Below are 142,808 nucleotides of genomic sequence, written 5' to 3'. Positions count from 1 at the left end.
ACACACACACACACACACACACACACACACACACACACACACACACAAATAGAATACTACTCAGCTATAAAAATGAACGAAATTTTTGCCATTTGCAGCAACATGGATGGACTTGGAAGGCATTATGCTAAGTGAAATAAGTCAGAAAGAGAAAGACAAATACCGTATGATATCACTAATATGTGGAATCTAAAAAGTACAACAAACTAGTGAATATAACAAAAAAGAAGCAGACTCACAGATAGAGAGAACAAACTAATGGTTACCAGTGGGGAGAGGGGAATATAGGATACCCTATATTCTTACTAGGGGAGTAAGAGGTACAAGCTATTAGGTATAAAATAAGCTACAAGGATATATTGTACAACACGGGGAATATAGCCAATATTTATAATAACTATAAATGGAGAATAACCTTTCAAAATTGCAAATCACTATACTGTGCACCTGTAACTTACATTGTACAGCAACTATACTTCAATTTAAAAAAACCAATCAGCCTTGTGGTGTACACATCAGTGTCTATGTGTGTTCCATGGGGAATACAGTCAGTGGGCCTGGGTGTCTGAGCACTGCCAGCCCACAAGGCTCGTGGGGAGGATTCCTCGGGTGTTAGCTCACACCTCTCAAACTGAACATGAGCCATCCTGGATGTCTGAGGGAGATTTAAAACCATCAGATCAAATTAATGTAATTTCATGTCTGCAAAGATGTTGGAAAACCCTGGATTGTTTTAGCTCTGAGATGAGGAAACAGTTGACTCTTCTGGACCTGTAAGTGGAATCCTGAGGAAGAAGCCCGGTGGACCGATTGGCCTTTGAGATTACTTAGACATGCAAGATGATCCACCTGATGGATTCAAAGGAACTCAAAGGAACCCCTACAACAGGGCATGAGAGTCCATGACGGAAGCAATCCAAGGATTGTGCTGCCAGGAAGGAGGCCTGATGGGAAGAGCAGATTTTCTAGTCATTCCAATGAATGGCGCTCGGACTACGTAACACTTTAAACCTCAGCAGTTAGGTGGCGGCTACTCTCTTGTAGTAGAGATTCAGGAGGATCAACAGGAGCTCCACTTCAAAGTCACACTAATTTAAAATTATTCTCCAGAGCAGCCCTACCAAGTTCTCCAGGGTTTTTTTTTTTTTTTTTGCCTTCCTATTAAAGGGAGGAAACCTAACAGGATTAGGGAGTTTGACTGCCTGCCTGGAGTTTGACATTTCACATAGCCAAATAAACAGGTTCATTCCTCTAGAAACTCTCTCAGATGAAAATTAATTTGAGAACCAAGTTGAAATTTGCTTCCAGCTGACTCTTTACTGTTAAATTTCCATTGAAAATTTTGCCTCCGCTTTTTATACATCCAATATATTTCCTACTTCATTTCTTCGCAAGATTCTTAAGGTCAAAAACTTTAAGAGCTAGATTACAGTAAATGATGCTGAATTTATACTAAATCTTTAAAACCAAAGTCTGGCTAAACCCACGGCTTTGCTAAAATAAATAAGTGGTTTTATTAGCAAATTGCACAGCACATTTAGAAAGAGTCAAGCCTTCTATCCTATTTATTAACACTGGCTTTCATCTCTACCCCAACTGCCTTTTTCTCTGCCAACTAGAAAGAAATACCAAGTCTTCTTCTCAGGCTTTATTGGGGTTTAGCAGGCATTCTCAAAGTCACTAACAGACTTGTTCTCAAGAGGCTGTGCGTCCTCAGACTTGGAGAGGTATGTGTATTTTTCTTATCTTTTCTTTCATGTTCACTAAGAGAAATAGATAGCTAGGAGACAGCTTTGAGATAATAAATGTGCCCCTTGACCCGTGGGTTCACTTTGCCAAAATAAGAAATGACACAGAATAGTCAGGAAGACCCACGTTCTACCCACTACCCTGGCAACACAGGTATTTACCACCTGATGACCAGTTATCACTTCATGCTATTAATATTCCAGGACATTGAATGAGGAAACCGACAACACACCCAAAGCCTCCTATTTTTTCTTCACTCTTTTTGGGGCCTGATTCACAGCTTTGTGCCCTGCCCCCAACTCACCCCCTTTGAATCATTGAGCTGTGAATGATTTTTTTTTTTTTTTTGGCTGCGCTGGGTCTTCATTGCTGCACACAGGCTTTCTCTAGTTGCGGCGAGCAGGGGCTACTCTTCTTATTGCAGTGGCTTCTCTTGTTGTGGAACGCAGGCTCTAGGTGTGCTGGCTTCAGTAGTTCTGGCACGTGGGCTCAGTAGTTGTGGTGCATGGGCTTAGTTGCTCCGCGGCATGTGGGATCTTCCCAGACCGGGGCTCGAACCCGTGTCCCCTGCATTGGCAGGTGGATGCTTAACCACTGCGTCACCAGGGAAGCCCGAGCTGTGAATGACTTTTGACCTGCTCCATTCGATGTCAGATAATCAATCAACCATCAGTTTTTACTGAGTGCCTACTATGTGGAAGAAGAATTCCTAACCAATGTGTTAGGACCCTTGTGTTTAAGGGGGATAATTTAGGAAGGATGACATACACATAACCAAAGACCCCCCCCAGAGACTTATAATATGTATATCTTCCTCCCTAACTCTTAAATTAATTGGGTTTGTGTCCTGAGTGTTTATGAGGGAATTATATCACTCACACACATACAGATATGCATATGCACTTAAACCTGAGACACGCTTGGTCCCTGCACTAAATGTTAAGAAGGGCCCAAATATTAACACAGCAGTTGAAGGAGAAAACAGCTTTCCACACAGAGGAAAACACAAGTGCAAAGCATGGAGTCATGAAATAATATAAGAAACTACAGCAGATGGTGAGACGTAGAAAATGTTAAGACCAGAGGAGTGGACACGGTCCAGATATGAAATACCTTGAAAGCCACCTAAAAAGTTTAAAGGTTATCCTTTGCGATGGTTTAAAGTAAGAGAGACATGATCAGATTTGTATCTTGGAAAGCTCATTTTAATAGCCGCATGGAAGATGGATTGGAGAGTTCTGACACTGAAGTGGGGAGGGGTCCCAGTTAGAAGGCTGTTGGAATGATCCAGATAAGAAATGAGGAAAGCCTGAAATAAATCAGTAGAAGAAGAGATAGGAGGGTCATAAAGAAGACACTTTGAGAATGCATGCAACAGGTTCATCAATTAGGAACTGAAAAAAAGGAAACGGCAGAGTCAAAGATGACTGTCAGCTTTCCAGTTGGAATCACAGGGCATAAAGCAGTGATATTTACAACATGAAGAACAGGTTTGACTTGTGGGGAAAAGAATGAGCTCAATATTAAACGTAATGAATTTGAAGCAATTGAATAAAAGACAAGTGGGGATGTCCAGAAGGCAATGGATAAATCATTTTGGAAACCAGGAATGAAGTCTGGACTGAAACTATGGATTTGCATTCCATATTCATATAGGTGGCAGTTTAAGGCAAAGGGGTAGGTAGGTAAGGTCTCTGAGGGAGTGTGTCGAGAGAGAATAAAGCAGAAGATAGAACCTGGAGTCCCCCCTCCCCACCATATTAGGGGCAAGCGGAGGAGGAGGGGCCAACACAGAGACTGAGGAGAACAGACTATTCGCCAGCTGGAGGAAGACCAAGAGCTCATGTCACCACGGAAAGAGTCTCTGAGGCTGGAGAGCACTTCAAACGCAAAGACATGGTCAACGGGGTCAAACTCCACTAAGGACATAAACAAGAAGAGAGGGATAATGAGGATTCCTTTGGATTCAGCAGTTTGAGCACAGTCCTGAAAGAGGTCCAAGAGGGTCCAATCGAGAGCACAGGTGGAGAAATCAGTCTGGAGAGAGGGAAGAGGTGCCCCTGAGGTTAGTGATAAGTTGAGGAGGGAGAGGGCAGAGAGGAGACATCCGTAAGAGTGGAGGTAGGAACTTGAGGAAGTTCATGCCAATGGACTCAGTTCGTCTGAAAAGAGGCAGCCAAGGGAATCTGTTAAGAGAAAGTGGGGCAGCAGTGAAGGGGAGAAGCCATGATGTTTGGAGAAGATGCTGCGGGAAATTCCTCCCTGCCCCACTCCACATCCTCAGCACCTACCCACCCCGTCCCTAACGCACAGCCCGTGCCTGGTTCACAATAGGTGTTTAGGACGGACAAGATGGCAGAGTAGAAAGGCCTTGAGCTCACCTCCTCTCATGAGCACACCAAAATCACAACTAACTGCTAAACAGTTAAGAAAAACTGGATAAAAACTCGATAAAAAAAAGACTAGAACCTACCAAAAAAGATATTCTATAACCAAAGACATAAGGAAGGAACCACGACGAGATGGTAGGAAGGGCACACTCACCCCATACCCCTCAGGTGGGTGACCCATAATAGGTGTTTGGTATTTATTTTTTTAATGTATTTATTGTCTTTCATTGAGTACCTACTTGGCATAAGACACTGTGCTAGACTCAAGAGATGAAAAGATGCCATAATATTTGGAGAACTCTAAGTACTCCCCACCAAAATTTCATCAGTGTAATGTCTACTCATCCTTCAGATCTCATTTTCAAACGCTACCTCCACAGGGAAACCTGTCCTCACTCCCAGACTGGGTCAGGTCCCTCTATTAACCCTTCTCAGCACACCATATGTCTTTCCTTAGTACCTCTTACAGTAGTGACAGCTAAATGATTAGTTATATACTTATAAAATATACAATATAAATATTATATTGATTATGGAATTGTACATCATTTTTAATATCTATCCTCTTTCCCCGCCTGATTGTAAGCTCCACAATGTCTGGGAGTTTGTCTCTTTTGTTCAGTGCTGGATGGTGGACACCAATAGACTGACTGGTATTTATTCATTCTTTCATTCATTCACCCAATAGTTATTCAGTCCTTATCATATAAAAGACATGGTGCACATACCAGACATTCAAGAAATATTCATTGAAGGGACTTCCCTGGTGGTCCAGTGGTAAAGAATCCGCCTTCCAATGCATGGGATGTGGGTTCGATCCCCGGTTGGGGAACTAAGATCTCACATGCCACGGGGCAACTAAGCCCGTGCGCCACAACCACTGAGCTTGCACGCCTCAACAAGAGAGGCTGTGCTGCAAACTACAGAGCCCACGTGCCCTGGAGCCCGCTCACCACAACTAGAGAGAAGCCCGCACGTCACAACAAAGATCTCGCATGCCTCAACAAAGATCCCGTGTGCTGCAACTAAGACCCAACACAGCCAAATAAATAAATAAATAAATAAATAAATAAATAAATAAATAAATATTAAACAAAAAGAAATATTCATTGAATAAATGAATGAACGATGTGCTATAGGCTCATGCCCGAAGGACAAATTCTAATGAGCAAATAATCTTTCATCACAATTTGCTATGGTACAAACTACTTGCCATAAGGCATTCCAAGTATGATGCACTCAGTAGGGTGAATTCAAATAGGGAAAGCTAACTCTTGACAGTGAGGATTTGAAGAGAAAATAATGAGTATGGATGGAACTGAAGCTAGAAGGGTGGGTGGCCGACAAAAGGAAATGTTATTACTAGAACCACTCTTCCCAGTATTCACAGGTGGGATCCAGCTCTCTACTACAGCACTTTCAGTAAAAGGAATAGAATTTCTTACCTTAACTGAACCATGAATAATACTTCTGTGCTACTTCAAACCATAAACCTATACATGACTCCAACAGCTGTAAGATAAAAGACTAGAACTTGCAGTACAATCTTGAGAAAAGAAGTATCATTGTACTTTTCAATCTCTCAGATTTAATTAAAGTTTAGAAATGAAAAGTGGCTCTATGTCACTCCCCAGGAAAAATGATGATCTTATCCCACCATGAGACGCAGCATCATAAAAACAGTAAAATGATAAACATTACAGTCCTTCAAGCTCAAAGTTGTCTACCATGTAAGACATGAACTTGAGAACGTTTTCTTGGCACTTTTGGACTGTTTGAACTAAACAGAGCATAAAAAGGCCTTACTCATTTTTTTTAAATTCCATTCACCATCTTAAAAAGACCAATGAGTCTTTGAATAACTAAACAGTGAGTCTGGAATCATACTTGATCCTAGGAACTTTTACACTGTTGAACTGGGTGGCCTTCAACAGCAGATACAAAAAACCTTTCCTGCAGTAGCTCTTTGCAAATAAATCACTCTTGCAAACAGCTTTCAAAAATCAGGAGGGCTCCAATAGCAAAACCGTTTGGCTTCCATGGTTTCCTTGGCCCTGGCCATATTCACTCAACCAAGGTCTCCCTACATTTCCATCATTGCCCATATATCTAATATAAAGAAAAAACAAAACATGGGCACCATTTCATCTCCTGCCCCCAGCCCCATAGAAAATCATAATAAACAAACCAAATGCTAATAAAAGGAAAAGCTAATTAAAGGAAAGTGTAAATAAAGGAAAAGTTTTAAGTAAATATTCACCAATATGGCTGCACCAGCTGTTAAAAGGTTGAAATACTTCTACACCACCTGAGTGCTCCCTCCCTCCCCAGCCATCTGTATAGTCTAGCAAATAAAAGGTTAACGCCTGGCACCTATAGAGGCAGACATTCTGACTGGTCAGTGCCTGTGCTATGTGTGATTACACAGAGATGGAGATGGAGATCAGGCAAACAGACAGACATAATACTATTCTTGGAAATAGGCAAACTGCATTCATTCTCTTTCCAGCACCTACTTTCTGATTCCCTTTATAGTCATCATACTTTTCTTTAGCTCCTGGGCAAATGGGCTAATTTCACAGTTAAAGAAAGTAAGAAGCCAATGTTTAAAATAATCCTATATTTCTTCAGCGATATAGTGCAGCAAAGCTGGCACAAAAGAATTGTAATAATAACCCAACTCCTACTTTGACCTCATTATGAAATTGAAGGTTTTTATCCCCAAAGAAAATCTCCTAACAGACTTTGTCATAGGGCTGTAAACCAGTGCTACCCAAGAAGGTCGGCTTGTGCTCAAGGGCTGAGGCAGGCTGAGCCCCACTGTACATCTACCATCTTAGTTCTCCTGATCCTGGGAGGTCCCCTAATCACTCACCTCCCTAGCTAGCCCCTCCCCAACTCCCAGTTGTCTCCTCTGCCACTCTTTAAAAATATCTCTCATATTCTGTTAAAAGTTTCAGGAATTTCATTTTTCCATTCCTTTTCTCTGGGTGTTTACAGTTTCTTAATAAGCCAGGGTACTTATCAACACTTCTCCAATAAAAAGAAACCCATGAAAATTCTGGGAATTTGAGGCTAAGTGTTAACAAGTGAGTGAGTTCCCTCGAAGCAAAGGACACCCCAACTGCACGTGGATCCCTGCTAGGCTCCACATTCCCCACCAGCTGATCATTAGCAGGCAGCTGTAGCTGGGTGGTCCTAGGGGCACCTAGACTGACAGCAAACTAGGTATGGAGCCAAGGGTATTCCCTCACCTAGTGTCTAACGAATGAGTTCATTTACACGATGCTAGGGTCTGAATGTGCATCCTCCCAAAATCTGCATGCCCGAATCCAAACCCAGTGTGATAGGGTTAGGACATGGGTTATGCTATTAGGTCATGAGTATGGAGCCCTCATGAATGGATTAGTGCTTTTATTTTTTTTAATTTTTTCAATTAATTTTTATTGGAGTACAGTTGATTTACAATGTTGTTACTTTCTGCTTTACAGCAAAGTGAATCAGTTATACATATATCCACTCTTTTTTAGATTCTATTCCCATATAGGTCATTACAGAGTATTGAATAGAGTTCCCTGTGTTATACAGTAGGTTCTTATTAGTTATCTATTTTATATATAGTAGTGTGTATATGTCAATTCCAATCTCCCAATTTATCCCTTCCCCCCTTTCCCCCCTTGGGAAAACAAACCATAAGTTTGTTTTCTACATCTGTAACTCTATTTCTGTTTTGTAAATGTAAGAAACCCCAAGGGAGACCTTCAAGATGGCGAAAGAGTAAGACATGGAGATCACCTTCCTCCCCACAAATACATCAGAAATACATCTACATGTGGAACAACTCCTACGGAACACCTACTGAACGCTGGCAGAAGACCCCAGACCTCCCAAAAGGCAAGAAACTCCCCACGTACCTGGGTAGGGTAAAAGAAGAAAGAAAAACAGAGACAAAAGAATAGGGACGGGACCGCACCAGTGGGAGGGAGCTGTGAAGGAGGAAACGCTTCCACACACTAGGAAGGCCCTTCACTGGCGGAGACTGCGGGTGGCGGAGGGGGGCAGCTTCGGAGCCACGGAGGAGAGCACAGCAACAGGGTGCGGAGGGCAAAACGGAGAGATTCCCGCACAGAGGATAGGGACTGACCAGCACTCACCAGACTGAGAGGCTTCTCTGCTCACCCGCCGGGGCGGGCGGGGGCTGGGAGCTGAGGCTCCGGCTTCGGTCGGATCCCAGGGAGAGGACTGGGGTTGGCGGCGTGAACACAGCCTGAAGGGGGCTAGTGCGCCATAGCTAGCCGGGAGAGAGTCCGGAAAAAGGCTGGAGCTGCCGAAGAGACAAGAGACCTTTTCTTGCCTCTTTGTTTCCTGGTGCGCGAGGAGAGGGGATTAAAAGCACCGCTTGAAGGAGCTCCAGAGACAGGCACGAGCCGCGGCTATCAGCATGTACCCCAGAGACGGGCAGGAGACGCTAAGGCTGCTGCTGCCGCCACCAAGAAGCCTGTGTGCAAGCACAGGAAACTCACCTCACCTCCCCTCCCAGGAGCCTGTGCCGCCCGCCACTGCCAGGGTCACGTGATCCACGGACAACTTCCCCGGAAGAACGCACGGCGTGCCTCACGCTGGGGTAACGTCACGCCGGCGCAACGTCACGCCGGCGCAACGTCACGCCGGCCTCTGCTGCCTGCAGGCTTGCCCCGCCTCCATACCCCTCCCTCCCCGGCCTGAGTGAGCCAGAGCCGCTGAATCAGCTGCTCCTTTAACCCCGTCCTGTCTGAGCGGAGAACAGATGCCCTCAGGCGACCTACACGCAGAGGCGGGACCAAATCCAAAGCTGAACCCCGGGAGCTGTTCGAACAAAGAAGAGAGAGGGAAATCTCTCCCAGCAGCCTCAGGAGAAGCGGATTAAATCTCCACAATCAACTTGATGTACCCTGCATCTGTGGAATACCTGAATAGACAATGAATCATCCCAAAATTGAGGAGGTAGACTTTGGGAGCAACAATATATATATATATATTTTGCTTTTTCTCTTTTTGTGACTGTGTATGTTTCTGTGTGTAATTTTGTCTGTATAGCTTTGCTTATACCATTTGTCCTAGGGTTCTGTCAGCCATTCTGTTTGGGGTTTTTTTAGTATAGTTTTTAGCACTTCTTATCATTGGTGGATTTATTTTTTGGTTTGGCTGCTCTCTTCTTTCTTCCTTTGTTTCTTTTTTTATTACTTTTTAATTGTTTTATTTTTAATAATTATTTTTAATTTTAATAACTTTATTTTATTTTATTTTTTCTTTCTTTCTTTCTTTTTTTCTCACTTTTATTCTGAGCCATGTGGATGACAGGATCTTGGTTCTCCAGCCGGGGGTCAGGCCTGTGCCTCTGAGGTGGGAGAGCTGAGTTCAGGACATTGGTCCACCAGAGACCTCCCCGCTCAACATAATTTCAAACAGCAGAAATCTCCCAGAGATCTCCATCTCAATGCCAAGACCCAGCTCCACTCAACGACCAGCAAGCTACAGTGCTGGACACCCTATGCCAAACAACTAGCAAGACAGGAACACAACCACACCCACTAGCAGAAAGGCTGCCTAAAATCATAGTAAGGTCACAGACACCCCAAAACACACCACTGGACGCAGACCTGCCCAACAGAAAGACAAGATCCAGCCTCATCCACCAGAACACAGGCACTAGTGCCCTCCACCATGAAGCCTACACAACCCACTGAACCAACCTTACCCACTGGGGACAGACACCAAAAACAACGGCAACTACGAACCTGCAGCCTGTGAAAAGGAGACCCCAAACACAGTAAGTTAAGCAAAATGAGAAGACAGAGAAACACACAGCCAATAAAGGAGCAAGGTAAAAACCCAGCAGACGAAACTAATGAAAAGGAAATAGGCAGTCTACCTGAAAAAGAATTCAGAGTAATGATAGTAAAGATGATCCAAAATCTTGGAAATAGAATGGAGAAAATACAAGAAACGTTTAACAAGGACCTAGAAGAACTAAAGAGCAAAAACCAATGATGAACAATACAATAAATGAAATTAAAAATTCTCCAGAAGGAATCAATAGCAGAATAACTGAGGCAGAAGCATGGATAAGTGACCAGAAAGATAAAATAGTGGAAATAACTACTGCAGAGCAGAATAAATAAAAAAGAATGAAAAGAATTGAGGACACTCTCAGAGACCTCTGGGACAACATTAAACGCACCAACATTTGAATTATAGGGGTCCCAGAAGAAGAAGAGAAAAAGAAAGGGACTGAGAAAATATTTGAAGAGATTGTAGTTGAAAACTTCCCTAAAATGGGAAAGGAAATAGTTAATCAAGTCCAGGATGCACAGAGTCCCATACAGCATAGATCCAAGGAGAAACATGCCAAGACACATATTAATCAAATTAGCAAAAATTAAATACAAAGAAAAAATATTAAAAGCAGCAAGGGAAAAAAAACAAATAACATACAAGGGAATCCCCATAAGGTTAACAGCTGATCTTTCAGCAGAAACTCTGCAAGCCAGAAGGGAGGGGCAGGACATATTTAAAGTGATGAAAGGGAAAAACCTACAACTAAGATTACTCTACCCAGCAAGGATCTCATTCAGATTCAACAGAGAAATTAAAACCTTTACAGACAAGCAAAAGTTAAGAGAATTCAGCACCACCAAACCAGCTTTACAACAAATGCTAAAGGAACTTGTCTAGGCAGAAAGCACAAAGAAGGAAAAGACCTACAATAACAAACCCAAAACAACTGAAAAAATGGTAATAGGAACATATATATCAATAATTACCTTAAATGTAAATAGATTAAATGCTCCAACCAAAAGACATAGACTGGCTGAATGGATACAAAAACAAGACCTGTACATATACTGTCTACAAGAGACCCACTTCAGACCTAGGGACACATACACACTGAAAGTGAGGGGGTGGAAAAAGATATTCCATGCAAATGGAAATCAGAAGAAAGCTGGAGTAGCAATGTTCATATCAGACAAAATAGACTTTAAAATAAAGACTATTAGAAGAGACAAAGAAGGACACTACATAATGATCAAGGGATCAATCCAAGAAGAAGATATAACAACTGTAAATATTTATGCACCCAACATAGGAACACCTCAATACATAAGGCAAATGGTAACAGCCATAAAAGGGGAAATTGACAGTAACACAATCATAGTAGGGGACTTTAACAGCCCACTTTCACCAACGGACAGATCATTCAAAATGAAAATAAATAAGGAAACACAAGCTTGAAATGATACATTAAACAAGATGGACTTAATTGATATTTATAGAACATTCTATCCAAAAACAACAGAATACATTTTCTTCTCAAGTGCTCATGGAACATTCTCCAGGATAGATCATATCTTGGGTCACAGATCAAGCCTTGGTAAATTTAAGAAAATTGAAATCGTATCAAGTATCTTTTCTGACCACAATGCTATGAAAGTAGATATCAATTACAGGAATAAAATCTGTAAAAAATACAAACACATGGAGGCTAAACAATACACTACTTAATAACCAAGAAATCACTGAAGAAATCAAAGAGGAAATCAAAACATACCTAGAAACAAATGACAATGAAAACACGACGACCCAAAACCTATGGGATGCGGCAAAAGCAGTTCTAAGAGGGAAGTTTATAGCAATACAATCCTACCTCAAGAAACAAGAAACATCTGAAATAAACAATCTTACACGTAAAGCAATTAGAGAAAGAAGAACAAAAAACCCACAAAGTTAGCAGAAGCAAACAAATCATAAAGATCAATTCAGAAATAAATGAAAAAGAAATGAAGGAAATGATAGCAAAGAGCAATAAAACTAAAACCTGGTTCTTTGAGAAGATAAACAAAATTGATAAACCATTAGCCAGACTCATCAAGAAAAAAAGGGAGAAGACTCAAATCAACAGAATTAGAAATGAACAAGGAGAAGTAACAACGGACACTGCAGAAATACAAAGGATCATAAAAGATATACTGCAAGCAACTATATGCCAATAAAATGGACAACCTGGAAGAAATGGACAAATTCTTAGAAAAGCACGACCTTCCGAGACTGAACAGAGAAGAAATAGAAAATATAAACAGACCAATCACAAACACTGAAATTGAGACTGTGATTTAAAATCTTCCAACAAACAAAGGCCCAGTACCAGATGGCTTCACAGGCAAATTCTATCAAACATTTAGAGAACAGCTAACACCTACCCTTCTCAAACTTTTCCAAAATATTTTTAGCAGAGGGAGGAACACTCCCAAGCTCATTCTACGAGGCCACTATCACCCTGATACCAAAACCCGAAAAAGATGTCACAAAGAAAGAAAACTACAGGCCAATATCACTGATGAACATAGATGCAAAAATCCTCAACAAAATACTAGCAAACAGCATCCAATAACACATTAAAAGGATCATACACCCTGATCAAATGGGGTCTATCCCAGGTATGCAAGGATTCTTCAATATACACAAAAAAATCAACGTGATACACTATATTAACAAATTGAAGGAGAAAAAATATACGATCATCTCAATGAATGCAGAAAAAGCTTTACACAAAATTCAACACCCATTTATGATAAAAAATAAAACCCTCCAGGAAGTAGGCATAGAGGGAACTTATCTCAACATAGTAAAGGCCATACATGACAAACCCACAGCCAACATCGTCCTCAGTGGTGAAAAACTGAAACCATTTCCACTAAGATCAGAAACAAGACAAGGTTGCCCACTCTTACCACTATTATTCAACATTGTTTTGGAAGTTCTAACCACAGCAATCAGAGAAGAAAAAGAAATAAAAGGAATCCAAATCCGAAAAGAAGAAGTAAAGCTGTCACTGTTTGCAGATGACATGATACTATACATATAGAATCCTAAAGATGCTACCAGAAAACTACTAGAGCTAATCAATGAATTTGGTAAAGTAAAAGGATACAAAATTAATGCACAGAAATCTCTTGCATTCCTATACACTAATAATGAAAAAGCTGAAAGAGAAATCAAGGAAACACTCCTATTTACCACTGCAACAAAAAGAATAAAATACCTAGGAATAAACCTACCTAAGGAGACAAAAGACCTGTATGCAGAAAATTATAAGACATTGATGAAAGAAATTAAAGATGATACAAACAGATGGAGAGATACACCATGTTCTTGGATTGGAAGAATCAACATTGTGAAAATGACTATACTACCCAAAGCAATCTACAGATTCAATGCAATCCCTATCAAACTAACACTGGCATTTTTCACAGAACTAGAACAAAAAATTTCATAATTTGTATGGAAACACAAAATACCCCGAATAGCCAAAGCAATCTTGAGAAAGAAAAACAGAGCTGGGGGAATCAGGCACCCTGACTTCAGACTATACTACAAAGCTACAGTAATCAAGACAGTATGGTAATGGCACAAAAACAGAAATATAGATCAATGGAACAGGATAGAAAGCCCAGAGATAAACCCAGGCACATATGATCACCTTATTTTTGATAAAGGAGGCAAGAATGTACAATGGAGAAAAGACAGCCTCTTCAATAAGTGGTGCTGGGAAAACTGGACAGGTACATGTAAAAGAATGAAAGTAGAACACTCCCTAACACCATACACAAAAATAAACTCAAAATGGATTAAAGACCTAAATGTAAGGCCAGACACTATCAAACTCTTAGAGGAAAACATAGGCAGAACACTCTTTGACATAAATCACAGCAAGATCCTTTTTGACCCACCTCCTAGAGAAATGGAAATAAAAACAAAAATAAACAAATGGGACCTAATGAAACTTCAAAGGTTTTGCACAGTAAAGAAAACCAGAAACAAGACGAGAAGACAACCCTCAGAATGGGAGAAAATATTTGCAAATGAAGCAACTGACAAAGGATTGATCTCCAAAATTTACAAGCAGCTCATGCAGCTCAATATCAAAAAAACAAACAACCCAATCCAAAAATGCACAGACAACCTAAATAGATATTTCTCCAAAGAAGATATACAGATTGCCAACAAACACATGAAAGGATGCTCAACATCACTAATCATTAGAGAAATGCAAATCAAAACCACAATGAGGTATCACCTCACACCAGTCAGATTGGCCATCATCAAAAAATCTACAAACAATAAATGCTGGAGAGGGTGTGGAGAAAAGGGAACCCTCTTGCACCGTTGGTGGGAATGTAAATTGATACAGCCACAATGGAGAACAGTATGGAGGTTCCTTAAAAAACTAAAAATAGAACTCCCATATGACCCAGCAATCCCACTACTCGGCATATACCCTGAGAAAACCATAATTCAAAAAGAGTCATGTACCACAATGTTCATTGCAGCTCTATTTAAAATAGCCAGGACATGGAAGCAACCTAAGTGTCCATCGACAGATGAATGGATAAAGAAGATGTGGCACATATATACAATGGAATATTACTCAGCCATAAAAAGAAACGAAATTGAGTTATTTGTAGTGAGGTGGATGGACCTAGAGTTTGTCATACAGAGTGAAGTAAGTCAGAAAGAGAAAAACAAATACCGTGTGATAACACATATATATGGAATCAAAAAAAAAAAAAGGTTATGAAGAACCTAGGGGTAGGATGGGAATAAAGATGCAGACCTACTAGAGAATGGACTTGAGGACACGGGGAGGGGGAAGGGTAAGCTGGGACAAAGTGAGAGAGTGGCACGGACATATGTACACTACGAAATGTAAAATCAGTAGTGGGAAGCTGCCACGTAGCCCAGGGAGATCAGCTCGGTGCTTTGTGACCACCTAGAGGGGTGGGATAGGGAGGGTGGGAGGGAGGGAGACACAGGAAGGAAGAGATATGGGGATAAATGTATATGTATAGCTGTTTCACTTTGTTATAAAGCAGAAACTAACACACCATTGTAAAGCAATTATACTCCAATAAAAATGTTTAAAAATAAATAAATAAATAAATAAACAGGCAAAAGAAAAAAGAAAGAAACCTCACAGAGCTCTCTGCACCTTTTGCCCTGTAAAGACACAATGAGAAGCCTGCAACCTGGAAAAAGGCCCTCACCAGACCATGCTGCCACCCTGACCTTGGACTTCCAGCCTCCAGAACTGTAGGAAATAAATTTTTGTTGTTTATCAGCTTCTCAGTCTGTGGTATTTTGTTACAGCAGCCTGAACAGACTATGACGCATGGGGACACAGGGATCCTGTGAGAAGAAAGTCATGTTATGTTAAGAATTTGGAAGCGGGATGGAGAAGATGAAAACAATGGAGGGCAGGATGTAGCCCCTGCTCCAGCCCACCCTCGATGCTCCATCAGACCCCTGAGGAGGGGAGGATAGGGTCCCTTTCTCTGAGGCGTCTCTGGGGCTGCAGTGAAGAGTGGGGAGCCCAGGGACCCTTCAATGTGAATGGCACCAGCGACAAGACAGGGGAAAGTCCCTCCCTTAATTACGGAGAGCAGTGGGCACAAACAGAGACACTGGAGAAGAAAATATGAAGAGCCTGAGTCCCAGGCACTTGAGAGAAACCTAATTAGGGCCACCCAGAAATAACTGAGGAGGGCTTTCAGGAGGAGCTGTGGTCCTTCACGAGCGCGTGCAAACAGGAACCAGAAGACGTAGATTCTGGCTCTTTCTTGACTCATACTCCCGGGAACTCCAAACACACACGGAACCCCTCTGAGGATGTCAGAAGGGAAATAGCAGAGCTGTTCATGAGAGTTTGATGACATTCTCTCCCATGGGCCTGTGTCTTTCTACACATGGACTTGGAAAGAAGGTTCCGGACAACAGAAGTGCTTTGACTCACTCGGACTTCAGCATCAGGGGCAAATTTTCCCCTCCGCTTAGACCAGTGTTGCTAAAGTTTTTTTCATTATTGCCCTCCAAGGAGCCTTATTAAACTATATTATTCCTAGTTGCCCTTCCTAATGATATTTTAATACCACAGGTATACTACACATCTGTTTATGTATGTATTAATATATGTATGCTTCGTATACAAAAAAAAGAGTAAGACTTTTTTGCCTCCCAAGAACAATATTTACCCCCTTGAAGGTGATGTTGCATTGGGAATGCAAGATTTAGACTTCTTTTGCTTTCACAGCATGTGCATCTCAAGATCTAACCCTGCAAACCTCTGGCCCATCCGAGGCCCAGCCCAATTTCCACTGGAGCCAGCAGCACATACAGAATACCCTCAAGGGTCTAAAATGTTCCCTCGTGCAGATGCCTGAGGTGGTATCCACATGGACTCCCCAACACCATGGCTTATTATTATTACGACACCAAACTGGCTGGCTGTTGCTTTGCATATGTCCAAATAATATCAGCTTTTGTTTTGCTCTAAAGAACATGTGCCTGATCAAATGAAAATCATTCCTACTCATTAATGTAGTTAGATATGTTCCGAGCTTCTCCTGAACACTGTAGTCTAATCACTTTTCCCTCCGTGAACTAGAAAATCAAATTTCCCTTTTTACACCAGATGTGTTTTTATACAACATAGCCTCTCTGAAGTCTCTCTTCATACAAAGTTTTTCGAATTTCCCAAATTTCAAACTTTATTTTTCATCATCTGTACCAACTGTCAAATCATGGGTGAAGGTGGCAAAAATGGGAATTCACACTAGTTTTTTTTGGCTCCCTGCTCACCACTCAAAGAAAATAAAGTCAACATCTACCTTTTTTACCACGGGCTCTAAAAAAAATCCTCAAAACATGAATTTTTAAATAGAGAAGGTGTTTCCCAATTATACGAAGCAAAGGGAATCATTAAACAGGCACCTACCACTCTAGGGGAAAGTCCACATATTAAACGCTAGTCATCATAAAATAGAAGTATCCTAAACAGAGCCTTTATGCTACACCATGGCACCTTCAGCCTGCATTTAGTGGTCTGACCTTCTCAGTAAGTCTACTCCAGAGCTGCTGATGGTGTTCAGTTAATCAATGGGGAATTAGACTTTGTGATGCAGAGCAATGAAGTACTAACGAGGACCACGTGTGGCTGTGAATGGCCTCCATGTGACCAGCCAGACTTGCCAAGTGGAGAGAAAATACTTAAGACAGAGCTATTAGGAATCTTAGAGGGTGACCCCCCAAGCAGTAATGCTGTGTGTGCTGGGGCCTACCAGGGGCCTCAGAAAGATTCCAAATGGTACATTGATGTTTTGTGTCAATTTAATTTCAAAACATAGTGTTTTCAAAATCTTTGGGGAAGCTCCTAATTCACTCATAATGGTCATTATGGGTCCATTACCCTTCAACACATGACAATCTAAATTAATTTAATTCATTAAGAAGAATGAGTGCATTGGAAAAATAAACATACCCAGACTATGCCATGCTTTGTCCTTCCCACCTGAATTAATCATACAGAATTGATAATTGGTTAACATATCTGAAATATGCTTTGAAAGACTTGAGAGCAAGACCAGCTTCAACTTTTAATCAACCCTCAAGATTCACATATTTTCACATTTTGCATTTCCGTCAATAATTTATCAGCCTGACACCAACTGCATGTAGAGATTAACGGCTCATGTCGAACTTCTAAGTCAACATTTCTTAGCCAGGGGTGTGCCTCTGAGTAGCCTGGAGAGATTTTGAACATGACATGCAGATTCCCTCACCTGGACGGGTAGACTGAGCAAGGTGTAGGGGTGGGCTCTAGAATCCTTATTTTTAAATAGCTCACCCAGAGTTTGGTTTGCATATAGGTTTAGGAATAAATGCACTAGTCTTTAAAAAACAATGATTCAGAGACTTTCCTGGTGGGCCAGTGGTTAAGACTCAGCACGTCCATTTCAGGGGACACAGATTCCATCCCTGTTCGTTCAGGGAACTAAGATTCCGCATGCTGCACGGCAAGGGCAAAAAAAAAAAAAAAAAAAGATTCAATTAACCTTTTTTATTCCTATACAACTTTAAAGATGTTGCATTTATTTGTACTTACATATAACTTTAAATCTGTTGTGTAGAGTGAGGTAAATGTGCTCAGAAGACAGGGGAGTCCGTCTCTGGAGCTCACAATGATAAGACACGTAGAAAGAAACAGGAGAACGTGTGATACCACAAGAGCAAGAGCAAGAGGCCTAAGGAAATCGACATCGTGCACCATCAGTGACAGTGCAGCAAAAATCGAAGAAAGCTGTTGAGCAGAAGGAACGGTAAGGGCTGCAGAGTCTCCTGAACAAGCCTGAGGAGGCTGCATAAAGCAGAGCTGCTGCTGATGCAGAGGCTGACGGTGTCACTGTGCACCAGGGCTGAGCACGCCCAAGCCATGGGCTGCAGGCATCAGGTGCCGGGCACCTGCATGGCCCGGAGAGCCACGCATCCAACGCCATGCACAGCAGCTGGCACTTTGTGGCCTCCCATCTCACTTGGAGCCATAGGTGCAGCTTCTTAAAGAAAGGAGGAAATGGCAAAACAACAAACACTGGATTTCTTTTTAAAGTTAATGCAGAAGGAAAACAGGACCAGCAAACCAGAGCACCCCTGGGGCCATAGCGTGCTGTCCTCCGATTCCCTTCCCTCCGCCTCTTCTCCATACCTCAGAAGCCCGCACGTTGCACTGTACAACTCCACCAAGAAAACCTCGTGCTTTCTGAAAGGTGAAATGCTCTAGGTACCATAGTCTTTTTTTAATTTGTTAGGGATTTAAGATGTTTAAAACTTTTATTAGGTTTTTAGAAGAGTATTCTTTACTAGACTATACAGGTGTTGAATGTTCCACCCAATTCTATTTTTCCCATGAGCCCCATCATTTTTATTGCATGAAATTCTATCATGTCTCAATTTTTAGGAAAACATATATTACATTGTAGGAGAAACAACTGTATTATCTCACTTAATTCACCTTTTATCCCGACTTTACAAAAGAAAATACTGAACACTGGGAGTGGTTTTCATTTGACATCAAAACCCCACATCTGGAGCATCTTTTCCCAACTTGTGTTCTTCCTATTTTTTCTAATATAACATTTGCCAAGTTTCTCTTCCATTCAAAAGCCTTTTACTAAGATGTCATGCTGAGAAAAATCATGATTAGGGGAGTAGCTCCCAGCCCCTCTGAAAGGAGGGAATTTGCTCGGCATCCAAATGGAAACTGGTTTCTAGTATTTAGGTCAAAAGTTCACCAAAAAAACAGTTCTCAAAAGAAGTTCTTGAGGACTAAAGAAAGAAATAAAAGAACTTTCAAGAAATAGATCCTAAAGAAAAAAAAAAAAAAATCCAACTGGCTATCTGAAATAACGTAGGCAATTTTCCCTAAGTGACTGATCACTACTGCATTACCTTCCCCAAGGTATCTTCCCCATTACCTTCCTATTCAGCAACAGAATAGGAATTAGAAAGACCAACTAGGGACCTTCTCTATTCCTTTAAATATTGTGTTTCTGTTGGTTGGAATGTTCGTATTTCTGCATCAGACTGTTCTCCTTGCTATATTTCACACCCCCTCTGGCTTCACATCAGAAGAACAAGGTCAGTATTTGTTTATAATGGAATAGGGGTGTGATGGTGAATAATACGGATGTATATTTTACTTGGAACAAATGCAGTTCACCTTTTTTATCTGAGCGAGTTCAAATCTTGAGAGAGACTGCAGTGTATAAGCCTTCAAAAGGAGGCCCTCCTTGGGTATTCAAAACATATTTTATCAAACCACAAGACCCTCTTGTTGCAAGCAAGAAGCACCTCCAAAGAAAAAGACAGTTTCTATAAAACACTTGTTGGATTTTTGGTTTGTTTTGGACAGTTGTTATTTCTTTGGGGACAAATTTTCAATGTTAAAAGAAAAACAAATTATTTTGATGAAATTAGGGGTGAGGGGTTTAAGTGAATGATTTCAAAAAAGTACATCTGTGATATGGAGAAAAGGGAAACATCATACACTCTTGGTGGGAATGTAAATTGTTGCAGCCATTGTGGAAAATAGTGTGGAGGGTTCTCAAAAAACTAAAAATAGAACTACCATATGACCCAGCAATTCCACTCCTCAGTATATATCCAAAAAGACCAAAACTATAATTTGAAAAGATACATGCACCCTAGTGTTCAAAGCAGCATTATTTACAATTGCCAAGATATGGAAGCAACCTAACTGTCATCACCAGATGAATGGATAACGATGTGGTGTATACACACACACACACACACACACACACACACACACACAGACACACACCATGGAATACTACTCAGTCATAAAAAAGGAAGGAAATTTTGCCATTTGCAACAACACAGTTGGACTTGGAGGACAATATGCTGAGTGAAATAGTCGGAAAGAAAAATACTGTATGATATCGCTTATATGTGGAAGCTAAAAAATACAACAAACTAGTGAATATAACAAGAAAGAAGCAGACTCACAGATGTAGAGAACAAACCAGTGGTTACCAGTGGGGAGAGGGAAGGGAGGAGGGACAAGACAGGGGTAGGGGACTGAGAGGTACAAACTACTATGTATAAAATAGCTACACGTATACATTGTACAACACAGGGAATATAGCCAGTATTTCATAATAACTGTAAATGGAATATAACCTTTAAAAAACTGTGAACCACTATGTTGTACACCTGAAATTTATGTAATATTGTACATCAACTATACCTCAATCCAAAAAAATGCAATAAAAATGAACAAATAAGTACATCTGTAACATCCCGGAAGAGTACATTTTCTCAGACCCTTTGCTTCAGGTTTTTAAAAAGAATTTGGAATAAATGTTTCTACATTAAAGTAGAATGCTAAGACTAAGATGAAGAGAACCGATCCTACTGAGCTCTTGAAATAGACAGAACAGGCCCAAGCTTGCAGCATTACAGGAGATTATCTCCCATTTGGAAATAGGCAGGAACTAAAGATACAGAACATAAAACTTTCCATTAGATCCCTATTTTATTTCTTTTGTGGCCACATGTGTCTGTTGAATCTTGACCACAGAATCAGAACGTTGAAAGACTTTGAGGGTTCATCGAATCCACACCCAGGCTTATAGGAAGACCTCCCACTAAACCTCCAGACACATGGGGACTTCATCCTGTTTTTAAAGACCTCCACGAAGTCTTTACAAAAAGTATTCAAACACCAGCTCTCCTGCCAGCAGGCGACTTGGCTGGTTGAATTTGCATTGGTCCCACCCCCATTAATCAATCCCACCCCAGCAAAGAGGAGTAGGCCTCTTGTCTCTGCTCAAAACACCCCAACATCTGCCCATGCTTATTTGCCTGGTGTTGCCAATCCAGCCCCCAAGACAGCAGAGCCCTGTTCTAAGTTGGGGCCAAGGCACAGGTGCGGGTCTCAGGCAACCGGAGCCCCTCCTCACATCCCCGACCTCGGCAGCACTTCCGCCTTGGAGAGGCCACCATGAGCGGAGGCAAATTCCTAAACACTGGAGAGCTTTGGAAGGTTTTATTCTTCACAAGGAAGAAAGATTCTTAGATCATCTGTCAGGGAGGCTGCATGTGACTCCTGACATGAAATATTTGCCTTTTTTTTTTTAAAAACAGTGGATTGATTGTTACTTAGCTTCCCCAAATCAAACTCCCAACCAAGCCTCAAAGTGTGCAGGGCCAACTTCTAACAGAATTCCCACTCTGCTAGCTTTGAAGCAGCAGGGAGGTAAACTTTGTTTCCCTCACTAATATGAAAGAATTGGAGGTACTGGAAACAGCCCCAGGACTAAAGAAACAGGTGCTAAGAATGATGTTTCCCAGGAAATGTTTGTGGCCAGCAACCTGAATGAGACACACGCCTTCAGCTGGAGGGATCACCCGCTTTCCTGTTTCCACTGTTATCATTCCACTTTGGAGGGGTTCCCGGAAGCAGCCTTTCCTCCATTTCCCCTGGCAGTGATTTAAGTTTTCCCCTGTGTTGGTCATCAAATGGCCCGAGAGAAAAATATGGGGATTATCAGTAAGTAATCAAAGAAGCTTGGATCATGCAAGAAAAGTGGGGTGATCACTGCACCCACAGCCCTCGGCAGGCCACCCTGGAGACCGGTGAAGGGCCATCACCCACCTGGGAGAGGCGGAGCCCTGTCTCACAATCTGCCTCTGTTTCAGCAACAGAAGCAGAAAGGCCTTGAGCTGTGTGAAGAGAAGGGGTCTGGTGTTACTGATGTGACCATCCACTCCAGTCTGCAATGACAAAACCCTGAGAGAAACCCAAGACCCAGCTGGAAATGGAGAGGCCTTCAGGAGCAATCTCTGGTTAGGCGGTACAGATTTTCCAAAGCCCAGGCCCCTCAAACCAGGACCGTATCCCAGAGAGTTAGATGAACCAGCTACACCCCTGCAGATGAGGCCACTTGCTTCCCTTTAACTTCCTGCTCATTGTAGGTTCTCTCTGAAGGCCTCCCTTGAGCTAAAACCAGATTTCGATATTTAGTGTAATAACTATGAAATGTCCCCCCCCTTCATTTATCATAATCATCTTTCAACCTCCCTTACTTGCTTCCATATTCACTGAGAAATCACATCCAAGTTCCTACGACCCCTAGCAGCTCAGATGACCTTGAACTGACGTGTGAATTTGGGTCCCGTTAAATCACTGTTCCCAAAGCTCGGGTCATCCTTTCTTTCACAAGGTGACTTTCCCAAACTAAAAGAGGACATTTTTATGTGGCAAACAGATTGCTTACACAAACTAGCTTCATGTGACTTTTAAAGAAAGCATATAAATTACACCATCATAAACCTTTCTCTTTGGGGGTTTGTAACTAGACTGTCATAAATATCAGGCTTGATCATCTTTGGTCCATAATCCAGATGTCACTGTCTTCCAGTGAGAACGACATGATTCTTAGGAAGGGTAGCAGCGCCACCTGCTGGTGTACTTTGCAGGCTGAGTTTTTACAAGGGGGAAATAATGGGTATGAAGTCGTTTGAAATCCCTTGTAGTTAGAAGGAGAAATGAGGGTTTGAATGCAACGTTCTTCATTTCCTCAGCAACGCACACTGCAGCAAAGAGAGGCTCACATTTCTCCCATTATTATTTCTAGCATTTAATATAGCCAGTCACATTAGAACTGATGACACCTTGATGGCATCGTTCCCCATTACTAATAGGGTGTGACAAAACTAAGGGGACTCAATTCTTTCCACTCTGTGTAATACTCCCAGCCCTGGACAAGAGACCAGCACCACTGGCAATCTTTGAGGGGGTCCCTCGGGAACCACAGCAGGACAAGGACAGCCCGCTTGAGATGAGAGGCTCTGATTCTGTGCCACTCAGCTTACTACTCCAGAGACCAAGTAAGAGCTTGAGTCTGCAGGAAGAAATCCCTGAAGAAATTTATAGATTATAAATCCTGATCTGAAAGTAGCTCAAACACCCCGACCATTTACTACCAAAGGAATCCCTACGGATCCAGAAAACCAGGAGACACTTTGGGTGGCTGGAGTGTATAGCCTTGTATCGATGCAGTCATTCAGTACTCAACAAAAATATAACTGTTCAACAAACATTTAGTGAGCACTGATAATGTCCTGGCACCCCGTCGACATCAAGGATACAATGGTGGACAAAAAAATAAATAAAACCTGCCCTTAATGGAGCTTGTTGTCCAGGGGGAAAAAACAGGAAACATGCAAATAATCCCCAAAATGAACATATTACAAACCATGGCAAAGGACACAGAGGAAAGGCATGTGGTGCCAGGGGGCATATAAAGTCTAGGGGATTGGACACAGTTTCTCTGAGGAAGTGACATTAGAACTGAGACCAGAGGAAGAACAGGAGTTACTAGAGGTTGGGGGTAAGCATTCCAGGCAGAGCAATGAGCCTGTGAAAAGCAACTAACTGCCAGGCAGAGAGGGTCAAGTCAATGGATGTGAACCTGCCGTGGGTGTCCACACTTTTATGACAGTGTTTCTATAAAACTGACTCCAAAAAAAAAAATTGCAAAAGCCAATAAATCTTTCCCAGCAATTGACCAAATTCCTGCAGCAAATTGAGTCATCAGATTCTGTCTCGGGAAATGAGAGAACAGCGGCCAAGCTTGCTGGCAATCTTTGAGGTGGTCCCTCAGGAACCACAGCAGGACAAGGACAGCCCACTTGAGATGACAGTGGGCGTTCCTCCAGTTCTCAAGTCTACCTGCAGGGAGCTCTGGATCCCACTGAGCTCTCGGCTTTGTTTCTGCAAACCTACAGCATCTTGCCCCAGGTCCCCAGGGCCAGAGTTTTCCCTTGCACGAATAACATAACTCAGGATCTCTCAACTTCCCAGACCCCAGGCATTCTTCCTGTACTTCACAGTGACTCCACACTAAAAAGTCCCAGAATTTCATCCTAGTCTTCTTTGACAATGCCTCGGAAAGACGATCTGCAACATCATTGTATTTATATCTGTTATTTTAACAAACACTCATTTAGAACTTACTCTGTGCCCGGTGAGTGCAAAGTGCTTCACAAATAGTAACTCATTCAATCCTCATGGTAATCCTATGAGGTAGTTACTAACATTATCCACATGTTACAAATGGAGAAACTGAGGCACCCAGAGGATAAGAAACATTCCTAGGGGGGTAGGATAGGGAGGGTGGGAGGGAGGGAGACGCAAAAGGGAAGAGATATGGGGAAATATGTATATGTATAACTGATTCACTTTGTTATAAAGCAGAAACTAACACACCATTGTAAAGCAATTATACTCCAATAAAGATGTTTAAAAAAAAAGAAACTTTCCTAAAGTCACTCAGTCAGTAGGTGGCAGAGCCACAATCTGGCTTCTGGAAACCAGGCTCAAAACCATCACTCCAGGAAGCCTCCTCTTAGCAAATTTGAAGAGTCATTCATCCACCAGCCCTTTTTTGTCTAGGTGTAAAGTCTATGTCTCAGAAGGATAGACTCCATCAATTCTACCTCCTAAATCTGTCTCAAGTCCTTCTTCTTGCCTCCCTCCCGTTGGTTTTTGCACCAGCCCAGTTCTATCCTCTTTGGTGACCATCATAGCATCCCAGCATCCTAGGTGCTCTCCGGGCTCCAGGTCTTCTCCCCTTCTCATTCACACCCCACACTGTTCACAGCACTCTAGAAACAAATATTTGCTCTGTGTATAACCTTCACTATGCCATTATCTCACCACTGTCTACAGATGGACATCAACCCTCACATCGTGTCCTCCACAAGTTGGTCCCAGCCTATTTCTGCCATTTCATTTCCCAAATCTCCACCCCACTCTCATCCCCAGCTCACACGTGCTCCTCCAGCATCACTGGCCCATTGCCTTCCTCCAGGGACCCATGCTCTATCACACTTCCATGCTCTCCATATGCGGGGCCTCCTACTGGAAACGTATTCCCATCCTCCTCTTCGAGGCTCAGGTAATAACTCCCTTGCCAGGTCTCCCCTGACACCCTGCATGCCCCCCTCTCCATCCCCCACAGGATCTTCCTTTTCTTTGTGGTGCCTCTAAACCTTGTGCATAAAGCGCTGGTGCCAGGCTGGGAAATAGAGAGAGGAGAATGAGGCACTTAACGCAGGGGCACATTTCAGGGGATGCCAAAACATTCAGTAATCAAATCAGTAATCAAAACCAATAATATTTTCATTGTGGGAAAATATACATAACATAAAATTTACTGTTTTAACCGTCTTAAGTGTAGAATTCAGTGGCATTAAGTATATTCACAATGTTGTGCAAACATCACCACTATCCATTTCCAGAATTATTCATCTTCCCTACAGAGCCTCCTTACCCATTAAACAGTAACTCCCCATTTCCCCTCACTCCAGCCCCTGGTGAGAACTATTCTACTTTCTGTCTCTAGGAGTTTGTCTAGTCTAGGTACTGCATATAAGTGGAATCATGCAGTATTTTATGACTGGCTTATTTCACCTAATAAAATGAAGATAATACTTAAAGACAATGTTTTTAATAATCAAAATTGATGCAAACAATTCAAGATGAACAAAGCTTCAAAATGTTAGATAAAAATAGGATCAGTATCACTGATTTTTGCTCTTGCTTCAGGCTCCAATATGGCTCAGAGCTGATGCTGCCTTTACTGAAATCTTTAATATTTTGTTCATCATCTATTATTTTGATTTTTTAAAATGTTGCACTAAAATTTCATTTGTCTTGATTACTGATTTTTTTGGTGCTCCCTTACCTGTTGCACTCAAGGCAAGTACCTCACATGTCTTATCCTAGGTCCAGCTCTGCTGGTGCCAAACTCCGTCCTCACACCACCCCAAAAAAGCATACAACCAGGGTAAGAAATAATATGCTTGTCTGCAAACTCAGCTTCAGGACAAGTCCTCCTGCAGTCATCACCCCTCAATGAGACTGTTACCATCAAGCCCCTCTTATACTCCAGACCCACAGGGCACATACCCTGGCTTACACATCCTGCCGTACTGTGGTTATCTGCCTTCTGTCTATCTGCCTTTCTAGTCTGTGAGCTCTTTGAGGTCAGAGATGGAGTCTTTTTCATCTTTGTACCTACACTGCCTTATACAGAATTGGGTTCATAGAAGACATTTAACAACTGTTTGTTGAATGAAAGCCCTTCAGCTCCTTTTCCCACCATTAGTGAGTATTTCAAGGTAGCTCAATGAGACTTTGCCTTTATCTAGTTTAGCTCCAATAATGCATATAGGATTATCTTATATTATAATAATATATAATTTTGAGATTAGCCCCATAATCCATATAGGTCTGTATTAAAGGGCTGGTATTCTAGAAAGTCCTAACATTGGCACTCCTCGGAAAAGGATATTTCAGGGTTACTTGGTCTCCAGCTTGTTCTTGGACCTCTAGACCAGGGACCACGCACTGTCGCTTCCCCACACTGCCTTCACCCATTCACCATCCCCTTGGTCAGCTATAGCACAGGAGAGGGGCAAGCCTTGAGGATTGTTGGAGCAATACCTAGTTCTGTTTCTCTAAGGCACTGATTCCACCTCTGTCTCTGCTTGACCAGAGTCCTGTGTGCATGCTAGCCTGGGGCTCTTGGCTGTCTCCCTCCTGGCTTACAGAACTGGCTGAGCCTCCAGTAGGTATGCCTGACCCACTGTGTGGTTTCCTGCTCTTACTTCCTGTCTTGTGGCCATAGTTCTGACATTGCCTTGAAGTCTCCAACCACAGCCTATGGCCAGCGTCCCTGGGTTTCAAGCCCTAGCATTGTGATTTACAGACTTCTCACATTTGTATTTAGTTTGGACCCTATCACCTCAATGGAGATTTTACTTCTTACCTGACGCCAATAGAAAATGGGGTTTCCAAATTCTCAAGTGCCTAGAATTGTTCATCTGGCTCTATATCTAGAGCAAAACCAAACAACCCTAGATCCAAAATCTCAGCTCCTGAATTTATCATCCACTTCAGAGTCAAACATCCCTACCCTAATGAAGTTCATTTCACCAATAACTAGAGTTTTGCTTGGATCGATTTTTCTATAACTGTTGGATCACTTAACTTTATAACTAGAAAATGCCCTCCTCTGCTTCAGGATGCCCACTGGTTTTTAAAGTTCCTCCTTCTCTCCTGCCTCTATAGTCTTCAGTCAGTTTGCACAATTAAAACCAACTGACAGGAGAGGTGTGATAAGCAAGGTACCCAGAAACAAAGAGATGGCCAACAATTGTCTTGTAACTGCTGTATCATCTTTCACAATATTTTAAAATAAAGTCTGAGCTGAAACCAATCTGAGGTGCTCTTTCCAATCTGATGGATGCCAACATTAACCAAAAAACACAGACCAAAACTGGAAGAAAAAAGAAAATGGAAGAGTTCAGGGAAGATGTAACATCCAAATTCATGCTGAGACTATGGGAGAACAGCCAATTCATGAATTTTAGTTGGGAAATAAATGTCCTTAAGCATGCAGAAAAGTATAAAGGTAAAAATACTGTGGTTCCTTCATGGCATAATTCAGGCATTTGAAGGTAAATGTATTTCATGGCATTAATCCAGATCTCTTTCTTTATTTAGAGGGTGATTATAATCATTAAAGCTAATTTTCATTTGTGCCTTATGGAATTAGTTAGATTTTTAGTATACTCATGTTAGATAACTTGGATAAATATGCAATGATAAAATTACTATGAAGATATTATTTTTACATATACATACTGTATTAGTTTGCCAGGGCTGATGTACCAAAGTGCCACAGACTGGGTGGCTTGAACAACAGAAAGTTATTGTCTTGCAGTTTTTGAGGCTACAAGACCAAGATCAAGGTACTGGCAAGGTTGGTTCCTTCTGAAGGCTGTGAGGGAGGGATCTGCTCCAGGTCCTTCTCCTTGGCTTGTAGATGGCCTTCTCTTTATGTCTCTCAATGACATATGCTTGTCTGTCTCTGTGTTCAAATTTCCCCTTTTTCTAAGGACACCAATCATTTTGGATTAGGGCCACCCAAGACCTCGTTTTAACTGAATTATGTCTATTAAGACCTTATCTCCAAATAAGGTCACATTACAAGGTACCATGGTTTGGGATCCAACATAACTTTTTTGGGGGGTGGGGACAAAATTCAACACATAACATATACCATGTTCATGTCTTTATACCTTAATTCACTTCAGAAAGGATTTAAGATAACCATATGTGTATGTTAACATGAAAAGTAAATTTAGAAAATATATTGACTTACAAGACAAATTCCAGCTTTTCCCACACTCATGGACCTTTCAGAAGAGATAATTCCCATGGCGGTGAGCGCCAGCCCTGTGGAGAACAAAGAAGCAGAGCAACTTCCTTTGTTTCTTCTGGGTCATGATTTTCTGATGTTATGGTGAATTTTATGTCATGGACAGCCATGGAAAAGTTTTAACACAGATATTTTATTCTCAAATTTATTACATTATAGGATTTAAATGTTACGTCTTGTCATGGTTGAAAGAGCAATCTACCCCACCTTCACCACAGCTGATATTCATTTCTAACCCCGTTCTCATTTCACCCGGTCAGAACTGGCTACATCATTTGCAAGGCCCAGTGCAAAATGAAAATATGGGGTCCTTTGTTCAAAACTTATTAAGAATTTTAAGACAGTGACATCAGAGCATTAAATTAAATGTAGGGCCCTTCTAAGCATATTGGCCCCGTGCAACCACACAGCTTGTGTGCCTGTGAAGCCAGCCCTGGATGCGTGTATTGGAAGAGATCATACCAAATATACATTTTGCAATGGTGAAAATATCATTAAATTGTTTGCGTTGAAGGAAAGTTCTAGTGGAGGGTGCAGGGCACAAGTGACAGACCTCCTCAGTGACCTATGAAAAAAGGAGACTGTACTGTTCATCAAGGTTCCACAAACAGTTTTGGGGGTTGGGGGGTAGACTAGATCTCAGAGGCTCAGCCCAGGTCTACCTCTTGCTCATTTCACTGTTGGAGGCAAGTCAGGCAACAATCGCATGAGGCTTTACTCTGAGCATCTCCAGGCCTTCTGTCTTCCAACTCCACCACCTTGGAGTTCTTTGCCTCTAGTCACAAGGAACAGAAAGAGAGTAGAGAAAGCCCATGCTCTCTTAATTGCCTCAAGCCACAAGTGTCATATCAACTTTGCTCATGTTGTTATCGACCAGAATTCAATCCAATATTCCCAGCCTAACCTCATGGAGCTTGAGAAATACCGTTTTCTTATATGCCCTCCAAAATGGCAAGGAAGTATCATGAACATCTAACTTGACTCTGCCACAGAAATGATCAGTTTCCATGGAAATATGAAAGTTAAATAAATCCATCAAGTACATATTAATAAGTGTTAACTAAGCACATAAGATTGTGCTGGTCTTTGAGAAGACGTTAGAGAAAATTTTTGAGTACCTTCCCTCAAAAAGCTTAACATTTCATTGTGGAGATAAGACACACAAACATGAAAAAGATCAATATTCAAGGAAGTGCTTATATCATTGTAGACTAAGGGATTGGGACAATTCCTTGCAGGAAATTACTTGAGAAGAGTGTGGAAATAAATGAAGACCACCCAAATGAAAACAAGCAAATGCTTTTTTTTCTTTTAATTTTTTTTTATTGAAGTATAGTTGATTTACAGTGTTATGCTAATTTCTGCTCTACAGCAAAGTGATTCAGTTATACATATATAAACTTTCTTTTTTGTATATTCTTTTCCATTATGGTTTATCACAGGATATTGAATATAGTTCCCCATGCTATACAGTCAGACCTTGTTGTTATCCATTCTATATATAACAGTTTGCATCTGCTAACCCCAAACTCCCACTCCATCCCTTCCCCACCTCCCCCTCCCCTTTGACAACCACAGGTCTGCTCTCTATGTCCGTGAGTCCATTTCTGTTTCATAGATAAGTTCATTTGTGTTATATTTTAGATTCCACATATAAGTGATATCATATGGTATTTGTCTTTCTCTGTCTGACTTACTTCACTTAGTATGATAATCTCTAGTTCCATCCATGTTGTTGCAAATGGCATTTTTTTGGTTTTTTTATGGCTGAGTAATATCCCATTGTATATATGTACCACATCTTCTTTATCCATTCCTCTGTCGATGGACATCTTTTTTGTGTGAATTACCACTTTTTTTTAAAAATTTATTTACTTATTTATTTTTGGCTGTGTTGGGTCTTCATTTCTGTGTGAGGGCTTTCTCTAGTTGTGGCAAGCGGGGGCCACTCTTCATCGCAGTGCGCGGGCCTCTCACTATCGCGGCCTCTCTTGTTGCGGAGCACAGGCTCCAGATGCGCAGGCTCAGTAGTTGTGGCTCACGGGCCCAGTTGCTCCACGGCAGGTGGGATCTTCCCAGACCAGGGCTCGAACTCGTGTCCCCTGCATTGGCAGGCAGATTCTCAACCACTGCACCACCAGGGAAGCCCTTTACCACTTATTTTTATTTTTTTATTCAGAGCTTGCTATAGCAAGAGAGACAGCCACCGTCACGTGCATTTGGCAGGGACTCAAAAGCAGGCAGAGGAGCAGTAAAGTTTCACAGTAGAAAAAAAAGGAAGACTTCAGATAAGCCCTGATTGGAAGCTACTGACCTGGGGAAGCTGTGGGTAAGATAAGTGAAAGTGGGGCACCCTGTATGATTGGTTGCTTAGGGTGCATATTGACTTTTTCCAGTTGGTCCTAAGTTGAAAGCGTGGGGAAAATTAGGGATTTTACGATGGCTTGGCTGTTTGGGCCCGTGGGTCACAGGGGTTTCGGTTTCCTGGACTGGTTGCTGGAGATGGTGGTCTGCCTGCCTACAAGTCTGAGCTGTGGATAGTAGGTTGGTTTCCTGGGCTGGTTGCTACAGATGGTGGGTCAGAGTTCTATTTTTATATATCGTCTGGCTATTGTCTGTATATTCAGTCTCTCACGAACTTTGGAAATCTCAACCACAGGATTGGAATATGTGTACTGTGGAGCACAGGCCCAGTTTCAGAAAGCATCAGGCGGGTGTTTATCTGGTTCTAGTTTATCCCCATCAGAAGGGTGGCCTTGTGTGTCCCAGAAGAAAGCCAGCTTCGGGTTTGCAATCCAGTTCCACCCCTGATGAGCTCTGTAACTCAGGAAAGTTACAGAGCTGTGTCTACTGGTCTGGGTCTAGTTTCTTTCTAGAGAGAAAGCACACTTGATAAGGTTTTGCACGACTGAAAAGAAATTACTAGTTAAAGTGACTGAGAGGGTACCAGGCACTTGTAGGATCTCATGAATCCTTAGTTCCTCTCCCTTGCCCACCCCTTTGTTCATGCGCCACCGTGAGTTCCAGTTCTGAGGACTTTCTGGGCGAGGAGGGGGCAGGAAAGGTCTTACCAGATCTAATCCAATCTTCAGACCAGCTCTAAGCAGTCTGTGACCCACGGTGACCTTGGGCTACTGAACACTAACTGTTCCCTTCTCCAGGGCTGATCTTCTCCTAAGTCTGCAACTCTGGATAAGACCTGCCCTCTGCAGGCCAGAGAACATGGTGAATACTTGCCCAGTGTTTTAGCAAATTGTTTCCAGTCGGTCAATTTCATTTGAGGAAAGAAAGAATTCATTAGAGAAGGTGGCCAGAGAACAAAGGAAGTCACCCGTTCTTCCACAGCAAACACCCCTGGAACGATTCTCCCTAGATCACCAGCCCAGGACACACAGCCAAGCTCACAGGGCCCCCGCCAAGGTCCAAAGTCACACACCATGCAGTTTTGTACACTCACCCTTGAGTTCTCGGATTAATAATGAGATTTTTACGACATCTGCTCCCTGCCATCCACTGCTCTGACTCAGAAATCTGCTTTCCTAACTTCCTTTGGAGCAGGGAGCCATGGTCCCTCACAAAAGTCTCTCGGGTAGCCACACGCGCCCCCAAGGCTGCTCCCCAGGTGCCTTGCTCCCTGCACTGCTGAGGTAGGAGGCTCAAGTGAAATCTTCCCCTTCTCTATGATACACTCCTTTCTCTCGCTCTCACCCACCAAATTGCCTGGCAGCCCTGGTGACCACGATGAGCACTCTGCAAAGAGAGAAGCAAGGTGACCCCTCCCCCCAACTCAGCAGCCCACGGGCCCTGAGACCCACTTCAGCACATGGCTGTGTTTTCCCACCTGGAATCAGGATAAGGCCTCTTTGTACAGTGGTGCAGATTGCACCCTGGCATGAGGCTGTATCCACCAAGAGGACATTAGATTCCTTTGCCTAATCTGCAGAGCTATGACAGCTCTGAATGTCAAGTTATATGCATTCTACATTCTAAAGTAATACAGCCAAGAGAATTCGACCTATTTTGAAGGTGTTCCATGATGGTAAGTTCCTATCTCCACCAGTCATGCCAACATACTTCTGCATCAATCTATATATCAACTCAGAAACCAGTGGCCTCTCTGCTCAATATTATGTAACAATCTAAACGGGAAAAGAATTTGAAAAAGGATAGGTACATGTATATGTATAAATGAATCACTTTGCTGTACACCTGAAACTCTCACAACGTTGTTAATCAATTATACTCCAATATAAAATAAAAAGTTAAACAAACAAAAAGAAGAATCCAGTGGCCTCATGCAATGTAGATGGAAGGCAGGACTTGAGGTCAGCTGGACTGGGTTTGGCCCTTGGATGAACCTTCGTTCATTCATTCAACACTATTTATTGAGCACCTCCTCCTTGCCAAGAATAGGACTAAGCACCGTACGGATGCAACAGCGAATAAAATAGACAAAAAGTCCAGCCTTCGTGGTGTTTACATACTATTGAAGGTAGACAGACGACAAATAAAATTAACAAGTGAAACATATGGTGTGTTAGAGGGTAGAAACTGTTGTGGATAAAGTAAAATTGGGAAAGGGGATTGAGTGTCCTGGAGGAGAGGTCATCTGTATATAGGTGGTCAGGCAGGAAGAGAGCAGGCCATGCAGATAAATGGGGGAAGAGCATTCTGGGCAGAAAGAACAGCAAGGACAAAGGCACTAAGGCGGGAGAACACTGGGCTCGTCTGGGAGACAGCCAGGAGGCCACTGTGCCCAGAGCAGAGTGAAGGAGGGTTAACAAAAGTAGAAGATGCAATTTAACTATGAGACTGTAAATCGTCATGTAGCCCTTTTAAATATTTAGTTTCCTCCTCTGTTAAAAGGGACCAGAGATACCATTTCACAAGGAGTGATAAAGTACTGGAATACATATGGGAGAATTTTGCAAGCAGTAAAAATTGTGAGGTGTTGTGTAAACTGAGACAGCCACCCAGTCCTCCCTCCCTTCCTGCTGCCATTTTCATTCTTCTTTCTCTGTGTCCCTATCCAGCCATGGGTACCACACAAAGTGGAAGTGTATCATCCCAAATTCTCCCAGAATGAGTTCTGGACACCACCACCCATATCCTGACTCTGTGGTACGTGGAGGTCTCTCACACCCAGTGCCTGGACAGTTTTATAGAAGAAAGGAAGGAAATACCCACCAGACACACTTAGCCACCCACTAGCTACTACAAGGAGTCACTCATCTCCGCACAGTGCCAAGAACAGAGAATAGGCTCAATAAATGCCAAGTGAATTGGATTAAACTGAAACAGAGTTTATGGCACAGGTGAGAAGACAGAATAACAAAAGTATTCACAGAACAGAGGCCAAGAACTAAGGAAGGTCTCTACAGAAACTCATAATTAGGATGAAATTTGCAGCTAAAACTATAAAATCTTGGTCTATCAGAGAAAACCTGATTGTCCTTGTCCAGCATTTCAAGCTACGCCTTCAAGCCAGATGGCTCCCAGTTGCATCTGCTCTCGTACTGAGGACACATCTCTGCTGAGGTTGAGTAGACTTACATGGGAATTGGGAAATCATTGAAATGGAGAAAATCCCAGAAAATCAAGGCTTCCAGTCACATTACTCTATGGAGCCAATCCATGTTTACTGGCTTACCCCACACGAAGGCTGGTTCCAGCATTTGACGCTCAGATGGGCCACTTCCCCACTCATGGTGGGGCAATGGCTGAACTAGACCAGTTGTCAGCCAAGAGGGCTAGGGCAACGGCCAGCGGTATTCCAAGCTAAACTCAACAAGGGAGAGTGAAGAGTCAAACCTCGAGGCAACCAAATACAAACACCAGGTCCAGAGGCAGAATCAGAGTGGGAGTAAGGAGCCAGGAGCTCACATCTGGCAAAGAGAAGACCAAAGCAAGAGAAGCTGCCTCCAAGCAAAGAGAGGCCGAAGCAGTCACCTGGAAGAGTTCTGGGGCATAAAAGGAGTGGGGGGGGGGGTCGGTCACCCTGGCTCAAAGGGCAAGAGGCGGGTTCCACACCAATTTAGGAAACAGGCATCCTTCGAGCCTTCCTCTCTGCTTGTGCAGTGATACCCATTGAGTCCACCTGAGCTCTCTCCTTTCCCTCCACCACATTTACCCATGCCTATATTTTCATTTTTATCAAATGATAATAATATTAATCCCTTAAGAAGTCCTTTACATTTGCATGGGACTTCATATTTTACATCTATTTGACATGCATAGCTACACTATGAGGTCAGCCCAGCAGGCAGCCACATCCCCATTATACAGATGTGAAAACAGATCCCAGTCACACTGGCCAGCAGCGGGATTCTGACTGGAGTCCAGATCTCCCGGGCACATCTAACTCAACGTGGGGTTGGGGCTTAGAACTCCTGGACAACCGCATGCTTAACATGCTAACAGAAACACAACAGTAACTTCATTTCTCGTGTAGCAGCATTTTGACCGTGCACTTGGTAGATGCTGGGTTATGCTAACCGAGGGTTGACCTCTGATCAGCAGCCGAAGTGCCAGTATATCTGTACTGACTGAGGACACATCCCCACTCTCCACCCACCCTCCATCCGCATCAAATAGACAACAAAGGGGACACTTCATTTTAGAGAGATGATCTTAATCTTTGTAGTAAGGCCTGAGTCAAAAGCTTTCTGGCCTCCTATGAAAGCAGGCTACAAGGGTTCCAACCAAAGGACGAAAAATTTTCTCCCCAAAGTCACATGAGCTTAGAAAAAGAAGGTTATGCTTCCTTTCACTGAAGAGAAAAACATATGAAAACAGAAATATAAGCATAAGCACTCATGCTCCATAAAAGCCGGTCGCCACCATCACCACCAAAACACACCTTCTAATTCAAGTAGTGCTTTGGGTGCTTTCTCTCCATCCACGTTGCTTTATTGCTCATTAGATTTGATTTTGCGTCCACTAAGGTTGGAATTGGGGAGGAAACAGTGTGATTTTCCCCAAGGTCCAGCCCCCCTCAAAGACGGCACATTCATTTAGCTCAGTCTTGGGGGGTAAAATCACTTAAACACATTTCTGTGGTTTCATCTGAAACATGGGTTCTTCCACCTGTCTTTTCCCAAGTCTGTTTTGAAGGAAATCCAAACACCGTCCTTAAACACTGCATGGCCCCGAAAAGGATGGTTTTGGTAGAACCAGCAAATTCTTGACTTGAGGAAGGCCAGTAGAGAATGCTGTACCATTTCTAAGAACACGGTTCTGGACGGCTACCAGATCCCTCTCTCCAGAGAGTGGTTTTTACAAGCACCTTGAATGTATATGTTTAACACACATTATTTGGTTCTTGATAAAATACTGGCACATTTAGATTTCCATGGCACGTTTTTGCCATTATAAGGATTTTAATAACTTTTTCTCTGATATGAGTTCCGAGACCCTCTGGGCTAGTGGAGCTGGCATGGGATGGTGACACACTAGATGTCCAAAGTTAACAGCTATTGGAAATTTTTATTTATTTTCTTCTGCTTGAGTGTACTTAGTGCTATTAAAGTTCTGTCTGGCAGCAGAAAAGGGTAGAAATGTGGCCACTTAAGAAAAGCAATTTGGCCATTTGTGACAACAGCTGCCTGATACTGCATTTTATTTAATTGGAAAAGGATGCAGGAAGTCTGTGGCGCATAAAAGAAACTCAGAGTTTGGACATCATAGGAATTTTCTTCTAATAAAATTACCATTATTCAGTAATTTATTGGGTGTCAACAACATACTAGACACTTCTTAAATTTTTTGAAATGGACTGATTAAGAAAAAAATCATTTAAACTCTTTTGGAAGGGCTCTCCACGGACCTTGCAGAGCATATGTTCACCTGACAGGGTGACACTGTCATTAAGACTGTCCCCCCATAGCTGTGGAGTCAAAGCCAAGACCCTGAACAGGCACGTTAAGGCTCTGCCTCCACCTTCTGGCCCTACCTGGCTCCAAACTCTTCTCCACCATTTGGTCTTCCAAGCACCCCAGGGTTCAGCACCCTCTCACTTCCCCATCCTGGCACCCGCTCTTCTGTTTGGCACACCCTTTCCAACCGGTCTGCCTAGTGAACTTCTTATCCCTTAAAACACAAGCATCAGATCCAGCAATTCCTCTTCTGGGTATATACCCAAAAGAACTGAAAGTGGGAACTCTAAGAGTTACATGCGTACCCATATTCGTAGCAGCACTACTCACCACAACCAAAATGTGGATGCATCCCAAGTGTCCATCAACGGTTGCCTGCATAGAGAAAATGTGGTATGTACATACAATGGAATATTATGGAGCCTTAAAAAGGAAGGAAATTCTGACACATCCTACAAAATGGATAAACCTTGAGGACATTATGCTAAGTGAAATAAGCCAATCACAAAAAGACAAATATTGTATGATTCCACTTATGTAAGGTACATAGAGTAGTCAAATCATAGAGACAGAAAGTACAGTGGTGGTTGCCAGGGGCTGAGAGGAGGGGGGAACGGAGATTTATTGTTTAATGGGTATAGAGTTTCAGCCTTGCAAGATGAAAGTTCTGTGGATGGATGGTGGTGATGGCAGCACAAGAATGATAATATACTTGGTGCCACTGTACATTTTTAAATAGTTATGGTGGTAAATTTTACGTGTGTTTTACCATAATTTTTTAAATTTAAAAGTTGGAAAATTAAAAATAATTTTAAAATGTTTAAATCTCAAGTATCAACATCTCTTGGAAAACCTTTCCCATCTCCCAGCACCAACAGAATTAGTACTTCCTTCCTCTGAGCTCCTACTACACCTAGCACCTAACTTAAATTATTTGTCTCACAAATACTGTATGATATCACTTATATGTGGAATCTAAAATACGACACAAATGAACTTATCTACGAAACAGAAACAGATTCACAGACATAGAGAACAGACTTGTGGTTTCCAAGGGGGAGGGGGTGTGTGGGAGGGATGGAGTGGGAGTTTGGGGTTAGCAGATGTAAGCTATTACATATAGGATGGATAAACAACAAGGTCCCACTGTATAGCACAGGGAACTATATTCAGCATCCTGTGATAAACCATAATGGAAAAGAATATAAAAAAGAATGTATGCGTATGTATAACTGAATCATTTTGCTGTACAGCAGAAATTAACACAACACTTAAATCAACTATACTTCAATTTAAAAAAACTTAAAAATAAAATAAAAAATAATTTTTTTTAAATTATAAGTAAAGAATTTGTCTCAGTGCTGTTCTCCCCTCCCTTCCAACTGGGAACTCCTTCAAAGTCAAAACTCTGTCTTTTTCATCTTTATCTTCTGTGATTGTCACCAGGACAGTTAAATAATACAAATATCTCTTTCCTGGCACCTGGTAGGATGGCACTTCTCTATCATGAATTTCTTTGGCCAATGAATCAATGTGCATTAACCATGTGCTCTTTCCCCTCTGCCAGAGAGTAGTCACTCTATCACCACAAGTCCCCAAGTAAAGACTAGATGACTCAGAGTGGCCCCCAACGGACATGCAGAGAGAGCAAGAAATAAGCCATGTTGTTTAGGCCACCAAGATTTTAGAATGCTTTGTCACCACAGCTTGGCCTAACTTCTCATGACTGAGAAATCCCTAAGGCTTAGCATAATCCTTATGATATGGCCATTACTTGAAAAGATGTCCTTTAAAGAAATGAGTAATTGCATTAATAACTTAATGAATAATAAACTACCCCTTTAAGATAAAGTCAAATATAGAGAGTTTAAAAGTATTTTTAATTCATTTAAACTTAGTTTGTAAATTGAGGGGACCACATTAGCAATCAAGAGAAATAATGTAATAACGAATCCGCACTTCATTCTCCAGCCCCTTATGTCATTATTTATTAATTATAACAATAACAGCTACCATGTATTGAGTTCTGGTAGCTGTTAGAGATTGTGTGATGAGTTTCACGTCATGTATTTTATTTAATAATTGCAACGATTTTACAAATTGCAAGACTGAGAACTAGAAAAGTTAGCTAACTTTCTCAAGACCACAGAACTGGGAATTAGCAGAGCCAGGATTTAAATCAGATCTATCACTTTTTTTCCAAAGCCCAGGAAAGTTCCTCTCTAGGCCTACAGAAGAGATAAACAAGTAAAATCAGCAAGGAGAAAACATCACTCATCCATCTGCTTGGCAAAAATAAAAAAGAGTGATATCATCCAGTGCTGGTGAGATTGTCAGAAACAGACCTTCTTACATTGTGGAGCAGAGTGTGAAATGCGATCGTGTTTTTGGAAAGTAAATTGGAAATATCTGTTAAAATACACATTCTGTGTTGCCCAGGAATCCCACTTTGGGGAATCTTATGCTACAAAAAATATGCACAGATGTTGTACAAGAATATTTTTAGTGTCAAAAACCTGGAGGGGGAACTAAGGGTCCATTCATAAGGAAATGACTGAATAAAGTTCAATAAGTCCATGTGATGGGATATTACCTAACTATTGAACAGAACAAATGAGATTCATAGCTTTGCTGCCCAGAAAGACGTCCTTGATATATGATTGAGTGAAAGCAAGTGTCACAAAATGTTTACAGTGTAATTCATTTTTGTGAAAACAAGCCAAATGAGATCAAAAGTAAGAACAACACATGTGTATCTATGTTCATATGGGACGTGTAAGGATAGTCACCAGCTGTTGATTAGTTAGTCACCCTGAGGGGATGAGAAAGGAGAGAACGAGGTAATACTTGTCACTTTTTCTTTATGCAGATTGAGCATGTTTCACTTGTGTTTGAGAACGAAAAAAATTAATCTAGACTTTCTTAAGATATGGATAGCATTGATTTTTTTTAGATCTCAAAAATAAGTGAAACACCCTCAGTCTGCATAAAGAAAAAGTGAAAATATGTTAGGTCATTCCTTTCTACTCCTTTCCTCAGGACCACTGATGCTGGGTGACTAGCCCAGCTCCTCTCCTCACCTTCAGGCTGAGTCCCCAGTATCAGACCAGCTCTCTGACGATGAGATTCACCTCCCAGTCAGTACAACTGGACCCAGTACCCAGTCTCCTCCACTTGCCTCAATCTCTTGAAAATAGACCCTGCTCCCTTTTACTCTGGGTCTCCCAGGCGAGGCCCTCAGGCCATTGACTGATACCTCCCATCCCAGGGATAGTACAACTTTGGCTCCCAACAGACCAGCCTAAGAACAATCAAAGGCACTGCAGCATTCTGGTGAAACTATTGTACTTTGTTTTTGAAGATGAAGCATTAGGTGCTAGAGAGGGTGTGGAGGGAAGGGAATGTACACTGTTGGTGGGAATGTAAATTGGTGCAGCCGCTATGGAGAATAGTATGGAGGTTCCTTAAAAAACTAAAAATAGAACTACCATATGATCCAGTAATTTCAATCCTGGGCGTATATCTGGAAAAGACAAAAACTCTCATTCTAAAAGATACCTGCACCCCAATGTTTATAGCAGCACTATTTACAATAGCCAAGACATGGAAGCAACCTAAATGTCCGTCAACAGAGGAATGGATTAAGAAGATGTGGTACATATATACAATGGAATATTACTCAGCCATAAAAAGAAACGAAATTGAGTTATTTGTAGTGAGGTGGATGGAGTTAGAGTCTGTCATACAGAGTGAAGTAAGTCAGAAAGAGAAAAACAAATACAGTATGCTAACACATATATGGAATCTAAGGAAAAAAAAAAATAAAGGTCATGAAGAACCTAGTGGCAAGATGGAAATAAAGACACAGACCTACTAGAGAATGGACTTGAGGATATGGGGAGGGGGAAGGGTAAGCTGTGACAAACTGAGAGAGTGGCATGGACATATATACACTACCAAACGTAAAATAGATAGCTAGTGGGAAGCAGCCGCATAGCACAGGGAGATCAGTTCGGTGCTTTGTGACCACCTAGAGGGGTGGGATAGGGAGGGTGGGAGGGAGGGAGATGCAAGAGGGAAGAGATATGGGAACATATGTATATGTATAACTGATTCACTTTGTTATAAAGCAGAAACTAACACACCATTGTAAAACAATTATACTCCAATAAAGATGTTAAAAAAAAAAACAGTTCAATTTTTAAATTAATTAATTAATTTTTTTTAAAAGATGAAGCATTAAGGATCATTCCAACCTTTCAGTGGCTGGAAGTAAGGCAGGTAACAAATACATAAGTATCCTCTTAAAAGGCCAATGTTCTTAATTTATAAGAAAGTCAAGAACCCATCCACTAGAATTAGAAGTAATCTGATTAACCACATCATAAAAGATCAACTGCACAGGGAATGAATTTTGTTTGGAAGGTGGAGGGTGCGGTTGGGTGGTGATGACAGTAATGATTTTAGAGCATAGGGTCCTTTCTGGAGCGGGGGAGGGTTAGGGATAAGGTTAAGGCACATGAGGGAGGGAGATGTTGAACAAAAAAACAATCTGTTTAAAAAAAAAAAAATTAGGTCTGGTTGGTTCTGTGTCCCAGAGGGGGGGAGTAACTTGTCTTTTCCTCTGCCCGGCACCAAAGAACTAATCCAGCACTCAGGGTACTACTATAGGTTATGCTGTAAGGAGTTAATAAGCCCTTGTGAAAATATTTCTTAACTCATAAACGTTAGAAATACGATATATGTGGGTATGTTAAATGAATTAATAAGTATAATTAATTATACTTAATGAATTATGAATTATAGTAAGTATATAATATATATTATATTATATATTATATACTTAATATAATTAATGAATTATATTTTTACTATATTTTCATTAGTAATCTCTTGGAAAAATACAGACTAAGTTCCAAACTTTGTTCAGTTTGTTCAATAGAAGACCCCCTGTGCTGAATGTAGTCAATAAGTTGTGAGCTAAAGAAGATATGGGGATATATGTATATGTATAGCTGATTCACTTTGTTATAAAGCAGAAACTAACATACCATTGTAAAGCAATTATACTCCAATAAAGATGTTAAAAAAAAGAAAAAGAATACTTTGGGAAGACATACCAAGAAATAACACCCTCTATGGAGTTTCCTAGGGCTGCTCCAACAAATTACTACAAATTTGGTGGCATAAAATGACAAAAAATGTATTCCCTCACCATTCCGGAGGCCAGAAGTTTGAAATCAACGTGTCAGCAGGGCTATACACCCTCTGAAGGCTCTTCCAATTTCTGGTGGCTCCCACCCATCCTTGGCATTCTTTGGCTTTTAGCTGCTTCACTCCATCCTCTGCCTCTTTCTTCACATGGCGGTCTTCTCTGTGTCTTCTCCATCCAAATCCCCCTCTTCTTTCCTCTGTAAAGACACCCATGATTGTTTGCAAGGCAGAAGCAGAGACACAGATGTAGAGAACAAATGTATGGACACCAAAGGGGGAAAGCAGGGTTGGGGCAGGGGGTGGTGGTGGTGTGATGAATTGGGAGATTGGGATTGACATGTATACACTAATATGTACAAAATAGATAACTAATAAGAACCTGCTGTATAAAAAAATAAACAATGTACTACTAATACCAAAGAAAAAGACACCAATGATTGGATTTAGGGCCCACCTTAAATCCAGGATGACTTCATCTCGAGATCCTAAATTAATTTCATCCACCAAGACCCTGTTTCCAAATAAGGAACATTCTGAAGTTCCAGATGGACATGAATTTGGGGGAGACACTATTAACCCACCACACCCTCCAACTCTGAAGCCAGTAAACGTGAATATAGAAGTGAGATGAGTCATCTAGAGGAGTTCCCCATTGAGAATGAGGTGCTTCCTATGACTCACACAGGGAGAGGAATATCTTCTAAATCTCTTCGAAATCTCTGCGTACTACCAATTATTTACATGATTGAGACCTGTGTCTACACAGAAAGATAGGGATGTTCGAGGCCAGAGGAGGGGGAGTCTGCAAGCCTCGTGGTAATTTTTGGTACCATCCCAGAAAGAGGAGGTTTGATTATAATTATTATTATCAGTTACCTAGAACAGAATTTCTCAAATGGATTTTCAAGAAAAAGTACATCTGTGGGATGTTAGTAAAATTAAGTCTCAACACTCACACAATTGCCTTTGGGAAGAGCCAAGCTAAGCACCTGCCCTGGTCCCAAGGTGGCCTCACCGCAGGGGGTGGTCTGGGAGCGACCTCCTAAGCAGCCAGCTGTGCTCTCTCCACAACCCCACCCTCTTCCTGAGGCCTCCTCTACTCCTGCAAACATGCACACGTTCCACATGTTGACAAACTCTTAACCAGAGACTGAAAATGTCCAAGTGTTTAGTCTCTTTCCATCAGGCAACTGAAGGAAGCAGCTGTTCTCCTAAGAGAATACGATTCACCCGAATATATAATTAAATTACAGAATCTACTTCAAATCATACACTGAACTTCTCGAATAACTTAGAAATCTTAAAAATGGCATTTGAAAAAGTGGGTGTGCTCTGAGGCATTCTGAAGTTCCACCTCTTTAAAGATTCACTAAAGGTAAAAGAGATTTCTAGAGGTACCTCATTTAAAAGTTGGAACTCTGGGCTTTTTGCACACATACACGTGCACGCTTGCACCCACACCATACACTCCTGGCCTGGTGCCACACTCACCTCCTCACCTCCAGGCACACCTATTTACAAGCAGGAGGAATCGGGCAGGAGTGAGACATGATCAAAACCCCCAATATTTACTAAAAATCCATCACATTTGGGTGCACTTCTAAATATCCAGAGTCTTCTCAATTATCCTCACAATTGAGACCCATTCTCATCATGACCCTACACAGTCCCCAGCAACTTGAAGCCATCCGCTTCTGGCAGAGTAAGAGCAGAGACAAATTAACCATTAGTGGCTAGTTGATCAAGTAACCTGATACCCAGGTGGGATGTGTTTCATAAAATAAGTTGTCAGGGCGGGGGACAGGAAGGAGATAGACATTCTAGGCTCTAAATAAATGTTTGTTGGATGCACGGATGGACAGATGGATGGATAACTATCCCAGGAAGATGGAAGAAGGTTGTTTAAACTTTCAACGACATGATAAAGTGGTTAATGAGCTCTGCGTTGGGCCACGACTTACACGTTTACTTTCTATAAAGTGAGACTAGGCTTAACTGTTAATTACCAAAACCCTCAGCTAATAGGAACAATATGTCTTCGGTTTCAACAAGTCATTGTGTGTGTGTACACTCATGACTTCTATTTGTATGTATATTGCTATTCCTTAAAAGATGACCGTTAGAATGGGCATCATCAAAAAATCTACAAACAATAAATGCTGGAGAGGGTGTGAAGAAAAGTGAACCCTCTTGCACTGTTGGTGGGAATGTAAACTGATACAGCCACTATGGAGAACAGTATGGAGTTTCCTCAAAAAACTAAAAATAGAATTACCATATGACCCAGCAATCCCACTACTGGGCATATACCCAGAGAAAACCATACTTGAAAAAGACACATGCACCCCAATGTTCATTGCAGCACTATTTACAATAGCCAGGTCATGGAAGCAACCTAAATGCCCATCGACAGACAAATGGATAAAGAAAATGTGGTACATATATACAGTGGAATATTACTCAGCCATAAAAAAGGAAAACAATAGGTCATTTGTAGAGACACGGATCGACCTAGAGACTGTCATACAGAGTGAAGTAAGTCAGAAAGAGAAAAACAAATATCGTATATTAACGCATATATGTGGAATCTAGAAAAATGGTACAGATGAACCGGTTTGCAAGGCAGAAATAGAGACACAGATGTAGAGAACAAACGTATGGACACCAAGGGGGGGAAGTGGGGTTGGGATGAATGGGGAGATTGGGATTGACATATATACACTAATATGTATAAAATAGATTAACTAATGAAAAAAATAAAATAAAATTGCAAAAAGAAAAAAAAGATGAGTAAGATTCCAGATACCTCCAAATTTCAGAAAGTTACCTCTAACTTGATAACCTCTAAGAATACTTGATAGCTGGTCCCTTACTATTAACTAAGCTAAAAATATCTTAAACTCATACTCACAAATTCAAAAAGGCACTAAGCACTACTCTTTCTGCGCTTTGGGCAAGTGGTGTAACAGATTTCCAGGTCACAAAGCCAAGGCCGGGGGGCAGCTGGGGGTGTGGCTTCTGACTCTGGGTGTGTGATTTGGGGCAGGTGGCTTTAGCCTTTCTGGATCTCAGTCTCCTCACTAGCAGAATACGGTGTGGTAGATTAGAATAACTTCTTATATTATATTTTTAAATATTTCTGTAGAGTGAAAATAAAAAGTAGTGTAATAACTCTCATGTACCTAAAAAACCAAGCTTCACAAATGTATTGGTAACCCTTTGAACTGGGCTCATCAAAAAGGCCCAGACTTATAAAACGAGGCCCGGGGTGAAACCAGCCCTGAGGGACTCATGTGCCTACAGCTGGCAATTACAGAAACAGGATTCTAGATGGAGATCTGCCATTTGGAACTGGGGTTTTGCAAGGGCACAGACACCTGGCCAAGAGGTGACTAAAAGGATGTTCAAATGGGACTCTGGACTTCAGCTGAGAACAAAGAATATTATGTGTCACCCTTTCTAAAAAGAGGTACAGGGTCATCGAGGCGGGACTTGCTGAGGGTGTCCCAAGATATATTCTGCCATTTAAGTCCATCAGTCTCCAGGCTATAAAAGAAAGAGCTAAAGATTCTTTAAGAAGATTGGCAGAGAAGACCCCTGGGCAAAGAGATGTCAGAGGACTAAGCTTCCTCCTCTCAGCAGGGGTCCTGGGTCCCCCTCACTCACTCCAACAGTGGGCAGGTCCAGCTTCCACAGAGAGCTTGGCCTGAGCCCCTGAAGTCTAGGGGACACACTGACAGGTAAAGGCGAGAGTGGCTGTGCTGCCCTGGTGGTCAAGGGAGGGGAGGGGAGGGAACCTTGCTGAGAGCAGCTGACAGTAGGAGGTGTGTTTCCCACGGCCAGAAGGGACCTTGGGAAGAGAGCAGGGCTTGCGGCATCTGGAGGGAACCCCATCCAAGAGCTCCATCTGCCTGGGCTGGGAGACCTCAACAGAAAGGTCCTGTGCCAGGGGCAGTGCCAGAAGCACAGCAGAGGACGATGCCAGACAAAGGCACAGTAGGAGGGTCCCTCATGGGGGAGATGCTCCAAGTAGCCCAGATGTGCCCCACATCACATGGGCATCTGCTCAGCCAGCGGGCACCAGCCCAAACCGCAAACTGAGCCAGTCAGATCCAATTTCTCTGCCTTGACCTCTCCTTCCCGCCCCTGCTTCGTGTGTGTGTGTGTGTGTGTGGCAATGCAGCTGTCTCTATGCTCAAGGGACAGCAGAGAGTAAGGAAGAGGAGAGGCTGACACCGGAAGTGTCCGAGCCTGTAGGTCCAGGTACCAGACATGGTGAGGGATGCTTGAAGGACACGTCAAAGCTTTTGTTTAGATCAGATTGAGTTTTTAAAGAACTTTTAAAGGTATTAAATTTTTAATACCTAAAAGTGACAGCAAAAGCTCTGGAATCTGCCCAGAATATCATCCAGAGATAGGAAAAGGAGATTTCCATACACAGATATGAAAAAAGTGGTGTGAGAACATAAAAGTATTTCGTGAGATCTACCCCACCGAGCCCAACCGGGACATAAATATTTTGCCACGTTGTCCTCAGATCCTTCTTTTCAATAAATAAAACTTAACAAAGTCCCCTCTTTCTGATACCATTTATCCCCCTCCCTCTCCAGGAGCTACCTCCATCCTGAAGTTGGCGTGTTTCGTTTCTGCCTGTGTTTTTATTTTCTCACAATGTAATTATGTATTTAAAAACAGTATATGGTGTTCGTTGGAAATTTTTGGCATGCTGTCTAAGGTCTTTTGTAACTATAATTCTACAGTACAGTTCAGCTTTTTTATTTTAGTAAAATAACAAGTGAAGGGACCACTTAAATTCTCTCTCTACACTTATGTCTCATTGATCATGAATGAAATACTGCAGCTCATGACATGATAATACAGAGGAGTTCGGCCTGAGCAATTGGCTAGGCTAAATTAAATGAAGCAAAGCAAGGCAAAGGGTGCACTGGAAAGAAATCACAGTGCAGATACAGAAGACATCCAGAAGAGGGCGACATCATCTAATAAAAAGAGTGCAGATGCGGGTTGGAGGCTTCGGACAACTGGATCATTAGGAGAGGCCTCTAGCAGAACTTTTAAGCGCTAGAAGGTAACATTAGGAAACACAAGCCTGATCATGTGAATTATTTCCCCAAGGTCACAAAGCTAGTTAATGTTTACTATCTCTGCCTTCCAGTCCAGCACTCTGGGAGGTCTGTTAGCAGCCCTGTGAAGGATGCAGCAGACACAAGAAATCAGATTAGCCTAAATCGGATCATGAGCGATATTTATACTTATGATCCCTTGTGCCAGTTTTAAGCCCTTATCGTGTTCAACTGAACGCTTTGCTCATCATGAAGACGACGTTAAGGCTTGAGGAAAGAACCAGAGATGAAGAATTTGCACACTGATAAAATTATAAAATCGTGTTGAAGCAGGGGTATTTTTAACCACCCCCCCAAAAAGAAACTTTAAGCTCTAATCCTTTATATTTGTTCTGAGCACCTGTTGATAATGTTTGTGTGAAACTGTTAGAATGATGTCAAAGGTACATTCTGTTGACCACCCGGTTGAGATAGAAGCATTAGACAGATTAGGATGCTTTGTGCTGAAGCCACAAAGAAAGCATCACAGTAGCCAACACCATAAACCAGGGCTCAGCAAATAGGCCTAGAGCCTATTTGTGCAATGAGTTTTATTGGAACACAGCAATGCCCGTTTGTTTACACATCATCTGTGGCTGCTTTCGAGCAGTTGGGTCGTTGCCACAGAGTCACATGGTCTCTTCAATTTGGGCTCTTAGCCTGCAAAGCCTAAAATACATATACTACCTGGTCTTTTACAGGAAATGTTTGCCGACCCCTCCTACAAAGCAATGCCATCCAATAAAACTCTGTATGATGATGAAAATGTTCTATATCTACACCATCCAATATGGTAGCCACTGGCCACATGTGGCCACTGATTCTCAGGGGTGGAGGCTTATGGGGGTTCTGATGCCTCTGTGACTATTACCGTCTCCTTGATTATCCTCCCCAGACTTGAGCTTGGAGAAGCAAGGGGTACCCCTGTAAACCATCACAAATCACTTAGCAACTTCTGCAAGACTTCTTTGGGGGTTTCCATTTGACTCCTGAAGTCACAGTAAATGCATTATAAAGCTTTTTCATTCCCAAAGTTAATTTTCCTGGAAAACAACTGTTGAACATGGATATTTTCCCACAAGACTCATTGGGTTTTAATTTTGAGCTCCAAAACAAACGCCAGTGAAAACTATATCATTATTAGAAAGTGCTTTCCATTTGCAAATCTGAGCTATGTTATTTTTAACAACTCTAGGTTTCAAATTCTTTATCTGTAACATAAAAAGCCAGAGCCCTACAGTCTCAGGCACCATGATTCCTGGGATTCTGGGATTTCTGCTCTTTGAGCTTAGAACTTTGGGAAAAGTCCACACCACAGTGTAAACAGACACCCGAACTCAGAGTCTAAAACTGTCACTGATTGATGAGAGTGGATTCTCAGAGGATGCTTCATAGAATTTAGCTCTACCTTTTTAAAGGCTGGAGGTGATTGCAAAGTGTACTGTTGGACTTGGAAGAGGAAGACATTGATCATTGCCAAATGGCCTGAAGAATCTGTAGAAAAGCAAGAAAAGTGATGATAGTCTAGGGGAAAACAGAAAAGAGGGAGGGGAACCCCTACCCAAAGCATCCACTCAGATGAAACGGGCACTGATGCAGGAAACCAGATATCCTGGGCTGGTCAGATTCGCCTTCTCCATCCACATCAGAGCCTGATTGAAAGACTATCAAACACAGACTAAAGACATGGCCTGTGTCAGATAACATGGGTCTTCTATCCCTGCAGCTGAGTTTTCAAAAGGATTTTAATGCGTACTTTATAAATGAAAACCTGGAGGTCAGCCCGACAGAGATTTCAATTAGGCAACCATATCCCTGAGACTATCCCGTTCTGAAGTGGTGAGGGGGAAATCAGTGGACTGAATCATATAGTAAGGCAACTTTATTCTTTTTTGACATGAGTTTAACAAAAAAAAAAAAATAATGATTTTATGGGCAGTTTGCAATAAGGGTTTATAATAGTAAGTCCCTGAAATTTTATACAAACTATGATAATAAGCACTGTATATGCTGGGGGGTTTTTCCTGTAATGGGATTTCTTAGCTTTCAACAGAATCTTTCACAGGGGTTCACAATCCATAAAAGGCTGACAATCCCTGGTAGTGGTGGGAGAGGAGTTGCTGAACCACCATCAGGAATAGTTATTAATTAAGGGAATCAGTGTTCTTCACAGCTGAAATAACCAGAGAGGCCAGCTGTGAATGTGGGTAATCTGTGATTGGTGGCTATTTGGTAGAATTTTATTAACTAGTTATTTAGTGTTGAACTACCAAGGGAATGGGGTTTGAGCTAATCTTGAGAGGGCTACTGATAGCAAATGGACCACATCTGGGATGCAGTATATGATTCCGAATGACAAGACCTGTACAAATTAAAGCGCTGAGGAGCAGAATCCAGAAATCTTCCACCACAGAACAGAATGAAAGTCTTGACATTGATTTAAGTCAACCTTTTCCCTACAATCACATAGGACATAAATCAAAACCTCTTTTCTCATCCGCAAGACAGACACATAGTAGGCAATCAATGGGTGATGACATGATAGTGGTGGAGGTGATGCAGGTGATGTCATTCATTGAAAGAGTCCAGAGGGGATGGGTTATTATTTTGACCTGGAACAAGTCTTCCCAGCCCAACCACATCTTATCCATGCCAAACACCTTCTTCATAGAGTCTTCTCAAAGACTCATGGGATTTCAAGTGTTCATAGTGAAAGGAATGTTAGAAATCATTGACTCCAATGCTCCTGTTTTGTTTTGGTTTGGGTTTTTTGCTTGTTTGTTTTTATATGTTGCGTTTCATTTTTATCCTTTTTTTAAAAAGACTTTAGGGACTTCCCTGGTGGTCCAGTGGTTAAGAATCCGTCTTCCAATGCACGGGATGCGGGTTCGATCCCTGGTCTGGTAACTAAGATCCCACATGCCACGGGGCAACGAAGCTGGCGTGCTGCAACTAGAGAGAAGCCCGCGCGCCGCGAGGAAGAGCCCGCATGCTGCAACTAAGACCCTACACAGCCAAAAATAAAATAAATAAATGTTTTTTTAAAAAAAGACTAGTTTTTACAGCAGTTTTGTTCACTGCAAAACTGAGAGAAAGGTACAGAGATGTCCTATATAGTATCCCCTGCCACCACACGTGCATAGCTTTCCCCTTTCTTAACATCCCTCACCAGAGTGATGCCTTTGCTACAACTGATAAGCCTACATTGATGTAGCACCCAAAGTCCATAGTGTACACTAGGGTTCACACTTGGTATTGTATATTCTATGTGTTTGGGCAAATGTATAATGACACATATCTACCATCATAGTATCGTAAAGAGTAGTTCCACTGCCCTAAAATTCCTCTTTGCTCTGCCTATTAATGCCACCCCTTGTCCCCCAAACCCTGGTAACCACTGATCTTTCTACTGTCTCCATATTTTGCCTTTTGCAGAATGCCATCTAGTTGGAATCATACAGTACGTAGCCTTTCCATATTGGCTTCTTTCACCTATTAATATCCATAGCTTGATAGCACATTTCTTTTTAGCACTGAATAATATTCCATGGTTTGGAGGTACCACAGCTGATTTATCCACTCACCTACTGAAGGACACCTTGGTTGCTTCTAAGACTTGGCAATTATGAATAAAACTCCTATAAACATCTGTGTGTAGGTTTTTGTGTAGACTTAAGTTTTCAGCTCCTTTGGGTAAATACCAAGGAGTATGACTGTTGGATCATATGCAATGCTCCTGTTTTAATAGATGTGGAAAGAGATTAAAGGAACGTCCTCAGAGTTAAAGGCAGACTTCCACATCACTCCTCCCTCCTCTACCCACCCCTAAACAAACAACCACAGTCTTTACAATTCACCTACCTGGAAATCATCCACATTCTGCTCTGTGACACCTTTTCTAATAAGCAGGTGTTGAGAGCTTTTGCTTTCATTTGCCTTTCATTTCATTCTCGGTGGTTAAGCTTTATTTGCAACTTTTAGATTAAATTTTCTGAGGGCTTTGCTCTGAGCACTCAGGAACTGTGTGCTAACTGGATTCACTCCCAGCTCCTGAGGGCCATGCCAAATGCAGAGTATGTGCTTGTTATCAAGAACATTTATTCAGACTTTCAGAACTTCAGACACATCCCTATTAGTATGAATCACTAAGCTGCTTGTTTGCCAATAATGTGCACTAGAAATGTACATTTAAATGCATAATATTTGATTCTAATAAGACCAAACATGAGGAGTATGGTTTTCTCTTTAAGAAAAAAAAAAAAAAAAAAGGCTGAAACCATTTTGTAAAAACTTCGGGCACTATTACTAGTTGCTAGAAGTCCAAAGTTTGTTCACCTCACGTCTACTGCACACACACTCCTTCCTTTTTCCAAGTAAAACCAGGCTGTGTCTCAACTAGAAGAAAAGTACAACAGATATCAAGTGCTACGATCTTTTTTGTTTAAGGTTGCATTCCCCCGTCACCCCGCCGTTATGAATGCAATGGGTACCTGCTAACATCATGGCTTGTTTGACTGGACACCTATATAGAGACCTTTCCCTTGGGGGAGCACCATGTCCCTGAGTTACAGACACCGAAAGTCCATTATCCAACCCCTGGATTTTTTGACTGAAAGCTCATTAATATTCATTCATTGTTCTTCACAAATAATCACCATGCAGATTACTTTTAAAACTAGCATCGGGCTTCCCTGGTGGCGCAGTGGTTGAGAATCTGCCTGCTAATGCAGGGGACACGGGTTCGAGCCCTGGTCTGGGAAGATCCCACATGCCGCAGAGCAACTAGGCCCGTGAGCCACAACTGCTGAGCCTGCACGTCTGGAGCCTGTGCTCCGCAACAAGAGAGGCCGCGACAGTGAGAGGCCCGCGCACCGCGATGAAGAGTGGCCCCGGCTCGCCGCAACTAGAGAAAGCCCTCGCACAGAAACGAAGACCCAACACAGTCAAAAATAAATAAATAAATAAAAAAAAACTAGCATCAATGGGTAGAAATAACAACAAAATTTTAGTTCAATAAAGGAGAATGTCTCAGAATTCAGAGCTGTTAAAAAATCAAATAGTCACATTCTTGCACAACCAAATTGAGGGATATTCTGCAAAACCTCTGGTCAGGGCTCTTCAAAAATCTCAATGTCAGGGGCTTCCCTGGTGGCGCAGTGGTTAAGAATCCGCCTGCCAATGCAGGGGACATGGGTTCGAGCCCTGGTCTGGGAAGATTCCCACATGTCGCGGAGCGACTAAGCCCGTGCGCCACAACTACTGAGCCTGTGCGTCTGCAGCCTGTGCTCCGCAACGGGAGAGGCCGCGACGGTGAGAGGCCCGTGCACCGCGATGAAGAGTGGCCCCCGCTTGCCGCAACTAGAGAAAGCCCTCGCACAGAAACGAAGACCCAACACAGCCAAAAATAATAAATAAATAAATAAATAAATTTATAAAAAGAAAAAAAAAGTCAATGTCAGGAAAGAAAAAAAAGTAATAAGCAGAGAAATTGTTTTGTATTAAAGGACATTACATCAACTGGATTAACTACAGGCTAGATTAAATGAAATACAATGCAAAATATTTTGTCAAATAATGATTTGACCAAAAAAAAAAGCCATAAAGAAACCATTATTGGGAAAAAAAGTATAGATACACAGTTCACGTTAAATAACAGAAGTGTATCAATGTTACATTTCCTGGGGGTCGTGATGTGTACATCACTTCCCCAAGGTCACAGGAGGGAGGTAGGATCAGAACTCAGCCGTTTGGCTCCAGAGAGTCCTAACAGTTTCCTGTCATAAGGTGTTTATACAAAGACTATCAATCACCAGTAGTAAAATTATCAGTTCAACTCACCTAGCCAGGGAAAGCTTCACTACTGGCTACCCAGTTGTAGTGACCTCATTTTGGAAAGAATGGGGAGAAAGGAGGCTTCATAGGCAGGAACAAATATGCATTAAAGATTTATTCTTTGCCAGGCACTAGGCAGTGCCCTTCCACACTCATTATTTATCTCATTTAATCTCTCAGTAGAGCATTAAAAGGAATGAAAACATATCCTGTTAGGCAATAAATTAGTGCTACACGGAGGCAGGAGATAGATGGGCCCCAGGTTGAACAGCCGGAGTTCGTCCCCTTGGACAGATGCTCCAAAATAGCAGGAGAGAGGAGAAGCTGAGCCCAGATAAGAGAGATAAAAGACCACGTATTCCTCATTCTCGAAGTCAAGGAGACCTTCCCAATAGACATGCACAGAAAGGCTCCCCGGAGGTCAAAAAGGGAGGGGGCCTCACCCCATAGTAAGTGATGTCAACTACCCATAGGCCTCTTCGCTAGAACCCATCTTGGCTGAGAGACGTGCACGCACACAGGGGAGGACCCTGAGATACAGCAAATACGGACTCAGAACCAGGCAAAGCAAGATGACTGGCCAGAGGAAACACGGAAGAAATGCCCCATAAAAAGTGATTCAGACTACCACGAGGGTGCGACTCTTTCTGAGCCCGCCCGTGTGTCTATCCACACGTACTCTTTTTCCTCCTAATAAACACTTTATTTGCTTCACTACTTTCCGTCTCTATGTGGAAGTTCATTTCTACACAGCTGACGGGCCAGGGCCTTGTCACCGGCCACTGGTGCCAGGTGGTCTAGTGGCTAGGATTTGGCACTCTCACTGCTGCAGCCTGACTTCAGTTTCTGGCCGGGAACCGAAACCCTGCTTCAGGCCAAGGCCACCCGAGATCATATTAACCTAGAAACGAAAATGGTTGCTCATTGCAAGAGGGAAGGACTTCACGACGCTCAAAGGAGACAAAATCCCTATCCCTCTGTGCCCACTCAACCACGATTCAGCAGCCTTACTGCTTCGCTCGTGCTGTCTCGCTGGGCTTGTCATCTGAAGATGGTGTGTCTTGCCGTTTTGTTGTCAGGCCTGTTGTCTCCAGACCACCTTACGAGCCTTGGACGACTGGCAATGAGCTCTGATCTGCCCCCCTCCCTCCATAGCACTGAGTAGATGCCCTGATCACTGGAGCTGCTCCCCCTACACTTACTGAAAGAAGTTGCAGTCAGAGAAGGTGAAAGGAGACCTTAGCGGAGGATGTGGGAACAGCATTCCCCGGGAAGCACCCCACAAAATTACCTCAGCTTTAACTGCTTAATTGGAGCAAGGGTATTTAACAACTTAATTAAGTTATTCAAGTGTACTCCAGGAGGCCCTGTAGCATCTTTCCCTGCTGCAAAGCTAAAAGAACTTTTCATGACTTAATTGAAAACATGTTCCTCAACTTAAGAGCTGCTTTGGTGCAGCTCTGAATCTAAATGCAACTCATGAATTCTACCAGGGGTTCATCTAGGCCTGTTGATTCTGGGGCTTAATTTTTTCAAAGGCTGGTGGAGCCACCTGAGGATATTCTTAGACTTGTCCATGTTCTTATTCTGTGAGCTAGGTCTGGACTCATCCCTCTTCCCTCGCTCTTACATTTCCTAGAGGGCATTTGGCATTTAGCTTCAACCAGTAATAGGTTAGCCAGTGTGCAATTTCAGGTTTGGGGGAGCTGGAGACTGTTAGATTTGAATCACATGTAATTCTCTCAAGCACTACAATTAAACCTACTTATAAAAATATGTTAATAATACAATGTCATTAACACTGACATGTCACAACATACACACAAAAACATATAATGTCACAACATCTTTCACAGTTGTCAAAGACTTAAAAACTAAAATTCTAAATGTGGACTTGCTGACATTCAGTTTTCTTTACCTTAGCCTTTGACTTTTGGAATATTTCTTTTCCTAGGAATTATAAGTGGGGCAGGTAGAACTGTAACAAACTAGAACAGGTTATTTCACGTCCCTGATCTCACGAGCCTGGAGTCAGTAATGTTTGAACTGAAATCACAAGGGGAAGAGGAAGTCACTAGAGGATGGCAATGGTGAACCCTGTCATCTAGAGAACTCTCTAACCCAGGGCATGGACAGAATTCCCTCCAAAGATAACTCTTCCTGAAGATGAACTTGTAGACCTAAATTATAAAACACATGAGGAAATACAAAGCAAAAAGAGAAAGTCCAAAGACCCCAAAATAGAAGAATTTATGCTTAATAATGAGTATTGTTAAATAGATTTTCAGCTGAGTATTTTAATTGTATAAAGAGAGAAAAGGAAATGTAAATATAACTTTTTAAAAGGTACAGAATAAACAAGAACAGGTTGACTTGAAAATGAACCAACTAGAAACTTCTAAATGTGAAAGATACAGTAGTCAAAGTAGAAAGATTCATTAAACTGGCTAAATAACAGACTAGACTCGGATGAAGAAATAATTCATGAATTGGAATATAGATCTGAGGCATCCAGAAAACAGTATAGACAGAAAAAGAGGTGAAAAATATGAAGCAGAAGTTAGGAATATGGCAGCTAGAATGAAAAGTTCTAACCTATGTTTAACAGATGCTCTAGAATAAAAGACTAAGGAGATGTGGAAAGAGGAACTTTTGAGGTAACAGTGGAGAATTTTCCAGATTTGAAAAAAGTTATGTCAGATGAAAATGCACAAAACTGAACAAAATAAATAAAAACAAAGGTTTATCTACTGCCAAACCATCCACAATAAACAGAAAATCTTGGAAGCTCCTGGAGAGAAAAAATAGGTTACCTGAAAAGGATCAACAATAAGACAGAATACTTTTCATCAGCAACCATATATGCCAGAGACAATGGCTGAATATCTTAAAAATGATGAAGGAAAATAATTGTCACTCTAGAGTTTTATATCTGGCTTAACTATAAGAATTTAGAGGAAATAAAAGCACACAAAGACAAGGAGGTAACTTTCCAGAGATCCTTACTGGATAAGCCTACTGAAGGATACACTCCCACAAAATGGAAATGAGTAACCTACACAAAGCCAAGGTTAAAACAGAAACAAAAACAAAAAGAGAGAGAGAGAGAGAAAGAAAGAAAGAAAGAAAGAAAGAAAGAAAGAAAGAAAGAAAGAAAGAGAAAGAAAGAAAAGGAAGAAAGGAAGGAAGGGAAGGGAAGGAGGAAGGAAGAAAGAAAGTTATAAGTTGTTGAGAAATATTTAAAACAAAAGCTTCTCCCAACCCAGAAAACTTCTCCCCAGAGATAGAAGAGAAAGAAAAAAAATTATTATTGAATAATCATTAAACAAGAGTGTGATGCTGATCACAGGCGATATCTTTGCTGGAGATTGCAAAGACAGAAGAAAATCTTACTTTTTTTGTATAGCTAAGTAGATACAACCCATTATATTCATATTTTCAAGATGAGATTGTTAAGCTTATTTTGTCCTTATGATTAGAAATAGGGTTTGCCATTTGTAGTCAGGCCCGTTTTCTCCCCAGTTATTAGCACCTGGGTTCCAGAGGCATTTTTGTCTCTGAAGTCCTGTGACCCCAAAATCATACCTTGACGTGATTAGCTTCTCCCCTTGCTCAAAAAGCCATTCAAGTTTAAATGTTCAAATTTGTATGTTCAACTAGGATGTTCAAAGCATTTTAGATCAGTAGTCAGGACATATCTTCCCTGTCCTGACTGTGCCATTAATGAGCTGTGAGAACCCACGAAGTTATCTCATCTCTCTGGTATGAATGCAAAATGAGGGAGCGACGCTGAATAATTCCTGGTCCCTCAGCTCTCGGTCTGTATGCCTCTATTTAGGACACAGTTCAAATTGGCTGTGTGTGATGGACTCCTATTCCTGTTCTTGAAGAGCCTCAGAGTAGTTCCATCCTGGAGAACAGAGCTCCTTTCAGTCCAAATGCAAATAATAAACATGAGCATGAGAATAAATGAGCAGCTGCCACCTCTTCAGCCCGTGGGTAGTGGCAAAGCATTGAGAAGGTAAGATCACAGACTCTGGTTTGATTCCAGAATAAGACTTTGACGTTTGCACAGAAAAAAAATCACTAGTGCATCAAACCCTAAAAGTTAGTGTCTTAAAACAACAACCACTTTATTTGCTCACAATTCTGTGAGTCTACTTTGGCCTAGATTCAGCTAGCAGATTCATCTGCTGGTCTTGGCCCAAGTCATTCACATAGCTACAGTCATCTGAGAGCTCACCTGGGCTGGATTGGTCTAAGACAGCATGAGTCTAATATCTGAAAGTTGGTATTGTCGGCCAGGTGGTCTGTGTGTCCCCAGAAGGCTGCTCAGAGCTTCTTCATTTGACAGCAGCATTCCTAGACGGTGAGAGCACAAGCTCCTGGGCAGGGCCTCTAGAGGCATAGCCTTGAATTTGAAAGTTGCACATCATTCCCCTGTCTTCTATCCCTCAAGTAAGCCTCAAAGCCAGCCAGATTCAAGGGGGAAGAGAAACGGATTCCACCAATGGACAGGAGAGGCAGAGTCACATCGCAAGGGGGAGTGAGTGAGAGCATGGGAGGTATTTTGCAAATGTCTTTGTAAACAAGCGACCACACTCATCACAGGCAGCATCTCTAGCCTAGTGTGAAGCAGGTACTCGGTAAACACTTGTTTAAAGGATGTATGTCTTCATCTGCAAAGGCTGATGGGTCCTTCCCCCTCCTAGGAGACAGTAACAGTGATATAGATTAAGAGATCTTACCACTGGAGACTCAGTCGAGCCACTACTGAGTACAAATACTGGTGCACACTATTAGGGGGTGGGTTGTTTTTTTTTCCTTTGGTTTGCAGTGGAATTGTCATTTCCCTTTGCTCTGTGGATACAAAACATACTGAAATGGAATGTCGACCCCATAATAACATCTTAATAACAATAGTTACGTTTCTGTAAGAAAAATACCACAGGTGAGATTTGATTACCATAGATTCACTCACGGCAAAAAGAAGATATGTATTGTTCTCTATTTGCTTTCTTACTCTCTTATCTTCATGAGGAAAAACAATTATCAAGTCAATCAAATTCAACAAATAGGTAATTAATGCCTCTTTAGGGCAGGGACATAGTACCTGGAAAAAAGGTGGCATGGAAAAACTGTGTGCACCTCCCCGCCCATGCTCAGCCCAGGTTTCGTTAGATCTGGAGGTGCAGAATGTTTCTTACTGTTCTCACTGTTGCAGCCTCAAGAAGTACATGCACCAGGATAGGTTGCTCTAGCTACCCTGCCTTTCAGATGAAAAGTTATGAGCAAGACTTAAGCAACTACTTGCTTTTGGGGAGAAGGGAGGGTAATTTGTATTTACATATACTATGCCTTTTAAAATTTTTATTTTATATTGGAGTATAGTTGGTTTATAATGTCATGTTAGTTTCAGGTGTACAGCAAAGTGATTCAGTTATACATATATATACATATATCTATTCCTTTTCAGATTCTTATCCCATGTAGGTTATAACAGAGTTTTTCATTTGTTTGTTTGTCTTGGCTGCTTCAGGTCTTCGTTGCAGCACATGGGTTTCTCTCTAGTTGTGGCGCACAGACTCCAGAGCACATGGGCTCTGTAGTTTGCAGAGTGCGGGGCTTAGTTGCCCTGCAGCATGTGAGATCTTAGTTCCCCGACCAGGGATCGAACCTGCGTCCCCTGCATTGGAAGGCAGATTCTTTACCACTGGACCACCAGAGAAGTCCCTATAACAGAGTACTGAGTAGAGATCCCTGTGCTATACAGTAGGTCCTTGTTGATTATCTATTTTATATACAGTAGTGTGTATATGTTAATGGTGCAAGGTTGTGGGTTATTGTTAAACTATTCCTTTTGAATGAAGTGCCTTTCTCCTCTCTTCTGCTCAGCTCAGCGTTTCCTTCCCTGAACCCACACCCTACCCCAGCCAGGTGGCTGGTCATCCATCTTCCAGACTCTTTGTTGCCCTGAGCATAGCTCCACTACACACCCATCACACCTACTGTACTATTGGTCTACGTGGCCATCTCTTCCAGGACTTTGAGCTTCCTGAGAAGAGGTAGTTTCTTATTTATCTTTACAACTCGAGGCAAATAATAAATGTTTGATAAATGATTTAAGAAATGGGTGAAAGAAGAAATGAACAAATAACAAGTCAAAGAGCAATAGGTAACCTGCACTAACATTCTGAAGCCCCCAGCATGAGCTGACCTCTACTTCTCATCTCAAAACAACAGGACCCATTCCTCTTTGTTTCTGCCTCCTTCATGTTTTCTGCCTCTAACAGACCTGAAGCAAAAAGTTTTAAATCTATAATCATATTTTATGTTACCCTCAAGGTAACACAGATGATGACTTTCTATGAAAAGAATGATCCCTGTTCTTAACTTGGCTTTTTTTTTTTTTTTAACAGAGGGATTGCATTTTATCTTTAAATGCCTAAATGATCCCCTATGTTGACAATAGCTGTTGGGTTTACTTCAACAGAAATGGGGCATAATTTCACCGGAATCCAGAAAGCGTTTTGGGGATATTGGTTTTAATCAGATACAAAATCATATCTAGGGAGGACTGTGCTTAGTAAAACCTTTGACATGTGCTCAGTCATGGTTTTACCACCTTTGCTGCAGCTGTGCTGCGGAAAAGGCAGCTGGGGAACTCCTGTCAATCTATCAAGGTGGCAGCTTCAAGGCACAGAACCTAGGCAATCAACGCCTGGTTTAGTCATAGACTTACCAGTGAATGTGTCACCAAAGCTGGTGTAATAAAAGCACCCAGTCAAAACAACCAAAAACACAGTAAGTCTCCAATGATATGATTTTGTTTAATAATACGGAAGCATTAGGAGATAATGTCTTTGCTAATCTAACAAAGAAAGGCCCTAAATTTCTTGAGGGCAAACCTTACTACATCCTTCTTTATGTCATCATTATCCACCACAACTGGCAGACACAGCATAAATTAGATACCTAATTAATACTTGTAGTTGAGATAGCAGTATATGAGTCAGAACTTACTTGGAGGACTTCCCTGGTGGCACAGTGGTTAAGAATCCACCTACTGGTGCAGGGGACACGGGTTTGATCCCTGCTCCGGAAAGATCCCACATGCTGCGGAGCAACTAAGCCCATGCACCACAGCTACTGAGCCTGCACTGTAGAGCCCATGAGCCACAACTACTAAGCCTGCGTGCCACAACTACTGAAGCCCACGCACCTAGAGCCCATGCTCCGCAACAAGAGAAGCCACCACAATGAGAAGCCCGCGCACCAAAACGAAGAGTAGCCCCTGCTCTCCGCAACCAGAGAAAGCCCATGTGCAGCAACAAAGACCCAATGCAGCCAAAAATTAAATAAATAAATAAATAAAAGAATGTAATGGCAGTAAACAGACTCATGCAAAAATTGTGGTGTTCCACTTCATTAAAAAAAAAAAAAAGAAGTTATTTGGAACCTAAGTCCAGTAGATGCAGCTAATTAAATCATAAAACTTGGACCAGAATTTGTTGGGTGCCTTAAAAGCTTGTATCAATGAATTCATGCAAAAATGAAAAGCAGTGAAGACAGGAGAAAAAAAAAATGAAACCAAATGAAAGAAAACAGCAAAGTTTCATTGGAGTCCTCACCAGGGGTAATCCTTCTATGGTTCTCCTGAGTAACTACTCTTCTTTTGTTTGACTTGGTCTTTCTAGAATGGTAATAAACATGCCAGGAATTAGTTAGAACGGTGGTTCTCAAACCTAGCTAATTATCTGAATTACCTGGAGTGTTTTTTAAATGTTCAGATTCCCAATCCTATTTCAGACCCACTGAATGAGAATCACTCGAGGAGTACCCGGTAGTCTGAATTTTTCAATCTCCCCAGGTAATTCTTACGATCAGCCACTCTCAGCAACATTGCTTTAAACCAGCGATATTTTTTTTTTAAAAAAGACAAACTTGAAGGTGTACTGTTATGGGCTCAATTATGTTCTCCCAAATTCATATGTTGAAGTCCTAACCCCAGTACTTCACAATGTGACTGTTTGGAAACAGGGTCTTTAAAGAAGTAATTAAGTTAAAATGAGGTCATTAGGGTAGGTCCTAATACAATATCACTGGTGTCCTTATAAGAAGAGGAAATAAAGACACAGACAGGTATGGAGGGAAGACCATGTGAAGACACAGGCAGAAGAGAGCCATCTCTAAGCCAAGGAGAAAGACCTCAGAAGAAATCAGCCTTGCTGGCATTTTGACCTTGGACTTCTAGCCTCCAGAACTGTGAGAAAATAAATTTCTGTTGGTTAAGCCACCTAGCCTGTGGTACTTTGTTAAAGCAACTCTGGCAACTAATACATGTACCTTCCTCTGCTAATTTGCCAACTGACAAATCTGAATGGCAAGAAGACATTGTAAAGGGTGTCTTGTGTAATAAAGAGGCATTATATTATATTTCAAAAGAAACAATAGTCCTGCTCCAGAAGCTACTTAATTGTTAAGTTTCAGTATTGTTTCAACTTCAGTAGGGAGAGAAGTTGCTGAGGGAGAAGGGGAGGAGAGGAGGAGAGAAACGAGTCCAAAAGAGAAAGGGAATAGTGAAGAGCAGGTAAAATGGGAAAAAGGAGGGACATTCCGGAATATGAAAACTATAACCCTAAGGCATGAGCTCTAATACAATGACAGTATTAGGAAAGAGCCTCCCCAGGAGGGAAACAATGAAAATGAATGCCCACAAACGCCTTGACAGTGTAAATAAAGAAGAACAAAGAGCTTCTTTTGCTCACCACTCAGTTCTGCAAGGATTAAGTCATCAGCTGCTGTAGTCACTGACCGACAGGGAACTCTGAGAGGAAATTAAGATGATAACAGCATGCTTTGTGTTTTGGACACGCAGCCTCCGTAGGTAGTTAGGGCTAGGGTTAGTTAGATGACTATCTCAGGGATAATTTTAATTATGTTTAATTATATTAATTATTATTTAACTAATAATAATTATTTTATAATTATTCTATGATGGATTCTTCCACCTTCCCGTACATAGAAAAGCACTAAAATCATTAGCTTGAGATACCTGTTCTGTGTGACTAGCAGTGATTTTTTTTACAGAAATGTGAGCTTGACTGCACATATTCCCCACCCAACAATCATGATTAAACCGGGCTTCCCCGCCTACCTCTTTGGAGTTTACTCAGAGCTACCGAGTGGCTGTCTCCCAGGCTATAGTCATCAGTAAGGCCCTCGAATAAACTTAAACTCGCAACTCTTACGTTGTGCACTCTTCTTTCAGTTGACAAAATGTCATAGTGAATTTTGCCTCTGAGTCTTTCCTGGCCAGAGGGAAAAGTTTAATTTCTTTCATTCATTAAGTGAACGACCATTTATAGCCTACCTACTACCTGTTAGACACTCAGACACACTCTGGCAAAGATGATTAACATAGGAGCTGTGCCATCTAAGAATGCCAGTCTAGAAAAAAAAGAGTTCTAGGCCTTCTTCAAGGTCCAATCCCAAGAAGACATGCTGATACTTTCTTTAGGCGATCTTAGGTTCTACAGCTATTTATCTCTCTGTAGAGCTCCCAGGTGTCCAGGCTGGGAACCCATAGGTAATTCCTGCCCCTAGGAACCCAAGGAGCATGTATGCTTCAATGTTTTCAAATGTGCCCCCAGTGGGCTGTGATCAGGAACTCTACTTCTCTGACATTCTGACTCTAGCACTGAGCCAGGCACAAAGCAGGTGCTCAATAAATATTGAATTAATTAATTAATGGTTCAGACAATCAAATCTATCAATACTAGAAGTGCTCCTAGCAAGTCTGGTATACCTTCCCCCTCCCCTGCACCCTAGATCCTTCTCAGAAGCAGTTTGCCTTGCCAGACTCCCCCAGAAGAGGCCACATAAGGTATTATTTGCGAAATTTAGTTAAAAAACAGAATCTCCTCCAAACCTAGAAAACCTCTCCACCAAGGTAAAAGAGAAAGAAAACAATTTTATAATCGAATAAAACCAGAATATGATACTCATCACAGGCAATTCGCTAAAGAGACTGCAAAGACAGAGGAAAGTATTTTATACAGCTAAGTGGATACAATTCACTGCATTTATGTGTTCAAGATAAAATTGCTAATTCTATCATATCTTTATGACTGGAGGTAGGAATTGCTGTTTGGAGCTGGGGGACAGTCGAAATTAGGCCCATCTTCTCCCAGGAAGCTGGAGATAGGGCCTTTCCTTCTTTGATGGTCACATTTCAAAGAGATGTGATCTCAGGTCTGTGAGAGAACATTCCTGAGCTGTAAGCTGGCAAGAGATTAACTTAGCATTTGAACTTACAGTAGCAAGAGAAGTCCTCCTGGAAGCCCTCCTGGAAGCCTTAAGACTGTCCTGCCCACCTAAACACAAGTGCCCAGGAGCAGCCCCAGATCCACAGGTGTTCTGTTAACCAGGTCTCCTGGCCATGGCACAGGATGCTAAGGCCAACTCTGAGGACAGAAAGGTGAAACCTCTCTCTGAAAAGTTACTTGATAACCTGTTTGACCATGATCTTTAAGCAATATAGCCCATAAAGCACAAATTTTGAAAGTAGACTTGCACTAAAAGCCATGCTCCATCATTTATGTTGTCTGATTTTGAGCTAATTGATGAGTTAATTTTTCCAAAACTCAATGTCCTTGTCTGTAAAATGGAGATGATCCCTTCCACAGAGAGCACATAAGAAGAGTTATTAAGCACTCATGTTACTATCATTGAAGCAAAAGAATATAGAAGTTTGGAGCACACACTCTGAACCTGCCTGGCTTTCATCCCAGACCCACTTTAGCGAAAATCACTTATCTTGTTCCCCAATTTCTTCATAAGTAAAGTATTTAGAGAAGTATAAGTGTGTACACACATATAAGTGTGTAATCAGTGTTAGCTATGATTCTTTTAATTCTCATTAGTGTTTCCAAGATGCTAAAGCAAACCTTCCATCTCACTCCTTTCTCTTTTTCTTCTGCTTCTCTCTTCACCTTCACCTCCCTTTTGCCCATGGGGATGGAGAAAGAGTGTTAGAATTATATTCCATCATGCTTTCAAGTTGTTTCTTTCATTTTTAATTAGGTAGAAACCCCTTGAATTACAATATCTCTAGACACGATATTATCCAGATTAAACCCATTTAAAAGCAAATGGAAATAATTTGAAAAACCTAAAGAAGCACAAAATTCCAAAACTGCAGTAGAGAGAAGGCTTCTGGCTTTCATCCTTTCTTAATACTTATTGCCTTCCCTCTTCACTTGTTTCTTTTCTTGGTAGTTTCTGAATTAAAAGAGAAAAGCTTAGCCTTTCATGCCATTTCACACCTATTTAACAATTTACATCACTTTTAACAAAGCCAACTACATCCCCAGAGAGAGAATGACTACTAATTGCCCTCCAAATACGTAACAGTAATCATTCTAGGCGGAGACCAGATCTGGGGGCAATGCTCAGCTAAATAAACAACCCTAATCAAGTCCACTGACAAACTAGAGTATTAGATAAAGAATATTTTTAAACATCTGCATTAGTTGACCAGATGCAAGCCATTTATTCTAGTTGAAACTAAATATAAATCAAAGCCCTAATGTGTTTTGTAGTGTCTATGGAGATGGGAATCAACTGTCTCTCCGTCTAAAAAATAATGCAGTGTCTTGGAGCTGGTAGTATTAACTCCCAGGTCTTAGGCCTTCATCTGTTGAGTAGCCATGATTAAAATTGTCTACCAAGTTTGACTTGGCCATATAATAAGCCAGAACTTGGGAGTGGGGGGTAAATAATGAACATCATTTTGGGTACTGTAGTCCAATGGGACAATTTAATCTTTCACTTTTCAACCAGCTGCGTTTGCATCCACTTTCCAAGACTGGCCTCTAGAGATCTGGATCCTATATTTGCTATTTACCAACTGTAAATACCTTGAGCCAACCAATGAAACTCTCTGCACCTCAAATTTCTGTTCCATAAACTACAGATCATGATACTGCGATGGACTGAATGTTTGTGTCCTCCCAAAACAAATATGTTGAAACCCTAATCCTGATGTTGATAGCATTTGGAGGTGGGACCTTTAGGAGACAATTAGGTCATGAAGGCAGATCCCTCATGAATGGGATTAGTGCCCTTATAAGAAGAGGCCAGAGAGCTGGCTCTCTTTTTGCCATGACTGGATACAAGAAGTCAGCAGCCTGCAACCCAGAAGAGAACATCACCAGAACCCAACCTTGCTGACCCCCTGATCTCTGACTTACAGCCTCTAGAACTGTGAGAAATAAATGTCTGTTGTTCATAAGCCACCCACTCTACGGTACTTTGTTATAGCAGCCTAAGTTGACTACAACAGATACCTTGCCTCATATGGTTATACAAGGGGTAAATGTGACAGTGTGGGTAAAATCTACATTCCTAATCACTAATTCTAATTCCTAAACCCCCTTAAGGCTGTTGCCCATAGCCTACACTCAATAAATGTTGGTTCCCTCCCCTTTCCTTTCCCTTCCAGTCAAAGGGTCTATTTGTCAGGCTCAGACCACAGATTCAATGTCATCCACCCAACCCTGTAGGAAAATAACTTAATTCTGACTCATTCTTCAAATCCTAACCTTATCCTGCTCCCTCCATGGTCCTGTTCATCCTGTGCTGAAACCATCTCTCCTTTCTCTGAATCCCTCTATAGCTGTTATTTTGTTACCATTCACAGTACGCAGGCACATTCAGCTGGTGATACATTTTGCTTAGCCCTTTCTCTTTCTCCATCACTAGATCCTTGAGAGTATCTCTGGTGCCATAGTCACAGTATATGCTTATCTGCTTCTGGGTTCCTCTGCAAGAAACCCTGAGGCAATGCTGGGTTAGATAGTTTATTAGGAAAAGGACCCCAAGAAGCACAAGTGGGGGAAGCAAGGCAGGGGTGGGAGGAATGCCAATAAAGCATGCTCTGATGAGCTGATGGCCACTGTGGGCAGCGAGAGCTCAGTCCCGCTGAGGACCCCCTGAAAAGGAGCCTTCAGAAGTATCCCACCAAGGACTGGCAAAGCTGGAGTACTCATCCACTGACCCTCATCCCTCACTGTTAAGAGCTGACCTTGGGGCATCCATTTCCAGCACTTCCAGCAGCCTTGTACATGCACTGTACAAACCCTTTTGGTTGCAGGTCTTCCTTGCTTTGCTTCTCTTGAAGCAAAGAGACATGAACATTTAAGGTGGGAGGCTGCCAGTGTGCACAGGAGCTGTCTGCTGCAGCTGCAGGTGAACTCAGGGATGGGGCTCAATAAAAATCTAGATGGTATTGAATGAATGGAAAAAAATATTGCATAAACACTGCCTATATCTTAATGTAAAGTCACTCGTCTAGAAAAGTTACACCGAATTATTTTTATCCACTATTCTATTTAACCCATTTAACATATAATGTTCTAAGACCCAATTCTGGAGTGTTCTAGAATAGAGATCATGGGTATTTTACCCTCCGATTCTGTTTAGGAGATTGTCAAAGTCCCTGGGTTTTGTAAAAGATGAAGAGGAATGTGGGAGCTGGTGGCTACCAAGAACTTTTCTCAATCATCTTGTGAATATGCTTTATGAATGTACAGTGACTTGTCCAGATCCAAACAGCAAGTCAGCTCTCAGACTGGAAAAACAACTTGGCATTTCTCAAGTTTTCCGAAAGCCCAATCAAGTGAGACAAGTAATTAACCACTCACACAACCCACATCCTTGACTCTCCACCTCACTAGCCATTCCGTTCACGCTTCCATCAAATTTTTTTCCTCCTACAAATACTGTGACTTTATGTTTCCACAGAGCTGCTGTTCCAGGAGGACCACGGGATCATACAAAACAACTCCGGGATTCTACATAGCTTCTCTTTATCCCTCACTGTTTCCCCCAAACAGTGTGGGTGGTAATAGTAGAAGCCCATAATTTTGGTGCCAACATGTAATATTTTTAATCAGGCTATACAATTCACACAGGAATTTCTTGGGGGAATGTCAGCTTTTACATCTTACATTTTTCCACATTAATAATGATAAGATTAGCCTAAAATCAACTAATAAATAAATGTAAAAGCAGTAATAAAACTCAGAGTTGCTTATCAATTTTTATCAACTCCAGTCCTCTTGTTTTGTAATAGCTCTAATTTAACACCTTAAACTAAAGCAAAGATTCTCAGATCAAGCTCAGAGTCTTCAGAGATGCAGGAACATTTGACCAGAGTTTAGCACAAACCACAGCTCAGAATGAGGGCTTAAATAAACATAAGCAACTCTGGCAAATTGTGTACACTCTCAAAACTGATCTCTAAACCAAACTAAAGATGACCATCTTTAAGAGCTACTATTCTGGGGCAAAACAAAAATGTAAAAAGAGTCCTCAGGATTAAACTTTTAAATTATTCCTGTTCGAACTGTTTCTTTTTTATTGTTTTTTAACTTTATTATGGTGCTAAGCTAAGAGGAGATCATTTTATTTGGGTAAGCTGGGATCTCCTACCAGTTTTATTCACAAATATAAAACTGCCTAATGAATGCCAAACATTCTCATTACCCATGTTTTAGGACTGCCTTCAAAGAACAGAATTTTCAAAATCACATGAAAACCAGGAAGCCTCAAGCAAAGAGCTCACTAACTGCACCTCTTCCTTAGCTACATTTTTAAGAAACAGAAGAGGGAGGAGGACCCGAGAACACGAAAGGGAAGAACAAAAACAAAAGACCTGTGTACATGCCAGGTGCAGACTCAGGAAGGTCTGGGCACAATGAAAGCAGAAGCGTGGTGCTGGCTTGGGCAGCACATATACTAAAATTGGAACAATACAGAGAAGATTAGCATGGCCCCTGCCCAAGGATGGCACGCAAGTTCCTGAAGCATTCCACATCTTTAAAACAAACTTATGGCTGCCAAAGGGGAAAGTGGAGACGGAGGAGGGATAAATTAGGACATTGGGATTAACATATACACACTACTATATATAAAGTAGATAACCAACAAGGACCTACAGGGAACTATACTCAATATTTTGCAATAACTTATAAGGGAGGGACTTCCCTGGCTTCCAGTGGTTAAGACTTCACCTTCCAATACAGGGGGTACAGGTTCGACCCCTGGTCAGGGAGTTAAGATCCCACACGCCTCACAGCCAAAAGACCAAAACATAAAACAGAAGCAGTATTGTAACAAATTTTTAAAAGACTTTAAAAATGGTCCACATCAAAAAAAAAAAAAAAAAATCTTGGGACTTCCCTGGTGGGGCAGTGGTTAAGAATCGCCTGCCAATGCAGGGGACAAAGGTTCAATCCCTGGTCCAGGAAGATCCCACATGCCACAGAGCAACTAAGCCCGTGCACCACAACTACTGAGCCTGTGCTCTAGAGCCCACATGCCACAACTACTGAGCCCACGTGCTGCAACTACTGAAGCCCATGAGCCTAGAGCCCGTGCTCCACAACAAGAGAAGCCACCACAATGAGAAGCCCGCGCACCACAACAAAGAGTAGCCCCTGCTCGCCACAACTAGAGAAAGCCCGCGCGCAGCAACGAAGACCCAATGTAGCCAAAAAAAAAACCTTAAAAAAATTAAAACCTATAAGGGAAAAGAATCTGAAAAAGAATATATATATATATATATATATATATATATATATATATGAATTACTGTGCTGTACACTGTGTTGTGAAACTAACACAACACTGTAAATCAACTATACTTCAATAAAAATAAAATTTTAAAATTTTAAAAAGCAGAAGTGTGCAATGATCCCCAGCGACCATGAGGATCTTGGGAAGTGCTTAAAAATACAAGTGGTGGCCACGAACAAGAAATGTGTTCACAGCTGCTGTGGAGGAGAAAACAGCAAACATTATACTGAATAGACTCAGACACTTTAACAGGCAGATTTCTACCTTGTGGGATCTTTCTCTGTTTCCTCCCTACTGTACCAAACCCAGGACTGCCCATTTAGAAAGCAATCCTTTCAACCACCCATAAGTATGTATTGACTCTTTTCAAGAGACCATGCTAGGTATTTTGGGAGGCGAAGAAGTAGAAGGTTCTGTCCTTGCTCTCAGAGTGGTTCCAGCCTAGCCGGGGACTGGGTTGATAACATTCAGGAAGAAAAAATGAGCACCTCCAAGCAATCCCACGCTGCTGGATTCCAGACTCAACCTGGCCTGGAGTGGAGGGGAGGAGTCTGAGGGAAGACTGACTGCCCCTTATTTACCATTTACCTTCTCTGAGCTTCCATTTCCGTACAATGAGGAACCTAGGATGTCGTGAGAGTTTCATAAAGTTGACAGCACAGTGTAAGTACTAAATAAACAGCTACTTCTATCATTATTATCATCAGCATCATCATTATTTAGTAGTATCTCCTAAAAGAAGAACTTCCCTAAAGGTAGGGCAATGTCTCGCAAGTCCCACCCTGGAACTGAAATGCACTTGCCTACTGTTATCAATAGTATTTAGGGAAACTGACTATTTCATGGATTAAACGAATGTTTATTATTTGTTATCAGACTACATCCACCACAGATAATGTTCTTTGAGACACTGAAACCGAGTTCCCAACAAGGTCAACATTACTCATGTTTGGCAGATGAACAAGCAGACATTTGAAGCCATGCTGTTTATAACTAGTGTCCACCAATGGGTGATAGGGAGCAGATTGATAAAATAAGCAATGTGCTCAGGTCAAAGTCACCCAAGAATGGAAGGGCTGGATTACAGAGGCTCTGTGATGGCAACTGCTTGTCAGGTGTCTTAGCAATTTTTCCACCAACTCAGACGCCACCTTCTCCATGAACCCTTCTCAGAGACCCCTAGACAGTTAGCTGCTTCTCCCTGGGAGTTAAGAGTATTTTCATACTATATAGTATATAATATTATGCTTGTTTATTTACGTGTCCTTCTTCTGCCCAGTTAGTGTGGATGTTCATCATGGTCTAGGGCTATAAGTGAATCAAAACTTGCTGAAACTCAGAAGGTGTCACTTAAGGATTTCTTTGCCCTCAGAAAAATTAGATGAACCTGGCTCGGGCCTCCCAATCACACCATCTTGGATGAATCTCTTGTCCTCCCCACGAGAGCTGTGACATCCAACCCTATTCCTTTGAGAGACTCTTGTCTCTGCTCCTGCCTCTGCACAGGCAGGTCTACCCTGAGGCACCCTAAAAGCAAAATCCACACCTATCATTTTTCCCAGAAAGGAACTCAGACACACTGAGCATATCATGATTATGGCTGTTGGCTTGAAGATCAGAGGGTCCCTGGGGGTGGGGGCCCTTGTCACAGTACATCACAGGGCTCCCACCCTCACCTCTTGTCTTTTTCAGAGAACCAGCCCACGCCCATGCCCTGGTCTCCAGAAGCCCCAGCTCCAGCCACCCACCTGCATCCTACACATGGAGATTTGGAGAAATCCAGTTCAGCCGTGTCCTCCTGCCCGCTTCTCTCCTGGGAGCCAGCCCCTGTCATTCCTAGTTTCTCCCAAAATTCCAGTGAATAAAATGTATTCACATAAATGAATAACTGAGTGAGCATTTGGCCCATAGCTGACACTTAATAAATAGTGGTGGAATATATGTAAAGGAGTGAATGAACAAATGAATGAACGGAAGCTAGTCATGTGTACCTCTAAATCAAGCTGGATTCCAGGTTGAGGTGCAGAATACATGAAAATGGACAAGTCAGCACAAGGCATCTGGCTATCATTGAATTTCCTGATCAGACGGAATAAAAGCCTATATGGCATAGAGGTTACCTACAGGCTGGAATGTTTTCTATTTACTTATTTCTTTATATTTATTTTTATTTTTATTTTTTGGCTGCATTGGGTCTTCGTTGTGGCATGCGGGATCTTCCTTGCAGCATGCAGGCTCTTTTTTTGTTGTTGCAGTACGCGGGCTCTTCGTTGCAGTGCATGGGCTTCTCTCTAGTTGCAGTGCGCGGGCTTCTCTCTAGTTGTGGCACGTGGGCTCTCTCTAGTTCTGGCATGTGGGTTTTCTCTCTCTAGTAGAGGCACACAGGCTTAGTTGCCCTGCAGCATGTGAGATCTTAGTTCACCAACCAGGGATTGAACCCACATCCCCTGCACTGGAAGGCAGATTCTTTACCACTGGACCGCCAGGGAAGTCCCTGGAATGTTTTCTAAAAAAAGAATAAAGATATTATGCCTGAGAAGGAAAAGCAAAGCTGGAGCAAGGGAAGATTCCTTAGTAAAGAAACCCAGAGCACTTGCCTGTGACAAGAAGGCAGACAGTGAGAAGACTGGATTCCTGTCGCTGTTGATGAACCCAAGTTCACGTGCCCAACGCACAGTGAGGTCAAACAAACCAAAACCTCAGAGTTTGGAGCAGAGAAAGGTTTATTGCAGGGCCAAGCAAGGAGAATGGGTGGCTCATGTTCAAAAGATGCCCCCCAACTCCCCGATGGTTTTCAGAGAAGAGTTTTTAAAGGCAAAATTTGGGGTGAGGGCTGTAGGGTGTGTAACCCTCCTCTGATTGGTTGGTTGGAGGTAACAAGGTGGTGTTTCAGGAATCTCAGTCATCAGCCTTCTGATTCTGACCACTCTGGGGTCTGTGTGCTTGGGCTCAGCCTGAAGTTACCATCCTCCACCCAGGTGGGGACTTAGTTCCTGAAGAAGAACCCAGAGATATATATCAGATTGTTCTGAAAAAGGACACAGAGATGCTTTTGTACCTGGAAGGGCCCTGTAGGGCCCTGCTTGGTTGCATCACCAGAGCAGGCCCCCTTCCCTGATTTACCAAACCCCCATGGCCAGTACTGGAGCAAGGCACAGAAATGTGGCTTTAGCTGTGAATCCTCATGGTCAGGGAACATCTGTCCCCAGCTCCAAAAAGGGCCTGATTGCCGGTCTTCACTGAACAGAAAATCCCTCCTTTCTCAGAGCCTTGGGGTGGACCTGCAAGCTGTCCTCACATCCCCATTTGCAGCCTCAGAAACCTCATCTCCAACTCTTGCCCCAGAGAGAAATGCCAGAAACATCCACATCATACTGTAAAAGACAGTTTTCCAGAGAGAACAGAGTTTTATCCACCCCTCCTTAAGTGGGCTTTCAAATGTTGTTCTTTCCTTCTCTGCTGGCTATGAATGAATAACATCCTCAGGAAATAAAACAAGTTGAGTAAATCAGCACTCTGGAATGCCTTTAGAAATAAAGCTAGTTTGGTTGACTCATTGGACAAATGTAGCTGTAACCAAACACTTGAAGCCCTGAAACAGGTATCCTCTGGTACTGATTCAGGTGGGTTACACTGGTGCCCAGGTATTTGTCGAACTAAAAGGGCAAGTTGGCTTAATGTAGAGCCCTTACTCAGTGGGGTTACTCATTTACCTGAAAAAATGAGGAGAATCAAAACAGCCTGGGAATCTAGCTTTAGGAGTAGCATGGCTAAAGTTCCTTTTAAAGGAACAATATTAGGGAGCTACCAAGGAGAGGCTGTATGTATTTAGAGCATCTTTTATCAATGTGCTGGAAAAATTAAAGAGATTTAGAACTTTGTGTCCAAAGATAAACTCTGAAAAAAAGAACAATATTATTAGTTTATGGTCACACAATTTGTCCCTGGGTTTCAGACTTGATGGAATAATTTAGCATTACTGGGAAATGTGAGTCAAGCTGGAGGCAGTTCAGGAAATTGGGTGAGGCCCATCTGTCCTACGCAAATAAATAATACTCCCAGACACAGGCAAGGTTTTCATCTACCTTCCAAAATTAGAGTGAATTCTTAGGCCTAACAATGAAGGGCAGTGAAGTGCACTCACAATGCCATCTGAGGCAGATGACTTAAACCACTTAAACGAAGTTACTTCCCCCTGTCTTTTGTTCATCACAGCCAAAAGAGACCTGACTGCAAACCTGGCTGAAGGGGGTCATAGGTACCAGAACACAGGTGAGAGATCCTTGGCATCCCCTAGTTGATGGAAGGGAATCACAGGTGTCAGTACTCAACTGGGCACAGCACACCAAGTCACAAGAGAAAATTGTATTTCTCTTCTAAGCTAAAATAATACATACTTCCAGACCACAATCCCTCAAATTTCATTCCAGTCCATGTCCTTGCAGTCCAGTTCAAGCTGTGGCTAGGAATTCAACATGAACTGTGCTGATCTTGAGAGCCACAGAGCTTTGCACAGAAAAACAAGAAAGCCAGTTGTTATTGTTAAGGGAAAAACTACACACATATTTGGCTCAAACCAGAGGAAAGGTGGGGTTAAAAGCCAAGTGGTATAAAATGCAGAAACTTCCTCTTTCCATGGATGGGTGGGTTCGTCTTAATAAGTTAATGCCTGATAAGCCAGTGCAAAATCCAGGGTGGAGGGCTGCCCCAGTTCTAACCAGGTCAAGTCATCCTTAACTCTGACTTGGAGAAATCCTTGACCTGGGTGGACCTTGCCCTTTAGAGATAATTCCCAACATCCCTCCTGTTTTCTGGCCTTTCTCCACCCACTCTAATGCTCCTTTATCTACCTGCTCTCTCTTCAGCAAGACGCTCCCTTACAGGGGAACTACCAGTCTATTCAGTCCCTTTGTGTGAGATATGGAAGCATACATCCCAGCCTGACTGACGGATGGCAACTCTAAGGGGCAGGGAGCAGCCCTTATAAAGCTGTCCAATATTCCCCTCACCCTCAGAGGGCACAGGTTCACACAGAGATACACCCCATGACTGTCTTCATTCTCCTCCCCAACTCTAACTCACAACCCAACATGGGAACCACCTCAAGCCAGGTCCCAGATCATCTGGCACTTTGTCACTTCCAAAGAGCCTCAGGTGACAATTTCCTAACCTCATCCTTGCTGGAATGCTAATTAAAAGTGGTTAAGAAGAAAGCCTTAACCAGGGCCCTTCTTTCTCAGACACTGTTTTTGATGTTTGTTTATAATTTAAAGTGATACTTGTTTATTGTAGAAAGTATAAGAGCCTATTCTAATTCTTTTCTTTCTTTTTTTTTTTTTTGCAAATTATTGAATAGGAATTTTTTGCATAAAGTATCATACTTATTCTCCTATGCCATCAAAAATTTTTTGAAACATTGTAATGGCTGCATAATATTCCCTTGCATGAAAGTACCTATTTTTTACCTTCAGCTTTATTGGGGTGTAATTGACAAATAAAAGTGTAAACTCTGCATTTTTACACCCCTCCCCACATTTTGTTTTTGATGTCACAATTTACACCTTTTCATATTGTGTATCCATTAACAAATTACTGTAGCTACTTTTAATACTTTTTGTCTTTTAATCTTCATACTAGAGTTATAAGTGATTTACCCATCACCATGACAACATTAGAGTATTCTGAATTTAACTATATATTTACTTTTACCAGTGAGTTTTATATTTTCATATTTTCCTGTTACTAATCAGTTTCCTTTCATTTCAGTTTGAAGAACTCCCTTTAACGTTTCTTGTAAGTCCTGTCTGGTGGTGATGAAGTCCTTCAGCTTTTGTTTGCCTGGAAAACTCCTTATCTTTCCTTCAATTCTGAAGGAAAACTTGGCCAGGTAGAGTATTTTTGATTGGGAGTTTTCCTTTTCTTTCAGCACTTTGAATATATCATCCCACTCCCTTCTGGCCTGCAAAATTTCTGCAGAAAATTCTGATGATAGTCTTATGGGGGTTCCCTTGTACATAACAAGTTACTTTTTTCTTGCTGCTTTTAAGATTCTCTCCTTGTCTTTAACTTTTGACAATTTAATCATAACGTGTCTCCATGTGAGTCTCTTTGGTTCATCTTATTTGGAACTCTCTGATCTTCTTGGATCTGGATGTCTCTTTCCTCCCCCAGGTTAGAGAAGTTTTCAGCCATTATTTCTTTGAATAAACTTTCTGCCTCTTTCTCTCTTTCTTCTCCTTCTGGGATCCCTATAATGCATATATTTGTCTGCTTGCTGATGTCCCATAAGTCCCTTAAACGATTGTCACTCTTTTTCATTCTTTTTTTCTTTTTGTTTCTCTGATTGGATGGATTTCACTGCCCTGTCTTCAAGTTTGTTGATCCTTTCTCCTGCTTGATCTAGTCTGATGTTGAACCCCCCTCTATTGAATTTTTCATTTCAGTTATTGTATTCCTCAGCTTTGTGATTTCTATTGGGTACTTTTAAAAATATTTTCTATATTCTTGTTGAAATACTCACTTTGTTCAGGCACTGCTCTCCTGACCTCAGGGAGCATCTTTATAACTTGTCATTTTGAACTCTCTATCAAGTAAATCACTTATCTCTGTTTCACGGTGCTTATGATGTGTCAATGTGGATTCATCAATTGTAACAAATATACCACATTGGTGGGGAATGTTGATAATGGGGAGGCTGTGGCGGGGGTGGGGGGAGGGAAGAGGGTATGTAGAAATTCTGTACTTTACTCTCAATTTTGTTACAAATCTAAAACTGCTCTAAAAATAAAGTCGTTTAAAAATTAAAAACTAAAACAAAAACAAAACAAAAAAAATGTTTCTGGAGATTTATTTTGTTCTTTTGTTTGGGACATATTCCTTGCTTTCTTCATTTTCCTTGACTTTCAGTGTTGGTTTCTACACAAGTCTTGACAGCCTGGTCTTGTGTAGGAGATAAACCTCATCAATCACTCCTGCCTGAGCTCCTGTTTGTCTTTCAGACCTTTTGCTTGTCCAAGCCACCTTCTTTGTTCTTAGTGGCTTCCAGTAGTTGAATATGCCAAGACCCATCAGTGTCCCAAAGGAGAAGATTACATTCAATACCTAGATGCAGGCTGATTGGAAGCTGGACCCTCAGGCAGCAACTGGGAAAGTATGTAGTTAAGGTCCTTCCAGGGAGAAACTGGGAGATGGGTGTTTTAACCTGCTCTTTCTGTGCTGGGCCCACAGGAGATTGTTCTTGTGCCCATTAAGAACTGCTTATTTGTTTGCTACAACCTTGTAGGACTTGTGAATGCAAGCCCCATTGACTATGAGAGCCAGGTGATCTGGGGGCCCATCTCTCAGATAGCAGCTACAAAAAGCGGGGTGCCAGATGTTTGTAAAACTCCTTCCAAAGAGATACTGGCAACTTGGAGCCAGTTAAAGGGATAAGGCAAAGGAGGTGTTTGCCAGTTTCCCCAGCCTCTAGAGAGGACTTCAGGCAGCACCTAGATGTGTACAGATTAGATGCCTAACCCTCAGGAGCAGTTTCCAAAGTATGAAGATGGACCCCTTTCAGGTTAAGACTGAGAAATGGGTGGTTTTTGCTTGCTCCCTTTTTGCTAGTTTCTAGTTTTTTCTCAGAAGTAATTGCTCCCTGTGTACCTGTGTACTTAGTGTGTCCATGGGAGGAGGGGAGTTTGGAGCCTCCTATATTGCCATCTTGGTGAACCCCCTCTGGAAGTATGGGAATTGTTCCATTGGGCCTGACTGTGATATGTCCATTTATGCATTACCCATTATTGCCTGTGGTTTGGGTTTCTAACCATTGTAGGGAAGGCAAGGAGTGTATAAACAAACAGACTGGGCCCATCTCTTCTACCCCTAGTCACAGTTTAACTTGCTCTTTTGGAGATGACTAAATCTTCCAGGCAAGTTGGGAGAATGTCACTTGCTCTGGCAGGCCAATGGGGAAGGCAGTGTGCTAAGAGCACCTATTAGCACCTCCATATCCCTCTCCCCTTTTCCTCTCCTTCTCTGCTCAGGAGACTAGGTGATAGGCCACATCAAAGAGCCCCTCCAGCCCTCCAGCTTCTAGTGGGTTTGGTGGAAGGGGGATGACAAGAGATCAGAGAGATGGGAACAGGGAGGGAGAGGTATTTACTACCCTGGCTTCCACCAAAGAGAGGTCCCAGCTTCTCTCAAGGCAGCCTTTCCATATGACTCTCTGCCCTGGTAGCTGTACTCCCTCCCTGGCCCCTTCAAGCCTAGGCTATTTCTAGACCCACACTGAATTCCCCAGTAGTTCCCCCAAACCCTGCTCACACCTTTGTAAATAGTCCCTTAACTAAAACCTTCTTAAGTTATCCTATTTTGTTTCCTTCTGGGGCCCAGACTGATATAGCAGGGACGCACAAGTGCTCCTTTAATTAATGCAGGACTGTGTAATACACCTACAAGTAAGGCCAGCTCCAGGTTTCACAAACAATTTTGCTTTTTCAGGTCCTTTGAGTCCCTACCATGAAAGAATAAGGAACAAACTGGCAAAACAAGTCATAAAATGTTTCAGCCCATGATACGTGCTGTGAAGATGGGGCAAATAATGTGCTGTACAAGCACACATGAGACGGACCCACTCAAGCTAGATCCCTGAGGGTGAGGAAGAATTTAATGGGGCAGGGAAGCCCTCACCTGGTTCAGAGAGCCTCCCTGCCTATGTTAAACTATGCCAGACACTGCCTGCAACTTGAAGCTTGTTCTGGCACCAAAAAACTCATGTCAAGGAGAGTTATATGACACCCAGCATATCATTCATTTATTTATTGAATGCCTCAATATGCCAGGCTGTGTTCTAAGTAATGACCTCACTTCCAAGCATGCCTTTTATCTCTATATTCTCCCATCATGAAACTAAAGGCAGGTCACACACCATCATCATCATCATCGTCGTCATCATCATCATCGTCATCATCATCATCATCGTCATCTCTTATCTGCCATTAGACTTTGGTTTCTCACCTTTAGAACCACATCTTCAATTTTCCATCACCCAGAGTTCTTCCTCCTCTTAAGTTTTACATAAGATATGCTAATATCCTACTCTAGCAAACCCTTAGCTGTCTCATGTTCTCATTCCCACAGAACCTTCCCTTCCACCTCATATAGATATCTAGGACTTTAACCTTCCATTTATTTCCATTCATCTTTTCCCTCTTGGATCCCCTTCCTTCCTTACTATTACCCCAAGATTCTAACAGGTCTCCCTACGTTTAGTGTCTCCACCACTCAAATCATTTTCCACCCTGACATCAGGGAGATATTTCTAAAATTACTTCTACTCATGCCACCCCCCAAAATCTTAGCAGGGCATAACAATCCTGAACTACTCACTCTTCTTCAAACTTGACATGATCTCTTAAGGTTTGGAAAATTTGGCTTGTATTGTGTTCTACCCAGAATGTTCTTTCCTCTTCCTGCCTCAGTGAGCCCTTATGTAACCACAGAATTCCAGTCTGTCATCATCTCCTCACCCTGGTAGATGAAGTTGAGAAAGAACTTAGAAGAAACAAAATATTCAGTAGAAATTTCATGGTTCTGCAATAGGGTGATCAGTGAAACCCTTTCTCACAGCTCACTGCATTGTGTTATATTGCTTTTGTGGGCATAGAGTCTTCTAGGAATAATCATGATAGATGTAGGATTCTACCTCTGGTTGACATGGCATGTTCCAGGGACAAAACAAGTGACCTCTGTTGCCTCTGCTACATCCCTGATCCCACTGCCCTGGTTCATAAGCCCACCATTGCTTCCACATACTAGGGCAGCCCCTCTACCTGAAAATGCTTCATGTATTTGATTGCTTGTTAACTGTCAGCTTTGCCCACTAGAGCAGAGATTTTATCTACCATTTATTTATTTACAACACCTACAACATTCCAGGAATCTAGTAGTTCAATAAATATTATCCGAATGAAGGCAGGAAGAAAGCCTCCTAACAATTCTTATAATTGCTAAGTCATGTGTGCCTCCAGGTTGGAGAGGCCAGAGACTTTTGGATTACAGCTAAAACTCAAATTTATCCATGTCACTTTCCTTCTCAGAAGTTACAAATGCTTCTGTGCTTCTAACTGGCTGTGGTATAAATGCTATAAAATTCAACTTCCTAACATGGTAGGAGGAAATATCCCTGATCTGGCCCCTGCTTGCATGCTGATCTCATCTTTCACCATTCCTGGTGCCATATTTTACCCTCCAGAGCCACTTAGGAGTTTGCTGCTTCCCCCACACATCATGATGTGCTTCCCTCCATGCCTCTGCTCACACAGTCCCCTCCACACCGGTCCCCATTCTTCTCATCTCTCTCAGATCTACTTATCCTTTGAGAATTTACTCAGCTCTTATGTCTTCTATCAATTCTCCCTCTCACCCCAGGCCCCATCAGGTTTGGGAACGTGCTCCAGGTCTTGGAACAAGGTCTAGGGGAACTTGAATAACTGGGCAGGTTGTAAGGACAGATATTCAGGTATGAGAAATAAGGTAGAAGGCTTAGAAGCCTTCACTGAGAAGGCTCACTGAGAAGAAGTGGAGTCCCAGGTCAAAGAGATCCCAGCCACAGGGCTAGTTTCATCTTTATGGTGAATATTTACTGAGCATTTACATGACATACTCTTTGCAAAATGCTTTACAAATTTAAATTAACTTAATCTTCACAATGATGCTATAAAATGGGGACTACTATTGTTCTTATTTTACAGATGAGAAAGCTGAGCCGTAGAGAAGTTTTTCAATATCTGGTTTCATAACCTCTCCTAGGTCCCTCAACAAGTAGGTGGTGAAACTGCTGCCTGGCTCCAAAGTCAAGCACTTAGCCAAGCCTGCATAGCTTCCTGCACAATGATTTACAGTCATGAAGCTGGTCAAAGTTTGGACGTGATAGCACCTAGACTCCTCAGGTCAGCCAAGAGATGGACTTTATCCCATAAGACTATGAAAATTTCTTTGCCCTGAGATCCAAACTCATCAAGCAACTTTTAAATTAATGTTAATACCAAAAGGCACCAGGACTAGGGGGAGGCCTGGATCACAGATATAAATATTCATGTAAAAGAATTATATGCTTTATCTATTGTAAATAGATAAAGTGACTTTCTGATTTACAGACAGTCTCTCTTGTACCTAACTCAGCTTAAGATCAACTCTGAGTATAATAAATTCACCCAGATAGACCATATTCTGGATCATAAAACACACCTTAATAATATAAAAGAATAGAAATTATATAATGACTGCTATCAAACCACAAAGGAATTAAACTAGAAATTAATAACACAAAGGTAGCTGGAAAATCACCAAATACTTGAAGACTAAATGATATACTTCTAAATAATACATAGGCCAAAAAAGAAATCTCAAGAGAAATTTAAAATATTTTGAACTAAATGAAAATGAAAGCACAACTTACCAAAATTTATGGGATGCTGTGAAAGCAGTGCTTAGAGGGAAATTTATAGCATTGAATGTATATATTAGAAAAGAAGAGTCAAAATAAATTATCTAAGCTTCCACCGTAAGAAACCAGAAAAAGAAGAGCAAATTAAATCCAAAGTAAACATAAAGAAATAAATAATAAAAATTTTAGCAGAAATCAATCAAACTGACAATAGGAAATCAACAGAGAAAAATCAATACACCAAAAGTTGATTCTCTAGAAGATCAACAAAATCAATAAGGCTCTAGCCAGGCTAACTGAGAAAAAAAAAGAGAGAGAGGTCACAAATTACTAATATCAGAAATGAAAGAGGGGACATCACTACAGATCTCATGAGCAAGGACAATAAAGAATACCATGAACAACTCTATGCCAACATATTTGATAACCTAGATGAAAAAGAACAATTCTTTGAAAGACACAATCTGCTAAAACTCACACAACAAGAAATAGATAATATGAATAGGCCTATATCTATTAGATAAATTAAATTAGTAATTAATAATCTTCCAAAAGAGAAAACACTGGGTCCAAATGGGTTCACTGGTGAATTCTACCAAACATTTAAAGAAGAAATTATACCCATTCTCTACAATCTTTCTTTAGAATCAGAGAGAATACTTCTTAACTAATTCTATGAGACCAGCATAATCCTAATACCAAAACCAAAGACATTATAAGAAAAGAAAACTATAGACCAACATCGCTCATGAAGATAAATGCAAAAATCCTCAACAAAATATCAGCCAATCAAATCCAACAATGTATAAAAAGAATTGTACACCACTACCAAATGGGATTTCTCCCAGGAAAGCAAGGATGTTTCAACGTTAGAAAATGAATTAGTGTAGCGGGACCTTCAAGATGGTGGAGGAGTAAGACGTGGAGATCACCTTCCTCCCCACAAATACATCAAAAATGCATCTACATGTGGAGCAACTCCTTCAGAACACCTACTGAACACTGGCAGAAGACCTCAGACTTCCCAAAAGGCAAGAAAATCACCATGTACCTGGGTAGGGCAAAAGAAAAAAGAAAAAACAGAGACAAAAGAATAGGGATGAGATCTGCACCTCTGGGAGGGAGCTGTGAAGGAGGAAAAGTTTCCACATACTAGGAAGACCCTTCACTGGCAGAGACAGGGGGTGGGCAGGGGGGAAGCTTCGGAGCCACAGAGGAGAGCACAGCAACAGGGGTGCAGAGGGCAAAGCAGAGAGATTCCCACACAGAGGATCGGTGCCAACCAGCACTCACCAGCCTGAGAGGCTTGTCTGCTCACCGGTCGGGGCGGGTGGGGGCTGGGAGCTGAGGGTTGGGCTTCGGAAGTCGGATCCCAGGGAGAGGATTGGGGTTGGCCGCGTGAACACAGCCTGAAGGGGGCTAGTGTGCCACGGCTAGCCAGGAGGAAGTCCAGGAAAAAGTCTGGACCTGCCTAAGAGGCAAGAGACCATTGTTTCAGGGTGTGCAAGGAGAGGAGATTCCTTCCCTGTGTGCCCACAGAAGGCAGAGCACTGCCTAAGCAAGCTCCAGAGACGGGCATGAGCCACAGCTAACAGCGTGGACCCCAGAGACAGGCATGAAACACTAACGCTGCTGGACCAAGAATCCTATGAGCAAGCACAGGTCACTATCCACACCCTCCCCTCCGGGAGCCTATGCAGCCCGCCACTGCCAGGGTCCCGTGATCCAGGGACAACTTCCCTGGGAGAACACATGGCACACCTCAGGCTGTTGTAACGTCACACCAGCCAAGAGTGCCCTAAGCAGCCACTGCTTTAACCCCCCTCCTGTCTGAGCAGGAACAGATGCCTCAGGCGACCTACACGCAGAGGCGGGGCCAAATCCGAAGCTGAACCCCGGGAGCTGTGCGAACAAAGAAGAGAAAGGGAAATCTCTCCCAGCAGCCTCAGGAGCAGCGGATTAAATCTCCACAATCAACTTGATGTACCCTGCATCTGTGGAATACCTGAAGAGACAAGGAATCATCCCAAAATTGAGGTGTGGATTTTGGGAGCAACTGTAGACTTGGGGTTTGCTGTCTGCAACTGATTTGTTTCTGATTGTTATCTTAGTTTAGTTTTTAGCACTTGTTATCATTGGTGGATTTGTTTATTGGTTTCGTTGCTCTCTTTTTTTATTATTATTATTTTTTAAATAATATTTTTATTTTTATTTATTTTTTTCTCCCTTTTATTCTGAGCCGTGCGGCTGACAGGCTCTTGGTGCTCCAGCCTGGTGTCAGGCCTGAGCCTCTGAGGTGGGAGAGCCAAGTTCAGGACATTGGACCACCAGAGACATCATAGCCCCACAAAATAACAATCGGCAAGAGCTCTCCCAGAGATCTCCATCTCAACGCTAAGACCCAGCTATAACCAACAGCCAGCAAGCTCCAGCGCTGGATGCCCCATGCCAAACAACTAGCAAGACAGGAACACAACCCCACCCATTAGCAGAAAGGCTGCCTAAAATTATAATAAGGTCACAGACACCCAAAAACACACCACAGGATGCGGTCCTGCCCACCAGAAAGACAACATCCAGCCGCAACCACCAGGACACAGGCACTAGTCCCCTCCACCAGGAAGCCTACACAACCCACTGAACCAGCCTTACCCACTGGGGGCAGACACCAAAAACAATGGGAACTAGGAACATGCAGCCTGCAGAGAGGAGACCACAAACACATTAAGTTAAGCAAAATGAGAGGCAGAGAAACACACAGCTGATGAAGGAACAAGGTAAAAACCCTCCAGACCAAACAAATGAAGAGGAAATAGGCACTCTACCTGAAAAAGAATTCAGAGTAATGATAGTAAAGATGATCCAAAATCTTGGAAATAGAATGGAGAAAATACAAGAAACGTTTAACAAGGACCTAGAAGAACTAAAGAGCAAACAAACAATGATGAACAACACAATAAATGAAATTAAAATTTCTCTAGAAGAAATCAATAGCAGAATAATGGAGGCAGAAGAACAGATAAGTGACCTGGAAAATAAAATAGTGGAAATAACTACCACAGAGCAGAATAAAGAAAAAAGAATGAAAAGAATTGAGGACAGTCTCAGAGACCTCTGGGACAACATTAAATGCACCAACATTTGAATTATACAGGTCCCAGAAGAAGAAGAGAAAAAGAAAGGGTCTGAGAAAATATTTGAAGACAGTTTAGTTGAAAACTTCCGTAACATGTGAAAAATAGTCAATCAAGTCCAGGGAGCGCAGAGAGTCACATACAGGATAAATCCAAGGAGAAACACGGCAAGACACATATTAATCAAACTATCAAAAATCAAATACAAAGAAAAAATATTAAAAGCAGCAAGGGAAAAACAACAAATAACATACAAGGGAATCCCCATAAGGGTACAGCTTATGATCTTTCAGAAGAAACTTTGCAACCCAGAAGGGAGTGGCAGGACATATTTAAAGTGATGAAAGGGAAAAACCTATAACCAAGATTACTCAACCCAGCAAGGATCTCAGTCAGATTCAATGGAGAAATTAAAACAAGCAAAAGCTAAGAGAATTCAGCACCATCAAATCAGCTTTACAACAAATGCGAAAGGAACTTCTCTAGGCAGGAAACACAAGAGAAGGAAAAGACCTAAAAAAACAAACCCAAAACAATTAACAAAATGGTAACAGGAACATACATATCGATAATTACTTTAAAAGCAAATGGATTAATGCCCCAACCAAAAGACATAGACTGGCCGAATGGATACAAAAACAACATCTGTATATATGCTGTCTACCTGACACCCACTTCAGACCTAGGGTCACATACAGACTGCAGGTGAGGGGATGGAAAAAGATATTCCATGCAAATGGAAATTAAAAGAAAGCTGGAGTAGCAATTCTCATATCAGACAAAATAGACTTTACAATAAACATTACTACAAGAGACAAAGAAAGAAACTACATAATGATCAAGGGATCAATCCAAGAAGAAGATATAACAATTGTAAATATTTATGCACCCAACATAGGAGCACCTCAATACATAAGGCAAGTGCTAAGAGCCATAAAAGGGGAAATTGACAGTAACACAATCATAGTAGGGGACTTTAACACCCCACTTACACCAATGTACAGATCATTCAAACTGAAAATAAATAAGGAAACACAAGCTTTAAATGACACATTAGACAAAATGGACTTAATTGAAATTTATATGACATTCCATCCAAAAACAACAGAACACGGTTTCTTCTCAAGTGCTCATGGAACATTCTCCAGGATAGATCATATCTTGGGTCACAAATCAAGCCTTGGTAAATTTAAGAAAACTGAAGTCATATCAAGCATCTTTTCCAACCACAACACTATGAGACTAGATATCAATTATAGGAAAAAAATGTAAAAAATACAAATACATGGAGGCTAAACAATACGCTACTGAATAACCAAGAGATCACTGAAGAAATCAAAGAGGAAATCAAAAAATACCTAGAAACAAATGACAATGAAAACACGATGACCCAAAACCTATGAGATGCAGCAAAAGCAGTTCTAAGAAGGAACTTTATAGCAATACAATCTTACCTCAAGAAACAAGAAAAATTTCAAATAAACAACCTAATCTTACACCTAAAGCAATTAGAGACAGAAGTACAAAAAACCCCCTAAGTTAGTAGAAGGAGAGAAATTATAAAGATCAGATCAGAAATAAATGAAAAAGAAATGAAGGAAACAATAGCAAAGATCAATAAAACTAAAAGCTGGTTTTTGAGAAGATAAACAAAATTGTTAAACCATTAGCCAGATTCATCAAGAAAAAAGGGAGGAGACTCAAATCAAGAGAATTAGAAATGAAAAGGGAGGAGTAACAACGGACACTGCAGAAATACAAAGGATCATGAGAGACTACTACAAGCAACTATATGCCAATAAAATGGACAACCTGGAAGAAAAGCACAAATTCTTAGAAAAGCACAACCTTCCGAGACTGAATCAGGAAGAAATAGAAAATATAAACAGACTAATCACAAGCACTGAAATTGAAACTGTGATTAAAAATCTTCCAACAAACAAAAGTCCAGGACCAGATGGATTCACAGGTGAATTCTATCAAACATTTAGAGAAGAGCTAACACCTATCCTTCTCAAACTCTTCCAAAATATAGCAGAGGGAGGAACACTTCCAAACTCATTCTAAGAGACCACCATCACCCTGATACCAAAAACAGACAAAGATTCCACAAAAAAAGAAAACTACAGGCCAATATCACTGATGAACATAGATGCAAAAATCCTCAACAAAATACTAGCAAACAGAATCCAACAGAACATTAAAAGGATCATACACCATGATCAAGTGGGGTTTATCACAGGAATGCAAGTAATCTTCACTATATGCAAATCAAACAATGTGATACACCATATTAACAAACTGAAGAATAAAAACCATATGATAATCTCAAAAGATGCAGAAAAACCTTTTAACAAAATTCAACACACATTTATGACAAAAACTCTCCAGAAAGTAGGCATAGAGGGAACCTAACTCAACATAATAAAGGCCATATATGACAAACCCACAGCCAACATCATTCTCTATGGTGAAAAACTGAAAACATTTCCTCTAAGATCAGGAACAAGACAAGGTTGCCCACTCTCACCACTATTATTCCACATAGTTTTGGAAGTTCTAGCCTCAGCAATCAGAGAAGAAAAAGAAATAAAACGAATCCAAATCAGAAAAGAAGACGTAAAGCTGTCACTGTTTGCAGATGACATGATACTATACATAGGGAATCCTAAAGATGTTACCAGAAAACTACTGGAGCTAATCAGTGAATTTGGTAAAGTAGCAGGATACAAAATTAATGCACAGAAATCTCTTGCATTCCTATACAACAGTGAAGAAAAATTTGAAAGAGAAATTAAGGAAACACTTCCATTTATCACTGCAACAAAAAGAATAAAATACCTTGGAATAAACCTACCTGAGGAGACAAAAAACCTGTGTGCAGAAAACTATAAGCCACTGATGAAAGAAATTAAAGATGATACAAACAGATGGAGAGATATACCATGTTCTTGGATTGGAAGAATCAACATTGTGAAAATGACTATACTACCCAAAGCAATCTACAGATTCAATGCAATCCCTATCAATCTATCAACAGCATTTTTCACAGAACTAGAACAAAAAATTTCACAATTTGTATGGAAACACAAAAGACTCAGAATAGCCGAAGCAAACTTGAGAAAGAAAAATGGAGCTGGAGGAATCAGGCTCCCTGACTTCAGACTATACTACAAGGCTACAGTAATCAAGACAGTATGGTACTGGCACAAAAACAGAACTATAGATCAATGGAACAGGGTAAAAAGCCCAGAGATAAACCCACACACATATGATCACCTTATTTTTGATAAAGGAGGCAAGAATATGCAATGGAGAAAAGACAGCCTCTTCAATAAGTGGTGCTGGGAAAACTGGACAGCTACATATAAAAGAATGAAATTAGAACACTTCCTAACACCATACACAAAAATAAACTCAAAATGGATTAAAGACCTAAACGTAAGTCCAGACACTATAAAACTCTTAGAGGAAAACATACACAGAACACTCTATGACATAAATCACAGCAAGATCCTTTTTAACCCACCTCCTAGAGAATTGGAAATAAAAACAAAAATAAATAAATGGGACCTAATGAAACTTAAAAGCATTCACACAGCAAAGGAAACCATAAACAAGACGAAAAGAAAACCCTCATAATGGGAGAAAATATTTGCAAACAAAGCAACTGACAAAGGATTAATCTCCAAAATATACAAGCAGCTCATGCAGCTCAATATCAAAAAAACAAACAACCCAATCTAAAAATGGGCAGAAGATCTAAATAGACATTTCTCCAAAGAAGATATATAGATTGCCAACAAACACAGGAAAGGATGCTCAACATCACTAATCATTAGAGAAATGGAAATCAAAATGACAATGAAGTATCACCTCACACCAGTCAGAATGGCCATCATCAAAAAATGTACAAACAATAAATGCTGAAGAGGGTGTGGAGAAAAGGGAAACCTCTTGCACTGTTGGTGGGAATGTAAATTGATACAGCCACTATGGAAAACAGTATGGAGGTTCCTTAAAAAACTAAAAATAGAACTACCATATGACCCAGCAATCCCACTACTGGGCATATACCCTGAGAAAACCATAATTCAAAAAGATACATGGGGCTTCCCTGGTGGTGCAGTGGTTGAGAATCCGCCTGCCAATGCAGGGGACACGGGTTCAAGCTCTGGTCTGGGAAGATCCCACATGCCGCAGAGCAACTAGGCCTGTGAGCCAAAACTACTGAGCCTGCGCGTCTGGAGCCTGTGCTCCGCAACAAGAGAGGCCGTGATAGTGAGAGGCCCACGCACCGCGATGAAGAGTGGCCCCCGCTTGCTGCAACTAGAGAAAGCCCTTGCACAGAAACGAAGACCCAACACAGCCAAAAATTAATTAATTAATTAATTAATTAAAAAGATACATGTACCACAATGTTCATTGCAGCACTACTTACAATAGCCAGTACATGGAAGCAACCTAAGTGTCCACTAACAGATGAACGGATAAAGAAGATGTGGCACATATATACAATGGAATATTACTCAGCCATAAAAAGATATGAATTTGAACTATTTGTAGTGAGGTGGATGGACCTAGAGCCTGTCATACAGAGTGAAGTAAGTCACAAAGAGAAAAACAAATACCATATGCTAACACATATATATGGAATCTAAAAAAAAATGGTTCTGATGAACCAGGGGCAGGACAGGAATAAAGACGCAGACATAGAGAATGGACTTGAGGACATGGGGAGTGGGAAGGGTAAGCTGGGACAAAGTGAGAGAGTAGCATGGACAGATATACACTACCAAATGTAAAACAGATAGCTAGTGGGAAGCAGCTGCATAGCACAGGAAGATCAGCTTGATGTTTTGTGACCACCTAGAGGGGTGGGATAGGGAGGGTGGGAGGGAGACACAAGAGGGAGCGGATATTGGGGATATATGTATACATATAGCTGATTCACTTTGTTATACAACAGAAAATAAAACACCATTGTAAAGCAATTATACTCCAATAAGGATGCTAAAATAAAAGGTATACAGATGGCTAGTAAGCATATGAAAAGATGCTCCACATGATATGTCATTATGGAAATGCAAATTAAAACAACCATGAGATACCACTACACACCTATTAGAATGGTCAAAATCCAGAACTCTGACAACAGCAAGTGTTGCTGAGGATGTAGAGCAACAGGAACTCTCAGTCACAGTTGCCAGGAACGCAAAATGATAAAGCCACTGTGGAAGACGGCTTGGTGATTTTTTTTACAAAACTTCACATACTCTCACCATAAGATCCAGCAATCGCACACTCCTTGGTATTCACCCAAATGACTTGAAAACGTCTGTCCACACAAAAACCTACATCTTTATTTATAGCATCTTTATTCATAATTGCGAAAACTCAGAAGCAATCAAAATGCCCTTCATTAGCTGAATGAATAAATAAACTGTGGTACATCCAGACAATGGAATATTATTCAGAGTTAAAAAGAAATAAGCTGGGCTTCCCTGGTGGCACAGTGGTTAAGAATCCACCTGCCAATGCAGGGGACACGGGTTCGAGCCCTGGTCCAGGAAGATCCCACATGCTGCGGAGCAACTAAGCCCGTGTGCCACAACTACTGAGCCTGCGCTTTAGAGCCCGTGAGCCACAACTACTGAGCCTGTGTGCTACAACTGCTGAGGCCCGTGTGCCTAGAGTCCGTGCTCTGCAACCCCCCGCTCACAGCAACTAGAGAGGGCCCGAGTGCAGCAACGAAGACCCAATGCAGCCAAAAATAAATAAATAAAATAAATTAAAAAAAAAAAAAAGAAATGAGCTATCAAGTCATGAAAAGACATGAAGGAAACTTAAATGCATATTACTGAGTAAAGAAGCCAATCTGAAAAGCCTACATACTGTATGATTCTAACTATATGACATTCTGGAAAAGGCAAAACTATGGAGACAGTAAAAAGATCAGTGGTTATTAGGAATTGGAAGAGGAAGGGAAGGATGAAAAGGCAGAGCACAGAGTATTTTTAGGGCAGTGAAAATACACTGTATAATACTATAATGATGGATTCATGTCATTATACATTTGTCCAAATGCACAGAATGTACAACACCAAGAGTGAACCCCAATGTAAACTATGGACCTTGGGTGAGTACAATGAGTCAATGTAGATTCATTGATTGTAAAAAAAATGTACCACTCTGGTAAAGGGGAGTTATGCATGTGTGGGGACAAGGGGTATATGGGAAATCTCTGTACTTTCTGTCAATTTTGATGTGAACCTAAAACTGCTCTAAAAAACTGTCTATTTGGGTTTCCCTGGTGGCGCAGTGGTTGAGAATCTGCCTGCCAATGCAGGGGACACGGATTCGAGCCCTGGTCTGGGAAGATCCCACATGCCACGGAGCAACCAGGCCCGTGAGCCACAACTACTGAGCCTGCACGTCTGGAGCCTGTGCTCCACAACAAGAGAGGCCACAACAGTGAGAGGCCCGCGCACCGTGATGAAGAGTAGCCCCCGCTCACCGCAACTAGACATAGCCCTCGCACAGAAACGAAGACCCAACACAGCCAAAAATTAATTAATTAATTAATTTTTTTAAAAACCTGTCTATTTAAAAATATCTAGGTTCTGGATCTGCTAAGCTGAGAAATATATAGTACATATCTTAGGATGGGAAATGTAACCTACCTACTTAATACATAGCAATAAACACAGAGAATTAGGCAAAATGAGAAGACAGAGGAATATGTTCCAAAAAACCACAGAAGAACTAAGTGAAGTGGAGATACTTCATAGAATTTTATTTTATTTTATTTTATTTTTACTTTATTTTTTTATTGAAACATAGTTGATTTAAAATGTTGTGTCAATCTCTGCTGTACAGCAAAGTGACTCAGTTATACACATATAGACATTCTTTTTTTTAATCTTCTTTTCCATTATGGTTTATCAATAGGACCTTGTTGTTTATCCATCCTACATATAATTGTTTACATCTGCTAATCCCAAACTCCCAGTCCTTCCCTCCCCCACCCCCCTCCCCCTTGGCAACCACAAATCTGTTCTGTTCTCTATGTCTGTGAATCTGTTTCTGTTTTGTAGATAGGTTCATTTGTACCATATTTTAGATTCCACATATAAGCAATATCATATGGTATTTGTCTTTCTCCTTCTGACCTACTTCACTTAGTATGATCATCTCTAGCTGCATCCATGTTGCTGCAAATGGCATTATTTCATTCTTTTTTATGACTGAGTAGTAATCCATTGTATATATGTACCACATCTTCTTTATCCATTCATCCACTGATGGACATTTAGGTTGCTTCCATGTTTTGGCTATTGTGAATAGTGCTGCTATGAACCTAGGGGTGCATGTGTCTTTTTGAATTATAGTTTTGTCCTGGTATATGCCCAGGAGTGGGATTGCTGGATCATATGGTAATTCTATTTTTAGTTTTCTGAGGAACCTCCGCACTGTTTTCCATAGTGGCTGCACCAACTTACATTCCCACCAACAGTGTAGGAGGGTTCCCTTTTCTCCTCACCCTCTCCAGCATTTGTTATTTGTAGACTTTTAATGATGGCCATCCTGACCGGTGTGAGGTGGTACCTCATTGTAGTTTTGATTTGCATTTCTCTAATAATTAGTGATGTTGAGCATCTTTTCATGTGCCTACTGGCCATCTGTATGTCTTCTTTGGAGAAATGTGTATTAAGGTCTTCTGCCCATTTTTTGATTGGGTTGTTCTTTTGTTGTTGAGTTGTATGAGCTGTTTGTGTATTTTGGAGATTAAGCCCTTGTCTGTTGCATCTTCGGCAAATATTTTCTCCCATGCCATAGGTTCTCTTTTTTTTATGGTTTCCTTTGCTGTGTAAAAGCCTGCAAGTTTGATTAAGTCCCACTTGTTTACTTTTGTTTTTATTTCTATTGCCTTGGAAGACTGACCTAAGAAAACATCGGCACAATTTATGTCAGAGAATGTTTTGCCTATGTTCTCTTCTAGGAGTTTTAAGGTGTCATGTCTTATAAGTCTTTAAGCCATTTTGAGTTTATTTTTGTGCATGGTGTGAGGGTGTGTTCTAACTTCATTGATTTACATGCAGCTGTCCAACTTTCCCAGCACCACTTGCTGAAGAGACTGTCTTTTTCCCATTTTATATTCTTGGCTTCTTTGTCGAAGATTAATTGACCGTAGGTGTGTGGGTTTATTTCTGGGCTCTCTATTCCGTTCCATTGATCTGTATGTCTGCTTTTTACCAACACCACACTGTTTTGACTACTGTAGCTTTGTAGTATTGTCTGAAGTCTGGGAGAGTTATGCTTCCTGCTTTGTTTTTTTCCCTCAGGATTGCTTTGGAAATTCTGGGTTTTTTATGGTTCCATATAAATTTTGGATTATTTGTGCTAGTTCTGTCATGGGTATTTTGATAGAGATCACATTAAATCTGCAGATTGCTTTGGGCAGTATTGCCATTTTAACAATATTAATTCTTCCAATCCAAAAGCATGAGATATTTTTTCAATTCTTTGAATCCTCTTTAATTTCCTTTATTAATGTTTTATAGTTTACAGCATATAAGTCTTTCACCTCTTCGGTCAGGTTTATTCCTAGGTATTTTATTTTTCTGGTGCTATGTTAAAAGGTATTGTTATTTTACTTTCCCCTTTTGATATTTCATTGTTAGGGTAAAGAAATGCAACTAATTTTTGAATGTTAATCTTGTATCCTGCTACTTTGCTGAATTCACTTATTAGAACTAGTAGTTTTTGTGTGGAGTCCTTAGGGTTTTCTATATGTAGTATCATGTCATCTGCATATAGTGACAATTTTACCTCTTCCCTTCCAATTTGGATACCTTTTATTTCTTTTCCTTGTCTGATTGCTGTGGCTAGGACTTCCAATACTATGTTGAATAGACATGGTGAGAGTGGGCATCCTTGTCGTGTTTCAGATTTTAGTGGGAATAGAATTTTAATTCTTTTAAATTTGTTAAGGCTTGATTTATGATCCAGGATATGGTCTCTCTTGGAAAATATTCTATGTGAACTTAAAAAGAATGTGTGCTCTGCTGTTGGATGGAGTTTTCTATAAATATCAGCTAGATTCAGTTGGTTAATGGTGTTTTTCAGCTTTCTAACCTCACTAACATTTTGTCTATTGTTTCTATTACTGAGAGAGAAGTGTTTATCTTTCCAACTATATTTTCATGTATTTTGAAGCTCGTTGTTAGGTATATACACATTAGGAATTTTTTTTAATTAATAAATTTATTCATTTATTTATTTATTTTTGGCTGCGTTGGGTCTTCATTGCTGTGCGCGGGCTTTCTCTAGTGGCGGCAAGCGGGGGCTACTCTTCGTTGCGGTGCGTGGGCTTCTCATTGTGGTGGCTTCTCTTGTTGCAGAGCACGGGCTCTAGAGTGTGAGGGCTCAGTAGTTGTGGCTCGTGGGCTCTAGAGAGCAGGCTCAGTAGTTGTGGCACACGGGCTTAGTTGCTCCGCGGCACGTGGGATCTTCCCGGACCAGGGCTCAAACCCGTGTCCCCTCCATTGGCAGGTGGATTCTTAACCACTGTGCCACCAGGGAAGTCCACACATTAGGAATTTTTATGTTTTCTTGGCAAATTAGTCTTTTTATTCTTATGTAATCAATGTGTAATGTTCCTTTTTATCCCTGAATTTTCTTTCCTCTGAGGTATGCTTTGACATTAATATAATCATTCCAGCCTCCTTTTTATTTAGTTTTTGCATGGTATATCTTTTCCCAATCTTTAACTTTTAGCCCACCTAAATCACTGTATTTGAAGTACTTTGTTTACATACAGCATATAGTTTAGACTTGCTTTTTTAAATCCATTCTAACAATCTTTGTTTATTAATTGGTGTATTGAAAGTATTTACATTTAGTGAAATTAATGATATGTTTGGATTTGTTTACCATTTTATTATTGTCTTCTCTTTGTCCTCTCATTTTGCATTTCTCTGTTTCCCCTTTCTTGCCTTTTTTTGTGGGGCATTATTTGAGCACTTTTTAATATTACTCTATTCTAATTTATCTATTATGATTTTTAACAGTATCTCTCTGTATAGTTTTTTAGTGGTTGCTCTAGGGACTGCAAAGTACATACATAACTTTTTACAATCTTTTTGGAATCAATATTTTGTCACTTCCATTGGAATACAGAAATTTTAACATCATAAAGTTCCCCTTACCCTGCCCTTCTTATTGTTAGAGGTATTGTCTTAAATATCACATATACTGAAAACTCCATCAGACCATGTTATACTTTCTGCTTTCAACCATAAAACGTATTTTAAAGAACTCAAGAGGAGAAGAGTCTATTACATCTACCCAAATATTAACCAGTTCTGTTCCTCTTTCTCACTTTGACGTTCCCTGCTTCTTTCGGGTATCATTTCCCTTCCATCTGTAGAATTCCCTTTAGCAATTCTTTTTTATTTATTTATTTATTTATTTATTTATTTTTTTTTTTATTTTTTGCTGTGTTGGGTCTTCGTTTCTGTGCGAGGGCTTTCTCTAGTTGCGGCAAGTGGGGGCCACTCTTCATCGAGGTGCGCGGGCCTCTCACTATCGCGGCCTCTCTTGTTACGGAGCACAGGCTCCAGATGTGCAGGCTCAGTAATTGTGGCTCACGGGCCCAGTTGCTCCGCGGCATGTGGGATCCTCCCAGACCAGGGCTTGAACCCATGTTCCCTGCATTGGCAGGCAGACTCTCAACCACTGCGCCACCGGGGAAGCCCAGCAATTTTTTTAAAGCATCTGAGGATGCCTTTATTTTACTTTCATTCCTGTAAGATATTTTTGTTGTACATAGAACTCTGAGTTGACAATTCTTTTCTTTCAGCACTTTAAAAATGTACTACTTCCTTTTGATATCTACGATTTCTGATGAAAGAATCATTGTCATCAAATCACTGCTTTTTAGGGAGGGATAAATCAGAAGCTTGGGAGGAACATACACATACTCCTATATATAAGATAGATAACCAACAAAGACCTACTGTATAGCACAGGGAACTCTACTCAGTATTCTGTGATAACCTACAAGAGAAAAGAATCTAAAATAGAATGAATATATGTATATGTATAACTGAATCATTTTGCTGTACACCTGAAACTAACACAACATTGTAAATCAACTATACTCCAATAAAATTAAAATTTTAAAAAAGTCACTGTTTCTCTCTAGCTGTTTCTAGAATTTTTCTTTGTCTTTGATGTTTCAGAAATTTGTGATGTGTTTAGCCATAAATTCCTCTGATTTTGTCCTATTTGGAGTTTGCTCCACTTCTTAACTTTGTAGGTATGTGTCTTTCTCAAAATGTGTTAAGTTTTTAAACATTCTTTCTTCAAACATTTTTTCAGCACCACATTTTCTTGTCTCCTTCTGGGAGTCTGATGACATAAATACTAGACCTTTTGCTGTTGTTCCATTGGACTCTGAGGTTTTATTCTTTATTTTGTTTCAATCTTTTTTTTTCTCTGTTGTTCAGATTGGATAATTTCCATTGATCTGGCATCAGATTCACTATTTCTTTGCCCTGTTCTTCATTCTGTTATTGAGTCCTTTCAGTGGATTTTTAATTTTGGTTATTGTGTTTTTCAGTTCTAATATTTTCACTTGGTTCTTTTTTATGTCTTCTATTTCTATTTTTAACTTTCCATTTTAACTTTGTTTCAAAAAGCACTCATGATTGCTCCTTTGAGCATATTTATAATACCTGTTTTAAAGTCTTTGTCAAATAATTCCACCATTTGTATTATCTCATCATTGGCATCTGTTGATTGTCCTTTCCAAAACAAGTTGAGAATTTCACAGTTCTCCATATACCAAGTAATTTGGATTGTATCCAGGACATTCCTTTTTTTTTTTTTTAACATCTTTATTGGAGTATAATTGCTTTACAATGGTGTGTTAGTTTCTGCTTTATAACAAAGTGAATCAGCTATACATATACATATATCCCCATAGCTCTTCCCTCTTGGAGACGCAAGAGGGAAGAGATATAGGGATATATGTATATGTATAGCTGATTCACTTTGTTATAAAGCAGAAACTAACACACCATTGTAAATACTTTATAAGACTCTGGGTCTTGTTTAAATCATATGAGAGAATGTTGATGGTTCTGTTTTAGCAGCATTTGACCTAGTTAATTTCAAGTCATAAGTTCCAGCTCACTTTCTGTGTGTTGTGGTTACAACATCAATTCAGATTTCAAAGGCTTTACTTGCTATTCAGATGTGTCCTGTAAGTATGTCACCCAGTGATTAATCTGGGACAAGGGAAGAGGTCTGTTAGCTCAGTTCTCATAGTCTTTGGAAGGCTAATTAGGAGCAGAGGTTGCACATGTTGGAGACCAGCACAGGTTGGAGACCAGCCCAGAAAGACAAACAATTTTATGGAATCCATTTCCTGACCTCTTCCTTCTCCGCTGTCTCCCCAGCACTGTCTGGTTCCCTGAGTCTCCTTTTTTCAGTCCATCAGCCAAATGTCACTCGCTTCTGTGACTGAGTCACATCTGGGGTCCAAATGACAAGAGGTCAGAGAGAGAAAGTAAAGAAAAAAAAAAAAGGAAGGGAGAGGTGGCTTGGCCCCACCGCTTATAACTGCAGCTCCACTGTCCCCCCGCTCAGAAGTCTGGCTTCTGCAGTTTTCCACAGGGGCTGCTTTGCTACCACTGCTCCCACCACAAAACTGCCTGGGGCCTGGGGTGAAAGTGAATGGAGAAAAAGGGGAGGGAAAAACAGAGTGATTTCCTCAATCTCTGAGTTTTAGGAGTTCTTTTCTGCTCCTCAAGCCAGAACTAAAAGGATTTTCCTGGGTCTCTCTCTGTCTATTCCGTAATGCTTACTTTTGCATTTTGACTGGATGAGATCAGGCTGGCGATACTTGAGGAAAAAAATATAGTTAACTCCCTGCTAATTTGGTGGTACTCCAAATTCTGATATTCTTTCCCAACCTGACTACTACTGCAGATGGAAGTGAAGGGCAGTAGGGCAATCCTTTAAAGAGACTAACCAGCCACTTGTTGGCAAGTTGACTTAATTCAACCCCTTCAACCCTCAACGGGGCAGCAATTCATGCTGACTGGTAACCTTCCTTTTATAAGTTCCCTGGCAACACAGACTAATCAGAATCCTGAAGGAGCTATTCCCAGAACATATTATACCAAAAAGGTGCATCCAAGTGGTTCAAGAGCTGAAGTATAACGTATGCTGTGCTGTGCTATCCAGATCCCCCCTGCGGGGCTGAAACGCTCATCCTCCCAGCCGCTAGGTGTGCTGGGAATTGATGGCTCTCGGCCGAGTCCTTCTCTGGTCATTGCCCTGGAAAGGCAAGCCAAAGAAAGCCACTCTCCCCAAGGCCACATGCTATGGATATGAGTCAGCTCACATCCAGGGACTGGTCACGGTGTTAAGTATAAAGCCGGGCAGTCTTGATGCAAGGAAGGAGAACTCTGCAGGGCTGCCTCAGCTCAACAGTTCCCCATGGAGTTGGCTGAGTTTTTTGTTTAACCCCTTCCTTTGCCCAATCCTACTTCCTTCACTCCCCAACAAGTGTTCATTGGAGGACACACTCCAGTAAACCTCCTGCACACAAACTGTCTCAGAGTTTGCTTCCTGGGGAACCCACCATACGACATGTACTAGGTCTAAACATGATGCTCCCCTTGTGATGAGAATTGGTTCAGAAATGGGCACATGACTCAAATCAGGTTACTATGAAATGAAGGGACTTGTTCTGGGATCTTCTGGGAAATCTTCCTGCCACTAGAGAGAAGCATAGGAAAAGATGATCACTCTTTCAAACTAAACCTGAACAAGGACTCTTATACCTCCAATTGCAACTGACAAGTATATTTTGATCCCCAGAACATCCAGCCTTAGAACAAAGTTTATACTGTGATTGGCAGAATGGTGAGATGGGAGGAGCCTGAGTCCCTAATGACATCATTGAGTCACAAAGTCAACGCACCCTGAAGGCCACCCCATTTTTAGATTTCTCATTATATAAGCCATAGATTTTATTATTTAAGGCAGTCTGAAGGCTTATTTTTTGTCTGTTTCTGCTACTTGCTGCCGAAACATCTAACTGATACAGATGTGCATTTTACTAACTCTCCCTTCCTTTACTGCTTCAGGAGGAGGTTTTCATGTTCATTGAAAAAAGCTTGAAAAATCCTTAGCCAAGACAATGGACGAAAAAAGTTGAACTGTGACCAAACGCTAGTGGCTGATGATAAATTTTCTTTTCCTTCCTCCTTTCCTCCCTTCCTCCCTTCCTTTCTTCCTTCCTTCCTCCCTCTCTCCCTCCCTTCCTCTCTTTCTTTCTTCCTTTCTTTCTTTCTTCCTTCCTTTCTTTCTCTTTCTTTTCCTCCCTCCCTTCCTTTCTATAGGGAACTGAAGATACTTTTATTTTAAGAATGAAAAAAGGAGACCTAGTTGAACAAATATATTTTGTGCACAAAAAATAAAAACACAGCAATACGTGCAACTTGGTTGAGAAAATTTACCTTAAATTCTGTTTTTAAGATCAAAGTACAATCTAGGCCATGATCTGAAATTTGGTATATAATTGGAACTTCTGAAAACTCTCTCTGCAATAGGCATGTGAAGACAGACACCTGGTAATTGCGAAGAGTATTTATACGCCTGTGGAGGAGGAAGAGAGAGATTTTTGCAAAATTACTTCAGAAGGAAAATGCCTATAAAAAAAGACGTGATTCCAAAAGTGATTCAGTTTTCAATCTGAAAGACAAACAATCCATTATGATAACCCAAGAAAAAGTTACTTACCCCCAAACACATAGTATCTTGAGTCAAACTCTGAAGGTTAAAAGAGTATGATTTTGGCAGACGAAAGAGGAAAGAGTTTTCAAGAAGCACAGGGCTCTGTCTTTTCTTAGAGAATGTCACACTTGCCTTGTTTCAAGATTCAAGGATATGACAGTGGAACACTGTGGTCTGATTTCAAAAGTTATGAGAGTCTCTCATGTCTGCTTAATTAATCATGTGCTCTTCTTCCCTAGCACTTGCCGTTTCAAAACTGTTTCCTCGAGCATCTGAAAACAAAATCTAACGACTCCATCATTATAGATAACAGACAAAGCATAGGGCTGGACTTGAAACACAGGCTTTAATCCCGGGTCTGCCCATGAGCAAGCTGGGTGTCATCGGTCACATCACTTTTCTCTCTGGGCCTCCATTTCCTCAACTGCAAAATGATCCTTCGGTCTCCATAATTATAGATTCTTGGGGAAATGAGGATCTGTATAAATATTGGAGTGGCATGTGGCAGTGATAACCCACTTTTCCATCCACTCCATTCACCTGACATGTCACAACTCAAAGTCTTAGCCCAATTTACAACCTATGGTATGTCAGTCTGTTATGGGCAAATACCCAAGACAGAAAAAACAAATCCTCTTCTTCCAAATCTGCATTCAACATCCACTTTACTTTTGATGCCTTGAGAGTGAGTCCACATCATCACTGCAGAGGAAAAATGAATCAAACACCCCTGTTCCTTTTCTGCTTCACATTTTAGAAATGATCCCAGAGGTCGCAGTATGTCAAGTATGACTGATTTTGTGGAAACATAGGTTAAGATGGTGATGAGTAGGAACTGGATGAACCTGGAGTCCTTCGGAGGCATATTAATGAGGTTGGGTCTTCAAATGTGTATAAAAATAAACTCAGTTCTCTAAGTGCTTACCCTAAACATCCAGTCAGGTTCTCAGGCTAAAACATCAAAGGCAACCCCATGACTCATAAGACCAGGCCTAGAAGGACTGACTCAGAAATACAACCTAACACGGAAACAGTGATAGGAACCCATGGAGCGCTTTGCAGAACATCTGGCCTGGACACTTCCAAGATTCAATACAAAAGAACAGAGGGAAAAGGGGAGGCTGCTCTAGACTGACGTCTACTAAAGAAACACAGCAGGCAAATGCAAGGCATTAACCTTGACTCTAATGACATTCTAGAAACGATTTAAGAAATTTGATAATTGATTATGTGTTGCATATTACTGAATTAACGTTTCCTTAGATGTGGAAATATTATGATTATTGGCTAGGAAAGTGAAAATGTCTTTGTTTACGAGAAATCCATTATTTGGAATCATATAGGAGTGAAATGTCATGATACCTGCACACTACCTTTGGATGGCTTACAAAAGGAAAGGAAAGTGTGTGTGTGTGTGTGTGTGTGTGTGAAGATGTTAACAACTGGTGAATCTAGAAGACCAGTATATGGGTGTTAATAATTCTGTTCTTTCAATTTGCCTCGGATTGTTTTTTTTAAAGATTTCTTATTTATTTTATTTATTTTTGGCTGTGTCAGGTCTTAGTTGCAGCACGTGGGATCTTCATCGAGGCATGTAGGATCTTTCATTGCAGCACCAGGCTTCTCTCTAGTTGTGGTGTGTGGGTTTTCTCTCTTTGGTTGTGGTGCACAGGCTCCAGGGCACATGGGCTCTGTAGTTTGTGGCACACGGGCTCTAGCTGATTCTTTACCACTGGACCACCAGGGAAGTCCCAGGATTTGATATTTTACCTTAAGAAAGGTATACAACCCAACCCAACCTAACATGGCCAGAGAGCATGTGGGCGTTCCAGGGGGTCTCATGGCTGCAGGACCCCAGGATGTTTCCCTTTCCCAGGAGTCACTTTGCTTCCCGGGCTCCTCGTAAAAATCATACTGACACTTGTCACGGCCAAACACATAACTTACAATTGCTAGCAAAAGATACAGGGGAAAATATTATAATCACCACTTTACAGAGGAGCAAACTGAAGCACGACCAAGTCAGTTGCCTTGCGAGGCCTCTTTGCAGGAGGCATGCTGATGTCCTGCCTGGTTCCCCTGGAGTCTCTCTGAACAGTTCTGTGGGCCTGTCTCCCAACTTCTCTCTCCTTCACTCCCCATGGCTCTCACCTCCAACCTTCTTCGAAGGATGTACCTTGGGCTACCAGAACCTCTGCATCCGGATTCCAAACTCCAGAGAGCCCAAAGAACTAGGAAGTTGATGTCTCTCTGGAGTAACTTGCAGCTACTGCTGCCCTATCAGTTTCAGGAGACTAGGGATTCCTTCCATTTCAGTTTTATCCCAGAAAATAAATCCTCCCTTCATTGTCATCATTGTACTTACGAAGCTCAGCTGCTTATTCCCCAAATCAAACCACTTCCCTCCTAAACATCCTGGTATCCCACACACAGCCTTGTCGTTTCATCCCACGCTCTCTGGCCGTTTCATCCCACGGCCATGGATGAGCCACGCTCCAAGATCAAGTCCCATAATTGCAGACTTACACTGTATTCTCTTGACTCTTGCGGCCACCATATGTCTAAACCCAGGACAGGCAAACAGAGGCCTTAAGGTAGCACCTGGTTCTTCACTTACTTAGTGCCTATGAATCTCATGTAACATGCGAGGTATGCACTTTGTGAAAGAGCTCGCAAGGTTTATGATTTTTTAAATATCGTTTGTTTGGAAGGGGCCTTGGAGGACATTCAAGTCTGCTTCTCGTGACAGGAAGCTCACACTTCAGCAAGATAGCTGGGTCTGGATTGTGACCATCTAGTTTATCATAAAGTTCTTCCTTATGAGGAAAGTGTGTGATCATTAGTGCCTAGACTTTGAGGGATCTATCCTCAATGTTCAGGGATTTCTTGAGCTTCCTTCACAAATCTTGGCTAAATTCCAGGACTGGGACTTCCCTATTGGCACAGTGGTTAAGAATCCTCCTGCCAATGCAGGGGACACGGGTTCAAGCCCTGGTCCGGGAAGATCCCACATGCCACGGAGCAACTAAGCCCGTGCACCACAACTACTGAGCCTGTGCTCTAGGGCCCGCGAGCCACAACTACTGAAGCCCACGTGCCACAACTACTGAAGCGCGTATGCCTAGAGCCCGTGCTCCGCAACAAAAGAAACCACCGCAAGGAGAAGTCCGCGCACCGCAGCAAAGAGTAGGCCCCACTCGCCGCAGCTAGAGAAAGCCCGCGTGCAGCAATGAAGACCCAACGCAGCCAAAAATAAATAAATAAATAAATAAATTTTTAAAAAATAAACAAATAAATTCCAGGACTAAGACTGAGTGGATAACCATGCACTGTCTAGGTTAAGTTCAGTTATTTTCAGGAGGCGATAACCCAATATGTAATACCTGGTTTAGCATAGATGGCACCAACTAAGCAGAGTGGATGCAGGCAGGGATACACTGCCCTAGGGCCCCAGGGGATCCTGCCCCGCCTATGCCAGGGGTGAACCTGCCAGTAGCTGGACTGTGTGGAGGCTGGGGGACCCCTGGCAGCAGAGGAGCATTTGGGCGGCGGTGGTGGGGGGAGCAGATTTGTGGCAACAGTTATTTGCCATCAGGTCCAAAAGCATTTCCACATTTGACAGGCATCATAGCCATACCACTGTGCACTGTGTGAACATCAGTTCTGGTTTTGTTTTAATGGTAGGAGTAATAGGAAAAAAAAATACTTTGAAACCATAAAAAAAGAGAAGGTGAGAATGAATGAATGAATGCAACTTGGATGTAAAAGACAGCCCTACACACAGACACTTACAGTCTCTTTCTCTCTCTCTCTCTCTCACACACACACACACACACACACACACACACACAATTAGAAAAACAAGTGAAGCTCCACATCCATGGCAACCAGAATTTGTGGTCAACCTCAGTTCTCCCTCAGCTTTAGAACTTCGGTCCCCTCAAGCTGTGTTTTAAGGCTGCTTAGAGAAAAGGCTGTTTTGGTGCTTTCTGCCACTGAGTTTCCTGGCCAGCCAGCCAGGTGCTGACCTCAGGAAAATGTGAAACATTATTCAGCAAACAGGGAGGAAACTGGTCAAAGCAGGGGGGAGAGCACTAAAGATAAGCAATAATATTATTCAAGAGAACTCAAAAGGGGAAAAAGCAACCCTGAGCAAGATAAGCAAGGAGGGACACAGAGGCCCAGGAGAACAGAGCTTTCCCTCCCGGCTATCTAGAAAATGTTCCCAGTCCTCGGGTCCTAAAACTCGTCCTTGGTCAGCAGAGTCCACGATGGCCGACCCTGACGCCTTACCCCTTAGTCAGCAGCTATCATGGATAAAGCAGCACCGAGGCAGCAAAAGGAAAAAGAGCGTTGACTTGAAAGACTAATTTAATCATGTTTCCCAATTAAAATGAATATAAGGAGTTTTACTTTGTTACTCACAGACCATTTAAAATCCATACAGAAAACAAACTTACAATTACCAGTGGGGGAAAAGGGGGGAGGGATGAACTGGGAGATTGGGATTGACATACACACACTGCTATATATAAAATAGATAACTAATAGGGACCTACTGTATAGCACAGGGAACTCTACTCAATACTCTGTAATAGCCTATATGGGAAAAGAATCTAAAAAAGAGTGCATATATGTATATGTATAACTGATTCACTTTACTGTACACCTGAAACTAACCCAACATTGTAAATCAACTCTACTCCAATAAAAAATTTTTTGAAATAAAAAAAATAAAATCCATACACAGTGAGAGATTAGGTTAACTAAACAAAGAATGGTCTATTGGTCTGGAGGTAGGAAATTGCTGCAAATTCCAGGTGGGGATTTCCAACCATCCAGTCAACATAGAATGCAAACCCACACCAGGAGAGCCCACAAACTTCACATGAGGGGAAAGTTCACTTTTTTCTTTGTGACTCTCCATCACACCAAATATTCGCATGGATCTAAGTTTTATCTCCAACAGAACTGTCACCAGAAAGGATTTTCCTCATTTCAGGATGATGTTACTAAGACAAGAAAAATGAAATGACTGTTACAAAAGATGTTTGCTTTTCTTGATGACCTCAAAGACAGGAACAATACCAGGTGCAGCTGGCAAAATGTGTACTTAGGGTGATCGAATTAACAGGGTAACCTAAACAAATTTAACTGAGCCAGTGGTTGTGTGTCAGTAATTAGATAACTCGGAGAGGACAAGTGTAGGAAAGACAGCCTATGACAAAAAGTGGGAGTGCTTGACCCTCTAGCCTCAAAATCTGTTCCAGAAATTCAATATTTCACTTTGGACTATAGAGAACTTAAAAAAAATATAGGTTCAGAAGGAACTAGTCCAAGGCACAACAATATTTGTTTTTCTTTAAGAATCATCAGTAAGACTATCTTAGCTATTGATTCCTGACGATTCTTCAAGTCCCAACTGCCCTGGAAAGTCTTTTCCCCTGACCATCTGAGACAATGGTGATGTCTCCCTGTTCTGAATTTATCCCATAGTATTTATATACACAGTATAGTATGCACTATGTGAGGTCATCTTTATGTGTGGATATTCTCGTTACTCTAGCTAAGGTGTAAGTTCATCAAGGACAAACACAGGTTGTGGTCATCTCCGCATCCTCCACAGTGCCCAGCACCGCGCATGGTGCATCGTAGAGGTCTATTGGAGAGTTGATTTATTGGTGCTACTGGGGCTCCCAGCATAGTCCAGAGAGGAATGGAAAGTAGAGAGAGTGGTGGAAGACAAGAGAGGGAAAGAGGAAGGGGAAGGGGAGAGAGGAGGAAGAAAGCTCTATGTGGAGGGCCTGATCTAGAATCTGGAACGCTGTCACAGGAGTCCATTTAGTGACCTCAATGGTACAGGTGACCTAATTCAGTCTAAGGCAACCCCGTGATTTCAGAAAGGTATGACTATAAAACAATCCAAGAAACACCTGTCTAGTTGATAAGAACTTAAAGGGGTTACATTAGTCAAAACCTACTTTCAGAACATTTCAGATGACTGTGGAACAAGGCATTGCCAATTTCTCAAATGCATCAATTAAGTAGATTTTTCATGCCAAGCTTTATCCATATGAGAATTCAGGCTCATCCAGGCTATTGATTAGACCAATAATCAGCACTTTCTTCTGAGATAAACGAGAGTTACACCTTTGCAGAAGTGCTTCTGACCCTGTACATGATGATGCTGCTGGACTGGGTAACTGGACAGGCCCTGTAAGAATGGGCTGCCGTGGTCTAACCCCTCCTTGCTTGGTTTGAAATTCTCCTCTGCCAGAGATATCCCGAGAGTTAGTTCCACAAAAACAAAATGCAATAGCCTAGGAAACCTAGAACTCTTGCCCTGTTTTAGACATTGGACAATTCCCTTAAGAAAAGTCCTTGAGGCCTGGCATGGTGAGGATGTAACAACTTCTGATGAATTACATCTGAAAGGCCCTAATTCCTGAGATGCCTAGCACTACTGGCTTGACTTGGGCCCAGTCTTAAGCCTTTAAGCTCCTCGGTGGCTCCCAGGTTGCTGGTCGTTCCTTGCCCCCCACTTCTTAAGGTTTCCTGGGGTTGCTGGGTTGCAGGGAGAAAAGAATGTGCTTCTTGTTTCTTTCTGCTGCTGCTAGCACTTGGCATGAGGTCTGGCACTGCTGCCTGGTGGCTTGAGCTCAAGCCTGAACTTCCCAGAAAAACATACAGACAAAAACATTGTTCTTACACTTGATTTTGCATCGTGGGTGTGACCATGTCACCCACGTCTGCAGAGCCAAAATCCTTGGGTCCTAATCAGTTCCCCAGCAATGGGAGGGAGGATGAGGACGGCAGGGCGTGTGGAAGAAAGGATGATGTCAGAACATGGCCAGGGGCCAGCCTCAGCTATAATTATATCCTATCCAGTGCCTTACAAAACTTACTTTTTGTTAGATTTTAATAATAGATTCAATTCATTTTAAAAGGGCAACATTAAAAATAAAAAAATAAAAAGGGCAACATTGATAAATAACAAATTTGGAGTATGTTCATTTTAAGTGTTTTATATGAAGTATGAAATGCTCTAGAACTTTAATGTGAACACAGATGACCAGTGGATCTTGTTAAAATGGAGCTTGATTCATTAAATCTGGGATAGGGCTTGAGATTCTGCACTTCTGACAAGCTCCCCGGCCAAGTGGGTGCTGATGATCTTGGGACCATATTTTAAGCTAGACTACATTGGTTAGAAAGTGTGTGGACTTGAAAGAATGTGGCCTGCTCCCAAAAACATTAAGCTGATTTAATGGCAAAAAGGAATATCCTATAGCAAAGAGTTTAAATCATTTGCCCCTGAAATATTTACAAAAATCAGTCCTATACTGGCACAGAGAAGAAGTCAATAAATTCCAGAAGTAGAAAGAGTACAGATAACGTTCTCTGATATCAATGTAATAAAATTGTAAATTAAAAGTACAAATACACAAAATTAAGAATGAGAAAGTACTGTATAGCACAGGGAACTATATTCAATATCCTGTGATAAACCATAATGGAAAAGAATATGAAAACAAATGTATATATGTATAACTGAGTCACTTTGCTGTATAGCAGTAATTAACACAACATTGTAAATCAACTAAACTTCAATAAAAAAAGAAAGGAAAAAAAAAAGAATGAGAAAGTAAAAATAACTACCAAGAGTAAGGTAATTTAAACTTCTTATTAAGAAGTCTGGAAATCCAGAAGAAATTCATGACTTTTGAGAAAGATGCAAATTACCAAAAATAACTCAAGAAAAGAGAGATAATCTAAAGAAACTTATAACCCTGGAAAATGTTTTTAAAGTTGCCTAAGGCTAAACATCCCCCAAAACACAAAGACTAGAGAGTTTTACAGACGAAGTCTTTCCAGTCTTCATGGAACAAATATTTAAATGTTTGTTAACATTCCCAGGGGAAAAAGTGGAAAACTTTCTAATTATTTGTACAAAACCATGTAACACTGATTTCAAAATTTAACAGAAAACTGTATCCCAATTTGTCTCATAAATATTAATACAAAAATCCTAAATAAAGTATTAGAAAATAAAATCAAACAATATTTGAAAAGACCACAACCCCAAGATCAAGGGCAGTTCAGTCTGGCAATGCAAAGTTAGTTCAATATCAGCAAATCATCATGTTTAAAGGTCAAAGGAGAAATACAGTTCATCGCCTCAATAAATGATGAAAAGACATTTGTAAAATCCAATATCAATTGTTTTTTTAATTAGAAAAGTGGGAATCAAAAGGTACTTTCTTAACGTGATCAAATATGTTATTCAAATAAAAATCTAACATTGTGCATGAGACTAACATTCTGGATTTCAGCCTGGGGGGCTCTTCCTTGGGCATCTCTCTGAGCCATAGGAGTAGTGGCTGCTCCTTATATCTGCTATTTCTAAATTTCTTTGAGTTCTATTCACTTCTTACTAGCCAATTCTTTATTACTCCACTCCTCTGTTGTAGGTAATAGCTATTTATATTAAACTTTCCCCATTCACATTATTGTGTGGTTTCCTTCCATTGACTGATGCACTAACCAAAATACCAAATAAGATTCCTGTGACTTGGATAAAATTATTCTAAAGCTTTTACAAAGAAATAAACAAATGAGAACAGCTTGGAGATTTATGGAAAAGGAGAGTAATGTACAGAGACAGACCTGCTATGAAGCTAATAGGCTTAAACTTCAGAGCCCCACCCTTGCATGGATACTTTCAAGGTCCTGGGAGGGGTCTAGCAATGTATCCATATGGTCATATGTTTTTGTGAAAACTTCAAATGTAGGGTATTTTAACCACCATCATTTAGGACCTCTGTCTCTTTTCATTCCAACTTCCTCTTCATCCCACTTTCTCTTGTGATGAATGGTACCAGAGCAGACATAATGGTTTTTGGGAGCCAAGTAAGAGGAACTTGACTTGAAGATTCATTTAGTTTAGGTTTATTTGGATATATTTATGCAGTATTCAGTCATTTTGATGTATAGTTAAACTCACTGTTAGCCATCTCAGTATAGGAATGGCTGCTAAGAATATTTCTACTGTCTACTATGCCAGCTCCCTCAGATTCAGGATGTGGAGGTGCAAGGTGACTACAACAACATCAGAAACAAATTAGTTGGGCTTCCCTGGTGGTGCAGTGGTTAAGAATCTGCCTGCCAACGCAGGGGACACGGGTTCAAACCCTGGTCCGGGAAGATCCCACATACAGCAGAGCAACTAAGCCCGTGCGCCACAACTACTGAGCCTGTGCTCTAGAGACTGCGAGCCACAACTACTGAGCCCACGTGCCACAACTAGTGAAGCCTGCGTGCCTAGAGCCCGTGCTCCGCAACAAGAGAAGCCACCACAATGAGAAGCCTGCACACCGCAACGAAGAGTAGCCCCCGCTCGCCACAACTAGAAAAAGCCCGTGTGCAGCAACGAAGACCCAATGCAGCCAAAAATAAATAAAATAAATTAAAAAAAAAAACATTTCAAAGAATATATTAGTCACTGAAAAAAAAACACACCTTAAAATGCCCTGAGCTCTTACAGCTCATATATTACAGAAACTTTATAGAGGTTTATGGACATTGAAAAGCCAAACTTGAAGCTTCCCCCAATTTACATGACATTACTAATGACAAGCTGTGAAGCTGAAAGAAATTTCATTTCAATCATAAAAAATTATGAACTTCAACACTATGGAGATTCCTCAAAAATCTCAGAACAGAATTACCCCAAATGATCCAGCTAACCCACTTCTGGACATTATCCAAAGAATACAGAAACACTACTTCAGAAAGATATATGCACCCCTGTGTTCATTGCAGCATTATTTACAGTAGCCAAGATATGGAAACAACCTAAGTGCCCATCAGTGGATATGTGGATAAAGAAGATGTGGTAATAAATACAATGGAATACTACTCAGCCATAAAAAGATGAAATCTTGCCATCTGCAACAATATTGATGGACATTGAGGTTATTATGCTACGTGAAATAAGTCAGATGGAGAAAGACAAATACTGTATGATTTCACTCATATGTGGAATATAAAAAAAGAATAAACAAACAAACAATAAATAAAGCACATATATACAAAGAACATAGTAGTGGTTACCAAAGTGGGGAGGTGGAGTAGGTGAAATGGGTTAAGGGGATCAACTGTACGTCAATGATGGAAACTAAATTTTTGGTAGTGAGCACACTGTAGTGTATACAGAAGTAGAAATATAATGTTGTACACATGAACCCTATATAATGTTATAAATCACTGTTACCTCAATAAAATAAATTTTAAAATAAATAAATTCCTAAAAAATTATAAACTTCAATTATAAAAATGTTTCAATCATAAAAAATAAATTTCATCTAAACATGATAGAAAAAAACTGATTTTTTCCTTCTCTCTACAGGAAATTGTATTATAAAATTGTTTGATATGAAGAGACAATCAGAGGATACAGCCAAAAAAGCAGGGGAAATATAGAAAGATCAGAGGCAATGATTAGAAATAATGCTTTTTCCAGATATTATGATGTTTGCAGCATTTATCATCTTTTAAAACTCTGTAACTTGTGATGATTTTTTTCTCTTTCTAAATAAATATTCTCTTTTGTACTAATTTTCATAATTTTGTATTCTTTTTCTTAAAACTTCAGGTCACACAAAACCTGGATCTAGCTCGGTAATGAACTGGTAGTTCTACTAGATTTTAGTAGCAACAGTAATTGATAACTCTGTCAAAATAGACTGATAAATAAAACATAACCAAGACTAAAGGACATAAGGAAATTTCTTTTAATAAAAAGTTGCATTATCTATATATTGGGAAAAGGTAAAACTATTCAATGATAGGAGTGAGTCACCTGCAAATCATTTGGGAAAACAATAAAAGTGAATCCCTACCTCACTCCTTAGACTAAGATAAATTTTAGTTGGGACAATTATTAAAAATGAAACTATTAAGACTCTGGAAGAAAATACATGAAGAAAACTTGACTTTTTCAGAGTATAACATGAAACCCAGAGACCAAATTGAAAAATAAACTAGACTACATTAAAATGTAAAACTTTTATATGCCTAAAAACACCGGAAACAGAAGTCAAAGACAAGAACCGACATGTGAAAAAATATTTTCAATCTATATTATTTAATAAACAAATAATCCTAGATAAGGTACATAAATAGTCATTTCACATAAGATACACAAAAGACCAATGAGTTTATGAAAGATGTCCAATCTCCATAATAATTAAAAGAAATATAAACTAAACCACAATGAGACATTATTTTCTCATTATGAAACTGGAAAACATTTTCTAAAATACTCAGCATTTGATTAAGATAGGGGGATATAGCTTCTCTCTCACGTTATTGGTAATAGTGTAAATTGATATAACATGATGTGGGTGGCACTTGGAGGTAGCTAAACACCAAAATCTGTTCTGACCCAGATGCATAGACATTCATCTATCGGTTGTAAAGGTCGATAGAAACATTGTTTGCAACAGTGAAAAACTGTAAACAACCCAAGGATCTATTAAGAGAATTAAATAAATTAGGACTTTTGTATAATATGGAATACTAAACAACTGTTTGGGTTTTTTAACGTAAAATCTCTATGTATTCACATGGGAAAATGATCAGGATACATTAAGTTAAAAATGTAACTTGATATTTTATATATATATATATATATATATATATATATATATATATTACATATGGGGGAAAATCAAGAGGAGTATACACCAAAATGTTAAGAGTGGTTATCTCTGAAACGTGGGACAACAGGTAGACTTCATCATCTGTGTTATACATTTCTGAATCCCACACCTAACATCATAACTGCAAGTCTGTACCTCTTAATCTCCATCACTTATATCACTCCTCTTCCCATCCCTCTCACCTCTGGCAACCACCTGTTTGTTCTCTGTATCTATGACTATTTCTGTGTGTTATGTTTGTTAATTTGTTCTGTTTTTGAGATTCCACATGTAAGTGAAATCATACAGTATTTGTCTTTGTCTGACTTATTTCACTTAACATAATACCCTCCAGGTCCATCCATGTTGTCACAAATGGCTGAGTGAAAAAAGAATTTCATTCTTTTTTATGGTGGAATAATATTCCATTACATACATATATATGTGTGTGTGTGTATAAAATTGTCACATCTCCTTTTATCTATTGATGGGCACTTAGGTTACTTCCATATCATGGCTATTTTTGTTTGTTTGTTTTGACCATGCTGCATGGTTTGTGGGATCTTAGTTCCCTGAACAGGGATGGAACCCGTGCCCTTGGCGGTGACGGTGCAGAGTCCTAACCACTGGACCACCAGGGAATTCCCGTCACGGCTATGGTGTTGCTGGATTGTATGGTAGCTCTATTTTCAATTCTTTGAGGAATCTCCATACTGTTCTCCATAGTGGCTGCACCAATTTACATTCCCACCAGCAGTGCACGAGGGTTCCCTTCTCTCCACACCCTCTCCAGCACTTGATATTTGTGGTCTTTTTGATAATAACCCTGGTGGGCAGGGTCGGTTCCCAACATAGCTCGCCGTGGGCTCCTGAATTTTCTGGAGCTGGTGTCGGCCTGCTGGTGGGTAGGGCTGGATCCCAGGGTGGCTAGCTGAGGGGCCCAAAGTGTCAAGGGCTGGTGTTGGTAGGCTGGTGGGTTAGGTCAGGGCCCAGGTGCTCCTGGGGCTGGTGCCTGCCCACTGGTGGGTGTGGCAGAGTCCTGGGGCTAGTGTTGGCCCACTGATGGGTGGAGCTGGGTCCTGGGGTCTCTGGTGGGTGGGGCTGAGTCCCTGGCGGCTTGAGGCTCAAGAGGGTCCTGTGGTAGCCTGCCTGCTGGTGGGTGAGGCTGTGTTTCCACCTGGTTAGCTGTTTGGCCTGGGGCATCCCAGGACTGGTGTCCACTGAGCAGTGGGAGGGTCTGGGTTCGTGTTCTAATAAGCTAGAGGGAGGAGTCCAAAATGGGGCTTACCAGCACCAGTGTCCTCACGGTTAGAATGAGCTCCCCAACATGGCTATGGCCAGTGTCTGTGTCCCCAGGGTGGCTCCCAGTTGTCTCCTGCGTCTCCAGGAGGCTCTCCAAAATTAGCAAATGGGTCTGACCCAGACTCATTTCCAATTACTGCTTCTGCCCTGGGTCTTGGAGCAGGTGAGATTTTGTGTGCATCCTTTAGGAGCGGAGTGGCTGTTTCCTATAGTTCTCTGGCTCTCTAGAAAGTCAGCCTCGCTGGCCTGTTGCATGCATGCATGCAATTTCGAAACGTTGGAGTCCTTCTCTTTGAAATCATGGCAAAATCAACCACTTCTTATTGCCCCAGAATTGACTTCTGACTGTTTGTACTGTGTCTTTGTTGTCTCTTTCCACACTGGAAGGAGAAAATTCTTTTTAATAGCTCTTGAGTCTAGGGGTTTGGTTTTGGTTAGAAAAGAACAATTTGCAGACAGAGTATAGTTTGAACAAGACTCATAATCCAGAAGACATCAACTCTGGGACATTTCCTGTGCATCGTTATCAGATACTTTCTACTCTACTCCATCCACGCTCTATAATAATGTCATGCCCTCCAAGAAACATGCTTGATTCAGTGGAGAAGATGGAAAAGAGTAAGACAAAACCCAGAAGTTATGCTGCCAGGTTTGGATGTGTGATTGAGGGCAATTTCTACAGTCTGGGAGGCTGGAAAGAAAGGGGAAAAAAAGAGAAGAGGTGTGAACTCACAGGAAGCCTCAGAGCTGAAAATGCTAACATGGTAAGTAAGAGGCGTAAAAGAACTTAAAATACTCTAGTGTTTGGTCTAACACTGACTGCTCCTTCACCATGAGTTTTCAACTCATTCTTTTTCCTTAACATATAAATCAAATGGTTAAAAAGAAGTCAGTGGGAATTCATTACTCAGAGGTTTCTCCCTTGTTCAATTTGGCTATGAGACATCCATTCATCAAAGGAAGTGATCGTGTATTAACTTGCTCTGTGCAATGGTTACATATTAGTAAACTCAAGGAGGGGGAGTTAGATTTAGAAGTTTCTAAGAAAAATGAAAATAATGCTCTAAAATCCAAACTGACGAAATGGAAAAATTATTAAATCCTTAATTATCAAACCTAAGGGGACATTTACACTTCAAACCCCTTTCTCTTTAAGAGTTAAGGGATTGGATGAAGGATCAGAAAACTATGTGACTTTTTTCAAAGGCAATTATAGTGATCAAAATTGAACAACAGACCTGTGGGGCGGGGCAACGAACAAGGAACTGGGAAATTTCTGTTTCTCTCCTGGACAAGTTTCAATATAATTGCTTTAAAAAAAAAAAAAAAAAAAAAAAAAGGACCTCCCAAATTCACTTCTTTATAAAAAACTATAACAGTACTGGCAAAAATTGTCAAAATTAACTTTTGCATTATTCTGGAAATTAATCAAAGGCTTGCAACAATCCGATTTTTCCTATTTCCTCGAGAAAAATGGCTGGATCTCTGTAAGAAAAGAAAATCGTGTGGAATTTTAATTTGCCCTATTCCCATCCCCATGGTAATCTTGAAATGCAACAGTCTTGCAATCAGCAGCTGTTAACACAAGCAACCTAGCAGTCACTGGGGGATGCAGAACAGGTTTGACACTCCCCCAAAATCTCCATTCCCAAAGAACTGTCATTCTATAACCTGTCTGGTAGCTCCCTAGAAACCCGCACTCACAGGGCTGGTTTTTATTTGATCTAACTCAGCACCTGCTCAGTGGAATAGCCTTTCCCCCACAAGGCTTGTCACAAACGATCCATGGGTGGCCAAGATGGTGGAGATGCAAGGCACTGAGCTCATCTCCTCCCACAGGTGCACCAATATTACAACTATCCACAGAGCAACTATCTATGAGAACAGCCTGAAGACTAGAAGAAAAGCTTTTCCACAACTAAAGGTATAAAGAAGGAACCACAACTAGATGAGTAGGAGGGGTGCAGAACAGCATAGATAGTCAAGACACATACCCCTAGGTGGGCGACCCACAAATGGGAGGAAAATTGCAGAGGTTCTTCCAAGAAGCAAGGGGTCTGAGCCCCACATTGAGTCCCCCAGCCTAGGGGTCCTGCACAGGGGAAATGCTCCCCCAGAACATTTGACTTTGAAGGCCAGAGAGGCTGACTTTCTAGAGAGCCAGAGAACTATAGGAAACAGCCACTCCGCTCCTAAAGGATGCACACAAAATCTCACCTGCTCCAAGAACCAGGGCAGAAGCAGTAATTGGAAATGAGTCTGGGTCAGACCCATTTGCTAATTTTGGAGAGCCTCCTGGAGACGCAGGAGACAACTGGGAGCCACCCTGGGGACACAGACACTGGCCATAGCCATGTTGGGGAGCTCATTCTAACCGTGAGGACACTGGTGCTGGTAAGCCCCATTTTGGACTCCTCCCTCTAGCTTATTAGAACACGAACCCAGACCCTCCCACTGCTCAGTGGACACCAGTCCTGGGATGCCCCAGGCCAAACAGCTAACCAGGTGGAAACACAGCCTCACCCACCAGCAGGCAGGCTACCACAGGACCCTCTTGAGCCTCAAGCCGCCAGGGACTCAGCCCCACCCACCAGAGACCCCAGGACCCAGCTCCACCCATCAGTGGGCCAACACTAGCCCCAGGACTCTGCCACACCCACCAGTGGGCAGGCACCAGCCCCAGGAGCACCTGGGCCCTGACCTAACCCACCAGCCTACCAACACCAGCCCTTGACACTTTGGGCCCCTCAGCTAGCCACCCTGGGATCCAGCCCTACCCACCAGCAGGCCGACACCAGCTCCAGAAAATTCAGGAGCCCACGGCGAGCTATGTTGGGAACCGACCCTGCCCACCAGGGTTATTATCAAAAAGACCACAAATATCAAGTGCTGGAGAGGGTGTGGAGAGAAGGGAACCCTCGTGCACTGCTGGTGGGAATGTAAATTGGTGCAGCCACTATGGAGAACAGTATGGAGATTCCTCAAAGAATTGAAAATAGAGCTACCATACAATCCAGCAACACCATAGCCGTGACGGGAATTCCCTGGTGGTCCAGTGGTTAGGACTCTGCACCGTCACTGCCAAGGGCACGGGTTCCATCCCTGTTCAGGGAACTAAGATCCCACAAACCATGCAGCATGGTCAAAACAAACAAACAAAAATAGCCATGATATGGAAATAACCTAAGTGCCCATCAATAGATAAATGGATAAAGGAGATGTGATAATTTTATACACATACACACATATATATATATAATGGAATATTATTCCACCATAAAAAAGAATGAAATTCTTTTTTCACTCAGCCATTTGTGACAACATGGATGGACCTGGAGGGTATTATGCTAAGAGAAATAAGTCAGACAAAGACAAATACTGTATGATTTCACTTATATGTGGAATCTCAAAAACAGAACAAATTAACAAACATAACACACAGAAATAGTCATAGATACAGAGAACAAACAGGTGGTTGCCAGAGAGAGAGGGATGGGAAGAGGAGTGATATAGGTGATGGAGATTAAGAGGTACAGACTTCCAGTTATAAAATAAAGAAGTCACAGGGATCTAACATACAGCATAGGGAATATAGTTAATAATAATATTATAATGTTTTTGTATAGTGACAGATGGTAACTAGACTTGTGATCATTTTATAATGTATAAAAATAACAAATCACTGTTACACACCTAAAACTAATATACGATTGTAAGTCAATTATACTTCAATTTTTAAAAATCACAAATATTCGTTGGCAGAAAAGAATAAAACCAAACAAAACCCAAAGACAATCCATGGCAATTCTTTAACATCACAGGCGCCTATCCTAGCAATAACATTTGGGCAAATAAGAGACTGAACAAAATATTTTAAGAGGCAAATCTGGTGAATAAGAAGTTTTTAGGGGGTTTTGAAAAGCTCAGCATATTCCTGGGAATCTACAAGGCCACCTGCATGTCCTGGGCTGTGAGTATGCCCAGGGAAGATCTGAGAAGGTCCTAATTTTCCCCCCTCTGGCTAGCCTCGAGATTCTGCACAAGCAGAAAGTGAAGGCTAAGGGAGAGTTGTGAATTGTCTGTGAGAACCTTGAAAGTAAGTCCCAACATGCACAGAGAACCGCCCCGGCAAAGGCTGGGAGACGTACTGGGTCAAGGAATTTCAGGACACGTATGTCCAATCGTTAACTAATCACGAAGTTAACTGAGCAAAGACTTCAGTGACTGTACACAACAGAGAATACTGACTCTAACTAATCCAGGAAAGTCACTAAACAAACAGCAACAGTGACACCCACAATCCCAAACAGCAACAACAGGTGGGAAGGGAGGGTATGGTCTGATTTTCAGCGTTTTCACAATGTATTATTTTAAATGCAGTATTTAATTTTTTAAAAAAACTATAAGCTGTGCAAAGAAACAGGAAAGTATGGTCCATACTCAGGGGTATTTTGAAGCACATCACTGAAGAATTGACAACCTCAGGTTTCCCTTCGGCATGCAGCTGATGGGAACGACAGGCCATCTCCTTAAAATAGGCATCTCCGAGCTTCCCTGGTGGCGCAGTGGTTGAGAATCTGCCTGCCAGTGCAGGGCACATGGGTTCGAGCCCTGGTCTGGGAAGATCCCACATGCCACGGAGCAACTGGGCCCGTGAGCCACAACTACTGAGCCTGCGCGTCTGGAGCCTGTGCTCCGCAACAAGAGAGGCCGCGATAGTGAGAGGCCCACGCACCGTGATGAAGAGTGACCCCCGCTTGCCGCAACTAGAGAAAGCCCTCGCACAGAAACGAAGACCCAACACAGCCAAAAATAAATTAATTAATTTACTTAAAAAATAGGCATCTCCATGTTTTGTTCACTATGTGTTTCCTGGTGCTATTGAAGAAAATTTCTTTTTTTTTTTTAGTCCATTTTAGGAATTACAATGACTGAATGTTTTCAAAATGACTTTTTTTAAGAAAAGAAAGAAAAAGGAAAAATAATGCCAAACACAACTTTGTCTGAAAAGAAGCACTTCATACTCTTTGCACCGGTAAAACTCCTGCCACACTCCGTCATATAGCTTGTTCTGCTACTTCCACGAGAAAGGGACCTCCTCAGGTCATCATCAGTCATTACCCACTACACAGACAGGCGCTGATAACAAAGACTCCTCATGTTACCCTGAAGATGATTTTTAGTCATAGAGGCAAGCCCATTATCAGAAGCAGATCTCTGAATCACCACATATTTTTTTAAGATTTTCTCAAGAAATGGGAACATGGTGGAGGTCATTTCTCTACCACTCAGAAGAGGGAAATCTTTAAAAGCACTTGAACTATGAGCAGAAGTTTCCCTTTTTCTAAGAGAAAAAGAAAACCCGTTCTTGTTTGGCTTTGGGGAAAAAAACATATCCTTTAGTTGCATTACCTGCCAGTTAGTTACACTTACATAAATAAAATAAATCTTTCCATTTATATTTCTACAGTCACCATCATGGATACTACTGAAAAATAATATGCCTTCTCAGCTAAGCTGCTGAGATGAAAAAGGAGAACAGGACTGGCATCGTTCCAACTTTTTTTGAAAACAGACTTTACTCTTTAGAGCAGTTTTAGGTTCACTGCAAAACTGAGTAGAAGGTACAGAGATTCTCATATGTCCCTTGGCTCCACACACACACAGTCTCCCCACCTGCCAACATCCTGTACAGAGCGGTACAGTGGTTATAATCTATGAACCCGCACTGATACATGTCCATACTCTACATAAAGTCCATACTCTACATAAAGGTTCACTCTTGGTGTTGCACATTCTATGCATTTTCACAAGTGTATAATAACAAATACCCACCATTACAGTATCGTATGTAGTAGTTTCATTGCCCTAAAAATACTCTGTGCTTCACCTCTTTATCCTTCCCTCCACTCTAACCCATGGCAACCACTGACCGTCTTCCTGTCTCCAGAATTTTACCTTTTCCAAAATGTCATATAGTTGGAATCTTCCAGCATGTAGCCTTTTCGGATTAGCTTGTTTCACTTAGTGATATACATTTAAGGTTTCACAACTCATTTCTTTTTAGCACTGAATAACATTCCATTGGTTATGGAATGGAGCTGGTTTCATAGTTCCACATCTTTTCATGGTTTCATAGTTCATTTCTTTTTAGCATGGAATAATATTCCATTGTCTGAATGTATCACAGTTTATCTGTTCACCTACTGAAGGACATCTTGGTTGCTTCCAAGTTTCGGCAATTCTGAATAAAGCTACTATGTGCAGGTTTTTGTGTGGACATAAATTTTCAACTCATTTGGGTAAATTACCAAGTAATGAGATTGCTGGATTATATGGTAAGAGTATGTTTAGTTTTGTAAGAAACTACCAAACTGCCTTCCAGAGGGACTATACCATCTTGCATTCCCACCAACAATGAATGAGAGTTCCTGTTGCTACTCATCCTTGCCAGCATTTGCTCTTACAGCGTCCTAGATTTTGGCCATTCTAATAGGTGTGTAGTGGTATCTCATTGTTGTTTTAATTTGCATTTCCCTAATGACATGTGATGTGGGGCATCTTTTCATATGCTTATTTGGGTTTTGTTTTTGTTTTTGTGTTTTTTGTCTGCGTTGGGTCTTCGTTGCTGTGCGTGGGCTTTCTCTAGTTGCAGCGAGCAGGGGCTACTCTTTGTTGTGGTGCGCAGGCTTCTCATTGCGGTGGCTTCTCTTGTTGCAGAGCGTGGTCTCTAGGAGCACGGCTTCAGTAGTTGCAGCACGCGGGCTCAGTAGTTGCGGTGCCCACGGGATCTAGAGCGCAGGCCCAGTAGTTGTGGCGCACGGGCTTACTTGCTCCGTGGCGTGTGGGATCATCCCAGACCAGGGATCGAACCCGTGTCCCCTGCATTGGCAGGCAGATTCTTGACCACTGCTCCACCACGGAAGTCCCCATATGCTTATCTGTTATCTGTATATCTTCCTTGATGAAGTATCTGTTTAGATCTTTTGCCCATTTTTTAATAGAATCGTTTGTTTTCTTATGGTTGAGCTTCAAGAGTTCTTGGTATATTTTGGATAACAGTCCTTTATCAGATAGGTCTTTTGCAAATATTTTTTTCCCAGTCTGTGGTGTCTACTTATTCTCCTGAGAGTTTTCACAGAGCAGAGGTTTTTAATTTGAATGAAGTCTAGCTTATCAATTATTTCTTTCATGAATCATGTCTTTGGTGTTGTAGCTAAAAAGGCATCACCATACCCAAAGTCACATGGATTTTCCCCTGTTATCTTCTTGGAGTTTTATAGTTTTGTGTTTTACAGTTAGGTTTATGACTAATTTTGAGTTAACTTTTGTGATCGATGTAAGTCTGTTTCTAGATTTTTTTTTTTTTTTTTGCATGTGGATGACCAGTTGTTCCAGCAGGAATTGTTGAAAAGGCTACTTTTTCTCCATTGCATAGTCTTTGCTCTTCTGTCAAAGATCAGTTAACTGACCAGTTTGTAATTTTGTGAGTCATTTCTGAGCTCTCTATTCTCTTCCATTGATCTATGTATCTACTCTTTCACCAATACCACACTGTCTTGAGTACTGTAGCTTTATAGTAAGTTTTGAAGCTGGGTAGTGTCAGTCCTCTAACTTTCTTATTCTCTTTTAATATTGTTTTGGCTGTTCTATTTCTTTTGCCTCTCCATACATACTTTAGAATCAGTTTGTCCAAATCCTTATAATAACTCACTGGGATTTTGACTGAGATTGCATTGAATCTATAGATCAAGTTGGGAATTACTGACATGTGGACAAAAGTGAGTCTTCCTATCCATGGATATGCAACACCTCTCCACTTATATAGTTCTTCTTTGATTTCTTTCATATAGATCTTATACCTATTTTGTTAGATTTATACCTGAGTATTTCATTTATGGAGGTCCTAATGTAAGTGGTATTGTGTTTTTATTTCAAATTCCACTTGTTCATTGCTGGTATATAGGAAAGCAATTTACTTTTTTTTCTTTTTTTATTGAGGTATAATTGACATATAACATTATATTAGTGTCTGATGTACAACATAATGATTCAATATTTGTATAAATTGTGAAATGACCACCACAATTAGTTACCATCCATCACCATACATAGTTACAATTTTTTTCCTTTTTCTTCTTGTGATGAAGACTTCTAAGATTGACTCTCTTAGCATCTTTCAAATATGCAATACAGTGTTATTAACTATAGTTGCCATGCTGTACATTACATCCCCAGGGCTTATTTATTTTATAGCTGGAAGTTTGTACCTTTTGACCCCCTTCACCCATTTCCTCCCCCACCCCACCTCCCTCCCCTCTGGCAACCATCACTCTGTTCTCTGTATCTATGGGGTTGATTTTGTTTTGTTTTGTTTGTTTTTTAGATTCTATATATACGTGAAATCATACAGTATTTGAATTTCTCTGTCTGACTTATTTCACTTAACATAATGCCCTTCAGGTCCATCCATGTTGTCGTGAATGGCAAAATTACATTCTTCCTTATGGCTGAATAGTTTTCTATTGTGTGTGTGTGTGTGTGTGTGTGTGTGTGTCTGTCTGTGTATCTCACATCTTCTTTATCCATTCATCTGTTGATGGACACTTAAGTTATTTCCGTATATTGGCTTTTGTAAATAATGCTGAAATGAACATTGGGGTGCATATATCTTTTTGAATTAGTATTTTTGTTTTCTTTGGGTAAATATCTAGAAGTTACTGAATCATATAGTAGTTCTAATTTTAATTTTTTGAGAAACTTCCATACTGTTTTCCATAGTGGCTGCACCAATTTACATTCCCACCAACAGTGCACCAGGGTTCCCTTTTCTCCACATCCTCACCAACAGTTGATATTCGTGGTCTTTTTTTTTTAGTTTTAATATTTTTTTATTGAAATATAATTGATTTACAATGCTGTGCTATTCATGGCCTTTTTGATAATAGCCAGTCTGACAGGTGTGAGGTCATATCTTGTTATGGTTTTGATCTGCATTTATTTCCCTGATTAGTGATGTTGAGCATCTTATGTGTCTGTTCGCCATCTGTATGTCTTCTTTCGAAAATGCTCTGCCAATTCTTTAATCAGACTGTTTGACTTTTTTGCTATTGACTTGTATGAGTTCTTTATATTTTATATATTAACCCTTATCAGATATATGATTTGCAAATATTTTCTCCCATTCAGTAGGTTGCTTTTTCATTTTGTTGATGATTTCCTTTGCTGTGTAAAAGCTTTTTAATTTGATGTAGTCCCAGTTGTCTATTTCTGTTTTTGTTGACTTTGCTTTTAGAGTCAGAGCCAAAATATCATCGCCAAGACCAATGTCAAGGAGCTTACCACCTATGTTTTCTCCAGGAGTTTTATGGTTTCAGGTCTTACATTCAATTCATACTCCATTTTGAGTTAATATTGTTGTATGGTGTAAGATAGTAGTCTAGTTTAATTCTTTTGCATGCAAATGACTTTTGAATATTGACCTTGAATCTTGCAATCTTGCTATAATTGCATTTAGTTCCAGGAATTCCTTCAGGCTTTCTACATAGATAATCATGTCATCTGTGAACAAAGACAGTTTTATTTATTCCTTCCTAATCTGCTTACCTTATTTCTTTTTCTTACCTTATTAAAGTAGCTATGACTTTCCATAAAATGGTTAAAAGCAAAGGTGAGAGGGGACATCCTCTTCTTATTCCTGATCTTAGTCAGAAAACTTCAAGTTTTTCACCATTAAGTATAATGTTAGCTTTAGATTTTTTGTCAATATTCTTTATCAAGTTGATTAAGCTCCCTTCTAGTCCTAGTTTAGAGTTTGTATCATGAATGGGTGTTAGATTTCGTCAAACGCTTTTTCTGCATTTATTGATAGGATTATGTGATATTTCTTATTTAGCCTGTTGATGTGATTGTTTACATTAATTGATTTTTGAATGATGAATCAGCCTTGCATACCTGGGATAAATCTCACTTTGTCATGGTATATAATTCTTTTCATATATTGCTGGATTTGATTTGCGAATATTTTGCTGATCCTTTCAACTTTTAAATGCTGGAGGACACAGTTAATATCAGAAAGGAAAGAACTGTGAATCCGTCATTCAACTTTAATGTCATCTAAATAGATATAATTTTTGATAGGCCTCTGAAATGACCCAGGTGTTCTCAGATTTCTCTTTTCAAAGAAATCAACATGACCAAAACTCCTCAACAAGATGAAAATAGAAGGGATAGTTTTTAGTCTGATAAAGTTACATAAAAAACCCTACAGAAAACCATCATACTTTATGGTGAAAACAGTGAATGATTTCCACCTCAATTTTAGAAGAACATAAGGGTGTCTACTATTATCACTTCTACTTACTTTTATACTGAAGATCTTCTGTTGAAGAAATATTTGCCTACTCCAGGTCATCTACAGGATGCAAAAAGTACTAAACATAAAAGAAAGATTGAGAATCTATGTTGAAAATAATGACCTAGTCAAAGAAGAACTCACTGATTTCTGGACAAAAATTTGACTACAATTGGCATTTAATTTTTAAAGTTGTGATGTTCTTTGAAATACGTCTGCCAATCTTGGCCTTATAAAGTGAACTATGGAAGCCTTAATTCTAATCACAACAATATATTTTGAGAACTGGGATTTTCAACACCGTGACCATCCAAACAGAAGATCAAAATTGACTGGCTTCCCAACACACATGCATGTTGCCTTGACAAAGGCCCTCCCCATAGTTTAATTCTCTTATTCAAGCTATGCAACTACTGCCTTCACACTAATGTCTTCAAAAAATAAAACCTAGTTTATCTTGCCAATATTTTAAATGTTTTTTGTCATTTAATGTGTTAATAAAGAATACATGTATTACTGTATCACAATTTTTAAAATATTTTGATAACTATATTTCACTATAGTTAGTTTATTTTGTAATCCAATTTATTTTATGCATTTAAAACATTATTAGGAGAAGAGTCCATAGGTTTTGCCAGACTGGCAAAAGGTCCACTGTACAGATAACCTTAAGAACCTCTTGATGCTGAAAGCTCAGCCTCTGTGCACCGGTGCTGAATCAAATCTCAGAGACAGAGTTTTGGGTGAAGTAGAAAAGAATAGCTCTATTGCTTTGCCAGGCAAAAGGGGACACAGCGGGCTCCTGCCCTGAAAAACTGTATATCCCAACCCAGGAGGATTTGATGAGGAGTTTTATAGCAACAGTTCAAGGGTGGGGTTGCTGATGAGATTAGGGTGTGTGCAGGGCCTGCACTCCTCTGATCTGGTCTCAGGTAATCTTCTGGATGAGTTTCTCTGGTTCCTTTAATGTAGCCTCAGGTGGTCTTCCTCTGGTGTGAAAAATGCTGACATCTTAAAGAGCTTAAAGACATTGCTGTGTGTATCCCTTGAGGGGGAACCAGGACCCTGCCCCAAGGCTGCAGTACTGTTTCCTGGCTGCCCCTCCCCCATCCCTGCATCCCCTCCCTTCCCAGATTAGCAACCGTTGGAATCTGTCCCTTAGAACCCAGGGAAGGTCGTGGAGGCCGGAGTCCTACAAGAAACGGGGGACAGAAAGGCTTCCCTGCCCAGGAGCCCCACAGGGTCCCGCTCAGTTTCACTCTGAGCTGGAAAGGTTGCGTTGGTGTGGAAATAAGTTTGGCCTGGCAGCTCACAGTTTTTCTGAAAGGAAGTTGGAATAGACTGCCTTTAATGAAGACAGCAGTGTGCCCTCCAGTTATTGGAACCATCATGGGCAATCTCATGAGATTACTTACGATGTGAGTCTGCCATCACAGGAATTGGAAGACCACTTGCTGCTTCTTATAAAGTCAATGATCTCATCTACTAGCACTGATTTGGGCCATACAGCTACCTAGATTCTTTTTTTCTTTCTTTCTTTCTTTCTTTTTTTTTTTTTTTTTGACCCTGATGGGATGCCTAGAACCCTATTTACAGTTGTTAGAACAATGATTTCACACCATCAAGGACAGGGCGATCACCTTGGCCACTTCCCCAGATTCATGTTACACACATTGCCTAATTCTCATGTTTACTTGTACCTTTTAGCCCCAGACATGGAATCAGTTGTTTGTTTTAGAGGAAAATAGCACTAGAGACCATAGTACTGGACATTAGCGTGTGTCATGGGGTGATATTGCTCCTGGGCGATTTTAGTGGAAGAGCTAAACAGGTTTTTCTTTTAAAGGAATGATTTCATATTGATATTTCCAAGCCAGTTGTAACAGGTCGGTGCTCCTATTAAAATTTTTGATTTCCTCTAAACTGAATATCTTGTACTTATCTTTTTCCTGATAAAATTAATATAATTATTTACTTTATCCCACAATTTAAGTTAAAAAAATACAGTATCAGTACAAATCTCAATTCTGAATATAATTCAGAACTTTCTAGTAATTCCTTTTGGTTTTAGATGGTAGCTGGTTTTAGCTACTAATAGAAGGATGTCCTCTATTTTGAAATAATGGGAAAACCCTAGCACATAAACAATAGTTTATTTGTCATCATCCTCTGGTCCATCTATAAAGACTTAATATTTATAAATACAAGATTCATATGATTTCTAACTAAATAAACCAATTCTAACTCCTACTGTTTAATTTCTAGTAACATCAAAATTCTTATGTTCAAGTATATATTTTTTTAACTTTGTTACATCCTGGCCTTATCTCCAAAGATTTTAAATTTTGCACACTTTTCATACCTATAAACGTCTGTCGTTTTAAACGTACAACATTCTCTTATAAATTTAAAATATAATACTTATTCTAAAGTGTGTAGCATATACATCCAAATGATTCTCCCAGTTAGTATTATTAGTATTATTTTAACCAATGCCCATCAAAGTTTTTAATTTTCCTGCAGAGAAGGTACCGACTACCAATTAGCAAGAAACGATGCAATACAGGCTTTTGAGGTTTTGTTCAAAAGATTCCTGGGTGAAATTCACATTATCAGGATCCTTATTTTAATTACAGATAAACATAGTGTAGAACTGCAAATTCTCAGAAGTCACTGAATAAATACAAATATCGGTTACTTTAAAATTATAAGAGTTCAAATTCCCCCAAGCCAATTTAAAATATTATAATATTTTAAAGCATATGAAAGGAAAAACCAAAAACAAAAAATAAACACTGACTGTAAAATGAATCTTACTCAGAATGTTCAAGAGGAAAATTGTATAGATTCATATAAGTCCAGGGTCCTGCTAGAACTATTTTCTTTTTAAAAGACACTATTTTTTCCCATTATAATATACTTTAATTGCAATTGAAATCCCATGTTTTATCACACTTGCATAGTATTTAGCATTTTTGGTTTTAGTGTAAAAATCCAAATACTTGCTGTACACCAAATTTCCAATTTTGCACTCCGTAAAAACTGCATGTATCACTACAGAATGAAACACAAAATTATATTCTTTAAAATCAAGGTAAATCCATAGATTTTTCCAGTTTTATTGCAATGTTTAAAAAAAAAAAAAAACTTTTGAAATTTAAAGGGCATTCAATACAAAAATCCCCAAATTTGGAAACAACAGTTTTGGCAGAAAAAGAAATATTATTTCAAAATGAGCATATTGCCAAAGAATGGCAATTCCCTGCTCCTTTTTAGAATCTAGTTTTTTGCCTTTGGAAGATTGGAAGACCTTGGTCTCATGCCAAGCTTCTTATCAATTCTTTGGTTTCTTCTTATTGGCTCAAATATAAATTCCCTTCTTGAGCTTTAAACTCTGCTGGGGGGGGAAGAAGGATCATTGCTTTAAAAACAGTTTAATTCACCTAATTGTTATAATTTCATTCACAGACATTCTGGCTAAAAATCATCAAGTACATGAAATCAAAATGGCCCCATCCATGGTCTTCTTCCCACAGCAGCTCGGCGTGGCCTGGGTGGCACCTGGAGCAACACGGATCGGGGGGCAGCCGGACCAGGGCATGCACTCCAGTGTAAGACCCTTCGAGGGCTACTTTTACATCTTCCTTATTTTCCCTCTGCTGCCAAGGATCCTGGGGCTTTGCTCCATCTCTTAGCTGTTTCCAGTTGAGGAAGCCTCCATCCTGCCAGAAGAAAAGAGTTCAGGTGGGGAAGAATATGTCCTCTTCTGTGGTTTAAAAAACTAAAAATAAAATCCCTATGTGCCTTCTGCCAGCTGGCATGGACCTCCTGGCTTGTCTCTCCACTGTCTTCCCTCCTTTGACCCAAGGGCAAATCTAAACCCCTTACATTGGCCCTCAAGGACTGTATGACTTGGCTTCTGCTCCCCCTGAGGGGTCACATGTATGCCCTGTGCATCATGTCACACAGTTTTGTGATTGCTTCGTTCTGCTTTCATGTATAGTTTCCTAGGGCCTCCATAACAAAGTACCACAAACTGAGTGGCTTAAACGACAGAAGTTTACTGGCTCACTTTTCTGGAGTCTAGAACGAGATCAAGGTGTCAGCAGAGTTGGTTCTCTCTGAGGACTGTGATGGAAGGATTTGTTCCATGCCTTTCTTCTAGCTTCTGAGGGTTTGCAGGCAATCTTTGGCGTTCCTTGGCTTGTAGAAGCATCACCTTGCTATCTGCCTTCAAGTTTATGTAGTGTTCTCCCTGTGTGTGTCTTGATTAAAAAACAAATTCAACTGAGTAAATTTTAAAGATCTTATTGGCTCTGTTCAAAGATTCATGAATCAAGCAGCATCCAATCTAGTAGATGGAAAAGCTCCCTGAAGAGTTATACAAGGCAAGAGATTTTATAGGCAGAAGGGAGCAGGAATAAAGAAGTTGCACGAGGCAAAACAGCAGATTGGTTATTGCAAGATTACTTTCCTTATAGGGGATGGCAGGGGCCTGCCAGGCAGATTACCTGACTGGTGCTGGTCAGGCTATTCCTGATTGACTGGTGTAAGATTCCATTTCTGGGAGAGCCGAAACTGTAATTAAGTCTTGGTTTCGTGACTTGGGGCTCAGCATAACTGGCTCCACTTAGGGCCTGTTGTCTGTTTTCAACAGTCTTCACTATGTCTTCCTTCTATGTGCACCTGTCTCTGTGTCCAAATTTCCCTAATAAGTACACCAGTCATACTGGATCAGGGCCCAGTCTAATGACCTCATTTTCTCTTGATACCTCTATAAAGACTGTATTTCCAAATATGGTCACATTCTGAGGTCCTGGAGGTCACAGTTGGTGGGACACAATTCAACCCATAGCACTTTGGTCTCCTCTGACACCTGTCATATGGTAAGTGTTCCGTAAATATTTGCTGAATAAATGAACAAATAGTTTCCAATCCCAATTCCTATGGACTTCTCTCAAACCAAGTAAAATATGAACTGAGTACACACTACAGGCAAAGCACTGGATACAATTTTATTTGTTATTGAAGATATTAACAATTCTGCTTGGAATTCTCCCTAATTCTAAAGCATGAGTGCCTACACACTTGGGGAACAGACACCAAGTTATGTTACAAGAATTTGGAAGAAAAGTTAAATTTTGCCCCAGCACATTAAGGACTTCAAATGGACATAAACATCCGGAAGATTTTCTGAAGAGCTAGGAAATACATATCTAGGGCTCATGGGAAATGGAAACTGCTAAGCAAGAGCAGTTCTTAAGGTGTTCCCTGCTAAACGGAGAACAAGGCTCCCAGAGTTTTCCCTTTAAGAACTGCAATAGCTCTTGGACTTCCCTGGTGGTCCAGTGGCTAAGACTCCACGTTTCCAGTGTAGGCAGCCCGGGGTTTGATCCCTGGTCAGGGAATTAGATCCCGAGTGCCGCAACTAAGACCCGACACAGCCGAATAAATAAATAAATGTTCAAAAAAAAAAAGAATCGCAGTAGCTCTCAAGTTGATCCTCTGCTATAAAATGGGGTAAGGATTTACATTTTTCTGTGCACCTTTCTTTTTCTTCCTGGTGATTTGGTAGGATCTAACAGAAGGATGTACTTGAATTCTCTGGACTCTGAATCCAGCAACATGGCACTACATACTGTAGAAGCAGAAGGGGCCTAGAGGCAACAGTGATATTCAAACCTGTCCACTCAGGGCCACAGAGGATTCTGTCCCAGGAGTGTCACAGGTCCTCCTGCCTGTGGTAAAAGCATTACAATCCCACCTGGAGGAAGAAAGGCCCACATTCCATGTGGCTTCTGATGGAGGCTGAGGGGAGGGAGGAAGTCCACTGTGTGGAGGGGGCGGGGTCTGATGGGGGGAGATGTTACTGCTGCTACATCTTCAGGGGTTGGGGGGAGTGGGCTGTGACAGAGAGGCTGCACATTGAACATCTGTCTGCCTCCAGGATGCTGGAGAGGGAGGTGAGTCTGCGCTGAGGTACCAGAGGGGGTGTGAGGGCACGAGGGCCTGTGTCCTCAGGCCCTGTAAATTCTATGTGTCCCGGACTGACTCGGACTCAACCCATTCTATTCCTTGTGGTTTATGAAAGGGGCAGCTATACACTGACCATCCTGCTGTGGCCACAAAGAGACCATGGCAAAAGCTGCAGGAGATGATCCCAAGCTTCTTGAGGGACCTCAGAAATCCCCAAGAACTGCTCCCTGGGTATCAGAGATGCCGGGATGAAGGTCAGTAGGAAATAAACATTGTGAGTGGACAGAGAACTTGTGTGAAATATAGTTACATACATAAAAGATAAAAGTCCACCTGTGGGGGACTTCCCTGGTGGTCCAGTGGTTAAGTCTCCGCGCTTCCAACGCAGGGGGGGCACAGGTTCGATCCCTGGTCAGGGAACTAAGATCCCACATGCCCCTCCGTGTGGCCAAAAAAAAAAAGTCCACCTGTGGAACCTTGGGCAATCCATTTAACATGCAGAACCTAAATTTTATTACCTATAAAAGAGGAGTGATAATGTCTACTCCTTAACACCTAAGGACCATACAATGTAATCTGAGTGCTGCAACTCAATTCTATTCAAAATCTGTCTGCCACCTACTAACTGAAGGATGTCTAAGTAGATTTTAGGTGGGTGCTACTTGAATCACACTACTGAAGCAGCTACTTTGTATTTAGCACTTGGAGGAAAGACAAGACACACACATTAAACACCTAGGGAAAAAGGCAAAACCACAAGTGAGATTGTAAGAATAGATCAGAAATTTAGAGAAAAGAAAGCTCACTGTTGTCTGGAGTAGTCAAAGAAATTTCACAGGGACTTGAACTAGGCCCTCAAGGAAACTTGGGCCTTGGCCTGAGGGCAGGCTGAGAATGGTGGGGAGGGAAGGAAAGAGGAAGCATGGACCGGTGAGGGACAGTGGAAAGTAAAGTTAGATGGATGAAGTGACTGTTTAAAAGGCCAGGTTGGGAAGTTTGAACTTGATCCAATAAGCAATCAAAGCCGTTTTAGATCTTGTGTGCAAACAAATGACAGAGGAATGATGCTGGAGCAGAAGTCTGGTGGCATCTCCAGGACAGGAATTTCGAAGGGTATTTCAATGGCCCAGGTTTAAAAAGCGAGAAACAACAAAGCATCAGTCCTCCAGTGGTCAGTGGTAAGCTGTGCTGATATCATGTACCCCAGATATGACGTGATGAAAAGGCACCTCACCTCTGCAGTATTCTCCCCCCAAATCCATAACCTCGGCCTCACCAGGAGAAAACATCAGACAAACCCAATCTGAGGGACAGTATACAAAAACCAGTGCTCTTCAAAAGTGTCAAGGTCATGAAAGACAAAAGACCAAGAAACTGTCACAGATTAGAGGAGACAAGATTAAGGTCTAAGTCGGGTACCCTGGATCGGCTGCTAGAACCGAAAAGTCATGGTGGAATAACTGGTGAGATCCAAACAAAGTCAGCAACATAGTTCATAGTTTTGTCTCAGTATTATTTGTTTAGTTTTGATGGTTATATATGCTGTTTGCATTAGGGGAAGATGAGTGAAGGGTGTGTGAGAATTCTCTGTACTACCTCTGTAAGTCTTCTGTAAGTCTAAAATTAATTTTAATTAAAAAATAACTACCAGTTCCTCTACCTTCAGCCAGGTGGGCAAATATTGCAAAGCATGAATTTCAGGATTAAGGGGTCTTGTATGGCCTCAGGCTCTGCTGCTCCTAACCTGTACAGCTTTTTCCTGGGCAAATGATTTACACTCTCCATGCTGGCTAATTTTATGTTTCAACTTGACTGGGCCACAGGATGCCCAGATAGCTGGTTAAACAGTATTTCTGGGTGTGTCTGTCAGGATATTTCCAGAAGAGATTAGCATCTGAGGTGGGGGACTAAGGAAAGCAGATGGCCCTCCCCAGTGTGGGTGGGTACCATCCAATCTACTGAGGGCCTGAATACAACAAAAAGACAGAGGAAGGTTGAATTCCCTCTCTGCCTGACTGCTGAGCTGGAACATCCATCTTCTCCTGTCCTGGTGCTCCTGGTTCTCAGGCCATTACACTCAGACTGGAATCTACATCTTGGCTCTCCAGCTCTTAGGACTTTGGGCTACATCAATGGCTTTCCTGGGCCTCCAGCCGGCACATGGCAGATCGTGGGACTTTGCCATATCCCATGAGCCAATACCTTATGATAAATAAATATTTAAAAGCCAGGAAGACTTAAAATAAATAAATAAATAAATAAATATCCATCCTACTGGTGTTGGGAAAACTGGATATCTACACGCAAAAGAACAACTTTGCACTCATCTTACACCATTAACAAAAATTAACTCAAAATGGATTGAAGATTTAAAGCTATGAGCTAAAACTATAAAACTCTTAGAAAAAAACATGGGAGAAAGCTTCATAACATCAGATCAGGCAATGATTTCTTGGACATGATACTAAAAACACAGGCAACAAAAGAAAAAAGTAGATAAATCTGACATCATCAAAATATAAAAATCTGTGCAGCAATGGTATCAACCGAGTGAAAAGACAATCCATAGAATGGAAGAAAATATTCGTAAATCATATATCTCAGCGGTCGGTCCCCAACCTTTTTGGCACCAGGGACTGGTTTCGTGGAAGACAGTTTTTCCACAGACTGGGGTGGGGTTCAGGGGGGATGGCTGTGGGATGATTCAAGTGTGTTATGTTTATTGTGCCCTTTATTTCTATTATTATTACATTGTAATATATAATGAAATAATTATACACCTCATCATAATGCTGACAGGAGGCGGAGCTCAGGCGGTAATGCGAGCAATGTGGAGCGGCTGTAAATACAGATGAAGCTTCACTCTCTGGCCCGCCACTCACCTCCCGCTGTGCAGCCCGGTTCCTAACAGGCCACGGACTGGTACTGGTCCGGGGGTTGGGGACCCCTGATATATCTGATAAGGAGTTAACACCCTGAATATATAAAGACTGCTACAACTCAACAACAAAAAAAACGCAAGTAATCCTATTAAAACATAGGCAAAGGACTTGAATAGACATTTCTCCAAGTAAGATATACAAATGGCCAATAAGCACATGAAAAGATATTCAACATCATCCATTATTAAGGAAATGCAAATCAAACCACAATGAGATACTACTTCAAACCTTTTAGGATAGCTATTAGCAAAAGCAGAAAATAAGTGTTGGCAAGGTGTAGAGAAATTGGAGCCCTTGTGCATTGCTTATGGAAATGTAAAATGGGGCAACCATTATAGAAGAAAGTATGCAGTTCCTCAAAAAATTAAACATAGAACTACCGTACGTACAATCCAGCAATTCCACTGCTGGGTGTATAACCGAAAGAATTGAAAGCAGAGACTTGAACAGATATTGTACCCCACGTTCATAACAGCATTATTCACAATAGCCAAAAAGTGGAAACAACCCGTGTCCACCAATGGATGAATGGATAAATAAAATGTGGTATATACATACAATGGAATATTATTCAGCCTTAATAAGAAAGAAAGTTCTGACACATGCTACAACCTTGAACAGCCATGTTTGAACCGCTATACTAAGTGAAATGAGTCACAAAAGGACAAATTGTTTGATTCCACTTATATGAGATACCTAGAGTATTCAAATTCATAGAGACAGAAGGTGGAATGGTGGTTGCCAAGGGCTGAGGGAAGAGGGGAATGGGAAGTTATTTTTTAATGTCTATGGAGTTTCAGTTTGGGAAGATGAAAAAGTTCTGGAGATGGATGGTAGTGATGGTTGCACAACAATGTGAACATACTTAATGCCACTCAGCTGCACATTTAAAACGGTTAAAATGGTAAATTATGTTATGTATTTTTCGTTCCCCAAAGCTTTAAAAAATACAGCAGGACTGGCTTGATGCATTTTGGAGAATTGTGAGGACAACATAGGCTGTTCTTTAAAGCATAAATAATGGGACACCTAGTAGGGGCTCCTTCCCTTCCCAAATTAGATTATCAACTGTACCCAGGAATCAATCTCTTAAACAGAGGGAAACTCTGCAGCAATATTAAACTCGATTATAATGATGATTTGTTTCCTGTATGCATTCCTATTAGCCTTGCCTTCCTTGCCAAAAGTTTTGCCTTAAACACACACACACACACCACACCATCCTTAAAACATTAAAACCTCAAAAAGAGGACAGAAAAAAAAAAAAAAAAAAGCCTAGAAAAGCAACAGAAGGCAGCATCACACCCTCAGAGCTACTGGTTTCACTCGGGATGGTCCGTTTTAGCTTCCAAGAGCTACCGCGCACCGCTGCTGTTGTGTCGCTAAGGTTATAATCATCCACAAACGCGCGACTGGATTAGAATGATTTCTAGCTTCTGAGATTCTACGTCTAAGCAACGCAGACTTGGTGTGTCCTTCAACTGGCAAGGGAGCAGTCACAGCTCACGACCCGTCTTTGGCTCCCAAGGCCCCAAAAGCACAGCGCTCCCGTCTCCCTCGTCTCGCCCTTCTTCCCTTCCACCTCCTCTCTCTTTCCTCTTTCGTTCTTTCAAGTGATGAGCTCGCGCAACCACAAACCCACTCACACAAACAGGGCATCCCTCTTTAGAAAACTTTTAAAGAGGCGAGAATCAGGGAGGACCTGGAAGCGGGGTGGACCCTCCAACTCCTCCCTCGCAACCCGTTAAGAACAGCCCACCGCCGGCGCCCGGGCTCCCCGGACGGGCCGGGACCGCGGCCGGTGCCCCGTCCCCAGCGGGAGCAACCTCCCCACTGTTCCCGCCCGGAGCGGGTGCCAGCCGCCAGCCGCGCCCCGGCAGCCCGGCGGGCCGGGGTCGTATCGGGTCACCGCGCGGGCGTGCGCCTGGCCGTGGGGCCGGCCTTTGGGCCGCAGGAGAGCCCGCCCAGGCCCGGCCCCGCCTCGCCTCGCCTCGCCCCGCCTCGCCCTCCCGCTCGCCCGCTCGCCGGCCCGGGCCCTTGACTCCGGCGCCCGCCGCGCTCGCCACCCCACGGCTCCACCCGCGCGGCTCGCTAGCACTCACCGTGCTCGCGCCCTCGCCGGCAGCTGCAGCCATGGGTCCCCGAGGCGCACGCGCCTCAGCGCTGAGGCTGCTCGCGCTGGGCGCGCTGCTGTGGCCCGCGGCAGGCGGCTGGGAGCTCACCATACTGCACACCAACGACGTGCACAGCCGGCTGGAGCAGACGAGCGAGGACTCGAGCAAGTGCGTCAACGCCAGCCGCTGCGTGGGCGGCGTGGCACGGCTCGCCACCAAGGTGCGCCAGATTCGCCGCGCCGAGCCCCACGTGCTGCTGCTCGACGCCGGCGACCAGTACCAGGGTACCATCTGGTTCACCGTGTACAAGGGCGTCGAGGTGGCGCACTTCATGAACGCCCTGGGCTACGATGCCATGGTAAGACGGCGAGCCCGGGAAGCTCGGGAGCCCCCTGGGTAGAGTCCCCGGACCGAGAGAGAAGCCGGGGTGGAGGAGCCGCCGACGGCGAGGCACGGGTGGCGAGCTGGAACCGGGGCGCAGAGCGCTGTGGGGAGAAAGCGAGACTCCCCGTAAGTGTGCCAGGTGGACGCAGACATAGACGTCCCTTGGCCGATTCGTCTTAAACGGACTAATGTTGCTGCACCCTCACCGTGAGATGGGGCATTTCGAGGAGCGGGTCCCAGCCCTGCCAGTGAGGGCGTTCCGCTGGGGTGCGTGGGACCCCAGTTAGCCAGTGCCTGGGACCGAGGCAGACTCGTCACGAACCTCTCATTTACTGCTCGGTCTTTCGAAGAATGCTTTATCTCGATTTACCAATAATTGGAAGTGAAACTAACTCAGGGTCAAAGAGGTTGAGTGCATTATCCAGGTCACCCAGCTCCAGAATAGGGAGACAGATTAAGAATGGACTCCAGAGCCCTTTGACCCCGCAGCTTAAGCATATTTAAGCTGGCAGCCTTGGGGAAAAGGCTGGGCACCTTCTGTGTGCAATTGACTTTCTCTCTGCCTCAGTTCCTGCCTCTATAATACGGGGGTAATAATTCTATCTACTTCAAAGGATTGCCTGGCACATAGTATGGCCTCTTTAAATGTTAGTTCTTATTATTACCAGACCCTGCTGTAGAGGTTTAAACACAGAAAGAAACTTCCAGAGGAGGCCAAAATGCTGAAAACACTGGGTTTCAAAGGATTGCAGTAAAACCAGTTTAGCAGAAGAGATTTAGGAAGAGAGTCCAACTTAAGAGATGAGAGGCTCTTAAAACATGTGCAAGAGTTTAAGTCCAAGTTCCCCAGTGCTCTGTTAAAGGTGATGCCTTATTTGTTAGACTGAATTCTAGAAAAGGAGCAGAGAGGAGTTACACAGTAATAAATAGGTATGACTTTTGTAAGTCAAACCAGCACCAAGTTTAACCCTGTGTAAAATCCTAGAGTAAAGGGATTCCGTGGAGAAGCTGGGGGCAAGAAATCCTAGGAGCTTTAGAAGAAGAACAGAGCAGGGGTCCAGGGAAATCTGTGAAGTCCATGTGTGTGCATCTGGAAGGCAGGGAGAGGTATGGTACAGGCTGGAATACAGAGGGCTAATGGCACACTTTGTATCAGAAGAGCACAGAGGTCAGCAAAGCACAGTGCTGTATTTCCGCCCCCCCCCCCACCCTGGAAACTTGGAGAGAGGAGGACAGGAAAAGATAAGAGGGTAGAGTTGTTTTGTTTGGGGGGTTTTTTCCAAGAAAACCCATTGTAGAGAGATGAGAGAAGGGCAGAGAGCTCTCCTCTCCATTCTGATCGTTGGTTTTAAGGTTATCAGGGATGCTCAAAGCAGCAGCAATACAAAGGGACCCCTGAGCCCCAGAGTTTATCTGGGGAGCTCGCCAGCATCTGGACTCCACCAAAGAATCGTGGGTCTCAATAATTCCGTATGTGGCCTCTTAGCGTTCTTATCTCCGCAGCTCAACCTGCCTGATGCTTTGCCCTAAGGTAACAGCAGAATAAATATTTATAAAATTGACTTGTTACTAGCCTACGTTGCCATTTCCTCTGAGGAAGAATAAACCATACGTAAGTTTGTTTTGATTTCATGTATGAACCACAACTTTCTAAACTTTTCTTTTTGTGACACTCTTTTCTCCACAGTTGTGTAGACTCTTTTTGGTGAAAAAAAGATGGATAATTCCTAGTTTTCCTGAATAATAATGTTTTTCTCTTTAAGTCAAATTAAGCTCACGGTGTTAGTCATCATATCAAGTGTTTGTGACAGGATGCTGGGTAAAGCCGAAGCAGTCTGCTGCAAGTTACAGCCCATCACCACCGGGACCTTTTAGAATACTTTCTATTGGATGGAATTACTTTCTTTTCAATTTCACTAAGAATAATTGGACTGGGGCCTGAGGAAAACTGGGCAGCTTATATAATGTTGGCAGGGGGTAAGGAGGGGGAGGAGGGTCAACAGCTGGGGTCCTGATAGCATCTTATTAGACTTACTCTGTGCAGTTCTGGGGTTTGACAAACATGATTTGACCTGCATAAAATCCTAGTTCTCGTGTTGCTTTAACAAAGCTCTGCCGTGTTCTGGGTTTACAGAGGTTTTTCACTGTCATTTTGCTTATACTGCTCTCAGGGAATTTATCGCTGTTCTGCTGTTAATGTTCCTCCCATGCCCACCCACCTGCCGCTACATCTTGACTCCCAGGAAGCTGGAGATTTAGATCAGGGTGGAAAACAGTTGTGCAGGGACATCTCCAGTTTTCTAGAAACTGGACCTGGTTCGAGGAGCCACATCTAAGGATGCGTGGGTTTGGAGGGCAAAGAGGAAGCTACTAGAATCTAGCTTAACCTCAGGAGTTCCCTAGACCTCTGGACCCGCGTGTCCCAGGGAGAGAGCTGGAGGGGTTCTGATAGCTCTGGAGCCTAGGGCAAGCCTGGGGGAGACCCCTGGACCCAGCTGCCAGGCAGAAAACTCTAGAGGGAGAATGTCACAAGTCGCTAGTTGGTGTCGCTGTATTGGCAGAGGGACAGGAAGACAGCTCAGATACGCATCCGATGTGCATCACCATGTGAGTTTAGCACGTTGCTTTCTCTGAGCGTCCTGTTTCCAACTGCAAAACAGGAGGGATCACCCCTACCCAACGGTGTAGGAGTTTTGCAAGTGATACATGAGATAATAAATGTACTCAAAGAACCAGCTTCTAGTTTCATTGATTTTTGCTATTGTTTCCTTCATTTCTTTTTCATTTATTTCTGACCTGATCTTTATAATTTCTTTCCTTCTGCTGGCTTTGGGGTTTTTTTGTTCTTCTTTCTCTAATTGCTTTAGGTGCAAGGTTAGGTTGTTTATTCGAGATGTTTCCTGTTTCTTGAGGTAGGCTTGTATTGCTATAAACTTCCCTCTTAGCACTGCTTTTGCTGCATCCCATAGGTTTTGGGTCGTTGTAGCTCCATTGTCATTTGTTTCTAGGTATTTTTTGATTTCCCCTTTGATTTCTTCAGTGATCACTTCGTTATTAAGTAGTGTATTGTGTAGCCTCCATGTGTTTGTATTGATAAACCATTAGCCAGACTCATCAAGAGAAAAAGGGAGAAGACTCAAATCAATAGAATTAAAAATGAAAAAGGAGAAGTAACCACTGACACTGCAGAAATACAAAAGATCATGAGAGATTACTACAAGCAACTCTATGCCAATAAAATGGACAACCTGGAAGAAATGGACAGATTCTTAGAAATGCACAAACTGCCAAGACTGAACCAGGAAGAAATAGAAAATATGAACAGACCAATCACAAGCACTGAAATTGAAACTGTGATTAAAAACCTTCCAACAAACAAAAGCCCAGGACCAGATGGCTTCACAGGTGAATTCTATCAAACATTTAGAGAAGAGCTAACACCTATCCTTCTCAAACTCTTCCAAAATATAAAAGAGGGAGGAACACTCCCAAACTCATTCTACGAGGCCACCATCACCCTGATACCAAAACCAGACAAAGATGTCACAAAGAAAGAAAACTACAGGCCAATATCACTGATGAACATAGATGCAAAAATCCTCAACAAAATACTAGCAAACAGAATCCAACAGCACATTAAAAGGATCATACACCATGATCAAGTGGGATTTATCCCAGGAATGCAAGGATTCTTCAATATACGCAAATCAATCAATGTGATACACCATATTAACAAATTGAAGGAGAAAAACCATATGATCATCTCAATAGATGCAGAGAAAGCTTTCGACAAAATTCAACACCCATTTATGATAAAAGCCCTGCAGAAAGTAGGCATAGAGGGAACTTTCCTCAACATAATAAAGGCCATATATGACAAACCCACAGCCAACATTGTCCTCAATGGTGAAAAACTGAAACCATTTCCACTAAGATCAGGAACAAGACAAGGTTGCCCACTCTCACCACTATTATTCAACATAGTTTTGGAAGTGTTAGCCACAGCAATCAGAGAGGACAAAGAAATAAAAGGAATCCAAATCGGAAAAGAAGAAGTAAAGCTGTCACTATTTGCAGATGACATGATACTATACATAGAGAATCCTAAAGATGCTACCAGAAAACTCCTAGAGCTAATCAATGAATTTGGTAAAGTAGCAGGATACAAAATTAATGCACAGAAATCTCTTGCATTTCTATACACTAATGACGAAAAATCTGAAAGTGAAATTAAGAAAACACTCCCATTTACCATTGCAACAAAATGAATAAAATATCTAGGAATAAACCTACCTAAGGAGACAAAAGACCTGTATGCAGAAAATTATAAGACACTGATGAAAGAAATTAAAGATGATACAAATAGATGGAGAGATATACCATGTTCCTGGATTGGAAGAATCAACATTGTGAAAATGACTCTACTACCCAAAGCAATCTACAGATTCAATGCAATCCCTATCAAACTACCACTGGCATTTTTCACAGAACTAGAACAAAAAATTTCACAATTTGTATGGAAACACAAAAGACCCCGAATAGCCAAAGCAATCTTGAGAACGAAAAATGGAGCTGGGGGAATCAGGCTCCCTGACTTCAGACTATATTACAAAGCTACAGTAATCAAGACAGTTTGGTACTGGCACAAAAACAGAAATATAGATCAATGGAACAGGATAGAAAGCCCAGAGATAAACCCACACACATATGGTCACCTTATCTTTGATAAAGGAGGCAAGCATATACAGTGGAGAAAAGACAGCCTCTTCAATAAGTGGTGCTGGGAAAATTGGACAGATACATGTAAAAGTATGAAATTAGAACACTCCCTGACACCATGCACAAAAATAAACTCAAAATGGATTAAAGACCTAAGTGTAAGGCCAGACACTATCAAACTCTTAGAGGAAAACATAGGCAGAACACTCTATGACATACATCACAGCAAGATCCTTTTTGACCCAGCTCCTAGAGAAATGGAAATAACACAAATAAACAAATGGGACCTAATGAAACTTAAAAGCTTTTGCACAGCAAAGGAAACCATAAACAAGACCAAAAGACAACCCTCAGAATGGGAGAAAATATTTGCAAATGAAGCAACTGACAAAGGATTAAGCTCCAAGATTTACAAGCAGCTCATGCAGCTCAATAACAAAAAAACGAACAATCCAATCCAAAACTGGGCAGAAGACCTAAATAGACTTTTCTCCAAAGAAGATATACAGATTGCCAACAGACACGTGAAAGAATGCTCAACATCATTAATCATTAGAGAAATGCAAATCAAAACTACAATGAGGTATCATCTCACACCAGTCAGAATGGCCATCATCAAAAAATCTAGAAACAATAAATGCTGGAGAGGGTGTGGAGGAAAGGGAACCCTCTTGCACTGTTGGTGGGAATGTAAATTGATACAGCCACTATGGAGAACAGTATGGAGGTTCCTTAAAAAACTACAAATAGAACTACCATACGACCCAGCAATCCCACTACTGGGCATATACCCTGAGAAAACCATAGTTCAAAAAGAGTCATGTACCAAAATGTTCATTGCAGCTCTATTTACAATAGCCAGGACATGGAAGCAACCTAAATGTCCATCAACAGATGAATGGATAAAGAATATGTGGCACATATATACAATGGAATATTACTCAGCCATAAAAAGAAATGAAATGGAGGTATTTGTAATGAGGTGGATGGAGTTAGAGTCTGTCATACAGAGTGAAGTAAGTCAGAAAGAGAAAAACAAATACAGTATGCTAACACATATATACGGAATCTAAGGGAAAAAAAAAAAAAAGCCATGAAGAACCTAGTGGCAAGACGGGAATAAAGACACAGACCTACTAGAGAATGGACTTGAGGATATGGGGAGGGGGTGGGGTGAGATGTGACAGGGTAAGAGAGTGTCATGGACATATATACACTACCAAATGTAAAATAGATAGCTAGTGGGAAGCAGCCACATAGCACAGGGAGATCAGCTTGGTGCTTTGTGACCACCTAGAGGGGTGGGATGGGGAGGGTGGGAGGGAGGGATATGCAAGAGGGAAGAGATATGGGAACATATTGTATGTGTATAACTGATTCACTTTGTTATAAAGCAGAAGCTAACACACCATTGTAAGGCAATTATACTTCAATAAAGATGTTTAAAAAATAAATAAATAAATAAATAAAATAAATGTAAAAATCCCTAGCACCCTCCTGGCTCAGAGTACTCAGTAAAGGTTAGCTCCATGTGCCCTGCCAAAAAAAGCAAAAGTTGTGAGGAATGGAGGTTTGGGTTTTCAGCTCTCAGTTTATCTGATTCTGACTGCCCCGCACAGCCTACCACCCTCCTCCAGCCCCTCCACCATCTCTTCTAAGTCCCATTGTCTGAACTAATTTTTTTAAAAAAAAATTTTTATTTAAAAAAATTATTTTTAAATGCTAATCACGTAACACCATGTAGCAGTTTGTATTTGCAAGGCTCACCCGAGGTTTGATTATTATTTTTTTTGGACTGAGCTATTCTTTTTTTTTTTTTTAAACATCTTTATTGGAGTATAATTGCTTTACAATGGTGTGTTAGTTTCTGCTTTATAACAAAGTGAATCAGTTATACATATGTTCCCATATCTCTTCCCTCTTGCATCTCCCTCCCTCCCACCCTCCCGATCCCACCCCTCTAGGTGGTCACAAAGCACCAAGCTGATCTCCCTGTGCTATGCGGCTGCTTCCCACTAGCTATCTATTTTACATTTGGTAGTGTATATATGTCCATGCCACTCTCTCACTTTGTCACAGCTTACCCCTCCCCCTCCCCATGAGCTATTCTTAATGTTTCCTCATCGAGCGGTGTCACTCCGTATCTACCCCATACGTACACTGTGCATTGTGCTCCGTGGAGACCTCCACACATTTTAGCATCTGCTCCCCCAGGATGGGTTTGGAGATCGCACACATCGTGCTGCAGTTCCACAAATGTGCTGCCCCAAACAGCCTCCTGCAGGTCCCGCCTGGGAGGATTTCTTTGGGATCCATACCCAAGGGCAGAATTGCTGGCATCAGCGACTGTACTGTAAGGACTGCCAGATTGCTTTCCTGGAGCCCTCTACTCACCACACCCACCCCCAGGCAGATGCGACCCCCGCATCCTTACCCCCGCTTTGCATCATTCTCCAGCTTTCCAGGAGGTGTAAAATGACATCTCATTGTTTGATCTTGTATTTTTCTAATAACTAGTGAATTTGATATGTTTGTTAACTTTGAGGGTTTCCTCTTCCCTAATTGCATGTTCACATACTTTGCTCTTTTTTTAAAAATTAGGTTTGCTCTATTTTTCCTGATTTTCAGGAATTCTAAGTGTTGATCTGTAATCAATTTTAGACATTGCAAATATCTTCTATTTAGGTTTAGTAATTTTGTCCGTAGTGTCTTTTCATTGATCAGAAATCCTCCACTTGGTATATATCAAATTAATTTTTGTTTTGTGTGTGTGTGTGTGTGTGTGTGTGTGGTTTGTGCTTTTGAAAGTTTACACAAGACTTTGTTCATTTGGAACTTGTCATCCCCAGCGCTCATCCCCGGAATTCAGAGATGGGTACCGTTCTCTCTGCCTTTGAGAGATAATGAATCTATAATCTGGGGCTATGCCATTCAGCAGTCTGGGTCATCAGTTCCTCATCTGTAAAATCTGAGGTTCCTCACATCTCTAAACCAATGGCGTCCTAAGAAATGTTTTGATTCCATTTTTTAAAATTTATTTAATTTATTTATTTTTTTGTTTATTTATTTATTTTTGGCTGTGTTGGGTCTTCATTGACCCGCGTGAGCTTCTCTCTATTTATTTTCTTTTTTAAACAAATTTTTTTTGGCTGCGTCGGGTCTTTGTCACGGTGCGCAGGCTTCTCTGTAGTCGTGGTGCACGGGCTTCTCTCTAGTTGTGGCGTGTGGGATTTCTCTTTCTAGTTGTGGCGCACGGGCTCCAGGGTGCATGGACTCTGTAGTTTGTGGCACACAGGCTCTCTAGTTGAGGCGTGCAGGCTCAGAAGTTGTGGTGCGCAGGCTTCGTTGCCCCGCGGCACGTGGGATCTTAGTTCCCTGCCCAGGGATCGAACCCACGACCCCTGCATTGGAAAGCAGATTCTTTATCACTGGACCACCAGGGAAGTCCCTTGATTCCATTTTGATTTAGTGAAGGGGCAGGAGGATGAGGCACAGGTGCAGAGGCAGGAATCTGCAAGATGGATGAGCCCGGACCAGAGCAAGGTGGCAGGAATCAGGGGAGATGAGATTGTGTATGGTTTACAGGCCACCCTGAAAAGTGTGGGCTCTGCTTTGTTGTCATGGGGAGCCACTGGAGGTTTCCGAGTAGAGGGACTGTGGTTAATAAAAAATAAATATTTTGTCTTTGTCTGCAGTTCCTGGCACATAGCTCCCCAAACTCTTGAGGATGAGTGATGAGTGTCCTTTGTATGCTAATGAGGTGATTGATAGCTGGGAACCCCTAGGCAGCTTCAGAATGAGGGCTGGTGGCCAGAAAGACCAAGCCAGGATTAGAGGGTAGGAACTTTCAACCTCTGGGGAGGGGAAGGGGCCCGGAGATTGAACTAATCACCAGTTGTCAGTGATTTAATCAATCATGTCAGTGTGATGAAACCTCCATAAAAATTCCTAAATGGTGAACACATTGAGGTGCCGGGAGGGTGGTGTGCTCAAAGAGGCCGCGTGCACCCCTCTACTTGTACATCTTGTACCATGCATGTCTTCCATTTGGCTGTTCTTGAGTTGTATCCTTTAAAATACACCAGTAACAGTAACCAAAGCACTTTCCTGTGTTCTGTGAGTGGTTCTAGCAAATTATCAAGCCTGTGGAGGGGCTTGTGGGAATCCCTGACTTATAGCTGATGGGTCAGAAGTACAAGTGACCCAAGACTTGCAGCTGGCATCTGAAGGGGCAGGCTTGTGACCCTGAGCCCGGGATTTGTGATCTGATGCTCACTCCAGGTAGACAGTGTCAAAATGGAATTGAATTGTTGGACACCCAGTTGGTAACCGTAGAGAACTAGAGAACTGGTTGATGTGAGAAGACACCTCCCGGCAACAGAAGGAAATCCTAGTTTTGGAAGATGAGCAGAAATGGATGGGAGGGCGAAGATTCCAGAGAAGAGGAGGGGAGAAGGGGCTGGGCAGTGGTCTAGGTGGGAGATGATGGGGCCTGAATGCAACCGGGCAAAGTGCTCATGTGCCCATGGCACAGAAAGCCAAACTCTGACAGTGGGAGTTTGCGTCAAAGTCAGGGTTTATTGCAGGGCGCCAAGCAAGGGAGTGGGAAATGAGCCTCAGATCCACTCCAGATTAGTCTTTGAGTTAGGGGTGTTTTTAAAGGGGATGAACAAAGAAGCTGGGATTAATCATTGTCTTGTGACATGTCTTGTGACATTTCTTAATTGAGGTTTCTGGAGTCAGAATGTCTCCGGTTTAGGATTCTCTGCCCAGGTGGTCCATGGCTCCAGGGCCTGTTAGGAGAACAACCTGAGTTTGTATGTTAATGATGAAATCTACAACGGGCAATCTTCCTCCTCTGACTCTGGTTGATTACTGTTCAGTTAGCACGTGGTTGAGGTCACAGGGGACAAGAAAGGGAATAAAGTTTTGAACAGAGAGATTAATCATAAACTCAGTAAGGGAACTCGGTTTTAGGGGGACTCCGGTTCGGAACTATGGTGACGGGGAAAGAAAGGCTGAAGCCACCGGGACCAGTGTCAGTAGGCAGGCAGTGTGGCACAGGGCTGTGAGGGTGAACTCGGGGTGACTGTCTGGGATCAGGTCCCCCTTCTACCACTTAAAATCTATGGGCTGTGAGCAAGTTCTTGGATCTCGTGGAGCCTTCCTTTCCGCAGGAGTAAGGTGGGTGTGATGGCGGTCTTCCCCCCATAGATTGCTGTGGGGTTTAAAGGAGATGATAATGCATGGAACGTTCTTTGCACGGTGCTGGCCACGGTCACCTTCTGTCGGCAGCAGTGGCTCAGGAGAGGTTATAATCAAAAGGTGACTAAGAGGGTTCAAGCCGCGGACACGGGGAGAGTCAGCAGTATTTAACACTGCACCTCAGGAGTACAGACGTGTAGTAAGCTTACCCCCTAACAGCTGAAGCCTGT

At 41.6% G+C, this 142,808-nt stretch overlaps 1 protein-coding gene and 3 long non-coding RNA genes across 6 annotated transcripts in view; 2 read left to right on the top strand and 2 right to left on the bottom strand.

Annotated features, from left to right (window-relative positions):
• LOC309635150 overlaps positions 1 to 8,789 on the bottom strand; it is a 356,917-nt gene extending 348,128 nt beyond the window's left edge. The window contains exons 1-2 of the long non-coding RNA XR_014248663.1: positions 8,663 to 8,789; positions 8,294 to 8,463 (exon numbers count right to left, since the gene is read on the bottom strand). This is a non-coding gene — a long non-coding RNA (uncharacterized lncRNA). The remainder of the gene's footprint in view (positions 1 to 8,293; positions 8,464 to 8,662) is intronic.
• A 28,288-nt stretch (positions 8,790 to 37,077) lies between these two features.
• LOC309635164 lies at positions 37,078 to 91,019 on the top strand. Its single transcript, XR_014248685.1, has 2 exons — positions 37,078 to 40,428; positions 87,672 to 91,019. It is a non-coding gene; the product is annotated as an uncharacterized lncRNA (long non-coding RNA).
• A 31,737-nt stretch (positions 91,020 to 122,756) lies between these two features.
• On the bottom strand, positions 122,757 to 132,386 carry LOC309635146. 2 transcript variants are annotated; one of them, XR_014248655.1, is made up of 3 exons: positions 132,259 to 132,386; positions 125,311 to 125,503; positions 122,757 to 124,960 (listed from the first exon to the last, which is right to left on the bottom strand). It is a non-coding gene; the product is annotated as an uncharacterized lncRNA (long non-coding RNA). The 2 variants fall into 2 exon arrangements; XR_014248656.1 differs by lacking the exon at positions 132,259 to 132,386 and adding an exon at positions 132,182 to 132,257.
• NT5E (5'-nucleotidase ecto) overlaps positions 132,290 to 142,808 on the top strand; it is a gene marked incomplete at its 5' end in the record, with an annotated part of 45,440 nt that continues 34,921 nt past the window's right edge. For both annotated transcript variants that reach the window (XM_082405986.1, XM_082405985.1), the window contains one exon: positions 132,290 to 132,628. In XM_082405986.1, the coding sequence (XP_082262112.1) occupies positions 132,290 to 132,628 (339 nt within the window). The remainder of the gene's footprint in view (positions 132,629 to 142,808) is intronic.

This window comes from Balaenoptera borealis (genome assembly GCF_965194805.1).
Source record: "Balaenoptera borealis genome assembly, chromosome: 9".
In the NCBI taxonomy this organism is placed as follows: domain Eukaryota; kingdom Metazoa; phylum Chordata; class Mammalia; order Artiodactyla; family Balaenopteridae; genus Balaenoptera; species Balaenoptera borealis.
Note: the sequence above shows the minus strand (reverse complement) of the source record. Positions and strands in the feature narration are given on the sequence as shown.